This window comes from Ovis canadensis, chromosome 7, assembly GCF_042477335.2.
Source record: "Ovis canadensis isolate MfBH-ARS-UI-01 breed Bighorn chromosome 7, ARS-UI_OviCan_v2, whole genome shotgun sequence".
Classification (NCBI taxonomy): Eukaryota; Metazoa; Chordata; class Mammalia; order Artiodactyla; family Bovidae; genus Ovis; species Ovis canadensis.
Window position 1 is genome coordinate 24,525,825 of NC_091251.1, and position 144,179 is coordinate 24,670,003.

A 144,179-nucleotide genomic window follows, 5' to 3' on the forward strand; every position below is an offset into this window, starting at 1 on the left:
AGCTGCACCCATAAAAGATGGTGAACTTAATAAATTGTTGAAATGACAAGAAAATATTTAGACTGTTACATAAACTTAGTTGGTAAAGCAATGGCAGGGTTTGAGAGGACTGACTCCAGTTTTGAAAGATGTTCTATTGTGGGTGAAATGCTGTCAAAGAGCTCTGCATACAACAGACAAGTCATCGATCAATGTGGCAAACTTCATTGTTGCATTATTTTAAGAAATTCGCCCAGCCTCCCTAATATTCAGCCACCACCACCCTGATCAATTAGCAGCCATCAACAAGAGGCAAGGCCCCTACCACCACAGAAAAAAAGATTATGACTCGCTGAAGGCTTAGAAGATGGTTAGCATTTTTCAGCAACAAAATCTTTTAAAATTAAGGTCGCTATACTGTTTTTTTTTTCCAGTGATCCAACAGATGTTGGCAATTTGATCTCTGGTTCCTCTGCCTTTTCTAAATCCAGCTTGAACATCTGGAAGTTCATGGTTCATGTACTGTTGAAGCCTGGCTTGGAGAATTTTGGCATTACTTTGCTAGCGTGTGAGATGAGTGCAATTGTATGGTAGTTTGGACATTCTTTGGCATTACCTTTCTTTGGAATTGGGATGAAAACTGACCTTTTCCAGTCCTGTGGCCACTGCTGAGCTTTCCAAATTTGCTGGCATATTGAGTGCAGCACTTTCACAGCATCATCTTTTAGGGTTTGAAAGAGCTCAAATCGAATTCCATCACCTCCACTAGCTTTGTTCATAGTGATGCTTCCTAATGCCCACTTGACTTCGCATTTCAGGATATCTGGTTCTAGGTGAGTGATCACACCATCATGATTATCTGGGTCATGAAGATCTTTTTTGTATAGATCTTCTGCATATTCTTGCCACCTCTTCTTAATATATTCTGCTTCTGTTAGGTCCAGACCATTTATGTCATTTATCGTGCCCATCTTTGCATGAAATGTTCCCTTGGTATCTCCAATTTTCTTGAAGAGATCTCTAGTCTTTCCCATTCTATTGTTTTCCTCTATTTCTTTGCATTGATCACTAAGGAAGGCTTTCTTATCTCTCCTTGCTATTCTCCAGAACTCTGCATTCAAATGGGTATGTCTTTCCTTTTCTCCTTTGCCTTTAGCTTTATTTTGCTTTATTTATTTAAAACTTCTGCTTTATTGACTATACCAAAGCCTTTGACTGTGTGGGTCACAACAAACTGTGGAAAATTCTTCAAGAGATGGGAATACCAGACCACCTGACCTGCCTCCTGAGAAATCTGTATGCAGGTCAAGAAGCAACAGTTAGAACTGGACAGGGAACAACAGACTGGTTCCAAATCGGGAAAGGAGTACATCAAGGCTGTAGATTGTCACCCTGCTTATTTATATGCAGAGTACATCATGCAAAATGCAGGGCTGGATAAAGCACAACTGGAATCAAGATTGCTGGGAGAAATATTAATAACCTCAGATATGCAGATGACACCACCCTTATGGCAGAAAGTAAAGAAGAACTAAAGAACCTCTTGATAAAAGTGAAAGAGGAGAGTGAAAAAGCTGTCTTAAAACTCAACATTCAAAAAACGAAGATCATGGCATCTGGTCCCCTCATTTCATGGCAAATAGATGGGAAACAATGGAAATAGTGAGAGACTTTATTTTGGGGGGCTCCAAAATCACTGCAGATGGTGATTGCAGCCATGAAATTAAAAGATGCTTACTCCTTGGAAGGAAAGCTATGATCACCTAGACAGCATATTTAAAAGCAGAGACATTACTTTGCCAACAAAGGTCCATCTAGTCAAAGCTATGGTTCTTCCAATAGCCACGTATGAATGTGAGAGTTGGACTATAAAGAAAGCTGAGCACTGAAGAATTGATGCTTTTGAATGGTGGTGTTGGAGAAGACTCTTGAGAGTCCCTTGGACTTCAAGGAACTCCAACCAGTCCATCCTAAAGGAAATCAGTTCTGATATTGGGAAAGATTGAAGGTGGGAGAAGAAGGGGATGATGGAGGATGAGATGGTTGGATGGCATCGCTGACTCAACGGACATGAGTTTGAGTAAGCTCCGGAAGTTGGTGATGGACAGGGAGGCCTGGTGTGCTGCAGTCCATGAGGTTGCAAAGGGTCAGACATGATTGAGAGACTGAACTGAACTGATACTGTTTTTAAGATATTACACTAATGCACACTTTATAGTGTATGTGTGCTTGCTTAATCACTCAATCATGTCCAACTCTGCGACCCTATCAATAGTAGCCCACCAGCCTCCTCTGTTTATGGGATTTTCCAGACAAGAATACTGGAGTGGGCTCACCACTATTATTCAAAATAGTTTTGGAAATCCTAGCTACAGCAATCAGAGAAGAAAAATAAATAAAAGGAATCCAGATCGGAAAAGAAGAAGAAAAGCTCTCACTGTTTGCAGATGACATGATAATATGTATAGAAAGCCCTAAAGATACTATCAGAAAATTACTAGAGCTAATCAGTGAATTTAGCAAAATTACAGGATACAAAATCAATACACAGAAATTACTTGCATTTCTGTATACTAACAATGAAAAATCAGAAAAGATAATTAAGGAATCAATCCCATTCACCACTGCAACAAAAAGAATAAAATATATAGGAATAAACCTACCTAAGGAGACAAAAGAACTATATACAGAAAATTATCAGACACTAATGAAAGAACTCAAAGATAGCATAAACGGAGAGATATTACATGTTCCTGGGTAGGAAGAATCAATATTGTGAAAATGACTATACTTCCAAATGCAATCTACAGATTCAATGTGATCCCTATCAAATTACCAATGGCATTTTTCATAGAACTAGAACAAAAAATTTCACAACTCATATGGAAAAACAAAAGACCCCAAATAGCTAAAGGAGTCTTGAGAAAGAAGAATGGAGCTGGAGGAATCAACCTTCCTGACTTCAGATTATACTACAAAGCTACAGTCATTAAGCTACCATTAAGACAGTATGGTACTGGCACAAAAACAGAAATATAGACCAATGGAACAAGATAGAATGCCCACAGATAAACCCACACACCTATTCATATCTTACTTTTGACAAAGGAGGCAAGAATATGCAATGGGGCAAAGACAGCTTATTCAATAAGTGGTGCTGGGAAAACTGGACAGCTACATGTAAAAGAATGAAATTAGAACAATTCCTAACACCATACACAAAGATAAACTCAAAATGGATTAAAGACCTACATGTAAGGCCAGAAACTATAAAACTTCTAAGAGGAGAACATAGAATGCTCGATGACATAAATCAAGACAAGATTCTCTATGACCCACCTCCTAGAGTGATGGAAATAAAAACAAAAGTAAACAAGTGGGACCTAATTAAACTTAAAAGCTTTTGCACAGCAAAGGAAACCATAATCAAGATGAAAAGACAACCCTCAAAATGGGAGAAAATAATAGCAAATGAAACAACTGACAAAGGATTAATTTCCAAAATATACAAGGAGCTCATACAACTCAATAACAGAAAAACAAACAACCCAATCAAAAAGTGGCAAAAATATCTAAACAGACATTTCTCCAAAGAAGACATACAGATGGCTAACAAACACATGAAAAGATGCTCAACATCACTCATTATTAAAGAAATGCAAATCAAAACTACAATGAGACCATCATCAAAAAGTCTACAAATAATAAATGCTAGAGAGGGTGTGGAGAAAAGGGAATGCTCTTGCACTGTTGGTGGGAATGTAAACTGATACAGCCACTATGGAAGGTGGTGTGGAGATTGCTTTAAAAACCAGGAATAAAACCACCATATGACCCAGCAATCCCACTCCTAGGCATATACCCTGAGGAAACCAAAATTGAAAAAGACACGTATATCCCAATGTTCATTGCAGCACTATTTACAATAGCTAGAACGTGGAAGTAACCTAGATGCCCATTGACAGGTGAATGGATAGAGAATTTGTGGTACATCTACACAATGGAATTTAACTCAGCCATAAAAAGGAATGCATCTGAGTCAGTTCTGATGAGGTGGATGAACCTAGAGCCTATTATAGAGTGAAGTAAGTCAGAAAGAGAAAGATAAATATATACTAAAGCATATATATGGAATCTAGAAATATGGTACTGAAGAATTTACTTGCAGGGCAGCAATGGAGAAACAGACATGGAGAATGGACTTAGGCACGCAGGGAGAGGGGAGGAGAGGGTGAGATGTATGGAGAGACTAACATGCAAGCTTACACTACCATATGTAGAATAGCCAATGGGAATTTGCTGTGTGTCTGAAGGAACTCAAACAGGGGCTCTGTATCAACCTGGAGGAGTGGGATGGGGAGGGAGATAGGAGGGAGGTTCAAGAGGGAGGGAACCTATGGCTGATACATGTTGAGGTTTGACAGAAAACAAAATTCTGTAAAGCAATTATCCTTCAATTAAAGAATAAATAAAATAAATTAACTAATTAAAAAAAATACTGGAGTGGGTTGCCATGCCTTCCTCCGGGGGATCTTGCCACCCAGGAAGCCCTTTATAGTGTATAGAATAAACGTAAACATAACCTTTACACTGGGAACCAAAAAATTCATGTGACTCCCATTATTGTGATATTTGCTTTATTGTAGTGCCCTGGAACAAAACCTGCAATATCTCCAAGATACGCCTGGACTGGAAAATGTCCATCTCATTATCTTGGTCTGATTACACAGTGATGGGAACCAGAGAAACATCTTACCAGAATGGGTGGTGCCTCAGTGACCGGAAGCTAGGGACTTGCTTCCCAAACCACTTGAATTTGAGGGGAAAAAAGTGACCTTTAGAAGCTCTCAGTGGAGTGGCTGGGAATGAAAAAAGAACCTAGTGCATGAGCTCCAGGGAGCACAGCTTTTGCCGCCCCTTCCCAAGTGAGGGACCAGGCAGGTCTGCAATCCTGGCCTCTAGGTAGGGCCTAGCTGTCCCGGTCAGACCTGACTTCTACCAGGTTCAACCAAGGGGTCCTGAGGAGCCCTAGAGACCTTCATTCCAGCCCTGGCCCTGCCACCCATGTGCTGCGTGACGTTTGGGCCCAGTGCACCACCTCTCTGAGCCCCACTTTGCATCCGTCACTGAAGACATAGCACCAGTCTGGTGCACATGTTTGCTGTATGGTCAGGTGAGGGGATGAGTGTGCAGGAGAGGAGCCTGGTGCTCCAGCTTCTATTTCAGACTTTCTGAATTCTAACTCAATTTTAACGCTTTCTGACCAGGGGACCCTGGGCAGCTCTTAGCCTCTCTGAGCCTCAGGTGGTATGAGTCAATGAAGACTGTTGGGACGTGAGCAGAATAGTACACAGAAGGAGCCAAAGTCAGTACCAAGCCCATAGCAACTGTCAGTAAACTCCAGAAAACTCTCCACCCTCAGGCGAGGGCAGTGGGTTATCTGGTCAGTAGCAGTCAGTGGCTTCCGATGGAGAAGGCAATGACTACATGGTGTGGCCGGGAGCCCTGAAAGCCTCTCCCACCAGTCCTCCCAGATGGCTCCCACCAGCCATCATCTCCAGAGTGTAACCCCTGGGCCTGCAGCATCTTAGGGTCGTAGAGCTGGTGGGGTGGTAGGGCAGGCATATGAGTTCTCTCACCAGATACTGAGACAGTGTCATCCCCATGATCCTAGGGCCCCAGCCCCTGTACTGAAAGCCCTGCTTCCCTGGGGAGCTCAAAACACAGCTTCAGCAGCAGTGACCTACCTTGAACCATCGCTCAGCCGTCTCCTTGGCCACCTGCCCCCATATCCCCTGGCACTGGGGTAGACAGAAGAAAGCTCCTCATCACAGAGTCAGGGCTGGTCTCGTCCTTGACCAGCAGCACCCACCCCTCTCCTCAGAGCTCAGCGTGATCCACCACAGTGTGGTCAGTTCTTCCGGCCTGCTCAGGGACACTGACCCTCTCTTGTTTCTATCCAGCCCTGCTGCCATCCAAAAGGGGCCATGCAGTCCCCATGGGAGCCCATCACAGGGGTCGTGAGCCAGCTTGAGCCTGTGTCCCTTCCATGGGACCCTCCTAGCAGCCACCGGGATGGCTTACTCACTCCAGTGCCAGCCACATGGCCCCTCCAGGCTCTGAGGGGCTGGGCACTAGGGAATGGGGGCTGCCTTTGTCCCCCAAGACCACTGTGCTAAAAGTGTCATTCCAAGTACCCAGAGCTTCCCTAACACCTCTGGTGAGTCATTCATCTGGCAAATTGGTGACACTTCCTTGGAAGCCAGCTACCTTCAGCATAGACCCTCCCTAGAGGGCTAATTTTCATCATTTCCCTCCTTCCCTTCCTTCCTCCTTCTTCATTCAGCAAATACTCGGAGTACCTCCTCTAATCACAAGCTGTGTCAGGCACGGGGGCAGAGAGACAAAGCAGGTTCGGTTCCTGCCCGCCCCCCTCCAGGGCTTCACAAGCCATGATGGGGGCCCCTGTCCGCAGTTACAAGACCGCAGGGTGTCCCTGATGGAGAGAGCCCACACCTTGGCCCATGTTTCCCTCAGCCTGCTTTACACTCTTAGGCCTTTCTCCTCCCCATTTGGGGCTGCCTTTACTCACGTTCTCTCATTGCATCAGCAGGATGCTTTGGGTTCTGACAGAGAACCCACCTTTAGCTAAATTAAGGACAGCAGGCTTCTAGTGGAAGGACACTGAGTAGCTCCAGGCTCCCAGGGAAGGTCAGAGCACTGGCTGAGAAAGGACAGAATGAGTGCGCCCAAGGTTCCAAGGTGACACAGCCAGTCATCCAGGTCCAGTGCGGGTGACATGTGCCCATCTGCCTGGTCAGGGAAGGACAGGGCACCTTGACAACAAGATGACCCACAGCTGGGGGAGGGAATTCCTCCAGGATCCCCGAGTGTCAGCTAAGAATAAGGCGGCAGTGGCAGTGGGGCGGGGGAGGGGAGGACCTCCCTGCTGTTTCAGTGGCTAAGACTCTACGTTCCCATTGTGGGCGTGCCCAGGTTCAATCCCTGGCCAGGGAACTAGATCCCACATGCTGCAACTAAAGATCCTGAATGCTGCAATGAAGATCGAGGATCCCATGTGCTACAACAAAGATCTGCTGCAGCCAAACAGATAAATATTTTTTAAAAGTATGTTATTAAAAAAAAGAAGAAGGCGGAAGGGCCGCCAGCTAGGTGGCCAGAAAGCAGCAGTGATCACTCCAGTCTCCCTTCTATCCCCACTCGCTGGCACCACTGTGTCGACTCCGCAGCTCCCTGGCTGCAGGGTTAAGTGTGAACCCCTCAGGGCCCAGCCATGACCTTTCAGGAACACTGGGGTCCTCACCTCTCCCTTCCCACCCCAGGTTGTCTCCTGCCTGGGTGACAGCAGCCTGGAACACCCTTCCTCTCCTTCTCCACATGAAGAACTCCTACCTACCCTGCAAGACCCACTTCAGCTGTGCCCCCTCCTAAAAGACGCCTCTTGCCAGCCTGAGGCTCCTCCCTCAGCCTGGCGAGAGCTCCTGCCAGGTGGGGCTCACCTCTGCCTGGAGGCTGCCCTTGCTGCACCAGCCTCGGAAGCTAAGGAGCCATCTGTCCCCTTGGCAGAGCCCCTGACACCCTCCCCGCCACCCCCATGTCCTCCCTGTACCCAGCACAGGGCCGGCTGAGATTCGTGAAATTGCCTGACTGCTGAGGCTTTCAGAGTCTGTGATTAAGCCTTGCCCTGGGGCTGGCCTGTCCTGGGTCCCCTGGCTTCCCTCCTTCCACCTTCACCCAGTTAATGTCTCCGTTCAGCCTGGAAACATTTTCTTAAAGACAAAAAATAAATAAATAAATAAAATCATAGGTTAACAGTCTCAAGCAATAAAACAGCAGATGACGTTGTGTGGGCAACTTCCCAGAGGACACAGAACACACGTCTCCTGAGTGGGTGGCCTTATAAGGGCAGGTTCAGGAGGAGAATGGGCAGGAGGCAGAGCCACCCGCCAGGAGACAGGGAGGTAGGGGTGGGGGTGGGTGCCCCATCGCTGGGCTGGGAGTGGGGCCAGCAGGGGTGCTGGCGAGGACCCAGCTCCGCAGGAAGAGCTGGACACGTACCATCTCCAGAGGCCCTGCTCAGGCCAAAGCCCGCCTGTCCTTCCGCCTGCGCTGCCAGCAGCAGCAACACAGACATTGACCGCTCACAGCCAGCTGCCACACTGACCCACACCACCAGCCTGGCACCCAGAACCCTCCCACCCCAGGCTGGGCCATGGCTCATTTTCCTTCCCAACTCCCCACACTTGTGGGCCTGCAGGTCCTGGCTCCCAGCTGGCATGCCGTAAAGCTTTGTTGGGTAGAAGAATTATTAAGTGAATGGCTGTTTAATGGTAGTTTGGGCTCATCAGCTAGTCTGTAGCCCCTGGAACACGGGTAGGGCCTTCATAGGGAGACCAGCACACAGCTAAGTGGGTGCTTAAGAAAGAACTTGGTGCTTGGGTGGCTCCTGCCTTCGAGTCAATTTGAGCCATCAGTTCTTACCTCACTCAGGGTTACCTTGTCCCAAGCAGGAAGGCACGCATGCTCCACAACTGTTCCAGAGAAGCCTGGGATGGGGCTTCATTTCCCAAAGCCGCCCCCCACCACCCCAACTCCAGGACAGTGAGGTGGGGCAGCTATAAGAGAGAGAGAGACTTCCCTGGCGGTCCAGTGATTAAGACTGTGTTCTCAATGCAGAGGGCCTGGGTTTGATCCCTCGTCAGGGAACTAGATTCCATATGCCACAACTAAGACCCAGTACAACTAAAAATAAACAAGTGATAGAGAGGAAGAGAGAGGGTGGTGGGGGTGGGGAGGCCTTTCTAGGAGATTCCCAATTGTCTAAGTGTTCGTCTGAACTCAGCATGTCTGAGAACAAAACCCTCACCTTGGTGTGGGAAGGTTGGGGAGGTGTGTGCCAGGCGACCCTGTCCTGAGGAAAGGGCTCTGGAAGCCTCCCCCAGTTCTCATTAGGAAAGACTCTTTCCAGCACCCCCAAAAGCCCCAAATCCTCCTCTAAGTGAGTCTTAAAAGAGACAGAATGGATGGTCAAATAAGGTGAAAACTGGGGGAGCCACCCCATCCCTCAGCTGGCTCTTACTTGGCCTGCTGCTGCTGCTGCTGCTGCTAAGTCGCTTCAGTCGTGTCCGACTCTGTGAAACCCCACAGACGGCAGCCACCAGGCTCTGCCATCCCTGGGATTCTCCAGGCAAGAACACTGGAGTGGGTTGCCATTTCCTTCTCCAATGCGTGAAAGTGAAAAGTGAAAGTGAAGTCGCTCAGTCATGTCTGACTTGCAACCCCATGGACTGCAGCCTACCAGGCTCCTCTGTCCATGGGATTTTCCAGGCAAGAGTACTGGAGTGGGTTGCCACTGCCTTCTCCATTACTTTGCCTAAAGCTTCTCATTTATGAGCCACTATTCACAAGGGAAGCATCGCTCTGGCCCTAAATCCTCTTATAAAAGGCAAAGAGTATTTCTCTGCAGAGGCCGACAATCACCTGTCTAATAAGTAGCTAAGACAGGAGAACAGGGCAGCAAGGGGTCAGATGGGGGCAGAGGCAGGGAGGAAGTGGGAAGGAAGGGGCCCAGAGGGGAGGAGGCCCCGGGAAGAGGAAGCTCCTGAGTCCTCCAGGGATCCCTGGATGCCACCTGTGCCCAGAAGGCGTGTCCTCCTCCACTGCCCCTTGGTCAGGGCCAAGAGGAGCCTCTGGCAGCCTCTCAGCTGGCACTGCTCTGGGTACCAGGAGAATATTGTCAGCTGTAGAAGGTGGACTCAAGTTGAAGCTAGCGCCCCAGAGGCTCCTGTTAGAGGCGAGAGGGGAGCAGAGCCAGTTGTGTGGGCCTGAGCCTGGCCTCGCCTGAGTCCCTGACCCCTGGGTAAGGCCTGCCCCAGTGTCATTCTGTTCCAAAATAGAAATGCTCTTTGTGTAAAGAGTAATGCAAACCATAACAAAACCCCCTTATGTGACTGCCTGAAATTCCACCAGTAGTCACATACTATTTGGGGTTAATCACTGCCCCCTGTGTGGGACTGAATAATGGTCCCCCAAAGGTGTCCATGTTCTAATCCTTGGAGTTAACTACCTTACATGGTGCAAGAGACTTGGCAGATGTGATTACGGATTCTGAGGTGGGAGATTAGCCTGGATTATCCAGGTAGGCCCAACGTAATCACAAAGGTCCTTATGAGAAGGAAGCAGAAGGGTCAGCTAGTTAGAGGGCATACGTCTCCCTGGGAAGGGAACACACAAAGAACTTGGGAGAACTTGGGGTTTCAGCCTGAAATACCGCACCCTCCCCGTCAGTCAGGTTCTGCAAACTGCTGGCCCGGGGTGTCTGAGGGAACATGGTGGGGACCCAGAAGAGGAGACAGAGTATGTGGGGACAGAAGGAGAAGCAAAGCCTCAGGGGGAGCTTACTTCATTCTGTATCTTTGGGTCAGAATGGTCCCCTTGGGGGCCTCCACCATCGCCTGGCTTCCTCTCCAAGGGTCACATTGTCTAGACTCTGACTTCAGATGGCAGAATGTGCCATCTGCTGCTGTTTCAAGGGGCCATCAATGACCCTTTCTATTAGTTGTCGAGATTGTTTCTCTCCCACAATCCTCTGCTCTGGCCCTCTTCTTAAATCCTGCTAACAGGCTAAGTCACTGGGGGAGAAGTTCTCCCAGGTTTTCTGAGTTTGATTATAAATGCTGGAGATTTTTTAACCATAACAATAATGGGAAGGATGACAGAATAAAGGTAGTAGTGATCATAGAACAAAGTAGGGCATAAATATGAATAAATAAGAAAATAGCTACTAGATACCATGTCATAAGCTTCCTGTGCATTCTCCTGTTTAATCATTCTAATTGGGAAGCTTTAGTATCCATATTTTATGGGTAAGGAACTGAGGCACAGAAAGGTTAAGACTTTCAAAAGGTCACACAGCTAGTTAGTAACAGGGCTGCAGTTTCAGCCCAAATTTGACTTCAGAGCCCATGCCTTTAACTATGACACTATTCTACCTCCTAAAACATAATGTAAACTAACAATGTGCCCATTGACATTTCATTTGTAATCAAACCATAGTTTCTAGGGATGGGAAGGTTTGGGGCAGACGGGAGAAGGATGGGGGAGTAACACCGGGGAAGGCACTGCAATGTGGGGGAGGGGCCAGCCAACTGGTCGCCTCTAATCAAGGGGACTGAATAAAGCAGCAGACTAAGGCAGATTACCTTAATCAAAACAGAAAGAACTTTGATGTAACATTGCATCTTAGAATTGAATTTTAATTTTTCTGTCTTTTCCAAATGCAGTTATATTTTTTTTACTAACTTTATGCCATCTCACGGATTTCTCAAATAGTTTTATATTGCCTGCAAGTTATTTAAAGCAAAATTTTAAGGGCAAAGAATATTTTTAATGTAATTTCAAGTTGGCAGGGCTTGAGGCTTAGTGGAAAGTACTCAGGGACTGGATGGACCTCAGAAGACCCGGGTTCTGTTTAGGCCTGTGTAGGCCTGCTAAGGTCCTCACTGCATGTTCAAACAAGATTTTGTCTTTTCACAGGCCTCAGCCCTAGGTCCAGCCCTGTTTGTTGGGTAGAGGGGGCTGAGAGATTTCAGTTCTGCACTAATTCCTCCAGGTCAGTGCTCAGGGCAACTGGGAAGGACAGAGGCATCAGCGTACTGTCCTCTGACCTCTACTTGCCTGTCATGGGCAGCCCCAGAAATTTGTCCCCTCAGTCCCTAGGGACCTCCAGAAGTTAGGCCTGGGATGACTGAAGACAACTCTGGTCCTAATCCCCAAGTCAGGGAAAACTGATATAGGGTCACAGACTGTGAAAGCAGAAGCCAGACACATTGTCCATGGGCCCATTACATTGACTAAAAATCCCCCAAGATATTGGCATAAAAACAGACACACAGATCAATGGAACAGACTAGAGAGCCGGGAAATAAACCCACACATATATGTGGTCAGTTAATTTACAATCAAGGAGCCAAGAATATACAATGAGGAAAAGACAGTTTCTTCAGTGACACCCTTATGATACCACTCTTATAGCAGAAAGCAAAGAGGAACTAAACAGCCTGTTGATGAAGGCGAAAGAGAAGAGTGAAAAGCTGGCTTAAAACTGAACATTCAAAAAATGAAGACCATGGCATTTGCTCCCGTCCCTTCATGGCAAACAGATGGGGAAACAATGGAAACAGTGACAGACTTTACTTTCTTGGGCTTCAAAATCACTACAGATGGTGACTTCAGCCATGAAATTAAAAGATGCTTGCTCCTTGCAAGAAAAGCTATATCAAACCTAAACAGCATATTAAAAAGCAGAGACATTCTTTGCCAACAAAGGTCTGTCTAGTGAAAGTTATGGTTTTTCCAGTTGTCATGTAAGGATGTAAGAGTTGGACCATAAAGAAGTCTGAGCACTGAAGAATTGATGCTTTTGAACTGTGGTGTTGGATAAGACTCTTGAGAGTCCCTTGGACTGCAAGGAGATCCAACCAGTCAATCCTAAAGGAAATCAGTCCTGAATATTCATTGGAAAGACTGATGCTAAAGCTGAAGCTCCAATACTTCGGTCACCTGATGCAAAGAATGGACTCATTGGAAAAGGCCCTGATGCTGGGAAAGATTGAAGGCAGGAGGAGAAGGGGACGACAGAGGATGAGATGGTTGGATGGCATCACCAACTTGATGGACATGAGTTTGAGCAAGCTCCAGCAGTTGGTGATGGACTGGGAAGCCTGGTGTGCTGCAGTCCATGGGGTCGCAGAGAGTCAGACACGACTGAGTGACTGAACAGCAACAGCTCTTCAGTGAATGGTGCTGTGAAAACTGGGCTAATGCTGCTGCTGCTGCTGCTGCTGCCGCTGCTGCTGCTAAGTCGTTTCAGTCATGTCGACTCTGTGCGACCCCATAGATGGCAGCCCACCAGGCTCCCCCGTCCCTGGGACTCTCCAGGCAAGAACACTGGTGTGGGTTGCCATCTCCTTCTCCAATGCATGAAAGTGAAAAGTGAAAGGAAAGTCGCTCAGTCGTGTCTGACTTTTCGCAACCCCATGGACTGCAGCCCACCAGGCTCCTCCGCCCATGGGATTTTCCAGGCAAGAGGACTGGAATTGGGTGCCATCACCTTCTCCGTGAAAACTGGGCAGCTGTATGCAAAAGAATAAAACTCTATCTCACACCACACACAAAAATTAACTCAAGGGAATTAAAGACTTGAATGTTAGATATGAAACCATGGAACTCCCAGAAGAAAACATAGGCAGTAAGCTCCTTGACGTCAGTGTGGGTGAGGACTTTTTAAATCTGACACAAAGCAAATGCAATAAAAGCAAAAGTAAGCAAGTGGGACTGTATCAAACTATTATGAAAAGCTCTGTACAGCAAAGGAAACCATCAACAGAGTGAAAAGGCAACCTGCATAATGAGAGAAAATATTTGCAAATCATATATCTGATAAGGAGCTAATATCCAAAATAGATAAAGAACTCATTCAGGGACTTCCCTTGTGGTCCAATGGTTCAGATTCTGAGCTTCCACCACAAAGGGTACTGTTGGATCCCTGGTTGGGGAGTTAAGAGCCTGCATGCTCCATGGTATGGCCAAAAAATAATAAAAAATTAAAAATAATTTTTAGAAAAAGAACTCATAAAGTCAGCAGCAAACAAAAACCCAAAAAACAAAAACAAAATACCTACACAATCTGATTTTAAAATGGGAAGATCTAAATAGAGTTTTTCCCAAAGAAGACATACAGAAGGCCAATATGCATATGAAAACATCATTATTAGGGAAATATAAATCAAAACCACAATGAGATGCCATCTCACACCTATCAGAATGACTAGTATCGAAATGACAAGAAATCACAAGTGTTCGTGAGGATATGGAGAAAAGGGAACCCTCATGCACATCGTGGGGATAGAAGTTGGTGCAGCCATTATGGAAAACAGGAAGACGGTGTGGAGGTGCCTCCAAAAATTAAAAATAGAGCTACCTTATGAGCCAGCAATTCCACTTCTGGATATTATCTGAAGAAAACGAAAACACTAACTTGAAAAGGTATATCTGCACCCCAAAGGTTCACTGCCATATTATTAGAAACCACCAAGACAACGGCAACCGCCTAAGTGCCTACTGATGGGTGCGTGGGTAAAGAGACTCTGGGGTGTATACCATGGATATTATTCAGCCATAAGGAAGAATGAGATCTTGCCATTTGTGAGAACATGGATGGGCCTTGAGGGCGTTGTGCTACGTAGAACAAATCAGACACAGAAAGACAAATACTGTTTGGTCTTTCTTATACATGGCCTACCAAACAAAAACAAGATCACAGACACAAAGAACAGATAGTGGTTGCCAGAGGTAGGGGAGGGGAGGGGGGGAAACGAATGAAGAGGGTCAACAATATAATCAAAACAGCGATTTAAAAAATAAAAAGGAAAATGAAAGACTCTCCAGAGAGCTTCTTATAAAAACAAAACAGATTCCTGCGGGCTGCCAAGATGGACTTTCTGAATCAGATTATCCAGGAGCGGGGCTTTGGACATTTAAACAAACTCCCCAGGGCACTTTTATGGATAGCAGTCAGGTCCAGTCACTCCACTTTCCCTGGGGAAACTTAAGCCCAAACAGGCCTTGAGCCAGTCATCAGCAGAACCAAAACCAGAATTAGGTCCTCTCACCCACAGTTAGATATCCTTTCCACACCAAGACCAGAAACCAGGACCCAAAGAACTACACAACATTTATTTGTTTTAATTTTCTTAAAGTTACTAATGCCCATAGTTTAAAGAATCAAATACAGATCATTTTACAAGGCTTATATGAAAACACACAGTTCATCACCCATGCACCCCATCTGGCCCTCCTCACAAGGAACCACTTTCACCTCTATAAGCTGCTGCTTCTGATACTGAAGGAAACTGGACTGTCATCCCAAAATATGCCTTTTTGACATAATTCTGCTCAGTTGCATCCAACTCTTCGTGGCCCCACAGACTGTAGCCCACCAGTCTCCTCTGTCCACAGGAATTCTCCAGATAAGAATACTGGAGCAGGTTACCATTTCCTTTTCCAGGGGGTCTTCCCAACCCAGGGATTGAACCTGTGTCTCCTGCGTCTCCTGCACTGTCAGGTGGATTCTTTACCACTAAGCCATCTGGGAAACCCTTGACATAACTGAGCTGAAGGCAATTAAGCAGAAAATGCAAGAAAAGTTCTCTCTTCCCTTCCCCTCTTTTCTGCCTTGAGGCAGGATATACATTCTTTTCTGGAGACAGATTCTTGTCAGCCCAGCAGTGCACCAGGGAACTTGCAAATAAATCTTACTCCATTAGTTCCCTCCCTGCAGTTTGCCACCCTTGGAAGCCTGAAACTGTTTTCCTTTGTCCTGTCATTTCTCTACAAATGTATTGTTGTTTGTTGAAAATGCTATATAAAGTGAAAGTCACTTAATCGTGTCCAACTCTTTGCAACCCCATGGACTATACAGTCCATGGAATTCTCCAGGCCAGAATACTGGAGTAGGCAGCCTTTCCCTTCTCCAGGGGATCTTCCCCAGCCAGAGTTCTAAACTGCTATCCTGGGTTACTTTTCACTGAAGTTTCTTGGGCACGATGCGTGCCACCTGCATTAATACATTTTGATTTTTCTCTTGTTAATCTGTCTTTTTGTTAACGAGCCCCTCTGAAGTTCTCAGAGGGAAAGTTTTGCCTTCTCTACAGTATTTACTCCCACTCTCGGCATCGTGTGCATTTTTACAAGCGTGCCCTGCTTTGTTATTCTCACGCAGTCCTCTCGATACAGTCAGGATGGACTGCCAGGTCTGGGTCAGGACCAGGGTGCACAGACACTGCTAGGTGCCCTGGGGGTCACTGGGCACAGGCCACCAGCTCCTCCAGGGCTTGCTCGCGGCGGTTGCCATGGACCAGCAGCACTTCCTTGATGCGGTCCTGCTGGAAGCCCATGTCGCTGAACTGCTCCGAGAGGCGCAGGAACTCCCCTGCCTGAGGAAGAGGAGGCAGAGAGGGCATGGGGGCCGCTGGGAGGCTGGGCCTCTGGCCTGGGCAGTCCCCTCCCAAGTACCCACTCTACATACCCCCAGAAAGCCGTGACCCCACAGGTCACGTGAGCCTGAACCTGGCCAGCACCTATGGTCCTCCTGCATCTCAATGACAGGAGGTGACATGGGCTCAAACCTCACTTCCTGTGTCAAGGAAGGAGGCCCCAGCCCGGCTGCTGGCTCTCTGTCTTGGCTCTACTTCCCCTCTCCCACTCCCTCCTGATTCCCTGTGCTCATGCCCTGCACTGGGGCAGGAAGAGAGGGCTGCACACTGGTGCCCAGAGGATGCACAGCACAGGGTCGCTGTCCAGGACCCAAACCCTCACACAGCACGGCCTCTGCCTGCCTCCTCTGACCCCACTGCTCAAAACTTCAAAACTTCCCTGCCTCTCCCCCCACCCCTCAGCATCCCTCCCACCCCATCATCCCTCCCACAGTCTCCAGGAAGTCTGCTCTGCCTTGACCAACTGCCGACTCTGGACAGGTCACATTCACTGGGCACTCAGAATGTCCTCCTAACTAGGGCCACAACCTCAAGCCTTCTGGGTTTCCATATAAGTGGCAAACTCCCTGAAGAGAGTTCAGGCATCATCGTGCTACCTGCCTGGCTCCTGTCTGGGTGTCTGACAAAGAGGAGCCAGTCAATATTTGCTGTGTTGATTCAGCTATAAAGCTCTACCCAGGTGGTATTAGTGGTAAAGAACCCTCCTGCCAACGCAAGAGAGGCAAGAGATGCAGGTTCAGTCCCTGGGGTGGGAAGATCCCCTGGAGGAGTGCATGGCAACCCACTCCAGTATTCTTGCCTGGAGAATCTCATGGACAGATGAGCCTGGCGGGCTGCAGTCCATGGGGTCACACAGAGTCGGACACAACTGAAGCGAGTTGGCACAAAGCTCTGCTCCCTGTTTCCTCCCCACCCCTTCCCCTTGGGTCCTCTTGGCTTCTCCATGTCTCAGCTCCCTAGGCTGTCTCCTTCTCCCCGGGGCTCAGCAAGCAGGCTGTCTCCTGAGGCCCCCAGGTGGTCTCTGGTTCTGGTCGGCCCCTGCACGCCAGGCCTGCATGGGTGCCCCACCCACCCCTCGCTGGGGCCCGGGCAAGAGGCTCTGCTGACCTGGCTCTCGGAGAACTGGAACATCTCCATGGCCTCATCCACCAGCCCCTCCTCGTAGCCTTGTCGCAGCAGCCGGTCACAGGCGCTAAGGTAGCTGAGAAACTGGGCAGGAAGGGGCACAGAGGGAAGGACAGTAAGAGCAATGCCCAGGACAGCAGGCGCAGTGGAGGAGGCACCCAAGGGCCTCAGGAGGGCTGAGCTCAGGCCCAGGCTGACTGGGCAACCAGCCATACACAGCATGGGCCCAGAGATCCATGAGCCAGCGGAAGAGGGTCAGAGGCCTCCCCTGGGACAGGTGGACAGCAAAGCCTCACCAGCTGTCCAAGCTGGGGGCTGGAGTCCAGGAAGAGAGATGCCGGGGTGGGTCAAGGTATTCCCAGAACCTAAGTGGGGAACAGGCCAGGCCTCAAACACAGGTGTCTACCCAACATCCACCCAGCCTGCTCACCCTCCCTGGTGAGCACCCACCTGTATGAGAGTGCCTCCTTTTCCACCCACTCCGTGCACCCCCACCCCCACTCCAGACACAGTATCTTTGCGATCCAGGACTCCACGGGCCCCACCCCAGAGCAGTGTTGAGCCAAGGCTGGAAGGGGAGGGGACAGCCAAGGGGCCCACAGGGCCGAGCACCTCTTCCAGCCACTCCCTGCTTATTCACCAGGGGCTGCTTTTGCCCTCAGGATAAAGTTCTGCCTTCCAACCCCACTTTCAAAGACCTGCTCACTCTGTCAGCACCCTTGGCTGCTTCCCTCGGCACCCCTAGACTCCTGCCCATCCGGCTCCAAGGCCAAGGCCAGCCTCGCTCCTCTGCCCTGGGCAGGCTCTCCCTACCCCCACTCCCACCTCTGTCTCCACCAGGTGTCTCCACAGCACTCAAGGCTTCCCTGCACCTACAGCTCTGTAACTGCCTAGTATGTTTCTCAGCTTTCTCATCCACCAAGTTTTTGTCCCACAGGAGGACACCACTAGGTCCCAGCCTCCACCACAGCAGGCAGGCAGAAGGAGCTCAATAAACGTAAGCTGTGTTTATAAACTAAATTAAGAACTACCTTCCGGGAGCTCATAGCTCCTTGGGGGAGATAAACCAGATACAGGAAAACACGAGTGCCAGGCAAATCAAAGCAGGATTTACAGGGAATTGGTGCCAAATGAAGGCTCCAGACGATTAAAGTACGGGTATGAGTGGAAGAGAAGCAAGTCGGATTTCTGCAGACCTTCGGAACAGAGCAGAAAACAGACCACAGAGACTAATGGCTTTCAGACTGTTCCAGCCTGTGAACTGCCCAAGCACCAGGGGGCTTCAGCAGTAACAGGGGGAGTTTGCAGTTGCTCTGGGAGAACTGGGGGCAAGTGGTAGAGGGAGCCCAGAGCGGGGGCTTGCTCTGGGCACATTTTGAAAACCAACCAACTCAGCTCTCCTGGCACAGTTGAGGGAACTGAGGTCCAGGCAGGGTGGACCAGGGTCCCAGGACTAGGGCCCAGACCACCTGACTTCTTGGCCAGTGCCTTGTCCATGGAGTGCCTGCCCCCGCCACTAGAGGAGGAACTTTGAGCTGGCTTGCAAGTAGACAGAGTTTCCGAAGGTCTATTCATCTACAACAAGAGTTCTCAGCCTCAGTGCCGACTGTAGCTACCTGGGAGCTTTAAAACTACGGTGCCTCAACAATAAATTCTGGAGAGGGTGTGGAGAAGGTAACCCTCCTACACTGTTGGTGGGAATGTAAATTGGTAGAGACACTGTGGAGAACAGTATGGAGATTCCTTAAAAAACTAAAAATAGAGCTACCACATGACCCTGCAATCCCATTCTTGGGCATATATCCAGAGAAAAACGTGGTCAAAAAGGATACATGCCCTCCAGTGTTCATTGCAGCACTGTTTACAATAGCCAAGACATGAAAGCAACCTAAATGTCCACTGACAGAGGAATGGATAAAGAAGATATGGTATTTATATACAATAGAATATTACTCAGCCATTAAAAAGAATGAAATAATGCCATCTGCAGCGCCACGGATGGAACTAGAGATGCTCACACTGTGAAGTAAGTTAGAGAGAGAAGGAGAAACATCCTATGACATCCCTTATACGTGAAATCTGAAACAAAGATGATAACAAAGGAACTTACTCATAAAATAGACTCGGTCTGAGAGTACGAACTTACAATTACTAGAGGGGCAGAAGCATGGAGGAAGGAATAGTTAGGGAGTCTGAGGATGCTCATACTGACATATTTAAAACGGATAACCAACAATAACCTACTGTGTAGCACATGGAATTCTGCTCAGTGTTAGGTGGCAGCCTGGATGGGAGGGGACTAGGTGGGAGAATGGATACATGTATATGTACCACGGAGTCCTTTTGCCATCCAGCTGAAACTATCACAACATTGTTAATCAGCTATACTCCAAAACAAAACAAAAAGTTAACAAAACAAAACAATAGCAACAAAACACTGGTGTCTCTGTATCACTACCCATATCCTGCTGATGATGGTCACGTCCAGAGGCCCTGATATGACTGGTAGCGGGGAAGCCTGGCACTGGGATTTTTACAGCTCTCCAGGTGATTCTTGTGTGCAGCCAAGGTTAAGGGTCTCTGACTCAGTCCAACCCAGTAGACCCAAGCCAGGCTGCGTATCAGAACCATCTGCAGATCTTTTAAAATGACAGGCCCCTGGGCCCACTCCAGATCTACTGACCCTGCAGAGTAGGTTCCGAGAATCTGCATTTGTAAGGATTCTGCTGCTTGGTCAGTAACTAGGCCTAGCTCAGGCTCCAGGGTGGGTGAGGATGTCACCTTCAGACCCCAGGATGGGAACCGCAGCAGGCACTGGTCATAAACAAATTCTCCTCCATCTGTGAATGGGGAAAATGAGGCTCAGAGAGGGGCCATGATGTGTCTAGAGTCTAAGGGTAAGCCTGGGTCTGGCCAATGGACCCTCAAAAGCGCTACCCATGCCTGTCCTGCAGGCAGTCAGTGGGCACACCAATCCTGGGGCAGGAAGGAAGGAGTGATGGACAAAGCTTAGGTTTTGTATTTCGTCCTCTCTCCCTGGTTTTTCCAAGTGCCATGTCTCCATCACCTGATGCCCACCCTCCTGGACCATCTGCTGTTCATCTCTGACCAAAGACGATTTACTGTAGTATTTGTCTTTCATGGGGAGAAGGGCTGTGAACCCAAAAGAGATGTTCAGTTAATGGTGCAACTTCACAGAACAGAGAGGAACACTAACGTGGTCCGGGAGATCAAGATAAAGTCATCCAATGGCCCTCAGGCCCACACCTTAGAGCCTGGCCCCTGAATCCTCACTAGGAGAAGGCCCACCAGGCAGGTGGTCAGTCAATGTCTGGAAACAGTGTTCCTGATGCCGTGAGATTCTTCCAGCCCACCCACAGGGAGGCCAGTGCCCTGTGCTGCCCCCAGCTAATCTTCAGGTCCCCACAGTGATGACCTGGGACCTCAGCCTTGTCACAGGGTCTGGAGGAGTTGGGGAGGCATGTCAGAGTCCCCGCCATGGCCCTGGCCCCTCACAGTGCTTCTGGACTGCTTCTTGGCCAAGGTCCTGGCTTTTCAGCCGCAGCTGAAAGTGGAGGCAACTTTAAATTTACTCCTAAATCTCAGATCAACCTAAGGTGCTGCCCTGGAAGATTTTCATACAGAAAATGAGAGAAAAGCACAGTGTAACAAAATTCAGAACCACACCAGCCTGGCATCCACCCTGGTGCCACCACTGACTAATTATGTGAACCTCCCCGACCTCAGTTTCCTCATCTGCAAAGTGGGAACAGTAAAAGCAACCTTGCAGAAATGAGAAGACCTAAATGAACACTCTCAGATTGAGGGACTGGCACAGAGGTGCTCGGTAAATATCAGCACCACCCCTGGCATCTCCTCCATCATGTTAGCCACCATATATGGGGCTCACCATGTTGAAAGCTTTCCTCTAGGACTGATGAACCGAGTAGAGCGGGAGCAGGAGAGGGTGGGAAAGAGGACCCAGTGCCTTCCCACCTCCTCAACCTGCAGCAGCACATCCTGATCAGGCTCCTGTTTGAGCCACTCTCCCTCCATCACTCTCTCACCCAGGAGCAGGCAGCTCCAGACCTCAGGGACTCAACATATGGCCACCATCAGTGACTAGGGAAAGGGTCTCCAAGTCCTCTGATGGTGGTGGGACAGAGACAGGAGAAAGAAATATATGCCATTCAATATCTGTGGCTCAGCTTTCCAACCACAAATAACCCTGGTGCGTAGAAAACAACGCAAAAAGGGATGCAACATTCAGCTGGGAGAAGGCATGAAAGGATTGTGGGCAGGGGCCCACCTCCTGCCCTTGCTCACTGTCCTTTCGTGCCTCCCTTCTGCTGTGGGGTCTTTGAGAAAACTCTCAGGCCAGCCTTCAAGGCACCCTTAATCTTCCCTCTATTCCCCTTCCTGTCCTATCTCCCACCAGCCCACGTCATATATTCAGTGAGACTGTTGAATCAGGGCCTCCCAAGTCCTTCCTGCCTCTGCCTCTCAGCTGATACTGTTCCTCCTGCCTGGAAGATCACCCTTCTCCTTTCTTCAAATTCAGGCGTTATCCATCCTTAAACTCCAGCTCAAGGCTTTATACCTTCATGAAGCCTTTCTCAATTACTGAAACCTCCCCATGGTAGATTAAGAACAGTCATACTCTTCTTTGCAGCTTTTCCCATCAAGAGGTAGAGTCTATTTTTCTACCCTTTTAATCTGATCTGGTCTATGACATGCTTTGGCCAACAGTATAAGGCAGAAGTGACAATAATTTCAACCTCAAGAGACTTTGCATCTTCCACTCCTGTACTCTTTGGAACACGTGGGCTAGCTTGCTGGAGATATGTGGTCCAGCTGACAAGTTTCACCAACCACTGGATTGTGATCAAGGTCATCCTAGACTATTCAGCTCTAGCTGGGTCACTAGACTGTAGCCACATGAGAGACCCTAGGTGAGACCTGCAAAAGAACTTCCTTGCTGACTCCACCCACACTGGCAACCCAGAGACTCATGAGCGAACACATGGTTGTAGTATTAAGCCACTAAGTGTTGGGGTGACTGTCACACAGCAATAGATAATTGAAACACCCCCGAATCTTTCCTGTTCCTTCTGCTCCCAGGCATCTTCTCACCACACCTCTCTTTTGGCAGTTCAGGGGTTCTCACTCTCCTGCAGGTGTTCTCATATTCTTAGCTTGTATGGGGGGGTGGTCAAGACTTGCTCCCAAATATTAGAGCAGCTTGGGGTGCTACCTATCCTTGTTATTACTGGTGTCCACTCTTCTTCCAATAGGAGTGGAGGACTTAAAAATGGAACCTGGTGTGGTAGACTCTGAGATACCCCTTCCAGATACACCTTCCTTTAAGGTCTTATTGCAGATGGTGGTAGCGGTGGTAGAAACCGTCAGCTATCTGTCCCTTCAGGGGCTGCTGTAGCTGCAGAGATCATTTCTCTCAAGTCACCGTCTTTCTACCTCTGGTGACTCATTAAGGCAGAGGTATGAAGGCCTGACCATCTCATCCCCAATTAGGACAACTCCAAAGGGCCGTATATGCTTCAGAACTATGGGGTTGGCTGTCACTGGGTCTATAAAGTTCAACCTCTCCCCCTACCCATCCCTGCTTCTGTCCTCTCCCTTCCCCAGAAGTTGTTCCCAAGGGTCTCCTTAATAAATCTCCATATGCCAAACCCCACTGGAGTCTGGAAACCCAGCCCACAACACTGGCTTCCCCATAGCTCCTAGCTGCATCTAAACACCAAGGAAGCGTCCAGCAAATACTTATGCCTAGATTGATGGATGGGTAGATGGAAAGAGAGCGTGATAGATATAGGTGTAGATTAACTGTTGAGGGAAGTGGTCAGAGCTCTGCCATCCAATATGGTAGCTGTATGTGGCTATTTAATTTTTTATTTCATTTAATTATAATTAATAACAATTTTCAGTCATACTAGCCACATTCAAGTAACCACATATAGCTAGTGTTTACTATATTGGACAACACAGGAATAAAACATCTCTCTTGTTGCAGAAAGTGTTATTGGGCAGCTCTGGAAAGGTTTGTGACTGGCCAAAGCTTCAGTCTTACTTTTGGGGCAGAGACTTGGACAGGAGTAGAATATTGAGACTCCACAAGTAGGCATGGGGAGTCTTGCTAAACTCCCATGGAGATGGTAGCCTTAGGATCTAGAAAACTGATTAAAACCCCCAATAATTAATTCGAAGCTGAAATTCTGCCTCCGAAGAAAAACACAAAATAACTTCAAGTTGAAGATAAAAACAATGTGGCCACTGACCCGACTCCAGTTCCACAGCCCCCCAGCTCTGGGTCCCCCACTCACCTGGCTCAGGCTCTGCCGCCCTGTCTTCTGCAGAGCCACAATGGCCCTGTGCAGGGGGTACCCCAGGGCAACCACTGGCCCGATGAGGTCTTGCTCCTCCTGGCTCAGGGCAGACAGCAAGTCAGCAGAATCAGGTTGCGATCTGTGGGCAGCACGAGGCTGGGGCACCTGTCCAGGAGGTGGCAGGCAGGTGTACGGGCTGAGGGACTGAAACACAGACAAGCTGCAAGTGTCACTTACCACTGGAGGTGACACCCGGCTGGGCAAGACATTTTTAAAGGCGCCTTCGCTACAGAGCACAGGGGCTAATATTGTTAGAACCTTGGAGTGCTGCAGACCTGGGTTCAAATCCCAGCTTTCTACTGTTTACTCAGGTGGTTGTTTAGTTGCTAAGTCGTATCCAACTCTTTGCGACCCCATAGACTGAAGCCCACCAAGCTCCTCTGTCCATGAGAGTTCACAGGCAAGAATACTGGAATGGGTTGCCATTTACTTCTCTGAGGGATCTTCCTAACCCAGGGACCGAACCTGAGTCTCCTGCATTGCAGGTGGATTCTTTACCACTGAGCCACCAGGGAAGCCAGTTCATTCATGTGTAAAATGGATGCAATCATACCAGATACCTCACAGGATTATTACAAGGCTTAAATAAGACAAGGTGAGAAAAGTGACTAACAAAGGGTTTGGCATACAGAAACTGCCAGTAGATGATAATATTTACTGCTTAGAACAAGCCTGCGAGAGAAATACGATAGGCTCATTCTATTTTTTACTGAAGTCAAGGTTCAGAGAAGCTGGCAAGTGACCTGGCAAACAACACACTTTTGGGACCTGTACCCTACTCAGAATCAATGCAGGGTTCTTGACCCCATACCTTAGGGGGCAGGGGAGCAGGACTGAGCTTTCTAGCCAGAACTTCCTTCTTGAGTCTGGCTGGACTGAGGGTTGGCTAGGCAAGGAGCAGGAGAGAAACTGGATACAGCTGTGGTGATGGAGAAACCCACAGAGACCTTGGACTAAGGAGGGTGGCTTGAAGGCATTTCAATAGGTTTGGCTGGCATCATCCCTGGCCCGTTCCCCATGAAGAAGCATCCAACTGCTAACCCTGTCCCCTCCTCCAGCAGGAAAGCCTAGGGGCTGCCCTGGCTCCAGGAGCAGAGTGCATGTGACATGTGAATTCCCTACATGTCCTCATCTTCTCGGCGGTTTCCCTGCCATGACGTCACCTTAGGATCTACTCTTTACTCCTAGAGTGAAAACCATGCAAGTCTTAGGATTTGAGTCTACCCTTGTGACCTTGAAAAAGATGCTCTCTGCCCCAGTTTCCTCCTCTACAGAATATCTGTCCCATCTGCCCCCATCTCTCCCCCACCCTGCTACAGGGTTGTTGCTAGAGTTAAATTTAACTGGGATCAGGGGAGAGCCCTCCTAGCATCAGCATCTAGCCCGTGATGTGAGTGTTGCCTGTACTGTTTATATAGCCTCTTCTCTGTTTGCTGTAAATAACTGTGTGCAGGGTTGCTTTACAGGTAGAGAAGGGATGGCTCAGAGCAGTTCAGTGACTTGCCTAAGCTCACACAGCATTGAGTGGGAAAAGCCAGACTTTGAGTCTGTCTTTTGGACTTACTTTCACCTTGGCCTTATTCAGTTGCATCTCCTGGCCTGACTGTGGAATTGCTCAGGGGCAGAAAGCTGTGCCTAAATGTCATCTCCTGCTACTAATCTAACCTAACACATCTGTTCCAGACCTAGATTTTATGGAGTCTGACACTTATACAATGTAGATTAAAGGAAAAAGACACAGGAGCATAAACATATGCATAAAACTGTACACAAATCCTTGGAAGGGCTTCCAGGTGGCTCAGTGATGAAGAATGTTCCTGCCAATTCAGGAACCTCAGGAGATTCAGATTTGATCCTTGGGTCAGGAAGATCCCCTGGAGGAGGAAATGGCAACCCACTCCAATATTCCTGTTGGGATTAAACCCAGGGACAGAAGAGACTGGCAGGCTACAGTCCGTGCACGCATGCATGCTAAGTGGTGTCCAACTCTTTGCGACCCTATGAACTGTAGTCCGCCAGGCTCCTCTGTCCATGGGATTCTCCAGGCAAGAATACTGGAGCGGGTATCATATTGCTATGCCCTCCTCCAGGGGAATCTTCCCAAACCAGGGATAGAACCCATGTCTCTTACATCTCAGGCGTGTTCTTTACCACTAGCACCACCTGGGAGGCCCGGGGCTACAGTCTGTACGTTCACTGCACGTTCACATCTGCTCCCAGTTCTTGGTGCACATCCTTTGTCCTGAAGCCGTCCCAGCCTGCAGCAGCCTTCACTTCTCCCTCAGTACCTGATCCCTCCCACTGGGCAGTGCTGCCTGTCTCACACTTCCTCGCCAAACTCCTCGTTGCCTGCTTTAGACTTTGTCTCTTCCAATCCAGTCTCTTGCAAGAAGGAACTGCGCTGTGAATATTCCTTGATTGAACTCACCCAATCCTTGAACAGTGGGAAGCCCTAGATCTGAGCCACATTGATTGATTCAAGGGACATTCACTGAGCTCCCCCTGTGGGCCAAGTGTGCTCTGGGTGCTCTGGAAACAAATGCAATCCAATCACTGCCCTAAGAGATGTCATATTCCACTGGAAGAGACAGATCCTGGGTAATTACAATTATCCTAACAGGTGCCCTTATAGAAGCAAAGGAGACACAGCGAGAAACGAGGAAGGGGACCTCGAAGCAGGGAATACTCTAGGCACAGGGCTGCAGGAAGGACTGCGTGGTACAGGGCCAGGTGAGAGCTGGTAGGGAGGAGTGTCCAACCAGACAGGGCACCAGATGTGGGGGCTTCGCTGCTGAGTTGTGGCCTTGGCCAAGGGGACAGGTTCCTTACCGCAACTGTGGGCTTGTGGCTCCGCAGCGGGGGCATGGCGCCGGCCGTGGAAGGCCGCGGGGGCAGCGTGAAGGTGCTGGGGAGCGACGTCTTGGGGCCCAAGGGGGGCGTGCGGGTGCTGGGGAGAGAGGCCTCGGAAACAGGGGACTGCGGGTTCTGCGTGGGAGCATTGCGGGGTGGAGGCGCTGGGCCCAGGGGCGGCGCAGGGCAGAGGCTCAGAGCTCGGTGGCGGAGGCGGTGCAGGAGGCTGCGGGGGTGGGAGGCAAGCTTGCCCTCGGAGAGCCGCCGCCTAGCCCCAGCCAGCTCCGACCTCACGCCGCGCAGCATGTCCAGCGAGCACCGGTGTTGGCCCAGGCAGGGGCTCGCCGCGGAGCTGGGCTGGGGGCTGCAGGGCTCCGGGTCTTCCTCCATGGCAGAGGAGGCTGCTTCCTCATCCTGGTCCTCCTCCTCCTCCTCCTCTTCTTCCTCCTCCTCCTCAGGCTGCTCCTGGGATCCGGCCCCCGGATCTTCAACTGCGGCAGGAACGGGTTCCAGCCCTTGCTCGGGGCTGGCCAGCAAGAGCCAGGCCGGAGGGGCGGAAGCTGCCCCTGGACCATCACATTGGACTGGGCAGGGTCCCCGGATGACAGCCTCCACCCAGAAGAGTGTCCTTCTCTCCAGGCTGAAGTCGTGCTGCGGATACAAGGCCAGGGGAGGCTCCGCCAGGCAAACCAGGGTCTGGGGGCACACCCCTACCTCCTGGCCCCGGGAGAACCTGTTCAACCGTACACTCTCCAGACCTAGACAGCTTCTGATTCTAAGCCCCAGGCATCATCGCAGGCCACCCTCACCCTCGGTTTTAGCTAGCATTGGAGTGGATGGCTGTCAATAACAATTTAATAGCAAACTCTGTAGACAGGACAACGTGAGGAATAGGTTAATAGAATGAAAAGTCTAAGTCCCTTTGCCATTCAGCATATAATTGAACAACAGTGGCCTAAGCAATTTCTCCAGGGGACTTCTCTGGTGGTCCAAAGATTGAGAATCTGCCTTCCAGTGCAGGGGATGAGGGTTAGATCCCTGGTGGGAGAAGTAGGATCCCACATGCCAGTGGGGGCAACTCAGCCTCCTCACCACAACTAGAGAAGCCAGGGCACCCGCAACACTGAGCCCGCAGGCTGCAGAGCCTGCCCCACTAGAGAGCCCGTGCATGCAGCAAATAGCCCACACACAACCCAACAAAGACCCAGTGCAGCCAAAAAAAATTTTTTTAATTTCTACAAAACTTTTCCTTCACCAAGAAGCTTTCACTTGAGCTCAGCACCATTTGCCACTGAGCAGCTGGCCTTGGAGGCTGGCCCAGACACACAAACCTCTGCATGGAGTAGTACTTGCCCCCACCCCATGTGCTGCCTTCCAGCTTACTTGGGGGCCCAGGAAATGTAAAAATCATTCTTTTTTTTTTTTTCTGAACTCTACTTAGTTGGTCCTAATGTTATTCCCATTTCCAGAGGCCCCGGAAATCTAGTTTGCTCAAGGTCAGATCAGTGGTGAGTAGATGAGCTGGGATTCCTGTCCATCTGACTGATCAAGCCACCTAAAAAATAAATGTGGAGCCCACATAAATAATTTAAATTGAGAGTTTATGTGAAGCAAAAATAAAATATTCCTGTTAACTACTATTAAAATTAAGAACTGGAAATATAAAACTCCATTAAAAAATATAAATATTCTTAAAAGGCAACTTCAGTGCTCTGTGATGGCCAGGTAAGCCTGGCGGAGTGGGGGCGTGGGGTGGATGTGGGAGGCAGAAAGGCAGACGGGAACAGCCTCTCCCCTCACCCCACTCCTGACATGACCCTAAGCTGGGGAGAGGAACAGAACTTAGCTGTTCTAACTGTGGTTCCCCGACTGAAGTCAGGGAGTGTATCTTATTTCTCTGTGTTCTTGGGGCCCAGGGCAGTTCTGGCTCTGAGGGGATATTTGTAAAAGTGTACAGAATAAATGATTAGAAAAAGAGACTGAAGCAAAATGAATGAGTTGGGAAAGACAGAGGAGGTGAAAAGACCACTTCAGAGCTGAGGAGACCATCAGAGAGGGAAAGAGACTGAGAGATAATGAAACAGACACTGGAACTTAGGGGATAAAAGGATCCAAAGACCCAGTAAAAATACCAGCACTTGCGACTTGTGGAACCTAAGCAAGATGATTCTAAAGTTCATATGAAAAATAAACAAGCAATAGCCAAGGGCTTCCATGGTGACTCAGTGGTAAAGAATCCACCTGCCAATGCAGGAGACACAGGTTCGATTCCTGGTCCAGGAAGATCCCACGTGCGATGGAGGAACTAGGCCTGTGCACCACAACTACTGAGCCCACAGGCCGCACCCCCTGAAGCCTGCACACTCTAGAGCCTGTGCTCTGCAGCAAGAGGAGCCGCTGCAATGAGAAGCCTGCCACGGCAACTAGAGAAAAATCTATACAGCAACGAAGACCCAGTACAACCCCCCACCAACACACACCCAAAAAAAAAGAATAGCCTAAAAACCTCTGGGGACAAAAAGAGAAATAAAGGGGACAGGCCCTACCAGCCTCTAATATATATTATAAAACCTCAATAATTTAAGGTAAGGTACTGCACAGAGAGCCTAAAGGCAAAGAACAAAAGGTCCAGAAATGGATGTTATCTGTGGGACTTTAGTAGATAATAAGGTGGTATCTCAAGCAATGCGAAAAAAGAGGGACTGGTCAATAAATGGTGTTAGTGGAAAGAAAATAAAGTTGGATCCATTCTCACATCATACACAAGGGGAAATTCCAAAAGGATCAAAGATTCAGTTGTTTGAAATGAAACTATAAAAGTACCAGCAGAAAAGAGGAGAGAAATCCTTTATAATCTCAAGTAGGGAAAACATTGCTCACTCTGAATTGAAATTGAGAAGCTGTGGAAGTACACACATGAACCAATACAATATTGTAAAGTAATTAACCTCCAATTAAAATAAATAAATTTATTTTTTTAAAAAAACAAAAAAATTAAAAAAATAAAAAATCATACAAAATGTAAAAAAAAAGAAAAAAGAAAGGAAGTACACACAGGCACAAGTGAAAAGCTGCACAGCAAATACACCCCATAAGCAAGGTCAAAGGCAAGTAACAAACTAGAGGGAAAACAGCACTGATAGCACAGACATAGGAGTGCCTAGAAACAGGTAAGAAAAGACCAACAGCCCAGCAGGGACAGAAACAAAAAGATATGAACCGTCCACAGAAAAGGAACTACAGGTGGCTCTTAAACACATGAAAAGCTGCTCAATCTCACTCACAATAAGAGAAAGGAAAATAAAACTATACTGAGATACCATTTGCCTATCCCTCAGCAAAGATGCAACATCTGATGACTCCTTTGTTGAGGACTGCAGCTAAGGTACAAGCCCATTTGTAGAGTGCTGTGCATGCTAAAGTCATTTCAGTTGTGTCCAACTCTTTGTGACCCTCTGGGCCACAGCCCACCCGACTCCTCTGTCGATGGGATCCTCCAGGCAAGAACACTGGAGTAGCTTGCCATGCAAAATCTCCAGGGGATCTTCCTGACCCAGGGATCAAACCTGCATCTCTTATGTCTCCTGCATTGGCAGGTGGGTTCCTAACCACTAGCAGTGCCACCTGGGATGCCCTTGTAGGGTGCTGGTTGGATGTAAAACAGTATAACCCTTATGGAGAGCAATTTGGCAATACGATTTATTTCAAAAGGACATCTGCATATAGTCTTTCTCTGCAGCATTGCTTGTAATGACAAAAGACTGGGAAGAACCTAAGTGTCCATCAAGAGGGGATTCATTCAGTAAAGTACAATATACCTATATAATACACTACCATGCAGTGAAAAACTAACTGAAGAAGCATTTTGTATATTGATATGGAAAGTCTTCAAATATGTTAAGTGAAAAAAATCAAGAAGAATAATGTATAGAAAATGGTACCTTTGGTGTGAAAAACGAGGGAATAGCTGTATTTGCTTGTATGTACACAGATAAGAATCTACAGAAGAATACATTTTAAAATACAAGTAACAGAAGTTACCAGAGCAGGTGGGGACAGGACAGATAAGGAAGTGTCAATGGAAGGCTTTTTACTCTCTTAAGACAGGCAAACTGCCTGGGAGTCAAGCTGACCTCCAACCTTGTTTTTTAAATAAAGTGTGAATGGAACACAGCCGTACTCACTCACTCCTTTCTGTAATGTCTACGGCCCTTTCTCCCTACAGCAGTAGTGTGGAGTGATTGCTGCTTTTTACTGTCTGGCCCTTTACAGAAAATGTTTGTTGACCCTTGCTCTGTATATATATATATATATATATATTCTTCCAAAAAAATTTAACACAAAAGGAAATCAATTCTAATTATAGGAAAACTATGATAAAACAACAAAACACAAACTTGCTGAGGCTCCACAGGAAAGCAGTAGGTGCAGGAGGTGGACGTGGGCTTTAGGGGCTGACACACTTATGTTGGAATCCTGGCTGTGCCACTCACAGCCACACGGCCCTGTTGGTCACATGGGTGGGAAATTTGGTTTCCTGTGCCATGGAGAGGGAACACCCACCTGCTACAAGGGTCATAAGAATGAGAGAGAAGAGTAAATCTTTGAAGAGCATGTAGCCTGGCCCTGGTACAGAGCAGGTGCTCCATGAATGGAAGGTATTTTTTTTTTCTTTTTTAGGCTGCTACAGATTCATCTGGTAATCTAACCACTATCTATAACATTGTTGCTATGGGAAAATGTGTTTCAAGTTCCAAACACTGGGAATAAAGCCCAGTAAACTTGGAAGACTGACCAGGAGAGGCTATAAATCATACATGGAGTCCCATGCTTCTCTGTTTGATAGCTGGCCACAGCAGTAAAAGAGTGGGTGTGGAGTGCCCACCCTGAGAACAGGAGGCAGGGCCAGGGCCAACACGTGGGCAGGGACACAAGACATAGACTTGGCAGAAGGGTACCTATTTCTGCTTCTAGGAGAAGTGACTTTCAGAATAGCCTCCTCCCGGCTTAGCAGAGAGGGAATAGTTACGCTAGTCTGTCTACCTCCACTGGAGCTTAGTAAAGCAATTTCCTTTTCCCAGCAATACAGGCCCTACTGCCAGAGTGAGGGCCCACAGCACAGGTTCTCTGGTGAAAGCAAGAGCTCCTGCCGCACCAAGAGGGGGCCCCTCAACGCTGTACTCGGGGCTTTACAAAGCTTATTTCACTTCTGGGTCCTGAGGAACTAAAGTGCACCGGCAGGGACTGCAGATGAAGTCTCCTGCTCCTACGCCTCCAAGCTGCCCAAGCCTCTCTACCTGACCCTCTCCAGGCCTCTCCTTCCTGGACTGGTTTCTTTGCACCTAACTTCCCATAACCCTGTATTTTTTTGCCCTCGAACATTATGTGTCTGATGTCTCTCACTTTCCAATCCTTCTCTGAGCTATCATGAAATGATCTGCAATCAAGATCTAGGTTTTATTTTTTACTTAATTTTTAAAATGAATGCATTTATTTATTTTTGTCTGTGCTGGGTCTTCGTTGCTATGAGCAGGGTTTCTCTAGTGGCAGCAAGTGGGGCTACTCTCTAGTTGTGGTGTGCAGGCTGCTCATTGTGGTGGCTTCTCTTATTGCGGAGCACAGGCTCTCGGGTGCACACACTTCAGTGGTTGCTGCACATGTGCTCAGTAATTGTGGATCACAGGCTTATTTGCCCCATGGCATATGGGCTCTTCCTGGACCAGGGATCCAACCAGTTTCCCTTGCATTGCAAGTCAGATTCTTAACCACTGGACCATGGAGAAGCCCAGGACCTGGGAATTAGTCCCATCATTGCCACTATCTTTGGACAGATCATTTCCCTTCTCTGAGCCTCAGGTTCCTCATGTGAAAAGTGAGTGTGAGCTGAACTAGATCCTCAAATTTTCCTACCAAGTAGACCACTGCTGCTGCTGCTGCTAAGTCGCTTCAGTCGTGTCTGACTCTGTGCAACCCCATAGACGGCAGCCCACCAGGCTCCCTCGTCCCTGGGATTCTCCAGGCAAGAACACTGGAGTGAATTGCCATTTCCTTCTCCAATGCATGAAAGTGAAAGTGAAATCGCTCAGTCGTGTCCGACTCTTAGCGACCCCATGGACTGTAGCCTATGAGGCTCCTCCATCCACAGGATTTTCCAGGCAAGAGGACTGGAGTGGGGTGCCATTGCCTTCTCCAAGTAGCCCGCAGACAGTACTGAATGAGCACACAAGATCCCAAGGACTCAGTCCCAAGAGATCCACCACCAGCTCCACAGCTGTTTGCAATCCTTCTTTTTCATTTTTTAAAATTCATGTGGATTTTGCCTTCTACCTCATTATATATCTGTGTTATAATACAAATGCAATAGGTTTCCTCCTAAATCTTCAAGTAAATTTGACTCACTTGGAAGTTAAATAATCATGTTTATCCTGAGGGTATGTGATACCACCATATACACTGAGGGCATACCCCAGTGTGTGAGCCATGGGGCAAGGGGTGCTTCATAGGTGCCCCATGGATAGGTGTACTTTGGGTCTGTGGAATAGTAATCCATTCTGATGTGTCCTGTGTAACTGTCTGCATTTTAGTCTCAAGATAGCATCTTAGCCCAGTGGAGGGATTCTAACAGTGGAATTTTAGACTTGGCAGTAGGCTGATAGAGAAGAGAGGAATTGGAGTTGGAGTATCCTTGCTAGGACTCTCAGTAACTCCATACAAGCAACCTTCTGGTCATTCTAAACTTAAGATGCACTAAGTATCCCCATGTCCAAGTCTCTAGACTTCTTCATGGACTATCTTTTCCTCTTGCATTATTTTCACACTTCCTAGGATATATCAGAACAGGAGTGGCTGCCATTTAAAATCAAGGAACAAGGGGCATCCTGAGGCTCAGCATCAGACCCACAGACCGAGGGATGAGAAGACAGACAGAGAGATGCACTTACCATAGAGCCTAGCAGAAGTTCCCTGCAGTCTGGAACACTGAGATCTGGCCCAGGGAGGGGCTCTGTGTCTATCACAAAGCCCTTGGGCACCTTGAAGGGGACATCATCCAGGGCATTCATTCTGTCAGAGGCGTGTGGAGATGGCTGAGCAGGGCTGGAAAGAGCAAGTCCCTGAGGCCAGGCCCAGGCCTCAGATGGCTCACTGCTCTCCTGTGTGGTGACTTGGCCGAGCCCCACACAGCCAGGAAGGGAACGGTGAAGTGACTTGTGCTGCATAAGGGAGGAAAAATGAATAAAACCAAGAGCCTTCAAACTGACAGCAATTGATATTTTCATGTTTAAGTCTTGCTCTCTAGACCACTGTTTCCCAAAATGTGGTCTACAACACTAATTCTAAAGGATTTCATCAAGAGTATTCACCCCAATGGGGAAGAAAGAGCTATCAAACTACACAAACTCTTCCGAAAAAGGGAAAAAAAGGAATATGTCCTAACTTGTTTTGATTTCAGCATCGCCTTAAAACCAAACCTGACAAGAAAATGAGAGGCAGATATTTCATGAACATAAATGCAAAAATCTTACCAAAAATAATTATGGATAGAAAAAGTACAACACTTCCAGGTTGAGTTTAATTTCAGGAATGAGAGACCTGTCTCTCATTCAGGGGAAATAAAGATAAATATGAATAGAATAAAAATTTAAAAGTGTATAATTATGATGTGGAAAAAGCACTTGATAAAATCAATATCCATTCATGATTTTAAGAAACAATAAACTAACTCTATTTGGCAACTTAAGAATAGAAGGGAATTTCATTAACCTAACAAAGAATGTCTCTAAAACATCTAAAACAAACATCCCACTTAATGGTGAAATAGTAAAAGATTTCCCCAATATTGGAAATGAAATAAAGATGTCCCCTTCATCTCTTCTGTTCAACACTGCCCTGGAGGTACTAGCCTGTGCAAAAAAGAGAGGGGGAAAAAAAGTATTAGGATTGGAAAGAAAGAAAACTACTTCTAGAAATAGAAAACTATTTCAAGATGACATATTTACACCTAGAAAATCCAAAGGAAGAGTATGTCATGCTGTAAAGCAATTAATACAGTGTGATATTGAGAGTTTACAAAGAGACCAACAGAATAGAAAAGATAGTTTAGAAGCAGATTCACACATATACAGATCCTTGATTTATGACAAAATTGGCCCTGCAGAGCAGTAGGAAAATGAAGATCTTTCAAAGAAATGGTTCTGGATCAATTGGATATTCTCTAAAAAAAATCTTGACCTCTACCTCATAAACCAAAATCAGTTTCAGGTAGGCTGTAAACCTAAATGTGAAAGGTTAAGAAAAAAACTTGAAGATAAAATAGGAGAATATATTTATGACCTCAGAAAAAGGCAAACATTTTGTAAAATGTTACAAAAAGACTAACCATAAAGGAAATACTGATAAATTGGGTTACATTAAAGCTAAGAACTTCCACTCATCACGACATTCCATTAAGAGAGTGAAAAAGCAAATCACATAGAGGAAGAAGATATTTGTAGTACACATATCTGACAAAGGACTCATATCCAAAATATGCAAAAAGTTTCTACAAATCAATAAGAAAAAGATCCCAAAATAGGCAAGATTTTTTAACAGGTACATCACAAAAGAGGACATCAAAATAGCCAATAAACATGAAGTTGTTTAACCTCATTAGCCCTCAGGGAACTCCAAAATGAAACAATGAGATATCACTACACACACATACACACACACACAGAGGAGGAGTCAAAATTTTAAAAAGCCTGACAATATCAAGTGTTGATGTTGTGGAACATCTGGAACTCTCATGCACTGTTGATGAGAAAGTCAGTTAATATTAGTCAACAATATCTGCTAAGCTGATCTAAAAATTAAGAATTCACACATAGCCACTGAACCATTTGGTTAAGATCAAGTGCAGTATCAGTTTAATAATTCAACAGCCAGGGATTTGCTTTTTTACATATTTTGGACCACACTAAATGCAGTTACATTAAAAAAAAGCAAAATTCATACATACAGAATTCAATTTCATGACTGCCTATAATATACACTTAAATCTAGACTCCTAACCACGGGAATTTTACAATCAGGGTTTACCAGGGAGTACCTCTGGCTCAATACATCATCCCTATCAGGATGGTTTCGAAGTCCTGCTGTTCTGGGTCACTGGGGTCATCCCCACACACATAGGAGAACATCCGGTGAAGAAGAAGAGTGGATAATCTGAGGGCATAGAGGTCAAAGGGGCCAGATGGGCAAATCCTTTAATTCCCTCATTTCTGCTGTCTGCCCTCTCTTGTCATTGTCTTACTGTACGGAAGGCTTGAAGGTTTCTCCACCCCATGTTGGGAAACAGTCTCCCAGCATATTGGGAGTGAGTCTTCATACTATAGGATCAGACAGCTTCCAGTGTGATCACTAAGTAATCTACCCCATCAACTCTTCCTACAGGGGACCTTTGAGATATAAGGAGTTGTAGGGGACACATAAAAGTGAGGAAGTTTTGGCAGTCTCAGATTTATCGTTTACATTTTTGGCCATAGTTAGAATTTTTAGCTATGGGGAAGGACCACAGTTCAGTGAGACACAAGTGTGAACTGCGCATCCAATGAGCAAATATAGAGCCCCCCTCCTGCTTCCTTCCCTCCACTCCAACATCTGTATCCTAATGATATTCTCAGCATTATACCTGCTTCTGGAGTTCTTTAAGAGTTTGAGGATTCTGGAAGCACATTTTAAGAGCAGCCAGGACTACAATGTAAGACATGATCTAGTTAGACCATATTCTAAAATGACAGTCACTCTGCTAAATACAAAATAAGAGGCACAGGTCATTAAGTGATGACATTCTTCAGAGGAAGGGGAGTATTCCAGTCCTTATGGGGGTTCGGGAAACTTCGGGAAACTTCAGGGAAGACAGGACTTGATCTGGACCCTGGAGGGTGGGAAAAAAGCCTGTGGAGCAGGGAGAAGGTGAGGTAGAGAGAGAACATAACTCCAGGGGGAAAACAGCTTAAGCCAGGGAGCAGGGGCAGGGCAGAGTGAGACAAGCTGCTTGAGTCAAGTACATGGTTTGTGTTGAGAAGCAGTCTGCAGTAAGACTGAAGGGGTGCACTGAGGTAGAGTTGGGGAGGGTGCTGAACTTGAACTGAGTGCTAACACCATTCAGTAAGCAGTGGAGAAAGCCCTGAAGGGATCTGAAGAGGTGGGGTTAGGGTGGGGAAAGGGGGATAATAGGAAAGCCAGTCTATGCATGCTCTGACAAACTGCATAACCCAGGACCTTTCTAACCTCAGTTCATGGGTCTGGGCCCAGGCTGTTTCTGAGCCTGGGGCTAGGGGCTGGGTGATAGGGATTGTAGTAGTAAATAATCTACTTGGAGCCCCAGCAATGATATTGGTATTATAGGTCTCCACCATACTCTCAAAATGACTTCATCCTTGCCCACAAATCTATGTGCCAGTACTCACACATGAAATTCTCCAGTTAGGCCCTTCTAAGATCAAACTTAAAAATGCAACTGCCTACAAGGCCTCTCCTCCATAATGTCTCAAGGGTGCCTCAAACTCAACATACCCAAGGTAAACTCTGATGTTCCCCTCCCCCAAACTGCTCCTCTTCCTCCAGGATTCCTTATCTCAAGGAATGTCTAAGATACACACAAAAGCTTGGGACTCATCCCCAACACTTTCTTCCCCTTCACCACCACCCATCTCAAATTCCCACCAGATTCTCTTTCCTAAATCTCTGGAATCTAGCCATTTCATGCTACCTCCACTGCTGCTGTTGGAATCCGAGCCCCCTTCCTCTCTCACTTGGACAACTGGTGTCCATGTATCTTCTCATGCCTCATCATTCTATTACACACACTGGGATCAAATTGATCATTTCAAGCCATTCTGATGTTTAAAAGCCTTCAATGGCTAACCTCTACTCTCAGAATAAAATCAGACTCCTGACAAGGAATTCCAGTGCCTTGCAGTGTCTGGCCCCTACTCTCTCACTTGCAGTCTTATTCTCACCATGCTGGCCTTCAGCTGCACTGCCCTCTCAGCCCCACTGTCTCTTCCCACTAGTTAATTCTTCGGAGCTCTGCTGGAACATCATGTCCCCCAAAAAGCTTTCCCTAACCCCCAAACTTTACTTGGTCCCACTAGTACAGTGGCTTTCAAGGTTTTTTTCCTACTGTGACCCATGGAATGAAATTCATTTGACTTTGTAACTTAGTAAATACATACATAAACTGAATGATAGTTCTTACTCTATGTGACACATAGATATTTTGTATTATTTCACCTAAAAGCATTACAGAACACTGGGTTTGGGGGTGGGGGGGAAGAGAGGGGAACCATAGCTCTCCTTCAAAGCACTTGGCCCACTTTTTAATTGTTGGATGATTATCTATCTCCTTTAAAGCCTGTACTCGTTCGGGAGTATTTGGTATTTTGCTCACCATTATAGCCCCTGTACTTAGCAAATTATCTGAGCCTCAACAGGCACTTAAAAAAATTTGAACAATGAAAAATATAAATTTGTGACTTAATACTGTTTCTTTATAGTGCATATCACGATTACAACTGACTACAATTATCTTGTATAATCATTAAACTTCTCTACTCTAGACTAATTGTAGAAAGGCAGGAATCCTATCTGTTTGTCCCCTTTTTATGTCTCCAGCACTTAACATTGTACCTGGAAAATGGTCAATAATAATTTCCCAAGAACACCATTCAAATCCTGGTAACCAGCTTCTGACAAGAATAAGTTAATGAAGCTGAAAAGTAACTGCTGCTCTTCATAGTTACCTATTTTAAGTCCAGTTGCCTCTAAGACTTCAATCTTGGCTTCAGAGACTATGAAAAACCCAGCTTATTCCAAAAGGAAAATGGAACCTTCATTGGAAACAAATTCTTCATGGATAGTCAGGCGTGGCAAATCAGAAACTACTAATGGGTACACCCAAAAGTAAACAGTTAATTATGTGGGAATAGCTGGTTATAAGTAATTTTTTTTAAAAAATTTAGTTGTAAATGCTTCATGTAATCTCTACTCCCTAAATTATGTCACAGCTAATACTTCACAGGATTCACACTCCTTCTATATATTATTCTTATTTGAATGGAATAAGACATACTTTGCACTTACCTTGCAATTCCCAAGATAGCTTCTCTGAGGACAAAATTTATAGAAGTAAATTGCTACAACAGATGGTATAATCCCAGCTAAGCTTCCCAATAATCCTTGCACAAAAATCACGTGGACATAGGAGCATGAATGGCTTTAGAGTGATTAAACTGGTTGGCTATAGCAAATTCTTTGACGTCATAAACTCAGGCACTCCCACTGAACACTCTTAGTATTTAACATACAACTAATCTCTTTCATTTTCCCATCTTCCCTGTACTTATCTAATTTCTTAAATGCTCTTATTAGAGTTTCTCACAAATCTAGTGTCTCCTGTTAATTTGTCAAGATAAATAAATTTCTTGTATATAGGACATGATGAATCAACACATTTCTGGTTAGCCTTTGAAGGATTTTAATTTTCATTTATTTATGTTCAATACATAGAGAATATAGGCTATATGCTGCATGCTAAGCTGTGCTGTGTGGCAGGATGCTTCAGTCGTGTCCAGCTCTTTGCAACTCTATGGACTGGACTGTAGCCCACCAGGCTCCTCTGTCCATGGGATTCTCCAGGGAAGAATACTGGAGTGGGCTGCCACTCCTCCTCCAGGAGATCTTCCCAATCGAGGGATCAAACCCACATCTGTTATGTCTCTTTCATTGGCAGGCGGCGTCTTTACCACTATCACCACCTGGGAAGCCCAGTATAGGCTACACCTATAAGGTAAACTTGGAACAGGATACTGGGATTGAGTGGGAACTCAGGATCCGAGTTAAAGAGGCTCCCACTGGCCAAACATGAAGCAATCAATAAAAAATAATAACAATGGGTTGAAAGAAAAATCCATTTAGATCCGAATTCATAATGACACTTAAAAACAAAATTTACTAGTAACTTTTAGAGGATGCAACTCATTATTTTGAATACTAGTAAATAAAATCATGTGTTTATTTTTTGCCTTTCCTATACAAATTCTGGTTCTGTGTAATCAAACAGTTGATGAGGTGATGCTTCTCCTTTTAATATTCCAGCTGAAGTTAAGAAAGAAGGGCACAATTAAACTGTCAGTCTTTTGCAAATCCAAATAAGTGAGTCTAGGTCTTGAATAACAATGGCTGCTAAAATCACAAAAGGAGACAACCGATTAGTCCTCCTGAATGTAGTACCAGGTCTATGATATACTTGAGCCAGAAAATCCTGATCTTAATGTGATCAAACCTCTAGCGTGGTCCAATAGAAATATATGAGCCACAAGTGTAATTACACATCTCAAGTCAAACAGTTTCAGTTCAAACTCAATTTCAAGTGCTTAACAGCCACAGATGGCTATGGTACAGTTCTGTCGAATCATTAAATCATAAGAAATACAGGAACAGAGGAATATGTAATCACAGCGATGCAGTTAGCTAAATCCAGACTGGGAACTCTAGAAAGAAGACGATCTGATTTCCTCAAGTGATAAGTTGCAAGGGAGCGAAAGAGTGAAAGTGCAACCGTACACAGGAAGAAGACTTCCGGGTTATGAGAAACTTAAGAGACACATCTGCTAACAAAGGTGCATAGATTGCATCCAGATCTTGATTTGGAACAAAATGTAAAACACACATTTCTGAGATCATTTGAACACTGACTGGACATTTGACGATACTAAGGAGTTATTCATTTCTTTGGGTGCAATAATAGCACTATGGTTAAAATTTTTTAATGTCTTAGAGCTATACACTGAAACACTTATGAAGTAATATGGCATCTGAGATTTGCTTCAAAATAATCCAGTGTGATTGGTAGGGGTACAGATTAAACAAGATTGGCCAGGAGTTGACCATTATTTGAAGCCAGATGATGAAAAAAATTATACCATTCTCTCTACCTTTCAATGTTGGAAATTTTCCACAATTAAAAAAAAAAGAAAAGAAGACCTGGGATAAAATTACAGAGATACTGTCCATATTGTTAGAAGTACAGTTCGTGAAAGACACTACTGTAAGTCTTCTTTCTGAACTCATGACGTACCAGTGGCTGCTGCCACCACCACGACACAGGGCAATAAACTAGGGAAAAGTTAACAAAACAAAAAACCAAGCAAATAACAAAAACAATGCTCACTTTATTAAAACTTCACAGAAGCCGAATGAGAGGAAAGGGAATTGTTTTTTCCACCCGAGATTGTGTCTTCTTTTCCTTGGGTTCTGCTGCCTGAGTTTTCCTGAGTCCCTGCTCCATACTCCCTAAGCCCATCAATGCAGGTATCTTCAAAGCAAGGCTCTCTGGAACCAAATATATATTGTACAATTCATCTTTTTTTCTACTTGTCCTACAGCTCACCAGAAAATGGTGGAGACTTATAACAAAAGGGCACACAGGCCTGTGGGGTTATGTGAGCCTGACCATGTCAGATTCTGAGGTTTATAAACTTAAACACACTTTGGAGGAGTGATGGCACTCACACCCTATCTGTTAACTCTGTAATGCATAATATAGAAACTTAACAGTGCAAATAAAACAGGGACAAATGTGTTAGTTAGTATCTTGTACCCAAGCGCTCCCAGTTATGAAATCACTTCCAAAGTTGAGGTGTCCTTTCCTGCTTATCCAGAGCTGGATTCCACATACAAAGTCTAGTGCTTGAGGTTTGCCTTCCTGGAGCAAATGCCTAGTTACTAAATGCGAACTTTACAGTGTGTGTGTCTCAGCAGTGAGAAAGAGTGTGCAGTGATTTCGGAGGCAACAAATTGAGGGCAAAGGCTCAAACTAAAAAAATAAAAATAATATTTATTTAGCTTTTTGGAAACAACACAATAAATGACAAAAAAGGAAAACCAAACAAAAAAACCTGACAATGTTATATGATTGGTCATCTCCAGGCACAACAGCATTTATTAATGAATATAAAAAACAAGTTTTATTATTTCAATCCACTTCCCCCTTGCCCCCCACTTCAACTACGTATATATTTTTGGAAGCTTGAGTTCCTAAGAAAATTCCACAATTTCCACTCTACTGGCTCCCACAGGGTGACTGAGTGAAGTTGATCAGGGTCGTAATTCCATAAGGAAATTAATTTTTATCGCTGGGGATTCTGAACATCCAGACCTTTAGGAACTTAAGAAGCAGGTGCTTTCATTAGGATCCTTCTAATATGGGGGACATGCAGCCAGCATCCATTAAAACACAATCCAGTTTGGATACAAGCACTCGGCAGGCTTTCCAAGTTCTCCACATACTAGCAGTGAGGCCACCAGCTTTTCTGGCAGCCTAGCCTCTCCAGCTGCACCAAAAGTAGAATTCACAAAACTGAAGATAAAGCCTTCCTTACTTTTCTTCCTGGAAGTTAGGAGGGTCTTTGGGTAAGAAAGGTAAGGAGATTTTGCATCAAGCTTACCTTAACAAGCAGTACTGGGGGAAGGACTGCTACCCAGAGCACACCTGTGTCGAGGATATGCGTGTATAGTGTACTTACCCATTACCACGCGAGAAAGGTACAAGTAAACTTGCAAGTCACTCTAGACGAAGCCCCTCAAAACAGAGGCAAATTCGGTGAACCAAGGCCAGTGCCTGTCATGATAACCTCAGTCCACCTGGGTCTTTTCTGGAAGAATCTTATTAATCTCCCGATTCAAGAGGCACCTCTGGATGAGACAGAGGACAGAAGGAAAATGCACCTTCTCGGTAGGGCAATGCCACATGGAGTTTGCTCTGTATCACAAGATGGCAGCATCACTGATACTTAGAGTTGAAAAGAGCCTTGGCTAGACGACACTCCTGTAACATCTTTACTAATGCAGCTTAACAGCGGTTGCCCAGATGTCGTTGCCGGGGAGCGGGGGAAGGACCCATCCTTGAGGAATGGAGCTGCCTTTGGGATGATCAGATGGCACCAGGTACTGATCCCAATCATGCCTTAATAAGAACATTGTAGAACAACTGTTTACTTCTGTCTTATTTTAAGCAAGATGCTAGCAACTAAGTATTCTATTTCAGGACTCTGCTCTCAAGTGACTTATATGAATCTACTAACGAACTTAATTTCTAGAAATTTATGCAAAAGACTACTTCTTAATGTACATACAAATGGGGGGAAAAAACTCCAAAGAACTTGTATTTTACGGATAACCAAAGAGTGAATATAGCGTCAATCGTCGATTCTGTATTTGCAAATTTGCCTACTCACTAAAATTTCTGTGTAACCTCCCAAATCGTGACTCGTGGTGCTTCCACGGTTACCTGCTGACACGCACAGCACAGTGAAAAGCCTGAGTCACCAAAGGGCATGTTCCCAACTGCAGTGGGACACGGTGACACTCTGCCTTCTTGTCTTCAGCTCCCCTAGTCTATTTAGTGCAACACTCTTCACATTTTTGTGCCTTTTATTGGCATTTTGTTGTATAAAACTGCTTCCAAGTGTAGTGCTGGAATGCTAAAGCTAGCATGAGGAGGCCATGATGTGCCTTATGGACAATATGTGTATGTTAGATAAACTACCTTCAGGCATCAGTTATATGTTAATGAGTTCAATGTTAATGGATCAAAAATATTAAATAAGGTGTCTTTTAAAAAAGAAAGGAAATTTATATACTGATTGGTTGATGGAATGTTATGGCCAGAGGCTCACAGGAATCTATTTTTCCTTTAGGAGCAGGAGTTCAACATTCTCTAACTCAGCATTTGCAGCTTTATAGAATATAGCTCCTATGAATAACAAGAATCAACTGTAATATATTTAAAGGCTAAAACTTGTATATTAGCCAGAAATACACTTTTCCAAGAACACTGCTGAACAGCATTGTTGGACCTTTGGAAGGATCCTCAAGGATCACTTGATTCGGCAGTTTTTCAAACTGGGCTTTGAAGACCCTTAGATCCAAGGAGATGCTCTGGGGAGTCTAGAAAGAACAAGGCGCTTCCAGTCACTAACAGATTTAAGCTGCCTGTGGAACCTATCCATCCATTCATTCTGTTATACAAACTGAGTTCTCAAAACACTGCATCTGGGAGGGTACTGCTGTTCACATTTGAAGGCCACAATCTAAGCCTCCATTTGCATCTTGCAGGTAAGGGAAGCGAGGCTCAGAGCTAAAAACTTTACCCAGCTCATTAGTAACTGCAGATAAAGGTGAGACTCCTTGTTCCTAGCTCTCTTGGGTTTGAACTCACAAGTCAGTCTGGGTCTTAAACAGTCTCCACAAGTAAGTAAGTACACAGGAAGGGTTTCTTTTCCTTGGCCTGTTTAGCCACAGAAGAGAATTAGGAAAAGGAAGTCAATGTTTTAAGTCAACATAACAGCTATAGCATGGGATAACACAGAGGGCAAGTCACAACCTGAGTTGCAGTGTCTTCACCTGTTAAAATAGGGACATGTACTTCTCAAGAGTTGATGAGGACTAAACAAGATGTAAGTGGCATCCTTCAAACTTGGAAACATTACATAAATTCATAAGAACTATATAAAAAAAAAAGGATATAGTAATAGACCCCAACAACATAAGCACTGCCTGTTGCTACCTAAGGGAAAGAAGACGTGGACGATGCCCCTCTCACCTTATCTGGATGAGTGCTGGCAGGGAGTGCTCAGCTTGGAGGTAATACTGCCGGAAAGGCTGCAAGAGATGGGCGAGCGGGAACTCATCTGAAAAAGAAAAGGCACCACGCCATGTCATGCTTAGCGTGCAGAGCATATTTCTCAAGGCAAACTGACTTAGTCTATGATTATACAATAAGATCAAATGTGTCTCACCTTCAGCCCTGATTTCCAGGATATAGTTCAGAATTCAAATCCTAAAGGTGTCACCTGTCATCTACCACCTCTTAGCTTAGGTGGAGATCATCCATGAACAAAAGAGCTGTCAATCTAGTATTTTTCTTTTCTCTACTGGCTACAGAGAAACTTACCTAGATCCCCAAATAACTTGGACTCGATTTCATGCTTCTGAAGTAAAAATTTCTCTTTTTCTTTCCTCTGTTTCTTTTCTAATTCTCTTTTCCTCTCTTCCTCTTGTTCTCCTTCTAACATAACTTGGAGGGCTCTCTCTTCAGCTTCATAGAGTTCAGAGCGCTTTTTAATGAGTTTTCTCAGTCGCTGAAGGTGATGCTCAAAAGTCTCATCTGCTGAGGCTGGAGGACAGACCCCTGGGCAACAAGATCCAAAAGGTGTTTAGATACAACCTCTTCTTATCCCCAAATCCATGTTCTAAGGAGCAGACTCAAAGCCCTACTTCCAGTATGAGTTTGGTTAGAGTTTACAAATTCCAACCAATCTTCGAGACTTAATTTGACCTTTCTGAGTCTTCAATTAATTTGACCCTACCCTGAGTTCCACTAACTCCTCTTTCTGTATCACACCACTTAACCTTTGATTTTGTTTATTTCTAATGTTTTTGACCCTTCAGCTGGACAGTTCCTTTATTAAAGGGAGGAACTTTTATTTCTTCATTGTAAAAACAGCACAGACACCTAGACCCAGTTAATAAATAATTCTCCCTCTGATTGAGTCTGAACTTCTGAGAGTGCACACTTGAGCAGTGAGAAAGAAATACACTTAGCCAACCGCAATAACCTCACAGGCTGCTAATGAGCACAGCACGGCCAACTATTTCATTTGCCCAGTTTTAGCACTGGAAATCCAGTGTCCTGGGGATGGCTGGTCACCCTGATTTGCAGGTCTGATTCTTTTCTCCCTCAACTACTGCAACTAAATGGCTGTGGAATTCACTCTATCTTCATCTCCAAGGTTAATGGTTCTTCAGATCATTTTGTTAGCATTTATTTGCTTGAACAAGTTTTCATCCACTCACTCCCACCTATGGAAACTCTACAACTCAAATCCATCTTCTACTAAGTTGATAATTATTTACCAAATACACACAAAATTCTTATGTACTGAGAAACTTAAACTGTCATTTTGTTGCTCGTAATGAGTTTATGGTTTTGTTTCATTTCTTGACCTAGATCAAGGATTGACAAACTTTTTCTATAAAGGGCCAGACACTGAATATTTTAGGCTTGTGGATCATACAATCTCTGCTACAAAAACTAAAATCTGCCAGTACAGCAAAAATATACAGCTAATCCATCAGCCCCAAAGTGCCTCCAGACCCATGAGAAGGTGAGGCCTGCTCCCATCTCAGTGTGCTGGGCCACACCAGCCACACTCACATTCCTCAGCCTTTCATGGATCACTTCTCACTACCCCGACACACTCTCTGAAATGGCACTTCCCACCAACCCTCTTCCAGACCCCCTGCACTGACATGATCTGGGTTAGATGAGATCCTTCCACTGTCTACCATTACTTCTCTAGTTCAGGCAGCTCCCAGATACCAATGCCTTCTCCCTTATTCCCCTTTATTTCCCTTGAGGCCACCCATGCCTGAGAGCCTCGCCCACTCTTCAGACCTTGGCATAATTAGAAAAAAGATTCCACCCCTGAGGTCTTAAATCCAATTATTCTCTTCTCTGGCTTTCTACCTGAGACTCCATTAGTTTCACTAAAACCTCCAATCTGGGAATTCCTTGGTGGTCCAGGGCTTAAGACTCTACACTTCCATTGCAGGGGACATGGGTTTAATCCCTGGTTGGGGAACTAAGATCCTACATGCCATGCAGTACAGCCAAAAAAAATTAAAAACAGACAAAACAAAACAAAACCCAAACTAACAAAAACACCCCTCCAGTCTATCAGATTTCTCCACACTGTGTGGTCACCCATAAAGCAAAACGCCAAGAGCTCTGTGCTCTGTGCTCACCTGCCAGATGCACGCCCGTGACTGTGTGACCTGGTGCCAGCGTGCACGCTCGTCAGCTCTGCCCACAACAGCACCTCTCTGCAGCCAGATTCCCATGCATCTCTGGTTGGCTCTCATTCGTTCCTCACAGCAAGTACTTCAAACCGGCAACTGCTCTCCTAAAGCCTTCCTTCTCTACTCTAAGCAACCCATCTAGCGTTTTCCCTAGACAAAAAGAGGCCATCGGGCAGGAAATTCCTTAACATTTTTTTCCCCTGACTTTGCTCATTCGCCTTACTACCCATCCTTGCCCTCCTCATGTTCATTCCAGTGGAAAATGGCTCCTTCCCCACTGAAGTGAATGCCTCCATCCGGGCTCTGAGTCTCCCTGCTTCCTATAGGACCTCAAGCCATCAACTATCCCTCCTGCTTCCCTTCACAGGCAAACTTAGTAAGCTGGACTCACTGTTTGCTTTTCTGATTTCCTATTTCCTCTTTGATCTTGTCTAGTCTGTCTTCTACTCACACCACCCCACTGAAATGCACCCCCCACAGGTCATAATGATCTGTTAGGGATGGTCCTTAATCTTCATATTACTTGATGGTGACTGCAATAATAATAGGAAGAAACACTGAAACACTGGCCAGGATGGTTTTAAACACTTTATGTATGTTTACTAATTTAATCATTGCAACACCCCAAGGATAGGTACTATCACTATTTCCTTCGTACAGGTGAGGAAAAATCAAGGCACAGAGAAGTTCAAGTAACCTACCCATTATTACACAATCTCTTTCAGCATTTGCAACTTTCCAGAAGAAAGGGAGTCTACATGGGGACATGCCAAGTCACTTCAGCTGTGTCTGACTCTCTGTGACCCTATGGACTGTAGCCCACCAGGCTCCTCTGTCCAAGGGATTCTCCAGGCAAGGATATTGGAGTGAATTGCCATACCCTCCTCCAGAGAGTCTTCCTGACCCAGGGATCGAACCTGTGTCTCTTACACCTCCTGCATTGGCAGGCAGATTCTTTACCACTAGTACCACCTGGGAAGCCCCAGGAGGTCTACACTTTCCTCCTATCTCTCTTGATCTCTTTTGTAGTCTCCTCCTTACCCAGCTTGATTTTGACATTTCCTAGGATTTTGTGGTTTTGACCCTCATCTCATACCATACAATCTCCTTAAGGTCACTCCAATTTATGGCTACATGCTGATAAACTCTTATCCAGAATGCCCCAAGGGCACCTCAAACTCAACAGGTCCTAAACCAAACTCATCAGCCCTGAGCCTTTTCCTGCTCCTGTTTTCCTGGTCAATTAGAACGGTACCATCATTCATTTAAGAGATCAAGCTAGAACCTGAAAGCCATTTTTTCCTTCAGCTCCCACATGAGCTCCCCAAGTTATTTACTCACGTGTATACACATACTTCACACACACTACTCACATCTCTTAAATCCATATACTTTTCTCCAGCTCACCATCTGACCCTTATTTCACACTCCCATATTATCCATGCCCAGACAACAGTAGCGTATCAGTCTCTCTTTTCTCCTCCCTCCTAGAAGTCCCAAACCTTCCTCTACTTTGCCAGCACTAATCTTCGTCATCATTTCACTCTCTGCTAAAAGTCCTTCAGTGGTTCCACTCAGATTTAAGCACAGGTGAGATATCTAGCCCTAGTCCATAAGACTCTTTGCAACTTGTCCCTGCTTACATAACCAGCTTCGTTTTCTCAGTACATAATTGGAGAAGCACATGCCTTAAAGAGAGAAGTTAGAAAGTTGCACTTCTTTTTTCAAAGTATCCAACAAAACCAGTTACTAGACGCTAACTTGTTTTATACTCAAGGCAATTAATTCCAAAGAGTCTGCTTATTTTAGATCATAATTTCTCCTAAAATTTCTCCCTTCTTTTGGAAAGTGAGGAAGGCTAATAGTGAGAAATTATGCTGGTGAATTCACTTGATGAAAATTTACTGAACATACCTCATGGAAGACATGAAGTAGGGGAATAATGCAAAGCCCTTGGGTAGATGCAAACTCCACTCTGACTCTTGAATGGGGTCATCTGATTCTGAGACCTGAATCTGAATCAGCCAGTGAATCTTTTGCTACTGTGGTACTTGCTAATTTGTGCACTCTCAAATATCCCTGGTGAATGACAATGGCCTACTAAATAAGGCAGCATGTTGTCCCAGCCAGGTGCAAATGAAAAGGAGCAGCAGGTCACCTCAGCCCAGAGCAGGGAAGGATGGATGATGCTACGTCTGTATTTACCTCTGAAGGATAGTGAGAGCTTAAATGGGAAAGATGGAACTGAGGGCCCTTCAGACAAGCAGACTGGCAAGAGCCAAGATCCAGGCAGGCAAACGGAAAGCAAACTGGGGAACTTCTAGAAAACCAATGCTCCCTCTAGAGTCCAGAGGAGACTACTGAGGTTTTCTAAGTCCCAAAGGGACTTGCAGGTGAGTCAGGGACACCCATGCAATCTGCAGGGCACTCCCTGCCCCGTCTAACCGTTCATACGTTTTCAAATCAGGTTTGAAATGTATTTGAAGGAGCATGGTAAGGTTTCGACACCTTTTGAAGCACCAAGTAAAGACAGAGTAGCTTTCACCTTGGTATATGGGCAAAGTTGACCAGCCATGCCAACCTCACTCAGAAAAGTGGGGCCAGGAATGCCTGGGGTGGGAATGATGAGTCAAGAGGAACATACGGCAGTGAGTTTCCACATCCTTTTCAATTTTGGATACCCAGGGCTAAACATCTGAGGCTTCCTGCTTCAAAAGTTCTGAGGTACTGTTGATAAGCTTAGGTTACCCTAGTGGGTGAAAATAATGAAGTATCAAGTGTCAAACGCTTTCGGGGGGGGGGGGGGGCGGGGGGGGCGTGCCAGGATAAAGAAAAAGAAGAAACGCAAAGCCGTGCTTACCTTTCCTTGCCGCAGCCTCTTTCCTAAGCTTCCTCAATTTCTCCAAGGCCCGGAGAATATCCACCATCCTTTTGGTGTCTGCTTGTTTTTTCCTCACTTCAGATAAGACACCATCAGCAGCAGCTTTAAGTTCCTGCTCCTGAAGGAGAAAGAGAAAGAGAAGCCATGAGACCTAGTAGGGAACCTAAAGAGGAACAACCTTACAACAGAGAAAAGCTGCCTGGGCTTGAGATTTCAGAGGCTCGGGCGGTCCCAGGGTTAAGAAAGACTCCACTGGATCGACATCCCAGTTTCTTGGGCCGAGCACAGCTCCCCTCTACACTGCTCCAGCCCAGGGATTATCTTCTCTGCAGCGTCCACGTGGGCCCTTGTCTTTGTTTCTTCCTCAGAGCTTCTCAAGCGTGGTTCAAGGAACATCTGCATCCAACTTACCTTGTCAAGCTGGGGCTCAGTCGTTGAAAATGCAGACTCCTAGAGGCAAAGATTCAGACTAGCAGGGAGGATAAGGAATGGAGTTGGAAAGGCCCAGACTCCACAGGGTTCTCAGTGACTCCTAAGCACAGCCTGTGCCCCATTGCTCTAAAGTCTTTGATAGGACAGCCTTTCCAATATGTGAAAACCCACCCTTACTCATCTTAAATTGGTTCACATGTATACTAAATAACCCTGGTTCCTCAAGTCACTCCTCACAGGACTCCCTCTCTAGTATCCTTGCAGTGGGTGGGAAGGAGGATCCTTTTGACTAAAGCTCTCTTTCCCATCTGTCAAATAAACACTATAATTTCACCATTACAGATAAACCATGCTGTTTCACTCTTTTGTTCCTGAACTGTACATGTTGCTTTCACTTAGCTTAAACATTTCCTACAAGACTCAGCTGATATGACACTGGATCATCTGGGACGCCTTCCCTGATACTTCCCCCCAACCTCCAGCTGAAATCCTAACACACACCATGCTATACAGACACGATCCCCCATAGTCCTCTAAGCCCTCAAGGATAAGCTCTATGTCCTATTCATCTCTACCTCCAGCACCGAGTAGTGGGCCAGCCCCAGTAGGTCCTCATTAAATGTCGGTTGAACTGGCTCAAATTCCCTTAGATTAAGGCACTGCCTGTCCTTTAAAGCACTGATATGTTCCTGGAGGTGTGAAGACAAAGCTTGCCATCAATACACTTCACAGGGGAGGTGGATCAGACTCAGGGCTGTGGCAGATAGGAGAAGGCAGGAAATACTAGCTGGCTGTGGAGAGCAGAAGGAAAGGGGAAGTCCCTTGAGGAACTCTAAGGAGGATGCCTTAATTATAATATCTGACCAATTTCCAGTTTCACCCTTGCCCTCTACTTAAGAACTTGAGATCGGTAAGCTTTGGAGAAACTGCCCCCTAAACCAGTTGTGTGACTGTTGGCAAGTTAATCTCTCTATGCCTCAATTACCTAATCTGCAAAATTAGGGTAATACTGCCTACCTCTCAGGGTTGTTACAAGATCTGGCATTTGCAAGAAAGGACTGTAGGCAGCATAGTGTCTAGTATATAGTAAGTGCTCAAAAATACCATTGTTGAACTTGAGAATACAGTCGAACTTGTAAACAAAGGAATCTGGGGAAATCATCACTATTGGCCCATCGCCAATCAGGGTATATATGTTCCTGGAGAAACGGCCCAAAGTTCTTTTTATTTTGTATTCTTAAAATCACCTAGAGTAATACAAGACGCAAGGCCCAGACGCTTGTTCGTCTTGAGTGTTACTAAGTGAACAGAAGGATGGAGGAAGAAACAGATCTGTCATCCCCGTAAGATCATTGCATAATCCTATACTTGGTATTCATGAGCCTTTGCAGCGCACCTAGAGCATTCGTATTGTGTACACTATACACCATCAACACGCAACCAAAATGAAGATATGTGGTAGGAAAGGCAAACTATCCTTTTATTTCACGGATGAGGAAAAAGTGGCTTAAAGCTGGGAAATGACAGTGCAAAGCCTCACGCCCCTTCAGGTGTCAAACACCGCTATCCCGGCCCCCGCGAGGGTCCGCTGCTCTTACCCGCTTCTTCTCCTCTACCTCCTGCACGCACTGGACCCTCCAGCGGTCAATCTCCTGCTCGCGCTCTGCTGCCCGCGCGGCCTCTGCCTCCCGCTCGGCCTCGCGTTCCCGGACCCTCTCGCGAAGCCGCAGCCGGCGGCGCCGGACCCTCTCCAGCCTGCGCCGCGCCTCGCCCACGTAGGCGGCCTGGGTCAGCAGCTCTAGTCGCTCGGCCAGTTCGGCGCGCAGTGGTTGCGCCTGCGCATGCAGCTGCGCCCAGGCCGCGCCGTCGGCCTCGGCCTCGTGCAGGGCCTGGCCCAAGTCGCGCAGCCGCCGTAACAGGCGCAGGGCCCCCCGCAACCGGGCGCGCACCTCGCCCAGGCTGGGCCCGGCGGGCGCGCGCGGGGGCACCGAGCCGCCGGCCCGCCGCGGGATTCCGAACACCGCCTCTAGCCACTGCCGGTCGCGCAGGCGCTGCAAGGCCGCGTCCCCGAGCGCGTCGGATGGCGGCTGTGCCTCAGGCCAGCGCGGGCTCCAGGGCGGCCCCGGGCCTGGAGGCGGCGGCCGCGGGCGCTCACCGGCGTCGTTCCCTAGGAAGGGGCGGCACTGGGGCGGCGGCGGAGGCAGCGGCGGTGGCGGCACCGGGTAGAAGGAGCCGCCGCCGCCACCTCCACCGCCCCCGCGGGAGACTTCCACGGGGGCCCGGGGCTGCAGAGCCAGCGGAGGCTGGAGGAAGGGGGCGGAGGCCCCCGGAAAGGAGCCAGGCCGCTGGGGAAGAGGCGGCGGGAAGGCCGGGGAAGGTAGTGGCGGTGGCGGACAGCCGAAGGGAGCGGGAGGCGGCGGCTGCGGGGGCGGCGGGCCGGGGCGACCCGGGGTGAAGAAAGGTGGCAGAGCCATGGCCACCACAGAGGGATTCTGAGAAGTGACAGGAATCTGAGTGGTTCCCGGAGAAAGTGTCTTCCGGGAGGAAGTGACGCATACCACGCGCGGCACCAGTGTGACGCTGAGGCCCAAGGACCTCGGCGCAAGGCTGGCGGAGGCTTTTCATTCAAGCCTTCAAAACCACCGTCCTTACTGAGCATTCTAGGTGCGGAGTTAGCAGCTTTGCAGTGAGATTAACAGATACAGTTCCTCTCCTTGTAGAACTACCTATTTAATCAAGTAATCATTCAATCAAATGCAAAAGTGCGGCCGTGGATGTGGAGGAAAAGAAGGCAAGAACTTATAGGAAATTTTGATTTAAAGAGGTTGGGGAAGGTCGTCCTAAGGATCTGAGACTTCATCTGAGGTCAGAAGGGTAATTATGAGTTAAATAGTGGAAATCGGAGAGAAAATGAGAGGTACGGATGGGAACAGTGTTTACAAAAGCCCTCTAGTGGATTACAGGAGTAGGTTTGGTGTGGGAACTGAAAAGAATGCCAGTGTTGATGGACCACAGAAAGCCTGAAGGAAACCTAGCGATCCTGGGAGGCGGACTAGATCATAGGATCCAGGATCTGATATTTTAAGAACAGTGGAAAACCACTGGAGGGTGTTAAGCAGGAGGGGCAGGGAAGCCCATATGAATTGTAGATTCGTATGTTGTAATATATAGTACAGCAAAATCCTGTGTACTCTACCCAGTTTCTTCCAGTGATAACATCTTGTAGAACTGTATCACAGTATCACAACCGGAATGCTGATATTGATGGTCAAGATACAGAACATTTCCATACTTCCAGGAGCCCTCATTTGCCCTTTTATAGCTACACCCACTTCCCTTGGCAACTACTAATCCTCCATTTCTGTAACTTTCTTTCCTTTTGAGAATGTTGTATAAATGGAATCATACAGTACATAACCTTTTTACTGTTTTCGCTTAGCATAATCCTTTAGAGATACATCCAAGTTCTTGTATCCATGTTCCTTTTTATTGCAATAAAGTTGTGCAAATAGAAAGTTGTGGGTAAAATGAAACCATACTTTGTGTAGTCAGTTACCTACTGAAGGATATTTGAGTTGTTTCCATTTGGAGACTACCACAAATAAGGCAACTATAAACATATACTGCTATCATATCTCTGGAATAAATGCCTAGGAATGTAATTGCAGGGTCATAAGCCAGTTACGTGTTTTGTTTTTAAAGAAACTGCCACATTGTTTTCCAGAGTAGCTGTACCAGTTTACATTCCCACTAGCAATGTATGAGTCATCCAGTTTCTCTGCACTCTCATCAGCATTTTGTGTAGTTACTATTTTTTTTATTTTATACAACCTGATATGTAGATACTTCATTGTGGTTTTAATTTCCACTCCTTTAATGGCTAGTTTATGTCAAATATCTTTTCATATGCTCATTTGCCATCTGTATACCCTCTTCATTGAAATGTCTGGTCATGTCTTTTGCCCATTTCCTAATTGGATTTTTTACTGTTGAAATTTGAGAATTCTTTATATATTCTAGATACTATTCCTTTATATGTGGCTTGCAAATATTGTTTCCCCAGTTTATAGCTTGTCCTTTCATCCTAACATGTTTGTTTTGTTTTTTCAGAGCAAATATTCTTAATTTTAATGAAGTCCAACTTACCCATTTTTCCTCTTAGATTTTTGGAATCAAGTCTAAGAACTCTTAGCCCTAGATCCTGCAAACTTCTCTCTTGTGCTTTTTCTAAAAGTTCTCTAGGTTTACATTTAAGTCTGATCCATTTTAGGTTGATTTTTGTGTCAGGTATCAAAACTTAGTGTGAGGCCCCTCACCCTACCTCTGCTCCAGTATCACATGATTAGAATTTCACAGTTGTAAAGTGATGGATGATCCCTTGGGTAAGACTCCAGCTCTATACCATGAGAAGAACCAATATGAATCTGACTTCACTTCCCAAGGGACCTCTAATATTTCTCAGAAACTTTGTAATGTAACATTCTACACATTTACTTGTATCTTATGTATTCAGTAATATGTAATATTGTACATAATATTTGAAGTCTTCATTTTTCATCTTAAAATTTATTAGGTAAGGTATGGATATACCTTTATATTTTCTAGATGGATGTTGTTGTTCAGTTGCTAAGCCGTGTCTGACTCTGCAATCCCACAGAGTGTAGCAGGCCAGGCTCCTCTTTCCTCCACTTCGAGAGTTAGCTCAGATTCATGCCCTTGAGTCTGTGATGCTAACTCATCCTTTGCCACCAATGGTAACTCAGTTGTCAATACCATTTATTGAAATCTTCTTTTCTTTCCTTTTTATAGAAATCTTCTTTTTCTAATTTGAAATATCATCTTTTTCAACACTAAATAAGTGTTAGTCGCTCAGTCGTGCCCAACTCTTTGCAACCCCATGGACTGCAGCCCACCAGGCTCCTCTGTCCATGAGATTTTCCAGGCAAGGATACTGAAGCGGGTTGCCATTTCCTTCTCCAGGGGATCTTCCCAACTAGGAATTGAACCCAGGTCTCCTGCACTGCAGGCAGATTCCTTACCAACTGAGCTACAAGGGAAGCCCTTTCAACACTAAATCCCCATATATATTTAGGACTTATTTCTGTACTTTTACCTGCTTTTCCATTGGTCTCTCAGTTCATGCACTGGTAGACTTAGGTATTTAAAGGTTTATAATATTTTTAAAATAGAAGGTGCAATCCTTCCTCATTCTTCTTTCATTTGTTGGTTAGGTCAAGAGGCTTCAGAATCAGTCTGCCTGGGGTTCATCCTGGCTGTTACTTAGTAGTTGTGTGACCTTGGTAAAGCTATCTAACTACTCTGGGCTCAAGTTTCTTCACCTAGAAGGGCTGATAAGAGTAGTACTTCACAGGTTGTTGTGTTAAACGCACAGAGTGACACAGAGTAAGCACTATGTGCATTATCGTTTTACTTGTTTACCATTCTTGCTTATTTTTCCATATGAACTTTAGAATCCATTTGCCTAATTGCATTTAAAAACTTACTGGCATTTTATTAGAATATTAAATTTGTAAATTAGCATAGAGATGACAGACACCCTTTTCATGTTGCGTTTTCCCACTGAAGAACATGGGATCCCACTTTTCATTGGTGGTGCCTTAGTCACCAAGTCGCGTCCGACTCTTGTGACCCCATGGACTATAGCCCACCAGGCTCCTCTCTCCATGGGATTTTCCAGGCAAGAGTACTGGAGTAGGTTGCCATTTCCTTCTCCACTTTTCATTAGATTTGCAAAAATACCTACCCATCCACTCTTCCTCTTACATTGCTATCATCTGAGTCCAATCCATCATCAAATAATAGCCCCAAATGACCCTGATTTAACCATTGATTCTTTTGGGATCAAGGGTTTGGGACCCCTGGGCCATGGACCAGTATTGGTCTGTGGCCTGTTAGGAACCGGCCACACAGCAGGTGAGTGGCAGGCTAGCCAGCTTCATCTGTATTTACAGCCACTCCACATTGTTCACATTACCACCTGAGTGCTGCCTCCTGTCAGATCAGCAGTGGCATAATAAATAAATGCAATGCACTTGAATAATCCCCAAACCATCCCCCTTTCCCTGGCCCTTGAAAATATTGAGGAAACTGGTCCCTGGTGCAAAAAAAAAAGGTTGGAGACGACTGCTCTATAGGCTGGTCTCTTATACCACAGCCAGGGTGGTCTTTTATAACTCAGAATCAAAACCTAGAACGGAACTAGGAACAGGAGGATCACCTTGTAATTTACTGTGGAGGAGATGTGGGTTCAAGGGAGTTGTGTTTTATATGTTGATAAGAATTGACCCAGGCCAGGAGCAGTGGTGGCGGTCTGGCTGCAGGCTGGGAGCTGGCATCTGGCTCCTGGTAAGTGGGACACTGTGCAGTGCCCACCACTCTCCCTGGAGTCATGGAGATCGGCACGGAGATCAGCCGTGAGATCCCAAGTGCCGTTAAGGGGAAATTGCAAGAATCAGGAGCTTATATTGATTGATTTTCACCTTATATTTGTGCTTTTCTTGAACTGGATTTTTTTATATTTGAAACAAATGTCTGATAGTACTTCTGAAATGAAACTTCCTGCCTATATAGAAATGTTATGAATATTTAAGATGAAGAACTTCCTGATTACATTATGGTGATGGTGGCCAACAAGAAAAGTCAGGACCAAATGACAGAGGACCTGTCCCTGTTTCAAGGGAACAACACAATTTGATTCACCGTATGGCTTCATGGGGTATTAGATAAACTTAGTTCTGTAACAACCAACCCCTCTAGTCTGAAGTCTTCTGATACCAACCTCTTTGATGGTAACGTACCTTCAAACAAGAGCAGTTTCAATCGAGATGAGAGAAGGCACGAAGCTGTTTCTAGCAGCCTTTCTAGCTCTTTCTAGCAGCCTCTTGCAGTTTCTAGCACTAGACCTGAAAAAAGAGAATCTAGAGTTTCTACAAGTTCACAGGAGCAGAAAGCCACGAATGTCAGAGATTTATGATAACGGAGCTGCCACCTGACCAATGTCAACAGTGAAACCTTGGAGGGAGCTAGCACCCTCTGAAGATGTGATTGATTTTAAGCCAGAACCAGATGATCTCATTGATGAAGAACTCAATTTTGTGCAGGAGAAACTCTTCTCTCAGAAAAAAAACTACAGTGACACTTATATAAGGTTCCTCTTGCCCTTCTATTGAAATTTATGGACCACCTGCAGGTCGAACGCAGACAGTGGTGCTCATTTAAACAGGTTGCAATTTCAACAGCAGCAAAACAGTATTCATGCTGCCAAGCAACTTGATATTCAGAGTAGCCAGGTGTATGAAACAGGACATTTGTGTGAACCAGAAGTGCTTAACCAGCTTAGAAGAGACTTACAGTCCCTTCCTCAGGAACAACTCAAAAAAGGTGAGTATTGAAAAAGAAAACTTTCAGAAGAGAACGTTGCCTGTGGTAAGGTCAGTTGTTAAAGTAAAAAAAAAAAAAAATCAGTCACGATGGAGAAGAGGAGGAGGAAGATGAGGATTGTGGGTCCCCTACTGGAAGCATCTGCAGCAGTGTGTCAGTGCCAGCAAAACCTGAACGGAGACCTTCCCTTCCACCTTCTAAACAAGCTAACAAGAATCGAATTTTGAAGGCTATATCCGAAGCTCAAGAATCTGTAACAAAAACAACTATTCTACAGTCTCACAGAAACAGACACTTTCAGTTGCTCCCAGAACTTGAACTCAAGAATTGCTAGCAGAAATGGTCCAGGGACAAGGCAGAGTCCCCAGAATAAGTTCTCCCATTAAAGAAGAGGAAGCAAAAGGAGGTAATACAGACAAAAGTCAAGGAACTCAACAGAGGCAGTTGTTATCCCGATTATCGAGAAAGACTACATACAAGTCTGCTTTATGCTCTGCACCCTGAGATCATATATCTGCGAAAGCTGGGTAATAAAATTTGTCAGTCCACTAGAGGCTGTCCCTGAGTGTTCCTTTCAGAGTGCGGCCCTCCGAGCCTTACACCCATGATGGCAGAGACTCTGCAGATCAGTCAAGATTACTATGACATGGAATCCATGGTCCATGCAGACACAAGATCATTTATTCTGAAGAAGCCAAAGCTATCTGAGGAACTAGTAGTGGCACCAAACCAGGAGTTGGAGATGAAGACTGCAGATACCCTTCAGGTATGGACACCTTATGCAAACATGAGATTTGTACAACCAGATAAACCTGCAAGTCTCGAGTTTATAGTGACGCTGGATGGTGTCCCCAGCAATGCCCCCCCACCACCACAGGATACATATCAGATCAAGAGGAGGACATGTGCTTTTACGGAGTGAGACCCACACACCACCCTGCTGCTTCATATGAGGGACTCGCAGGTCTCCTCCACCCACAGCAGCTACACTTGCTGAGCAGGCAGCTTGAGGTAGCTCAAAAAGCTGAGATGGTAGCTTTTCAAACGCTGAGATGAGTGGACTGAGCCTGGCACAGAAACCAGAAAAGCTGTTGGAGCACTGCAAGTACTGGCAGGCCTGCAAAAACAGGGATGAGTGTGCTTACCATCACTGGGTCACCTTGCAAAGCCTTTCCCAGTTGTAAATTTGCTGAGAAGTGTCTGTTCATCCAAATTGTAAATATGATGCAAAATGTACTAAACCAGACTGTCCCTTCACTCACATGAACCAAATAACCCCAGGACTGCCTCCAAAACCAGTTAGAACACCAGCACCACCTTATAGTAGTCAGCTCTGCCGTTACTTCCCAGCTTGTAAGAAAATGGAATGTCCCTTTTATCATCCAAAACACTGTAGATTTAACACTCAGTGTACACGACCTGACTGTACGTTTTATCATCCCACCATTACTGTACCACCACGACATGCCTTGAAATGGATTCGACCTCACACCAGTGAATGACACCCAGTCCTACCTGACAGAAGACTGTGGAGTTTGAAAGTTTCCATCTATTGATGAAAGACATTGTACAGAATTTGTCAAACCTTTGAAACTGGGAATATACTGCTTTCATAATATGAAGTTTATTGCCTATCTGAAGCATCTAATTTTTCAAGTTTTTAAGTTAAGTGATTTTTAAATCAAATACATAATCAAGAAACTAATAATGCAATATTACCCAAACAAAATGTAAGCACGTGGTCAATTATCAATTTCCATATTTCAGAGAAGAGGCATTAAGGATTTATGCCATAAGTTTATTTACAAAAATATCTAGGATGCTGAGTTCAAGGGATTGATCCTTTTAAGAGACTGCACCTCTTAATATGCTCCACTTCCTATCTGTCTCATGGATTACTTTTTAAGTAGTTGGTGTCTTACTATAAAGGTGCAGCAAATCCAGACCCAAAGAACAAAGTCATCATAGCTAGTAACCTCCACTTGTTTTCCACTGAAAATGGTATATTCTTCCCTGGACCCTCCTCATAGTGGCTCTGATGAACCACAGAGGTTGTGATCCTCCGGGTGCTCTGTCCCAACATAGCGCTGTTGGACGCTCTACAAAAGATCCAGAGACCATAGGCGGAAGAAATGGCAGCTGCAAGCCAACCACTTCTTGCCTCACGACCTTGCTCCTCTAAGTTTATTGAGTGATTTTAACATTGGGTCTTTTTTTGTTGTTTTGACTATGGAAAGACAATTTAAGGAAAAGCTGAATTCTATTAAAACACTTGAGGCATGCTTATAAAAAAAATCGATCCAATTGACATATACACCCTACTGTATATAAAATTGATAATAAGAACCTACTGCATAGCACAGGGAACTCTATTCAATGAGCTATAATAGCCTATATAAAGAAAAGGATCTAAAACAGAGTGGATGTATGTATAGTATGTCCCCTACATGCGAACGAGTTCCATTCTGAGAATGCATTTGTAAGTCCAACAAGTTAGTGTAGGTACCCAACTAACAAAATCAGGTATACAGTACTGTGCTGTAATACGTTTATGTAACTTTTCACACAAACAATACATTAAAAACAAACACAAAAAATAAAACATTTTTAATCTTACAGTGCAGTACTTTGAAAATACAACAGCTGGCATACAGGGGCTGGCACCAGTGAACAGGCAAGAAGAGTTACTGACTGGTAGAGGGAGAGGAGGTGGGAGATGGTAGAGCTGAAGGATTGTCAGCAACTGGAGTCAGAGGGCAAGCTGCAATGGCACTCATGCCTGATGCTGATGGCACAGGTCCTGGCTCCTTGCTGGATTCAATTCTCTCCACCCTCTGGAAAAAACAATCCAGTGATGTCTGGGTAGTAGCTCTTTTTCTCTCGCCATAGATGACACAGTAGCATGGATTAATTTCTGAACGGCTGCAGCAAACTTTGTGTACCATTCCACGTTCAGGTTCTGTGCCTCAAAAACAGTACCTCCTCAAATAAAGAAAATCCCCTTGCCATTCCCCAAGTCATCAACCTCTTGGGTTCTTCAGTTACTTCTTTTCTCTGGACCCCAATCAATTACTAATGGGTCTTCATTAGCAAGCGTGTGTTTCACAGCAAATTCAGTGAAGTTGCCCCGTTGCAGATCTAGATCCAGTTTCTTCCTGAGGGACCTCTAAGCCGCTGAAGACCTATTTGGACTCCTCATCCATCTTCTCAAACCCATGGAAATCACGAACACACAGCCAGCAAAGATACTTCCAAACCATTCATGGCGATAGCTGTAACCGCACACCAAGCAGTCAGTTTTTTATGTCTTGTAGATGTGACAGTCCTTCCAAAACTGTCCCAAAGTTGTTCCTGATTCACTGCCTGATGAAGAGTGTGACATAACATAAATATTTCTTCAAAGTTGCTGTAACCCCCCGGCCCATAGACTGGATGAGCAATGTAGTGTTCAGTAGCAGATGCACTACTTTGACGATGGGGTGAAAGTCACCCACAAATGGGAGGTGGCCTGAAACACTGTTGAGTAGCAAAAGGATGAGTGGGACATCCTTCTCCAAGCAACATTTCTCTACCTCTGGGATAAAATGGTGTTAAAGCCACCTGGGAAATGGCCTGTGTAATCCAGGCTTTGGCATTACTCTTCTACATCACAGAAAGAGGGCCTTTGGCTAAGGTTTTAAGGGCTTTCAGGTTCTCTGAATAATAAACTAAGGCAGACTTCAGCTTCATATGCCTGGAAGCACTGTCACCAGAGTTAGCCTATCCTTTCCTACTTTATTGCCAAGCAGCAACTTTCCCTCCTTATTGATGTAACTTTGGTCCGCCACCCTCTTCCAGTACAGCCGTCTCATCCACATTAAAAATCTGCTTGGGTATAACTTCCCAAAGTGTTTCAGGAAATTTCCAAGCAGCTACCATACATATCTGTAGTTTCTGCCTCACCACTTGCTTTTACATTGTGAAGGCTGGCTCGTTTGATTCTGGAAACACAGTCCAATTCTGTTTCTTCTTCAAGTCTTCATAAGGGCTTTTAGCTTTGTCTTGAATCAGCATTAAGCTGAGCAGGACTTGACGCTGATGCTGATCCTGTTTCTCCATCTCCTCCATCACTTTCCCACATTTCTTTGATATTATCAGCAGACTTTATGTTTCATGATCTCATCCTTGTTCTTTAGAATTGTGCCAGTGGTTGAACAGTTTATGTCTTAAGAATGAGCGACCTCTACCATCTTTTCGCCTCCCCCTGCTCTCCTGATGATTTTCACTTTTCTTTCTTTCCATCATTATCATTTGGCGCTTCACGGAAGTACCAGCTACTTTTTATCGCTTTTATGCTTGCTTCTGCACATCCTGGGCTTGAAATAAAGTCACTCTACTGCTACGATATACAGTGCTGTCCAGTACCCAAAAGCACCACTTGTACAAGATGCACACACATGACAAGGTACGCCAGACACATGAACTAACCTTTGTAACTGGACATGTGAACGCATGTTTACATTTTTGAAAGTTTGCAACTTGAAGGTTCATATGTTGAGGACTTACTGTATAACTGATTCACCTTGCTGTACACCTGAAGCTACACTGTAAATCAACTATACTCCAATTTTTAAAAAAAGAATTGATCAGACGGAAGGAAAGCAATGAGGTAGGAGATATAGGGCAAGTGTTGGAGAAACGTTTGCAAGTAGATCTCTAGTTGTCTCCCCCAATTTACCACAGAACCTTCCCAACAATCTGAAACATGTATCTAGTGATGTTCAATTCTCATGCTTAAAATCCTTTTAATAGCTCTCCATTACTTTCTGCATAAAATTACAACTTGACCTGGCATATTCTGTATTTTTTAAAAATGTTTGGAGCAGGTGATGGGCTCCCTTCATAATAATGTGGAGCAACTGAGTTTTGATAAAAGGGATTCTTCAGCTGTAACTGGAAAGGTTGAGTGTTAAAGCAGATTTATAGATCTGATGGTGGGAAGGTGAGTTCCATCTTGCTCCTCAATGAAAGGCCAAGTAAGATGGAGAGGGGAGAGAATATATCAAATGGTCATCTCAGAGGAGTAACATGTAGTCATATATGGTGGCTATTTCTCAACTCCTAAAGCTCCCTGGTTGTTTCACATTTCTGAGACTTTAATTTTCATGATTCCTTTCTGGCAAATTCCTACTTGTTTTTCCAGATTTTCCAGAAAGGAATATCAAAATTAAAATCTCTGAAATGTGAAACTAGGGAGCTTTAGGAGTTGAGAAATAGGCAACAAGTATGACTTCATGTTACTCCTCTGAGATTACTGTATAGCATATTCTCAGCTGGTACCTACCTCACTTCCATTATTATAATACACTGATGTTTGCATTTGCTTTCCCTAATAGACTAAGCTTCTTTGAAAACTTGGCCTGTACTACTAGTGTGGGGCCCATGCAGGATCACATTTAATGGTAAACATTAATCAATGTTTAACATGAACAGACTTTTTGTCGGTAGAATCCACAACTAGGAGAATTAGAGGAATATGAAAGTGTGAAGGGTTAACCAGTCTCTAGAATAAACCAGCTCGTGATACCTGTGTCTTTTTTAAAATGGCACTGCATTATGGACACACCACAACAAGGGCTTTCATTTAATCCTTTTATTCAAATGCCAAAACAAGTTTCAAGATACAAATCGTAGTTGTGTTTAATTTAAAAACATCAATTATGCTTTGTTAACGACTTTCAAAACCAAATCTAAGTTGTTATGACTAAAACGTCTCCCAGTCCATTTCTGGAGGACTACCTTTAATACATTTAGTAGCTACTCCAATTTTCACTCTACAAAAAGGAAAATGATGAGCCTGTAAGAAAAAGATAATGAAGAGTTATGATATGAAACCCTTTCTGAGAAGAACGTTAACCATTACTAGGGAGACCAAGGATACCAGTTTCTGTTCCATACTATTGCAACCAGGCTTAAACACTTTGCAGAAGTGCATTTCTGGTCCTACCCCAGCCATAAATAGATATCTCTTATTACATCACAGAAAACCCAATTCCACCAACAAGATTTAGAATTTGCTAATAGTTTAAGGTTCTTTCCCTAAGAAAAGGGATAGGGTGCAGTTAAAAGGAAAACTCAAGCGTTTATAAACCAAAAATTGAAAACAAATGTTTAAAGGTACTCTGATTTAAACAATTTCCAATAAGGCTAAAGTAAAGGAACAATATAGAAGCTTGTATCAATATAAAGGGAAAGAAAAAAATTTTTAAGGTATCCAAGTATTTTAATATTTATGGCATCAAATGAAATAATTTTCATTAAGCCCCCCAAACCTCCCCCAGTTTCTATATAATGAAAGTTAATAACTTATATTTTAGTATGAACACATTCACTTCTGCTGATAGTAAAGCATAGATTTTCTTTAATGTTCCATGAAGCCAAAGAATTAGACAAATATTCGGCACCAGAAAACAAAAAACTAGTATTTTAGGTAAGTGTACAATATTAGGGTATTTTATTTAGTTCAGCAAATGGCTGTTAGGACTGATGCTGCATGCTACTTTTAGAATTAGATGCAGTCTTTTTCTAAAGATTTAAGGCAGACTTTTAATTTCATCTGCTCACTCATGGTACTAAAATGGATCAAAGACGGCAAATAAATCAGACAAGTTAGCAGGAGAATGGTCTTTTCTTATAGTACCAACGGGAAGTCAGCGTCATGCATCAGTGGACAAGACTAAGGACACAGCTAGACAAATCATCAAAGTATGGCTCTTCAGGGTGCTCTTTCCATGAAATCTTTAACTACTTGGAAACTCCTGTTCCAATTTTTAAGATGAATAAAATTCTAACATTTTTCAGGAAACAAACATGAGTAGACAAAGTTAAGCTAAAGAATGGAATCTCAACTTCAATTTTAAAGAATTTATTTTCCCATTTGTAGAGTAACATTATTGTAAAATCCACAGTTATTGCAACACTTGCACTGCTTAAAAGAACTCCTAAGATTTTTTTTAAGTATATTTTTTAAAAACCGAAACAAAATAATGTACATATTCTCTCAGAACATTGTGTCATTTAAGTCCATGTTATATCAGTCTGTATAAATCAATGTGATATTACATAATATACATGATCTGATTTTTATCCTAAAAGCTTCTGACCATGTATATGATATCCAATGCTATCCAAGATAGATCCAATGCTTTTAATGTCAGACTGCAGAGACAGTTATGATCCTAAACAAAACAAGGACAACTTTATATACACAACAGAAGTCTGACAGTTTAGCTGTTTGCAGCATCTGCTTGACGAGGCCATCCTTCTTCTTCAATTCCAGAATCATACTCCTCTTCAGAAGATTCTTTGGTTGGAGCCCTATAATGAAAAGTCATCAGTGTTTTTCTGGTTTTAATAAGAATTAGGGGTAAATATAACTTCTCAAAAAATAAATAATCAATTAATCCACCTAGCTAGAAAAGCTGCACAAAGAAAGAAAATATTGAGAGCACTTCTAATATTAAGATTGCTTAATGGTAAAATATGAGAAACATTTCGAGCACACAACCAAAAACCATAAGTAATTTCCCAAACAATTTTTTTAAAGTGAAACAAATCAACAACCAGGCTTCAACAGTGAAAGCCTTTTCTCCAGCAAAATAAGTAGAATCTATTATTTTATCTAAAATACTTGACATTTAGTATATGTCAATGGAAAGAAGTTGAAAGCTTCTAATCAAACCAATATGACTCAAATTAGCCAAAATTATGATTAGACCACAATTCTTTTATATACTAATAAGTTGATGGAGGAGCCTGGTAGGCTGCAGTCCATGGGGTTGCTAAGAGTCAGCACGACTGAGTGACTTCACTTTCGTTTTTCACTTTCATGCACTGGAGAAGGCAATGGCACCCCACTCCAGTATTCTTGCCTGGAGAATCCCAGAGACAGAGGAGCCTAGTGGGCTGCCGTCTATGGGGTCGCAGAGTCAGACACGACTGAAGCGACTTAACAGCAGTAGCAGTAAACAATAAAATGAGAGATTATACCTCTTTGAATAAGTAAAGGTTGTTCAAAACCAATCAACTGCCTCATAAGTTACCTTAGAAGATAAGCAGAAAATGTAACATACCTTGTGACAGAAGCCTATTTTTTGTGTATGTAACATTCATGTCAAGCACTGTTTAATAAATATTTATTGAATAGACTGGGGTCAGTAAACTACAGCCTGCTGGCCAAATAAAGTCTGTCATTTGTTTCTGTAAATATTTATTTGAACACAGAGATGGATCATTCATTTATGCTGTAAGGGCAGAGTAGCTACAATACAAATTGTATGGCCCCGAAGTGTTAAAATAGCCTTGTACTGGACAGTTTACCGACCCCTAGAATAGTTAAATAAAAGCAGTGAAAGATATGTCAAATTTGTCAACTGATAAGATACAACTAAGAGAAAAATTATGTCAACAAAGTTTCGGTCTTATGAAAGACAGGAAACAAGTAATAAATTATAGAATTAGAAGCAAAGTTCATTTAAATCTTTTCATTTAGATTACTTTATGTCTTTTTTGATATTTCTTTTAGGAGAAAAAAGTGGAGGCTAGTTTTGAAGATCAATTTCCAAGAAGAGTCAAAATATCATTTTATAAACCAAAATTAGAAAATTTTTCTACAGAATATTTGAGATAACTGATTCCTTTATGAATATACACACACTGTATGACAGACCAATAAACTATAGCAATAAAGAATGATCTTAAGTTTTAGACCTGTTTTAGTCTGACAATACACTTTACCGGATGTATCCTGGTTCCTTCTTTCCTTCTACTACTTCTTTGTCAACCTCCACACATACAATATCAGAATTAGGGACTTCGAACATTGGTTCTAGTAACAGCTTTTCCTGAAGAGTAAAAAAGCAATGAATTACATGGAAAACTGAGGTTACATACAAAATACTTGTATTCCATAGGTTATCAATCAAATTCATCAACTCAAGAAATATTATGGGGTCCCTATGATGCATCAGGAACTGAATTTTGAAAAGTCAATGTAAAAGCTTTCATATTCTTCATATTAAAACAGCTTCTAACTAAATTTGGACAGAAGTCATTCTATAAGGGAAAGCTTCTTGTCTGCAGTTCTGCCTACTTCAGTCACCTTGCACCTACAAAGATTGCACTTTCACTTTGCATGTGATCAGATGTTCCTCAAGAAGCATTTCTGACATACTTTATCACCAAAGGAGGTCAACTGGTAGTCCTTAATTTGAAAATGACTTAATCTTAAATCATCTATACCAAGCTATGACTTCAAACATACATTTGTCTCAACTGCTGCAGTAGATCTAAAGTAATTTACTAAAGAAAACTAGTTTACCTATGGGTAGCAGCTGCATTGGAGAAGGCAATGGCACCCCACTCCAGTACTCTTGCCTGGAAAGTCCCCTGGACAGACAAGCCTGGTAGCCTGCAGTCCATGGGGTCGCTAAGAGTCAGACACGACTGAGTGACTTCACTTTCACTTTTCACTTTCATGCACTGGAGAAGGAAATGGCAACCCACGCCAGTGTACTTGCCTGGAGAATCCCAGGGACGGAGGAGCCTGGTGGGCTGCTGTCTATGGGGTCGCACAGAGTGAGACACGACTGAAGCGACTTAGCAGCAGCAGTAGCAGCTGGATTATGTTCCATCTTAAGGAAAATATTGGTTGAATACATCAAATTTTCTAAAAATGTCAACTATATTACCTTTTCTTCTAGTTTCAGTTCAGTCGCTCAGTCATGTCTGACTCTGTTCGACCCCATGGATCGCAGCACGCCAGGCCTCCCTGTCCATCACCATCTCCCGGAGTTCACTCAGACTCACGTCCATCGAGTCAGTGATGCCATCCAGCCATCTCATCCTCTGTCGTCCCCTTCTCCTCCTGCCCTCAATCCCTCCCAGCATCAGACTCTTTTACAATGAGTCAACTCTTTGTATGAGGTGGCCAAAGTACTGGAGCTTCAGCTTTAGCATCATTCCTTCCAAAGAAATCCCAGGGCTGATCTCCTTCAGAATGGACTGCTTAGATCTCCTTGCAGTCCAAGGGACTCTCCAGAGTCTTCTCCAACACCACAGTTCAAAAGCATCAATTCTTCAGCGCTCAGCCTTCTTCACAGTCCAACTCTCACATCCATACATGACCACAGGAAAAACCATAGCCTTGACTAGACGGACCTTAGTCTGCAAAGTAATGTCTCTGCTTTTGAATATGCTATCTAGATTGGTCATAACTTTTCTTCCAAGGAGCAAGCATCTTTTAATTTCATGGCTGCAATCACCATCTGCAGTGATTCTGGAGCCCAAAAAAATAAAGTCTGACACTGTTTCCACTGTTTCCCCATCTATTTCCCATGAAGTGATGGGACCAGATGCCATGATCTTCATTTTCTGAATGTTGAGCTTTAGACCAACTTTTTCACTCTCCTCTTTCACTTTCATCAAGAGGCTTTTTAGCTCCTCTTCACTTTCTGCCATAAGGGTGGTGTCATCTGCATATCTGAGGTTATTGATATTTCTCCCGGCAATCTTGATTCCAGCTTGTGCTTCTTCCAACCCAGCATTTCTCATGATGTACTCTGCATAGAAGTTAAATAAGCAGGGTGACAATATACAGCCTTGATGTACTCCTTTTCCTATTTGGAACCAGTCTGTTGTTTCATGTCCAGTTCTAACTGCTGCTTCCTGACCTGCATACATATTTCTCAAGAGGCAGGTCAGGTGGTCCGGTATTTCCATCTCTTTCAGAATTCTCCACAGTTTATTGTGATCCACACAGTCAAAAGCTTTGGCATAGTCAATAAAGCAGAAATAGATGTTTTTCTGGAACTCTCTTGCTTTTTCCATGATCCAGCGGATGTTGGCAATTTGATCTCTGGTTCCTCTGCCTTTTCTAAAACCAGCTTGAACATCAGGAAGTTCACGGTTCATGGATTGCTGAAGCCTGGCTTGGAGAATTTTGAGTATTACTTTACTAGCATGTGAGATGAGTCCAATTATGCAGTAGTTTCAGCATTCTTTGGCATTGCCTTTCTTTGGAATTGGAATGAAAACTGACCTTTCCCAGTCCTGCGGCCACTGCTGAGTTTTCCAAATTTGCTGGCATATTGAGTGCAGCACTTTCACAGCATCATCTTTCAGGATTTGAAACAGCTCAACTGGAATTCCATCACCTCCACTAGCTTTGTTCGTAGCGATGCTTTCCAAGGCCCACTTGACTTCATGTTCCAGGATGTCTGGCTCTAGATCAGTGATCACACCATCATGATTATCTGGGTCGTGAAGATCTTTTTTGCACAGTTCTTCTGTGTATTCTTGCCACCTCTTCTTAATATCTTCTGCTTCTGTTAGGTCCAGACCATTTCTGTCCTTTATCAAGCCCATCTTTGCATGAAATGTTCCCTTGGTATCTCTGATTTTCTTGAAGAGATCCCTAGTCCTTCCCATTCTGTTGTTTTCCTCTATTTCTCTGCATTGATAGCTGAAGAAGGCTTTATCGTCTCTTCTTGCTATTCTTTGGAACTCTGCATTCAGATGCTGATATCTTTCCTTTTCTCCTTTGCTTTTCGCTTCTCTTCTTTTCACAGCTATTTGTAAGGCCTCCCCAGACAGCCATTTTGCTTTTCTGCATCTCTTTTCCATGGGGATGGTCTTGATCCCTGTCTCCTGCACAATGCCACGAACCTCATTCCATAGTTCATCAGGCACTCTATCAGATCTAGGCCCTTAAATCTATTTCTCACTTCCACTGTATAATCACAAGGCATTTGATTTAGGTCATACCTGAATGGTCTAGCGGTTTTCCCTACTTTCTTCAATTTGAGTCTGAATTTGGTAATAAGGAGTTCATGATCTGAACCACAGTCAGCTCCTGGTCTTGTTTTTGCTGACTGTATACAGCTTCTCCATCTTTGGCTGCAAAGAATATAATCAATCTGATTTCGGTGTTGACCATCTGCTAAGGTCCACGTGTAGAGTCTTCTCTTGTGTTGTTGGAAGAGGGTGTTTGCTATGACCAGTGAATTTTCTTGGCAAAACTCTATTAGTCTTTTCCCTGCTTCATTCCGTATTCCAAGGCCAAATTTTCCTGTTACTCCAGGTGTTTCTTGACTTCCTACTTTTGCATTCCAGTCCAGATGAAAAGGACATCTTTTTTGGGTGTGAGTTCTAAAAGGTCTTGCAGGTCTTCATAGAACCGTTCAACTTCAGCTTCTTCAGCATTACTGGTTGGGGCATAGACTTGGATAACTGTGATACTGAATGGTTTGCCCTGGAGACGAACAGAGATCATTCTGTCATTTTTGAGATTGCATCCAAGTACTGCATTTCAGACTCTTCTGTTGACCACGGTGGCTACTCCATTTCTTCTGAGGGATTCCTGCCCTCAGTAGTAGATATAATGGTCATCTGAGTTAAATTCATCCATTCCAGTCACATGTTTATAAATCTGTCACAGCACCTGAAGTTGACGCCTTTATTAAAGTATTATCGCAAATTGTGACAGATGTGTATTTCTGTTCAAAAAGTCCTACTTAGATAAGAGAAGTAATACTTAGCAGTGAAATCCTCAGAGAACAGACCATGTGCTTGCTTTTGCAGCATGTAGGGAAACAGTAACCCACTGTACAGCCACACCAGGGAGGGGAAAGTCCTTTAAGAAAGAGGGTGGCTGAAAAGTAGGCTGGGTCTCCAGGACTTGTAACAAAATTAAAATAGTGAGTTCATACTACACTGAAGAATTTAGAAGTAAAATGTTATAATATCTACAACTTAATTTCAAACATAAAACAACATTGAAATTAGAGAATTTCAATGGTTCTGAGGAGCCACTCTGGAGCTTAGTCAACAGGCCTGTGTAGGGTTTTCTAAAAACCTCCTTCCCATGATCCTGATTTCCTCTATTTCATTAATCACATTAAGCGTATGTCCTTTGTTGCAAACACCTTGAAGTTCCATTTTAGAAAGAAGAAAAGGGACTTCCCTGGAAGTCCAGTGCTTCCACTGGAAGGGTTCAAACACTGGTTGGGAAACAAAGATTCTGCATGCTGCAGAGTGTGGCCAAAATATACAAGAAAAAAAAATCACAAAAAATATTAGACGAACAGAGATCATTCTGTCATTTTTGAGATTGCATCCAAGTACTGCATTTCAGACTCTTTGGACAAATTTCTGGATATATTTCCAAAGGAAAAACGTGGCGGTTTAATATTCTCAAAATTCAGACCAAGAAATAATCTAGTTTTTGTAAATTTATGCCAACTTACCATAATGGACCGGAGGCCTCGTGCACCTGTTTTTCGTTCTAGTGCCAATCTGGCTATAGCTTTTAAAGCATCTTCAGTAACATTTAGTTCACACTACAAATACATTCAAAAGAAATAATTCAGATAATATTTGATGATGACATTTTCCTAATAAAATCATGCAGCATTTGATCTATTACTACCTATCACCATTATTGGTCTTTTTATAACAAGAGGTGAATGCCGTGACTTTACAGGTAAAGAAATGTTCCATAGCGTTAAGTACACTGATTCACTAATACTTAAAAACACAGAATCTTGTGTCTTGACTGATCCTATCTCCTTTCAGACTCAAGTATTTTTAGATTGTAACTTAAGCTTCTGAAAAAATACTCATTTTAAAAAGTGTTACTAACCCTCTCATCCCATAGAACAAAGGTACAATTTTAAGACATCTCTCTAAATTACCACAAATATAAAAAATTACTGAGAATTTAATATACCTCCCCCTAAAAAATAAGATCTTGGTACTAAAAAACTTTTGGTTATTAATTTATACCTCCAGAAAATGTAAAACTTATACAAGGTAATTATCTCTCATGATGCTTTAGACTCTTGCTTTCAAAAAGCATTTGTTTCTATGAATTAGCTTATGAGACAGTTAACAGCATGAATGTTTCTATGAATTAGCTTATGAAACAGTTAACAGCATGAATCAAAGTTTGTGCTTAGTTCCTGAAGAGGTTTTCTAAATTAACACGGATCTTCTAAGACTTTATTCAACATTTATTGAATCCAGATGTTTAAATATTAGAAACTGAATGATGACTCAGATACCACCTTTACCCTCAAGAAACTTAAGTGTATCAGATGGTGACAAATCAGCAAAATAGCATTTACAGCATAGCGTTTGCACATGTTGCTAAGAGAACAATAAAAGTGGGGACATCTAAATAAGCCCAGGGGACCACTGAAGCATTTTTAAGGAGGGGAGTAAAATAATTAGCTTTGGGTTTATTCATTCAATAAATATTTATTAGGCACTTAATATCTATTGGTTGAACCCTATGTTCAATAATTTTAAAAAGATCCATTCTGGAAGTAAAGTGGGAGATGGTATTTTGGTGGTGGTGGTCAGAGACAAACTTTAGGTAGGGAAACCCAATTAGGAAGCAAATGCATGGGTCAAGGTGAAGAATGATTAAGGAGACTGACTTGAGGTAGAAAGAGTAGCAATGGAGAGGAGGAGGCTAATGTTTTGTGACACTAAGTTCATAAAACCCAAACATTTGCTATCTGATTGGATATATGGCTCTAAGTGTCTGACTCCAGAGAAATAGATGTGAGAGCTAACTTTAGGAAAAAATATACCTAGCATGTCATAATGAAAGGATTTAGAATATCAAGACTGAAAAGACAATTCTATGTGCCTAGTTTGCGGGGTTAGCCATAGGCTGCTAGCATTTCTCTCAATATCTATCCTTAGTCTTCAAGCTACAACGCTGACTTTAATTAAGAAAAAAAATTAAGCCAATTCGTAAGTGTCTAACACAACACAACGTGCCTTCCCTGATTCCTAGATCCATATTTAGTGAGTAATAGGCTGGTCTGTTCCTGCCAACAGAATCTGCCTGCCAATGCAGGAGACACAGGCTCAATCCTTAGGCTGGGAAGATCCCCTGGAAGAGGGGAAATGGCAACCCACTCCAGTATTCTTGCCTGGAAAATTCCATGGACAGAGGAGCCTGGCAGGCTACAGTCCACGGTGTGGCAGAGTCAGATACGACTGAGCAACTGAGTGCACATGCACACACAGAGGCTGGTATTCCAGACGAGAAGTACTGCTTTTTAATTTGTTAGGCTAACATATGCAGATTTTCCATAGCAAAAAATACACATAAGTATAAAAAGTAAAGATCTAACCTTATCCATGCTGAATAAGGCTTGGTACTGAGGGATAACAGCATTACGTGGCTCAGTTAGTATTTGTACAAGTGTCTTCTCATCTAGGCTATGCAAAGGAACTACCACAGGCAACCGTCCCACAAACTCAGGAATCATGCCAAACTCAATGAGATCTCTGGCTTCCACATGACGCAATAAACGATCTTTTTCTTCAATGTCTTGGTGAGTATTCGATTCTCCACTTCGATTGGCAAGGTCAGCAGCAGCTGCAGCCCTTCTACCTTTTCCCAGATTAGATGGTGTTCCAAATCCAAGATACTGCCAAAGAAAACACAGGTATTACAAATAACAAAATGAAGCTGCATTGTGTTCAGCATTCTACATGCATATCTCACGTGATCTTTGCAACAGAAGAAAGTATTATCATTTATATTTTACAATGAATAAAAAAGGCTTAGAGGTTAAGTACCTTAAGCTCTCATTTCTGCTAGTGGTTAACAACCAGGATTCAAACTTAGGTCTATCTGCCTTCAAAACTGAGAACCCAACCAACTCTCAGAAGAATGAATTCTAGTAAGAATAGGTAAGAACTATGAAGGGAAGTCCCTTAGAACTCAGATTATGATATAGCAGGACATTTCCCAGACCTCTCGACTAGTATAACTTCCAAAATGTGCAAGAAAGTAGAGATAGTAATTATTTTGTAACCAAAGTCAATTAATTCTGTAATACTAACAGGAGTAGAGTCTATGGAACAAGCAGTCTTACAAGTAAATTATCCACAAGCGTCTTAAGTCATTGCTAAGCATTCTATTAAAATCGTAATTTGGGGTTGCATACTATCAGATTATATGATGAGTTAGAACACTGTATGAGTTAGATTTTATAAAAGAGCATGTAAGGATGACATCAAACAAAAATGGTAACCTTGTTGCAAAAGGTTGTGTATCTACAATGTATGGACCTTGCTTTACTCAGTATAAAGAACTATACTCCAGGTAACTGTCATAGAGTTTGATTTTGATATGTCATACAACTTTTGTCAAAAGTACAAGAGAAGTACATGATATATGAGAAAACAGTCTAAGTTAATTCTAAATATTCTGTGTATGTGGACAGTGACTCTATCAGAAAGCAAAGAATTTTGCTTTCAATAATGTAAACATTAAAAAAATTTCTTTAGGATGTACCTTTCCTTTTTTAAAAAAAATTTTATTTTTTTAATATAAATTTATTTAATTGGAGGTTAATTACTTTACAATATTGTACTGGTTTTGCCGTACATCAATTGAAGGATAATTACTTTACAGTATTCTGTTGGTCTCTACCAAACAGTAACATCAATCAGTCATAGGTTTACCCATGTCCCCTCCCACGTGAACCTCCCTCCCCACCCCATCAGGTTTTTACCGAGCCCTAGTACGAGCTCCCTGAGTCACACAGCAAATTCCCACTGGCCATCTCTTCCCATGGCCCCACTGGCCATGTTTCCATGTTACCCTCTCCGTACATCCCACCCTCTCCTTCCTCCTGCTCCAGCAGTGTCCATAAGTCTGTCCTCAGCATTTGTGTCTCCACTTCTGCTCTGCAGGAGTGCTATTGTTCAGTCACCAAGTCATGACCAACTCTTTTTTCTTTTTTTTAATTTTTAATTTTTTTTTTATTTTTTAAACTTTAATATCTTTAATTCTTACATGCGTTCCCAAACATGAACCCCTCTCCCACCTCCCTCCCCATAACATCTCTCTGGGTCATCCCCATGCACCAGCCCCAAGCATGCTGCATCCTGCGTCAGACATAGACTGGCGATTCAATTCTCACATGATAGTATACATGTTAGAATGTCATTCTCCCAAATCATCCCACCCTCTCCCTCTCCCTCTGAGTCCAAAAGTCCGTTATACACATCTGTGTCTCTTTCCCTGTCTTCATACAGGGTCGTCATTGCCATCTTCCTAAATTCCATATATATGTGTTAGTATACTGTATTGGTGTTTTTCTTTCTGGCTTACTTCACTCTGTATAATCGGCTCCAGTTTCACCCATCTTATCAGAACTGATTCAAATGAATTCTTTTTTACGGCTGAGTAATACTCCATTGTGTATATGTACCACAGCTTTCTTATCCATTCATCTGCTGATGGACATCTAGGTTGTTTCCATGTCCTGGCTATTATAAACAGGGCTGCGATGAACACTGGGGTACATGTGTCTCTTTCAATTCTGGTTTCCTCGGTGTGTATGCCCAGCAGTGGGATTGCTGGGTCATAAGGTAGTTCTATTTGCAATTTTTTAAGGAATCTCCACACTGTTCTCCATAGTGGCTGTACTAGTTTGCATTCCCACCAACAGTGTAGAAGGGTTCCCTTTTCTCCACACCCTCTCCAGCATTTATTGCTTGCAGATTTTTGGATTGCAGCCATTCTGACTGGTGTGAGGTGGTACCTCATTGTGGTTTTGATTTGCATTTCTCTAATAATGAGTGATGTTGAGCATCTTTTCATGTGTTTGTTAGCCATCCGTAACTAGAACAAATAATTTCAAGATTTGTATGGAAATACAAAAAACCTCGAATAGCCAAAGCAATCTTGAGAAAGAAGAATGGAACTGGAGGAATCAACTTGCCTGACTTCAGGCTCTACTACAAAGCCACAGTCATCAAAACAGTATGGTACTGGCACAAAGACAGACATATAGATCAATGGAACAAAATAGAAAGCCCAGAGATAAATCCACACACATATGGACACCTTATCTTTGACAAAGGAGGCAAGAATATACAATGGAGTAAAGACAATCTCTTTAACAAGTGATGCTGGGAAAACTGGTCAACCACTTGTAAGAGAATGAAACTAGATCACTTTCTAACACCGCACACAAAAATAAACTCAAAATGGATTAAAGATCTAAATGTAAGATCAGAAACTATAAAACTCCTAGAGGAGAACATAGGCAAAACACTCTCCAACATAAATCACAGCAGGATCCTCTATGATCCACCTCCCAGAATTTTGGAAATAAAAGCAAAAATAAACAAATGGGATCTAATTAAAATTAAAAGCTTCTGCACAACAAAGGAAAATATAAGCAAGGTGAAAAGACAGCCTTCTGAATGGGAGAAAATAATAGCAAATGAAGCAACTGACAAACAACTAATCTCAAAAATATACAAGCAACTTCTGCAGCTCAATTCCAGAAAAATAAACGACCCAATCAAAAAATGGGCCAAAGAACTAAATAGACATTTCTCCAAAGACATGACCAACTCTTTACAACCCCGTGGACTACAGCACGCCAGGCTTCCCTATCCCTCACCATCTCCTGGAATTTGCCCAAGTTCATGTCCATTGAATCAGTGATTCATCTTATCCTCTGTCGCTCTCTTCTCCTTCTGCCTTCAATCTTTCCCAATGTCAAGGTCTTTTCCAATGAGTCTGCTGTTGGCATCAGCTGAGCTTCAGCATCAGTCGTTCCAACAAATATTCAGGGTTGATTTCCTTTAGGATTGACTGGTTTGATCTCCTTGTTGTCCAAGGGACTGTCAAGAGTCTTATCCAGCACCACAATTTGAAAGCATCAATTCACTGGCACTCAGCCTCCTTTATGGCCCAACTCCCACATCTGTACATGACTACCGAAAAAATCATAGCTTTGACTACACAGAACTTGTTGGCAAAGTGATGTTTCTGCTTCTTAACAAGCTGTCTAGGCTGGTCAAGCTTTTCTTCCAAGGAGCAAGCATCCTTTAATTTCGTGGCTACAGTCACCATTCGCAGTGATTTTGGAGCCCGAGAACATAAACTTTCTGTTTCCACTGTTTCCCCCATCTATTTGCCATGAAGTGATGAGACCGGATGCCATGATCTTAGTTTTTTTTTAATACTGAGTTTTAAGCCAGCTTTTTCACTTTCCTCCTTCAGTCACATCAAGAGGTTCTTTAGTTCCTCTTCACTTTCTGCCATTAGAGTAGTATTATCCAACATATCTGAGGTTATTAATCTCTTGATTCCAGCTTATAACTCATCCAGCCTGGCATTTCGCATGATATCCTCTGCGTCTAAGTTACATAAACAGGGTAATAATAAACAGCGTTGTCATACTCCTTTCTCAATCCTGAACCAGTCAGTTGTTCCATACAAGGTTCTAACTGTTGCATACAGGTTTCTCAGGAGGCAGGTAAGATGGTTTGGTATGCCCATCTCTTTAAGAGTTTTCCACAGTTTTTATGATCCACACAGTCAAAGGCATTAGCGCAGTCAATGAAACAGAGGTAAATGTTTTTCTGGAATTCCCTTGCTTTTATGATCTAGTGAATGTTGGCAATTTGACATCTGGTTTCTCTGCCTTTTCTAAATCCAGCTTGAAGATCTAAAAGTTCTCAGTTCATGTAATGCTGAAGCCTAGCATGCAGGATTCTGAGCATGACCTTACTAGCATGGGAGATGAGTGCAATTGTCCAGTGGTTTAACATTCTTTAGTACTGCCTTTCTTAGGAACTGGGATGAGGATGGACCTTTTCCAGTCCTGTGGCCACTGATGAGTTTTCCAAATGTGCTGACATATTGAGTGCAGCACTTTGAGAGCACCATCTTTTAGGATTTTAAATAGCTCTGCTGGATTTCATCACCTCCACTAGCTTTACTGGCAGCAGTGCTTTGTAAGGCCCACTTGACTTCACACTTCAGGATGTCTGGCTCTGAGTGAGTGACCATACCAACACCATCATGGTTATCCGGGTCATTACGATCTTTTTTGTACAGTTCTTCTGTGTATTTTTTCCATCTCTTCTTGAACTCTTCTGCTTCTATTAGATCTTTACCTGTTTCTGTCCTTTATTGTGCCTATCTTTGGATGGAATGTTCCTTTGGTATTTCCAATTTTCTTAAGGAGATCTCTAGTCTTTCCCCTTCAGCTATTTTTCCTCTATTTCTTTGCACTGTTCATTGAAGAAGGCCTTCTTGTCTCTCCTTGGTATTTTCTGGAACTCTGCATTTAGTTGGATGTACCATTCCCTTTCTCCCTTGCTTTTTGCATCTCTTCTTTCTTCAGTTTTTTGTAAAGCCTCCTCAGACAATCACTTAGCTTTCTTTTCTTTTTCTTTGGGATGGTTTTGTTCACTGTCTCCTGAACAATATTACCAAGCTCTGTCCATAGTTCCACAGCCACTCTAGTAATCTGTGCGTCACCTCCACTGTTATTCATAGGAGATTTAAGTTGTACCTGACTGGCCTATTGGTTTTCCCCTCTTTCTTGAGGTTAAGCTTGAATTTTGCAGAGAAGCTAATAATCTGAGCCACAGTCGGCTCCAAGTCTTGTTTTGCTAACTGTATACAGCTTCTCCATCTTCAGTCACAAAGAATGTAATCAATCTGATTTTGGTATTGACCATTTGGTGAAGCCCATGTGTAAGGTTTATATATATTATAAAGCATTATTACAAAACACTGGGAATATAAGCCTGAAGACAGTCCTTATCCTAACTTAAAAGTGTTTATTTATAGTGAGAACACATACAAATATATGTATTTTTTAAATTTTTTATTTTGTGTTGTTGCTGCTGCTGCTGCTAAGTCACTTCAGTCATGTCCGACTCTGTGTGACCCCATAGATAGCAGCCCACCAGGCTCCCCCGTCCCTGGGATTCTCCAGGCAAGAACACTGGAGTGGGTTGCCATTTCCTTCTCCAATGCATGAGAGTGAAAAGTGAAAGTGAAGTCGCTCAGTTGTGTCCGACTCTTAGCGACCCCATGGACTGCAGCCTACCAGGCTCCTCTGTCCATGGGATTTTCCAGGCAAGAGTACTGGAGTGGGGTGCCATTGCCTTCTCCAATTTTGTATTGGGGTATAGCCAATTTTCAATGTTGTGATAGTTTAAGGAGAACAGCAAAGGGAGTTGACCATACATATACATGTATCCATTCTCCCTCAAGCTCCCCTCACATTCAGGCTGGCACATAACACTGAGCAGAGTTCTGTATGCTATACAGTAGGGTCTTGTTGGTTATCCATTTTAAATATAGCAGTGTGTACATGTCCATCCAGATGACCCGCAGACGACACCACCCTTATGGCAGAAAGTGAAAAAGAACTAAAGAGCCTCTTGATGAAAGTGAAAGAGGAGAGTGAAAAAGTTGGCTTAAAACTCAACAATTCAAAAACAAAGATCATGGCAACCAGTGCCATCACTTCATGGCAAATAGATGGAGAAACAATGGAAACAGTGAGAGACTTTATTTTTCTTGGTCTCTAAGATCACTGCAGATGGTGACTGCAGCCATGAAATTAAAAGACACTTGCTCCTTGGAAGAAAAGCTATGAGCAACCTAGACAGCACATTAAAATGCAGAGACTACTTTGCCGACAAAGGTCTGTCTAGTCAAAGCTATGGTTTTTTCAGTGGTCATGTATGGATGTGAGAGCTGGACTATAGAGAAAGCTGAGCAATAAAGAATTGATGCTTTTGAACTGTGGTATTGGAGAAGACTCTTGAGAGTCCCTTGGACTGTAAGGAGATCCAAGCAGTCCATCCTAAAGGAAATGAGTCCTGAATATTCACTGGAAGGACTGATGCTGAAGCTGAAACTCCAATACTTTGTTCACTTGATGCAAAGAACTAACTCACTGGATAAGACCCTGATGCTGGGAAAGACTGAAGGCAAGAGGAAACAGGGACGACAGATGATGGGATGGTTGGATGCTATCACTGGCTTGATGGACATGAGTTTGAGCAAGCTCCGGGCATTGGTGATGGACAGGGAAGTCTGGCATGCTTCAGTCCATGGGGTCACAAAGAGTCAGACACAACTGAGCAACTAAACTGAACATGTCCATCCCAAACTCCCTGACTATTCCTTACCCCTATCCTCCCCTCTGGTTCGTTCTGAGTCTGAGAACACATGAAGATATTAAAGCATCATAACTGCAATGAAGGACAACTGTGCAGGAAACCTTAGCAGTGGAAAGGAAGAAAAGAGGCACAATCTGGGGAAGGAGGGTAGGAAGTGACCAAGAAAGTCCTCACAGAGGAACTGACTCATCATTTAACAGAATCTTAAAGAATGAACACATATCTGCCAACTGAACTGAGGTAGGGGAAAACATGAGCAAAGGCAATAGGTTTCATATGGTCAGGATATAGGTATATTATTTAATACTGTAAGCCTGGCTTTCAATGAGGTTTGATAAAAAAAAATAGCCAAATGGAAGTGTTTAATCCTTCATTAAATCACTGTTACAGACTCTTCCATGTCTCGGTCTTCTTTTCATAAAAATCCATCTTTTAAAATCTTTGTTTTTCATGAAGAAATTATACCCTTCCTCGTTCAGGGAATAAAAACTAGCTCATGATTTCTCCCTAATTTCATTAAGAAGTTCAAAGATAAACAGTGACTTAATTTCCACTAACTTGAAATGATGTAAACTTTCTTTCTATCCATTTCTGACCTCTTTACTAACGTTACTTTTAACTGTTCTTTTCTACATGTTTCTAGTTTCAATTTTATTTGCAAGTATGAATTATAAATAAATATAGAACATGGTCCTTGCTTTTGGTTACAGAATTTCGAATATAGAGTTCTGTCTCCCACTCTCCCCCATCTCTTTCATACCCACACACGTGCATGTACACACGAAGAAATAATTTCTTCTAATTTTTTTAGGCTAACTTGTGCAGAATTTCAAAAGCAAGAAAAACACAAATTGATTAATATGAAAAATAAAAATCTAACCTTATCCACGCTGAATAAGGTCTGATGCTGAGAAGTAACAGCACTACATGGCTCAGCTGGTAGCCTTATAAGAGGTTTCTCCTCTAGACTATGCAAAGGAATGACCACAAGCAACTGTTCCATTAGCAGAGCTTTTTTTTTTTTTTTACTACTACTAAACTAATGATGCTAAAGCTGAAACTCCAGTACTTTGGCCACCTCATGCGAAGAGTTGACTCATTGGAAAAGAGTCTGATGCTGGGAGGGATTGGGGGCAGGAGGAGAAGGGGAGGGGACGACCGAGGATGAGATGGCTGGATGGCATCACTGACTCGATGGACGTGAATCTGAGTGAACTCCGGGAGATGGTGATGGACAGGGAGGCCTGGCGTGCTGCGATTCATGGGGTCACAAAGAGTCGGACACGACTGAGCAACTGAACTGAATACCAAACTAAAAAACTCAAGTAAACTGCTACTAAACATGTAAGGCCAAGAAGACTTAAAGCAGGCAATATACAAACGAAGTGATCTATGATACATTCATTTAGGTATTATATAAACCTAAACATGTAATATAAAAGGTATCATTTGTAGCTATTATGTAAAACAAAAAAGCATGGAAAATAGGCATGTTTTGGGGGTTCTTGCCACTATGCTGGTATTTTTTATCGTAAGTAGGTACTGGGAATGAACCTTGAGGATATGAAAAAATAAATTCCAGCTAAAATCAAGGCTTATAAGAATGTGTAAGAAATATCTATAAACCAGGTGAGATCACAACCCTCCCTCAACCTCCAAACTACCTTCCTCCACTTGTGAATGTCAGCAGTGATCTATGAAGACTCTATGGGCAGGAGCAATGGAAACAAGCCCTTTATTGTGCTCTAGTGAATTGGGAAAGAGAAATGAGTAGAAATTTTATTGATTTCACAGTTACCTCAAATAATAAAAAAAAACTCAATGAATATAAAAATCAAAATCAAGTCACACTTTAAAAATGCCAATATAAAGATGATATTTAGAAATCTTCCAAATCACTACTCTGAAATTTAAAAAATAACTAGGAATATATTTCTGGTATACTCTAAGAACACCTAACTGGCAGAAAGCAGATACAAGATTAGAAACTGAGGGTCTATCCTCTAATTTCAAATGCTCTCCTAGTAACCATTCAGAAAAACTTACCTTTTCATTTTTCCTCCTGCTGATGATTCTGTCCAAACCATTGAAAGCACCAGAAGCAACAAACAGAATGTTTGTTGTATCAACTTGTACAGTTTCTCCACGGAGCTTACGGGAATTCTTTTCCGGAACATTGACTATCGTGCCTTCCAACAGTTTTAATAAGCCCTAAATAAAGAAAAAATGATTTATGGCATCATCATATAAGTGTATTATTTATTATACTTTAGATAATGGGATTCAATGGGGAAAAGAATATGTGGGTATGGTCAATGAGCATAACTGAAGAACACCTCCACATTCCTATAACTAACATGAAAATCTAATATACTATCATATTTAATTATTCATAAATTTATTTAGAATAGTATAGGACTCCTGATGCATTTAGAAAACAATCAACCTCAGAGGTTGTTTTTGATGGTAAAGACATAATTCTAACATAAAGACAGAATTAGGACTCTATAAAATGTTATTCAACCACGTGGGAACATTCAAAATTTGAAAATATTTGAAGCCTTGTCTTTATACTAAAATTCTACTCTACTTTTAGTGTTAAACTTTGAGAATAGTTGTATTTTGAAATGCCTTTACAAAAAACATTATCTAGCACATTTTATATGTGTGATTGGACCTCTCTATGTCCTGGTCAAAAAACAAAAGCAATTTTCCTTACCCTGTAGTTTATGTCATAATTAGTTACCAGTAAAAAGTTAATCATTAAACCATTGTGACTTTAATTATGACTCTACAAGGAATAGAGCACTATTTTATCTTCTAACTAAGTGAAAAGAATAAAATACATGTACATAGTTCATTTATGCCTAGTTAGAATCAGAACTTTCTTCAAGCATCCTTTAGAAATGTTTAACTGGGTCTTTGTGAAATATACCAACAAAAATTAAATTTCATTTACTTCTTTAAAATATCTTTAATTTCCTAACAAAGGTAAATTTAAAATCGCCAACAGGTTTCTCTTAGGATCTGAACTTAATAGTCTGGGGAGTTTGGAGTGGGAGAAATAAAACAGAGTCTAATTGAAACCAAACGTACAATATTTGGGAGGTTGATGTATTCCCTTCCTTTTAGTGGGCTTGAACAAAATATTCAACTGCTTACTTGCTGAACGCCTTCTCCACCTACATCCCGTAACTGATGAATGCCTGGCACACTGCCAATCTTATCTACTTCATCCAGAAAGACAATTCCTATAATTTAAGGAGGATTCTATTTATAATATGAAAAAGATATATACAAGACAACCTAAGCTTTAAAAGGCTAGGTAGCTAGAGAGCAAGGTATTTAATCTTTAACACAATATATGCAATAGTTTAATACAATAAAAAAATACTGCCAACTTTTCCACACATCATTTTGTGTAAACATTTTATAATTTATTCTTACATCATTTGGGTAAAAATAACGCTTGGGTTAGATTACCAATTCTCTACGACTATTATAGTTAGCTACCCCGCTAATGTTTTCATTATTCTAAGAAGCAGAGACAGAGGTACAGTGTGAAAGCAAAAGGTGGATACAGGGCTGGTACTAGCTAAACTTCAGCTTATTTTTTCCATCTATATTCTTGTCCTAAAGGAATTTAGACAGGAAGCTGTCAAGCTCTTCATGTAAACAAGGAGAGATGATACAGAAGGAAAGGAGAAATGGAGCATCTATGACACTCCCTAGGTAGATAAGTTAATATGTTGCTATATACATCTTGCGCTCTCTTGCACTTGTCTTTTTCCCCTCCCTCAACCCATTTCAGCATTAGGAGTCTGGAGGAAAGTTAGAACACAGTGGAATAAATAATTTGGCCTGTTTTCACTCTAGTAATATTGCCAACTTATGACAATAAGACAAAGCAAACTTTGTGGCCCTCAGTCAGTATGCTAGGAAACTTAAACATAGCTACTTTTATATAGTTATTGAATTTGACTCTTTGACTCAAAACAAAAAATATATTATCTCTTGCTATTAGACTGCTTCCTCAACAGACTATATCTAAGGACAGACAAACTTGCTGAAACATACCTTGTTGTGCTTTTTCTACATTATAATTGGCATCTTGGAGCAGCTTGGCAATCACAGATTCAATATCTTCACCTACATATCCAGCCTGAGTCAAAGTGGTACAGTCACAGATGGCAAAAGGGACATCAAGGCATTTAGCTAGAGTTTGTGCCAGAAGAGTTTTACCTATAAATAGAAACAGAAACAATGGGCCTTCAGTTTTCTTAAGAGTGAGAATCCCCCAGTCATAAGACACAGGTTACAGAGTCATCTATATTCTATTTTCTTAAATGAGTGGTAAATTTTTAAGTAAGTTATTTACCTGACCCAGTTGGTCCAAGCAGCAAAATATTACTCTTTTCAAGTTTGATGTCATCGTGGGAAGAATCCAATACTTCACCTCCTCGTTTTTCCTGAGGTATTTGTTGATTTACCTGTTGCTGCACTGATGCTCCTAAAGCATTACCATGTGGACTAATTCCAGCAATCTGAAGTAACTCTGAAAAAATGCCAAAGGTATTAGAGCTTCATTTGCTTTCACTTGAAAAAATGCCCAATAAAACCTTACATCTAAAACCAATACTTATTTAGAAAAAAATAAGTAAATATTCTGACTTTTTTTGTCTTACCTAAAAGGGAAGGAAGTCTCAAATTATCTAATGACAAATGTGTAATACATGATGATTATTCATAGAACCTCAAGCAAAGGAAATGTATTCTTTTTACCTTATTTATATAAACTTGTATGAAGAATATCCTTTTACTGAAAAGAAGGCAGTATAACAGGAGGAGAACAGTGTCAGGAGTCAGAAAGCTTCAGAAATTTGGTCCTTTCTTTGCCTCTGAATAGCTACATGATCCTGAGCTATGTCATCATATACACTTTGTGTTTCTGTGCCCTAATCTCTAAAATGGCTAACACCTGCCCTCTCAATTTTAAACACATGACTGGAGGTTTAAGAACAAAATGCAATTGATTTAGAGGCACTCTGAAAGACAAAGGTATATGTACATATATGTGTACAAATGAAAAGAAACAGTGTTGTAGAGAAAGGATAAAACATTGAAAACTGAGGAATAGAAAGCTTGGGTTCTAGTCTCAGCTCTATCACAGGAACACAGCAAGTCACTTGGCTTTACTGAGCCTGCTTCCTTAGTGAACTACTCTACAATCTCTTCCACACTTAAAAATGATGCTGTGAGTCTACCAGAGAAACCAAGTATGGTACGACTCAATATCCCTGGCCCTACCTGAATTTCTGATTTTACAGGATCTCAACTGGATCACTGAATTTCCTTTAGCAGACATACAATGTTAATTATACGGGAATTATAGTGCTGGTGAACTAAGAGTTTATCAGCTGGATCCCTTTAAAAAAAATCTTTTTCTCCCCCTCTCAGCTAAGGAAAGAATCCCAATACTCTTTTGAACTAGCTATATTTGTAAATATCCACATTGCTCCTGGCTCTCAGCATTTAAGGTACCTGGGCTCATATCATATGTCTATATTTTCTAGATTTAGTTGTAGCTTGTTTCTATCAGTATTTTCCAATGCTTTATTATTTTAAGCAAACCAACAGACAGATCTTTGGCAAACATACTACTGAAATTCTGTTCCATCTGGCTGTCATTTTCAAACTATCTTTGGGTCACACCCTTTGGTAAAGGGTTATTCTCTTCACCAAGAATAACAGGCATTAAATAAATATTTGAATTTAATTAAACTGTACTACATTTGAGGGTTAATGGTCAGTGAATAATTCACAATGCTATGCCTCATTACAATTCACATCAGGTTAAAAAAAAGGCAGTCTTCAGTTAGCTAGCTATTATCCCCTGCCAAACAAAAAAAAAAGAAAACTTTTTTTTTTTTTTTAAATTTCAGCAAAATCTAGTTTGGAATTCTGACAGTATAAGGAGGTGCTTGGCTGAAGAATAGGTCTGCCCAATGGGGAAAGATGATTTAGGTAACTTGAACAAAATTGTAAGAAGCATATTACCTACAGTGGAATCACATGACACACATGTTCAACTTTATGATTTAAGTTTTTTAAAAAAGAGGAATACAGAACAAATGATTTTGTCATTCCATTTATGAAAATATGCCCCAGGGTAAACTTGAGAAAACACCCCTGTTCTTTCAGTTAAGTCTCTGTTTGTGCACATCTCTTATTGCCTAAGCAGCTCTTTACAATAAGGACTACTGAGTAAGCAGGCTAGACTAGTTAGTTGTATGGAGCAATAGGGCCCTGGGCAAAACTTCACATTTCTGTCCTTCAACTTTCTTACATGTAAAATGGTGGTGAAAATAATCATTTCTGTCTCATAGGCTTGGGGAAGATGAAATAAGTATATACGTGTAAAATGCTTAAAGCAGTGCCTGGCAGATAGTTTTACATGTGCTTTGAAAGAATTTACTGTTAGTATTACTATTTTCCTAGTGTGTAAGTATCTGTATAACACAGCCCTCATACGCAAGCCAACTAGTTCATCTGGTATTTAACATCAGAAAAATTTATGTTCCACTGATGAGGTGAAGAAACCATCAGTCTTAAAATGTTAAAGAGACACATGCTGATCTCTAACATGTGATTTTCAAAGGAATTTCCAAGAATATTTTAATTATATATGACTTTAGCCCAATGTCCTAACATTAGAACCTAATACCCCACATAGGAGAAGACTAAATTATACATGAAAGTAAATTCTACACAAGCTCTAAAAATATTAATTTCTAAGCCAATCAATATAAGTAATTACAAATTATTTTGCTTACATCCTTAAATACTATTACTTGTTAACATTTGTATTAAATCACTACGATAGACTTTACTAATTCATACTAGTTTCACCAGCCACCTGCCCAAAATTATGAATATATAATGACAGCATATTTTATTACATGTAATAAATTTTACATGGAGAAGGAAATGGCAACACACTCCAGTGTTCTTGCCTGGAGAATCCCAGAGACGGGGAAGCCTGGTGGGCTGCCGTCTATGGGGTCACACAGAGTCGGACATGACTGAAGTGATTTAGCAAAAAATAAATTTTATGCCAGAGTTGCTGAACTCATTATGTTCTCATGGCTCATCCTGAATATACAGTACAATATTCTGATGTTCAAATATTAGATGTGTAATACTGTTTGGTTCAAAGGCAAATGTAAACTTATCAAACTTATAAGCGAAAAATGTTCACAATGGTTTATCTATTATTTTTTGTCTTTTGTGACAACATGAATCTTTTTATGGTAACTTTGGAACCTTCACCCTTTCTTTGTGTAGCAGCTATCTCCACCTCCAAAGAAATGAGTGCAAGACATCAGAATGGCCACTATCATTGGCTTATCATGTCATTCCATACCCTCCATCAGACCTCCTGATGATTTTAGGGGCAGTCTAGAGCTCTCAGTAGTGAGCTAGAGGTTATGCATAATTTGTAAGCCTACACTAAGTTTCATAAACACCAAAAAATAATGTAGTTTCTGGCAAAGAATAGCTGAAAGATAATACACCTCCCTTAAAATCTGTCACTTACAGGCAGATCAACTTTAACTGTATTCTTTTTAAGGAAAAAAAAAGGATACAACATTCAAGGTACAAATTTTAAAAAATACTACTTCTGTAAAAGTGCAGATCTAGATTTATAGAGAAAAACTACATATAATACTTATTTCTTTATGTTATAAGAAATATCACAATAGAAAAGATAAAATCAAATATCTAAAACAACCCAACATCTATTAACTACACAAATTAGCTATAAAACTGTTTCAAAGTTATATATGCCATGTATAACAAACAAGTTTAGATAATATACGATGCCTTTCTTAGTAATACACAAACAAGTACATATCTATCACAACTAGTGCTGACAAACTTCACTGAGGTAAATCTAAAAAGGAAGAGTGACTGCAGAGGAGGACCTGAAGAGAGGTCACTTACTTGTAAATCTGTACTCATCCTCCCGTCTTCTTATTTCTAACTCTAAGAAAGAGGATGAAAATGGCAACATGAAAATATTATATATTTGCTTAATTTAGGGGAACAAACAAGGAGTATTCCACTTCTTGCCCTCTTCCAAATATAAAGAATATGTTCATTAATGTTTTTTAGCTTTCTATAAATTATGAAAGAATTTATATGCTACCTCTTTTCTGTATTAAAAAAAAAAACAAACATGCTTAATGATGGCTGTATAGTTGCTAATATTCACATTTGTCAAATACAAAGTTGCTATTTTAAGAAAAGAAATGTAGTAATTTAGGTCTTCAATAAGAATTTAAACCCCACATTATAAAGACCATATAACCATTTGCTTTTCCAGCACCTAGAAGAGTTTAACTTTAATTTGTTGACTGAAGGAATCAGAAAAAATTATTTTGCTCCATGACCAAACAACAATATTCGGACCTTATAAGTCATAAAGGTTCCAAGTCCTTCATCAGTTACTATGATTATACTTTCTAAAAAAGTAATTGATTCTACTATGTAAATATTTTACAGTAAGTTCAAGCAGTGAACAAGTGTCTTCATTAAGGCAATAAATTATATATTAATACCTACTAAAAGTAATTTAATTCTAAAAGTACTTAGCAAAACTCCATAAAATTATAACATAGCTAAAAGAATGTAAACAATAGATATCTGTAGGACAACTCCAAAATTACAGCTCCCTAGCCAAAAAAAAACAAAAACCCTTATTTAATTTTACTGTAGTCATAGTTTTTTAAATAAAATCATTCTGTTAATATAACATATACATTGTCCATAGTAAATTGACATTACACAGTATATTGGTGCATTAGAATCTATCATTAATAGGAACTATACTTTGAATCACTTATAAATTTGCCCTGAACCTTGCACTGTGTAGCTGAGGCCAAAACGGAAAGAGCGCTGAATATGTTCTGTAAGACGTACCATTTCCATATATCTCTGACTTAGGAAAATTAAATTCTGTGTCCTGAACCCAAAAGAGAAGAACTCAAGAGTTGTATACAGAACACTGCAATGATCTAGTCAACAAGACCTGTGGTCAAGCCTACAACTCAAAAATGATGTCTCAATTTGTACACGAGAACCTAAGCGCATATACCTGAAAATAAAATTTTAAGAAGTAATACTTAACAAGTTAACAGACTCTGGTATTTTCTACTCACACTTACTAACTCTCTCTCTCTTTTTTTTTTAATCTCTATTGAATTTGTTACAATATTGCTTCGTTTTATGTTTTGCTTTTTTGTCTACAAGGCATGTGGGATCTTAGTTCCCTGATGAGGGTTCGAACCTAAACCCCCTGCATTGGAAGGCAAAGTCTTAACCACTGGACCACCAGGGAAGTCCCCTAACTGTCTTTTTTAAATGCTGTTGGAAATGAACTGGAATGATTTCATGAACCACTAACGGGAAGCAACCTGCATTTTGAAAAATGTTGTACTGTACTAAAAGTATTTTAACACAAAAGCAAAGAGTTGCAAATAAGGATTACCTCTAAGCACAGGAATCTCTATTTTGGTCAGTTATCAAAACACTAACCTCTAGGTGTTAATGATGTCTGCTTCTCAACTTCTGCCTGCTGTCTCAGATTAGCTGGGATATTATTATATATTCTCTTGTAATGATTGTATACAGCAACTGAAAGCACCTTCTTGGCAAACGACTGGCCAACAACGTACTTGTCGAGGTAGTTATAAATCTGAAAAATGATTAGAAATGAACAATTTACTGTGAATCATCACAATATACACACATTAGAGTTAAATACTGAGCACATTTGTTTTTTGGCTGCACTGCATAGCATAAGAACTTTCCCTACCACGGATGGAACCTGTGTCCCCTGCAGTGGAGTGCAGAGTTCACCACGGGACCACAGAAAAGTCCTATATACTGAACTCACTTGCTTACAGTTTTAAATTTGAACAAAGACTCTCATTCAAAACAAAATGCCAAGGGCATGATACATTATGCAGCAATGATTTCAGAGGCTCCAAATCTTAAAGATACAACACACCATTCATTTGTTCTCTAGCTTAACAAAGTATTCTTGTACTTTTCCAATGCTATGCCAGTTTCTATTCTATAAACAATGCCAATGATCCTAATTTTTGAAAGTTAAAGTCAATTAGAATACCTACACTTGCTACCATGGGTCTAAAGCTGTTATCTTTAATGAAATCAATTTAAGAAAATTTTACACCTCTTTCAATCATATGAATAATATTCTTCACAAAGATTACATCATAAAACTAATTTTTTCAAAATAGGAAAGATATAAGCATCTGAATGGAGAGTTCCAAAGAATAGCAAGAAGAGATAAGTAAGCCTTCTTCAGCGATCAATGCAAAGAAATAGAGGAAAACAACAGAATGGGAAAGACTAGAGATCTCTTCAAGAAAATTAGAGATACCAAGGGAACATTTCATGCAAAGATGGGCTCAATGAAGGACAGAAATGGTCTGGACCTAATAGAAGCAGAAGATATTAAGCAGAGGTGGCAAGAATACACAGAAGAACTGCACAAAAAAGATCTTCACGACCCAGATAATCATGATGATGTGATCACTCATCTAGAGCCAGACATCTTGGAATGTGAAGTCAAGTGGGCCTTAGGAAGCGTCACTAAGAACAAAGTTAGTGCAGGTGATGGAATTGCAGCTGTGCTGTTTCAAATCCTGAAAGATGATGCTGTGAAAGTGCTGCACTCAATATGCCAGCAAATTTGGAAAACTCAGCAGTGGCCACAGGACTGGGAAAGGTCAGTTTTCATTCCAATTCCAAAGAAAGGCAATGCCAAAGAATGCTCAAACTACTGCACAAGTGCACTCATCTCACATGCTAGTAAAGTAATGCTCAAAATTCTCCAAGCCAGGCTTCAGCAATACGTGAACCGTGAACTTCCAGATGTTCCAGCTAGTTTCAGAAAAGGCAGAGGAACCAGAGATCAAATTGCCAACATCCGCTGGATCATGGAAAAAACAAGAGAGTTCCAGAAAAACATCTATTTCTGCTTTATTGACTATGCCAAAGCCTTTAACTGTGTGGGTCACAACAAACTGTGGAAAATTCTGAAAGAGATGGGAATACCAGACCACCTGACCTGCCTCTTGAGAAATATGTATGCAGGTCAGGAAGCAACAGTTAGAACTGGACATGGAACAACAGATTGGTTCCAAATAGGAAAAGGAGTACATCAAGGCTGTATACTGTCACCCTGCTTGTTTAACTTCTATGCAGAGTACATCATGAGAAACGCTGCACTGGAAGAAACACAAGCTGGAATCAAGATTGCCAGGAGAAATATCAATAACCTCAGATATGCAGATGACACCACCCTTATGGCAGAAAGTGAAGAGGAGCTAAAAAGCCTCTTGATGAAAGTGAAAGAGGAGAGTGAAAAAGTTGGCTTAAAGCTCAACATTCAGAAAACGAAGATCACGGCATCTGGTCCCATCACTTCATGGGAAATAAATGGGGAAACAGTGGAAACAGTGTCAGACTTTATTTTTTTGGGCTCCAAAATCACTGCAGATGGTGACTGTAGCCATGAAATTAAAAGACCCTTACTCCTTGGAAGAAAAGTTATGACCAACCTAGATAGTATATTCAAAAGCAGAGACATTACTTTGCTGACTAAGTTCCAGCTAGTCAAGGCTATGGTTTTTCCTATGGTCATGTATGGATGTGAGAGTTGGACTGTGAAGAAGGCTGAGTGCTGAAGAATTGATGCTTTCAAACTGTGGTGTTGAAGAAGACTCTGGAGAGTCCCTTGGACTGCAAGGAGATCCAAGCAGTCCATTCTGAAGGAGATCAGCCCTGGGATTTCTTTGGAAGGAATGATGCTAAAGCTGAAGCTCCAGTACTTTGGCCACCTCATGCGAAGAGTTGACTCATTGGAAAAGACTCTGATGCTGGGAGGGATTGGGGGCAGGAGGAGAAGGGGACGACAGAGGATGAGATGGCTGGATGGCATCACTGACTCAATGGACGTGAGTCTGAGTGAACTCTGGGAGTTGGTGATGGACAGGGAGGCCTGGTGTGCTGCGATTCATGGGGTCGCAAAGAGTCGGACACGACTGAGCGACTGAACTGAACTTTTTCAAAATAGGCATTCAGTTCAGCTCAGCCGCTCAGTCATGTCCGACTCTGCAACCCCATGGACTACAGCACGCCAGGCTTCCCTGTCCGTCACCAACTCCCAGAGCTTGCTCAAACTCATGTCCATCGAGGGGGTGATGCTATCCAACCATCTCCTCCTCTGTCGTCCCCTTCTCCTCCTGCCCTCAATCTTTCCCAGCATCAGGGACTTTTCCAATGAGTCAGTTCTTCGCATCAGGTGGCCAAAGTGTTGCAGTTTCAGCTTCAGCATTAGTCCTTCCAATGAATATTCAGGACTTATGTCCCTTAGGATTGACTGGTTGGATCTCCTTGCAGTCCAAGCGACTCTCAAGAATCTTCCCCAACACCACAGTTCAAAAGCATCAATTCTTCGGTGCTCAGCTTTTTTTTTTTTTTTTCCAGCTTTCTTTATAGTCCAACTCTCACATCCATACATGACTACTGGAAAAACCATAGCTCTGACTAGACAGACTTTTGTTGGCAAAATGATTCTCTTTTTAATATGCTGTCTAGGTTGCTCATAGCTTTTCTTCCAAGGAGCAAGTGTCTTTTAATTTCATGGCTGCAGTCACCGTTCACAGTGATTTTGGAGCCCAAGAAAATAAAGTCTGTCACTGTTTCCATTGTTTCTCCATCTACTTGCCATGAAGTGATGGGACCTGATGCCATGATCATAGTTTTCTGAATGTTGAGTTTTAAGCCAGCTTTTTCAGTCTCCTCTTTCACTTTCATCAAGAGGTCCTTTAGTTCTTCTTCGCTTTCTGCCGTAAGGGTGGTATCACCTGCATATCTGAGGTTATTGATATTTCTCCCACAGTCTTGATTCCAGCTTTTGCTTCATCCAGCTTGGCATTTCACATGATGTACTCTGCATGTAAGTTAAATAAGCAGGGTGACAATATAGAGCCGTAACTTACTCCTTTCCCAATCTGGAACCAGTCTGTTGTTCCATATCCAGTTCTAACTGCTGCTTCTTGACCTGCATACAGATTTCTCAGGAGGCAGGTAAGGTGGTCTGGTATCCCTATCTCTTTAAAAATTTTTAAGAATAAAATAGGTATTATATACTCAAAAATCATTATACCACCTGTATCAAATGTGATTTAATACTCACAAACATTTAGCTTTTTCTCAGATATTAACTTTAAAGCTATACATTTATCTAAATGGCAATCTAAAACTCTTATTCTTGGTAGAAACTAAAGCTCTATATGTAATTTGGTTATTGCCAATGGCTTAGCACCTAGAGTTTATTCTTTCAGCTTTTAGTTAACAGAAGTTAACTGCTAATATTCACCAACTCCTGAAAAGAGTTATTTTCTAGAACTTTATTCTCTAGAACTCCGACTCAGATTCTGGAGTCTATACAAATTAGTGAGGAACATAAAGCTTCACAGCTGTATTTTCCTTTACTTTATTTTTACATAACAAATTCTATAATGGTTGACCATATATACGTTGTTATGGTTTTTAACAGATGCTTCCCTGGTGGCTCAGACGGTAAAGTGTCTGCCTACAATGCGGGAGACCCGGGTTCGATCCCCGGGTCGGGAAGATCCCCTAGAAAAGGAAATGGCAACCCACTCCAGTATTCTTGCCTGGAAAATCCCATGGATGGAGCCTGGTAGGCTACAGTCCATGGGGTCGCAAAGAGTCAGGCATGACTGAGCGACTTCACTTCACTACTTCACTTCATGGTTTTTAAAAATCATCATTCTTCGTCAATTACACCCACAATTTAGCACATTTGCAGAAACAAATGCGCTGCTATCTCAACAGTCAAAGAAAGCAGAGGGTGAGAAATAGCAAGACGGCAAACACCACCTGAGATATGGTCAGAGATAATAACACAGCCCAGAAGCAGGGCTCCTCCTCCTCAGAAAGTACACGCCAAGTACCCAGTGAAGCTGGTGGTATACTCTGCTGTGTCTCACACGGCTAAATCACAATCCACCTGAGACTTCAAGAAAGAGCTGACACCATAAAAGTCACAGTGTCATACAGGAGTGCCCTGGCACATTGGTCATGAAAAATACTTGCTCCTATTGTTAGCCTGAGGCTGCTTTACTTCTAGTAAAGTAGATTAATGTAAGAGGGGAAAACTACAGGCTGCTATTATTTAGGGACCCAAACTAACAAAAACAAATCCCCAGCTGTTCTAGTTTAAGGATATCATTTTAGATTAACTTAGTATTAACACTAATAATCATCAGCTGTATTTCATTGCTATGAATACAGTAATCATGATATGGGAAAACAGCAATGGACCCCATACCTAAATTTCAAGTATCAAATATCAGTAACAATTCAGCCAGACACAGCCTATATTATAAAGAACTTACAAAACTTGTTTAGATGCTAGTATTAAGATTCAATATAAACTGGAGAGAGGGGAAGCAGTGAAATGTTTTCAAGATAAAATGTTTATGACACTGAGCGAGGACTTATACCTTCTTGGGGGGAGGAGGCGGTTTCTGTTGGAATGCCAATTTTACAGCTTCTGCTGCTGATTCAGGTTCTTTAATTATGCTTTTCTTTGAGTCTGCTTCTGATAACACAACAAAAAAATGATGACATTTTTCACACTTCACAAAGCGGGTGGATGCTGTAAAAGGACAGAGAAAAATAATTCAAATACTATTTAACTTTAAAGACTCATTGAAAATTGAAACCTACGTATACTTGACGAAAAACTTGCAGTTCACTCCACTAGCCACAACAGCCAGCCTAATTTGTACCTAAAATAGCTGATAAATCTGAGTTTAGTAAACTACATTCTATTCATTTCAGCTAGGTGTGACAGATTTTATCTAGAGAAAAGATTGGCTGAAATTCTTTCGACTTCTCCATTCACTAAAGTTTTGGGTTTTTCTTTTGGAGGGGGGTGTGTACTGCACAGTTCCGGACATCTTAGTTCCCCAGCAAAGGACAGAACCCGGACCCTTGGCAGTGAAAGTGGGGTGTCATCTAACCATTAACAGGGAATTTGCCCTAAAGTTAATTTTAAAAACCACTATATTAAGTAATTATTTTATTCAAATACTAGAATGAATAAACTGTGGGTAAAAAGTAAAGTACAAATAAATTAATCTGTAATAAAATTAACATTTTACTACAAAAAATTACAAACACACAAAAGTTGAAAGACAAAAATCCATTTTAATCCCTAAAAAATGTAAAATATATATATATATTCTTAAGGCTCTTTTCAAACCTGTGAGCATTTCTAAGACCTTGACTTGGTAAATATATAAAACTATTTTATACCTTTCTTCTTATCTTTATTCCACTAATTCCTATTTCTTTGACCTAAAAACCACTAAGAAACTGGGACTTCCCTGGTAGTCCAGGGGTTAAGAATCTGCCTTGCAATGCAGGCTCAATCCCTGGTCATGGAAGTAAGATCCCACATGTCATGGAGAAACTAAGCCCATGCACCACAACTGGAGAGTCAAGATCCCATGTGATTGAAAAGATGCTCAACATCACTCATTATTAGAGAAATGCAAATCAAAACCACAATGAGGTACCACTTCACACCAGTCAGAATGTCTGCAATCCAAAAATCTGCAAGCAATAAATGCTGGAGAGGGTGTGGAGAAAAGGGAACCCTCCTACACCGTTGGTGGGAATGCAAACTAGTGCAACCACTATGGAAAACAGTGTGAAGATTCCTTAAAAAATTGCAAATAGAACTGCCATATGACCCAGCAATCCCACTGCTGGGCATACACACCAAGGAAACCAGAATTGAAAGAGACACATGTACCCCAATGTTCATTGCAGCACTGTTTATAATAGCCAGGACATGGAAACAACCTAGATGTCCATCAGTAGATGAATGGATAAGAAAGCTGTGGTACATATACACAATGGAGTATTACTCAGCCATTAAAAAGAATACATTTGAATCAGTTCTGTTGAGATGGATGAAACTGGAGCGGATTATACAGAGTGAAGTAAGCCAGAAAGAAAAACATCAATACAGTATACTAACACATATATATGGAATTTAGAAAGATGGCAATGACGACCCTGTATGCAAGACAGCAAAAAAGACACAGATGTGTATAGCGGACTTTTGGACTCAGAGGGAGAGGGAGAGGGTGGGATGATTTGGGAGAATGGCATTGAAACATGTATACTATCATGTAAGAATTGAATCACCAGTCTATGTCCAATGCAGGATACAGCATGCTTGGGGCGGTGCACTGGGATGACCCAGAGGGATGTTGTGGGGAGGGAGGCGGGAGGGGGGTTCATGTTTGGGATCGCATGTACACCCGTGGTGGATTCATGTCAATGTATGGCAAAACCAATACAGTATTGTAAAGTAAAGTAAAAATAAAAATTAAACAAAAAGATCCCATGTGATGCAACACAGACCCCATATGCTGCAACTAAGACCCAACACAGTCAAATAAATAAATATTTTTAAAAAGCTAAGAAACTAACAAAATATAATCATACAGCTTTTGGAAATAGCACAGGGCAGTTAAAAGTGAAGATGAAACAGGTTTCTCAATGCCAAGGCATCAGCTATAGATATCTTGTGTTTAAAACAAAAGTGATTTCCTCTTTTCTCTCTTTTAGGATACAGGCACATATTCTTAATCTTCTCCAAGCCTAATTCCACTAATGGTAACCAAGAACCTCAGAAAGCAGCATGGGAGAGAATCCTGTACAGACTATTAACAGATTCAGAGCAAAATATACACAAGAATTAGTTACACGTTGGTAAGTCTAGTAATATATTTTTGTGTTACGCTTGTGTAACCTAACTAAACAGGTAAAAAAGCAAAGAAAAATGATTTTTAAAACTATGGGAATCTCTGCCTTTGGAAATATTGTAACTACCTATCCACAGATTACAAAAAAACTGCACTGACTGGCAAGCACACCTACATCTTCACAAAATAATCAAAGTTTAAAAAAAAATAGACCACTCCACATTTAAAAAATAAATTTATTTATGAATTCAACCAATTTAATTATTACATATCTGCTCTTAAACAAAAAGCCAATCAAAAATATACATTCTGGACAAATTCTAGCCACAAATTTTAAACTAGATGAGGGATCACGTGTGTATTCCATTTACCAATCACCTAGTAAGGCTTCCCTAAAGAAAAAGATCAAGCTATTTCAAGTACTTTTGATTAACACAAGTCAAAATTTATTATCACCAATTCCCATCAATGGAAAAGACAGTGGCTTTATGTTATGACCAGGCACCAATTAGTAACTGTTACTGATGGTAGTAAACAGGGCAAGGATTAAAGGGCAGGGAAGCCTCTAGTCTAGTTCAGGCTGTGTCACCGGAAAATCTGGCCTGAGAACACGAGAACGAAATAGTTCTCTGAAGAAATTAGGTCAAAGGGAAAGAGAAATACTGACAGAAACATTCCTCTTTGCTTATTCCTCACTCCTCCTTGAAGGGTTGCTTAAATTCTACCTGAATATTTGTAGTACTGTTTTACACTGAAACACATTCAACATTATCCAGGTTCAACTTGTCAAAATGCTATTTCAGAAAAACAAGTAAACAAGCATTGCAATACATATTTTTTATTCCTAAAACAAGGGGCAAAATCTGATTTTGTTAAATTTTCAGGGGATAAATAAAACTCCTTCCTTTAAATGATTACTACAGGTATTCTATATTCCTTTACAAACAGAATACTGATGCCAATAAACATGCTTGTATAGTATATCAACAACAGAAGAAAGATTACCTTAGTAAAAACCTTTTCAGGATATTTGTTTAAATCAAAGTTCTTCATAATTCTGAAAAAGTTTCAGGGTCAAATATAAACTCTCCAAACCACTGCATAAAAGTTTACCCTCACTCAATGAGACACATAATTACAGTAAGCCTTCAAAAAGTATTATATACATAAGCATAAAAACTAAAAGCTCCATCCAAAAGCAACAGAACATGCAGTATGATTCTGTTTAAATGAAATACAAAAACAGGCAAAACCAATCTCTAGTGATGAAGGTCAAGGCAGTGGGTGCATTGGGGGAAGAGAGGTTAGTGACTGTGAAAGAACATGAGGGAGCCTTCTGGGGTGCTGCAAATACTGGCATGCATATCCATCACACTGTACATTCAGAATCCATGCGTTTTCTTTCCTTTTCTGTATATAAATTATCCCTCAATTTCCCCCTTAAGTTAAATAAGAAACAAATTTTTTAAAAATCCCAAGAAAAGCCCAAAATAAAAAACCCCATAACTTAAGGCTCTACCTTAAATAAAACTAGGGACACTATTCATAAAGTTATTTTTTTTTAAGGGGGAAAAAAAGGGCAAAGAAAAAATTAATATATATACTTATAACCAACAATCTTAGATATTATTTTAATTTCTGATGATTTTCTAAATATTCATAATGGACTGACAGAAATGGTATTTTATTTCAACAAAGTCAGTCAAGCAACAGTAATACCACTATAAGAAAACAGAAAAATCACTATAAACATATTTGTGAGAGGAAATATGTACAGGAAGATCAAGGAGCTAAGAACAGCTTTTACATTTAAAAATCGATAATGAAAGTTAATGAAATTCAAATTTCAGTGTTATGCACAAAACGTTATTGGAACACAGCCGATTTCACTTCTTTACACTGTCTATGGTTGCTTTCACACAGTAACAACAAATGAGAAAAGTCCCAACAGAGGCAATGTGGCCCATAAAGTCTAAAATATTTACTACTTGGTCTTTATAGTAAAAGTTAACTGACTCCTATATAGCATTTAAAAATAAAGAACTACCCATAGGATAAGAAAAATATTTGCAGATAACGAATCTAGATAAGGGCCCAGTATTCAGAATAAATAATTCTTCCACCTCAACAATAAACAGATAACCCCCACACACAAAAAAAGAAAAAGAAAACTCAACCTAAAAATGGACAGAAAGTCTTCTCCAAAGAAGACATACAAATGGTCAATAAGCACATGAAAAGATATTTAACTCTAGTCATTAGGGAAATGTAGATCACGACCATGATGAGACATTAATACCACTTTCTATTCCTATGATGGATGGCTATAATAAAAAAAAAGAAACCAGTGTTGGGGATGTAAAGAAATTAGAACCCTTACACCTACCTTGTTAGTGGGGATGTAAAACGGTACAACATCTATGTGCTGTACTGTGCTTAGTCGCTCAGTCGTGTCCAACTCTTTGTGACCACACAGACTGCAGCCCATCAGGCTCCTCTGTCCATGGAATTCTCCAGGTAAGAATACTGGAGTGAGTTGGCATTTCCTTCTCCAGGGGATCTTCGCAACACAGGGATAAAACCCCAGTCTCCCATGTTCCAAGCTGATTCTTTTCCATCTGAACAACCAGGGAAGCCCAAGAATACAGGAGTTGGTAGCCTATCCCCTCTCCAGGAGATCTTCCTGACCCAGGAGTAGAACTGGGGTCTCCCACATTGCAGGCAGATTCTCTACCAGCTGAGCTACCAGGGAAGCCCTTATACCTTGTTAGCAACATCTACAGCAGTCCCTTAAAAAGCTAAACAATTACCATCTCACCAAGCCATTCCATTCCTAAGCATATAGCCTGCCTCTCGGGACTCATCTCAACACAGCTTAACCATTAAGAATTGTTTATCTACTAAAATTGCTGGGTGGCTCAGATGGTAAAGAATTCACCTGCAATGCAGGAGACCCAGGTTCAATCCCTGGGTTGGGAAGATCCCCTGGAGAAGGGAATGCCAACTCATTCCAGTACTCTTACCTGGAGAATTCCATGGACAGAGGAGCCTAGTGGACTATAGTTCACAGGGTCACAAACAGTTGGACATGACTAAGCGACGAACACACACAAGCAAAACAAGGAAGCAAAGAGTTTTCTTAAATTATCTTATACCATAACAGTTCAAAGCATTACTAGTCCAAGAGATTTTTAGTAGCTGGTGACCATAAGAGAGACTATTTTAAGTTCAGGAAAAAAATAATTCTGATGTATATAAGGTATAATGTATATACTTCCGTGCAATTAATGATTTACAGAAAAGGCAGGGAAAAAGAAGAACAGAAAAAATAATACTTACACACAAAGGTCTCTACGTGTGTGCATAAGTCACCACATTTAGGACAGCGAAGCTGGTTTCCACCTTTCCCAGAATTTCCAGAGCCTGATTTCTTACTGCTTCCCTCACTTGCTGATTTCTAATGTTTGTGCAAGAAAAGAAAAAGTGTCAATTATTACTTTCAGGCAACCACCACGTAACTTGTTCGTATTTAAATTTATGTTTATATTGTTTGTAAATTAATCTTATAAAAAAACTAGTTCTAGTAAAAACATTTACTGTTTCCCTTCTTTACATGGTATGATCCAGCGTGTATATTAGCTTTTTTTCCATGACAGTAAATACTAGAGGAAAAAAATGTCAATAAGCATTAGTAACTAAAAAACTTACTATGAAATTGAATTGAGAGTTATTACCATGACAAGTAGTGACTCAACTTTCTTAAATCTAACTTCTGTTATCTCTAAAAAAAAGGGAGGGGATAATTTCACCTACTTTAGAGAGGCATTGTTAGGACTAAGTGTGTATATGAAAACACCTAGCATTCTGTCTCACACATATTAATAACTCAAGTGTTAGTCAAATTTGCATAATAAAAAACATGATTATTCACTGACCTAATAAAGTTACCAATCATCTGTTTCCTAGCTAGAGTTCAGTTCAGTCACTCAGTCATGTCCAACTCTTTGGGACCCCATGGACTGCAGCACGCCAGGCCTCCCTGTCTATCACCAACTCCCGGAGCCTACTCAAACTCATGTCCATTGAGTCAGCGATGCCATCCAACCATCTCATCCTGTCATCCCCTTCTCCTCCTGCCTTCAATCTTGCCCAGCATCAGGATCTTTTCAAATGAGCTACAGAGTAGCCCACCATTAAGTCATATAGATATCCAAGATTGTTAGGTAGAGGATGAAGTAAGGTTTATATTATCATGAGTTTTAAGAGCTGTGTAGAAGTAGAAAAGGATGGCTATTCTTAATCCAACCAACCATCAGACTGACTACATAAATTATTTAATGAAGCTTCTTTACTGTGTTGGGGTGTTAGAAATTTTAATTATTGCTTACAAATGAAATGCTTATCAAATAATGTTATGGTTCAGGCTGATACACAAAATAAAAATACATAAAATTCTTCACATCATTTTATATCTCCTACAGAAAACATGGGCTTCCCTGCTGACTCAGCAGTAAAGAAACTGCTTGTAATGCAGGAGACACAGGTTTGATCCCTGGGTAGGGCAGATCCCCTGGAGAAGAGAATGACAACTCACTCTAGCACTCTAGCCTGGGAAATGCAGGACAGAGTCACCTGGTGGGCTACAATCCATGCGGTCACGAAGAGTAGGAATACAACTTAGCAACCAAACAATGAAAACATATAACCAATGAAATACAGAGTACTATTATATTTGTTTAAATGAGGGAACTCACATATGTATATAGATGCCAATAAAGATAAAATACCTTATTTCCATCTCCAGAGCCATCTTTACTTATCCCATCTCTTGAGGCAAAGTATGCTGGTGTTTCTGTAAAAGCTCTAAAAGGAGCTCTTCGTAGAAGCTGAGTTTCAAAGGTCCCAAGCCTTCCTAAAACTGGTATATGAATACGACCACAAGAAATACCTGAAAATACAATGAAATTTATTTAGTCTACACATCAAATATTAACACGTCTTCAATAAATCCCCTGGAAACAAAAATCCCTTAAGCATTAAGGAAGTTGAAAAAGTTACATTTTTCACAGCAACAGTACAAACTGGTGACACCATCCTCAAAAACAGGCCAGACCTGTGCTTTGGAAGTGAGGAAAGACCAGCGACAACAGTTAATGGCCCTTTCAAAGTGTGAAAGGGGAACAAGGGCATTTAAGTTCTATATTGTTATATGTCTTATATCTACCAACAAGAACAAACAAAATGTAAATAAATAGGTGTCTAGATCTGTTCTATGGGATCATTGTTTGCTGACTCCTGCTTCTCTGCATATAAATACAAAATAAACTCCCAAATAAATTACAGTCATTGGCAAAAGAGCCATACTCCATATTGTGAGGCAGTATTCCCCAAGTCGGTCCTTAAAAGACTGCTCCCTACACAAGATAACTGAATGGTCATATGTTAAACAAAATTCCACAGACCTCAATACCCTAGAGCTACTTAGAATCTTGCAAAAGCTAATAAGGTACATTGGCCATGAAGCAAGTTTCCCAGACTGCTATTAGGAGGTGATTAAACAACACTGGGGGCGAGGCCGGTGGTGGTGGTGAACACTTAGATAAACTTAAGAAACTGATTTTGCCTCCCTCATTTTATTTCCTGCACAATTCACAACTTAGGATTTAATTTCTACACTTGTTAGGGCTTTTTAAAAGATACACACATGTATATGCTGTATTCAAATACAAAAACTGGTTTAAAATTATGCAGTTAAAACAATTCAAAAACAATTGCTTAGTTGTGTAACTGTTTTATTAACAACCCCCTCCCATTTTCCAACTCCTTTTACACTGAATAACTTATCACCGTGCCATCTCCAGTTTCACAAGGCACAAAAATGAACCCACCAAATTACTCAGCAAAGATACAAAGAGGAAAAAAATTTTATTTCTATATAAATTCACAAAGAACACCAAAAAAGGATTATAACATCCCGGTCCCTAACCCCAAAAGTATAAAATTTTGCTTAACACTATTAAGCTTGAATATTGAGGGAAAAAAAATTGATGCATTCCTTATGAGTAACATTTTCAAGACATTTCAAATTTTCTCAAGTGTAACATTTCCATGTTTTGCAGTAAATTATGTTAGCCATTATTCTCTCTGGTGATGCCACTGAGTCAGTGATGACTCAATGGACATGAGTTTGAGTAAACTCCGGGAGTTGGTGATGGACAGGGAGGCCTGATGTGCTGCAGTCCATGGGGTCGCAAAGAATCAGACACAACTGAGTGACTGAACTGAACTGACTCTTGTTAGATACAGTTTATGAAATTTAAGCTAAACGTTAATGTTTTCTCAAGGACATAGTATGTATTTAAAGACTATGTCCCTCTAAGAAGCAAGTTTAGACAAAGTTATGGGAGAGAGGGATAGATGAAATCAAGAATGCAGAAAGCTGAATGTACCTTGGGGCTGGGTGATGGGTATCTGGGGGTTCAGTGTTCTATTTTGTGTATGCCTGAGAACATCCATTAAATCAAAGACTAGCATAATATAATAATTTACTATAATCTATGTAACAAGTGTAATCTTTTAACTGAACTTTTATGATGTATTCACAAAGAAAAGTACAATTATAACAACCTTTATATTTGTACTTGGATACTATATTTGTACTCAGATGTTTAGAATAAAATTTATACCTGAAGTTTCACATATAGTGTATTATTTTCCACTTACATCTTTTAAAACAGCATTTAACAATGTACAGTATCTAATACTATCAGAAAATAAGCTGAAAGGAAATTATCTTTGGGAATTTAAGAGAAATAAAAATGATGAACATGATTCTTTTAAAATCTACTTGAATAGAAAGAAAAATAAATTCTTCACTTTAAATAACTAATGAAGTAACGTATGAAACCAAATTACACAGTCACCAAAGAAAATACAATTTAAAATACATGTTCATGTTATTTAGACTTCTAAATTTAAGAACTTCTTTGCTGGCCCTGATAGTATGGTACTGAAGTGGTGTTTTAACATTCTATAATCTAAGGGCTACACATGATGCTATAAATACTAAACCACTGGTTCCCAAACTTGGGCATGCATTAGAATCACCTGGACGGCTTGTTAAACCACCAACTGCAGGGGATCTTCCCTAGTTCTGATTGAGAGAGTATGAGGTGGGACCCAAGAATGCATTTCTAACAAGTTCCCAGATGATGCCTATGCTGCTGGTTTGAGGACCACACTTTTTAAAACCACCGTACAAAACAATGTAAATGACCAGTCATTCACCAATCATGTAACATCTTCACAGAAAGCACTGCAGCAAGCCAATCAGGAATTGTTAACCCTTTTTTTTTCGTCCTCTGGCACACTGGTGAAGCCTATTCAGAACATTTTTAAATGTACAGAATAAAATATATAGGAACCCAATCATCCTGAAGTAGTTAATATATTTTTAAAATATGCTTCTTAACAAAATTAAACAAGATCTAACAGCTTTTAAAATAACCATGATTTCAAAGTAGTGGAAAGTGTAAACAATATTTTGGGCTATCAGCAATACAATGCGAAATGAAAACATCTGTGATTTAGACTGGTGGCAATTCCACAGGTATTGCTAATACTACTACAGTTTCTTGCCTATATTTATAACTGGAGGAAATGCTACATTTCTCTCAGAGACTAGTGAAAATAAAGTTCAAAGAGCCTCTGAATTTTATCCCTGGGCCTTTTGGAAGCCTGTGAACCCAGGTGAAAAACACCTAAAAGCCAAACAAGGGCAAGTATTTATGTGAAGTATATTTCAAAAGACTACTTGGCAGTAATGACAGAAGACAGTTAAAAGTTAAACCACTTACAAACTTCTGTCATAAAGATAAACCTTTGAGTTTCAGAGCAGCTGTTTTTTAAAAACTATATATTAGAATAAGGTATAATGATTTTAGGGCTTTTAAGAACAGGAGAATATTTTATTCAATTTCTAAATACTTAACTTCCTATATTCAATCTTAAACTAAGCATTCTCCAAAAATACACCAATGATTCAGCTTAAAAGATAAATTGATCTTTGATTTGCATTTTAGAAACAGAGCAAAAGACCTAATGAAAATTTTAAACTAGCTATTTGTAGTGACATATTTAAGCATTTAACAACTTATGAAATGGCAAATTAAGTTGGATGCTCTCTTAAACACTAGACCCTTAACACAAATTGGAGACAAAATTCAACAAACACTCATGGTGCTTGCAATTTAGTAGATACTTACTGCTTTTAATAATCTCAACTTTTTACTTTATGTCCAAGTTACTACTTCAGGAATTCTGAATACTTATTAATAAAGAAAAATAACATGACTCCTGTAATAGCCTTCCTCAAGTTTAAAAATATTTGACAGGTTTTCACTAACGCTACTAATCTACTGGTCTGAAGGTGAACATGCCCAAGAAAAGAGAAGTGATTAGGAAATAGTGTATAATTTCATAAATAAAGATGTTCTATCACTTTTTCATTTTGTCTTATTTAATTTGTATTGGATTTAATCACAAGATAGGGAGGGAACTAAAATCTAGCTAAAAACTATTAAGTTAGGCACATTACGTAACTATCATGAGAATTATGGATGCCAACCAACAAGTTTGAGCATCTTCAAATCTTCATTTACATCCTTATGAGGTGACACCCTTTCAATGGAAAAGAACAGAAAACATCCAGAAATCAAGAGAGTTATACAGAATCACACAACTCTCACAGCCAAATTCAGATCAAGTATTGTCACTGAGGATTTTTTAAATGGACTCAAACATTTTTGAACGCACATACTTAGAATGCAAACTGACTGTTATATATGCAAGGTACATTTTAAAAACACATACACCAATAGTGAAAACACCAGCAATCTGAGCAAAAAAAATATTTAAAATTTTTACTTTAACATGCATTTCATATTCAAAGAGAACAGTGAAGAAAATATTAAATTGGATACATATAGCCCAACAGGGAAAGAAAACAGATCCGGTGTCTAGTATGACAACTTATCAAGTAATTTTTCAAACTACCATTTAAAATTTTTAAAGTATAACATGACAGATAAAGGAACAGAAACAGAGAACAGCACTGTACTTCAGAGGAGTTATGACATCTCCCCTTTTATTCTTAAATCACTGTACAATTTCCTGTGAGAAGACTATATTGATGAGATTATTTAATTATGTTGAAATTCTTAACTCTAATTGTAAGAATAATACACTAAAGTTCAATTCTAATTTTTCTTTCACTCTCTTCCTCTTTCCAGGAATTCTAAATAAAAATAACCTTCTTGGAGGTTTTTCAGCTTTAAAAAAATTTATCTTTATATTTTTGTAGACGTACGTATAGAGTTTCTACCATGGAAAAGAAACATTTTATGTAATTAAGCCTTGGGAAAGTCTCAAATCCATGTGAAAACCATTTAATGTTTCGTTGTCACATAGAAATATTAAATTCTATAATGATATTGGGTAATATCTCACATTTAAAGTTTAACTTACTCCTTTACAGTAAAAGCTATGGTTTGGTATTTCTGAAAAGCTCTAGTAAACTTGTATTAACTGAGAAACAAACAGATAATTCCTAAATAAGCCATTAATTTTCTACTTACCTAAGGACAGATTTAATTTTTTAAATTAATTTTTATTGGAGTATAGTTGCTTTACTAAATTTAATTTTTAAAGAAGCTGTTGTTTTGAAAAGACAAATAAACAACTGCACCAACTTCCTATAATTCAGTTTTCAGGGACAATTGATAGAAATGAAGACTTTTGTCAAAAGGAGCCTTCCCTACCCAAGGACACCCACATATTTCATACAGGCCCAGAAACAGTATTATTCTTTGTCTAGTTCTCTAAACTTGAAGGTGAGGACTTATTCCCCCCTCCATCTCCAGCACCAAAACAGGGCCTGGCACACAGGAGGCTGTCAACAAGTGTGTCAGATAAATGAATTCAACTATCTGTCACTTTCAAGTGTTTGCAACTCGAAGTTCCTAGAATATGGATGTCTACTTGTTCAGGGTTAACAGTGTCTGGAGGCTAAATTCACTCCTTTATATTTACATACCATTTTAGGAAATGCTTCTGCCCACACAACCTCATTTAATCCCTGTGTGAAATAAACTGTCAGAAAATAAACATTTAGTAAACAGTAAGGATTTTACAATGATGCTAAATATTAGGAATAGAAGGCTTTCCCCCTCCGCCCCGAGATCACAAGCTGATAATCCAAAACAAAACGAATTTGCCTAGACCTTAGTGATTAAAACAGGATCTAGCCTGTTGTCAGCTATTCATAGATTTAGGGAACAGAAAAATGGTTTCTTTTCCGGAATCTCTTGGCTGGGGTACCATCTCTTCGCAGCTCCTGATAAACAGAAAGGAAAGGTAAACAAGCGCCACCCTTCAAAAACTACTTGCGGCTGTCAAGTTAGCAGACCCGGCAAACGACTGCTGAGACACCCAAGTACTTCAAAAACAACTGCTGAGCGAACCGGCACCTCCTCAGACGCTTTCCCGCGGCCGCCTAGGAACAGCACGAGTCCGGTTTACGTCCCGGCGTGAGCGACCGCACAATGACTGTGACACCCCAGGCCTCGCGTGGCCAGCGCTCGGGACGGCCGGGTCGGCGCCCCGAGGCCCCAGGGGATCCCAACAGTGGCAGCCCTCCATCCGGGCCCGAGGGGAACCCGGCCGGGCTCCGGAAGAGGAACCGCAGTCAGAGCGGCCGGCAGTCCCCGGAGGAGCTCTGAGTGGGGTCTGGGGACACTTTATAACAAACGGAGCAATTTGTCCCCCGCTTTCAGGGTTTCTGCGAAGTGGCCACATGCTAGCCCCAAAGGCCTGAAAGCCAGCGGGTTGGGGAACACAGGGGTTCACCTTAAATGTGAGAAACAGCTGCTCCAGAGGTTGGCAGAGTCCCATGCCACGGAAGGGGGGGGTGCCAGGAGAAGCACCGAGTGGTGGGGGCGGTCTCTTGCCCTCCCCGGAGTCTCCACCGCCCGCCAGGACACTCCTGGATGAAGGGCTCAGGTGAGGGACTACTTCGTTACCTCTTTGAGCGGAGACGAGCGATGAGCTAAAGATTCGCGCGGCCGCCGCGCCGCAAGTACAAGCTCCGCAGCCCGACATCTCCGCGGGGCCTAGGCCGGGGCTTCGCCCCCAGCGGCCTTCTGGGTCTCAGCGGCCGACTCTTTCTCGCAAAGTTCGCTCCCTTAGCTTCGGAATCTCTTGCCCGCTCTAGGCCCAATGCAGCGTTGACCCGCTTGGCACCAGGAGCTCCGCTCTCTTCGTGCCCCACTGCCGTCTACTCAATAGACACCTAACCCCCCCCCACCCTCCCCCTCCTCCTTCCCCCGCTCCCCCCCTCCCCGCCCACCGGGCCCCGGGAGCGTGCGCGCGCCTGCGTCCTAGGCCTCGGGAGGGGCGTGGACACGCGCCGCGCGTGCGTGCGTGGGACATCGATGTACGGCGAGGGGAAGGGAAGGGGGCGGTGACCTGGGCTCCAATGAGCAGGCTCCTATGGCAGACGGCAGATCCGAACTGGGGAACTACAAGTCCCGACAAACGATTCTTCCGGAAGTCTCTAGAGTTGAAAAGTTTGCGATAGAAGCGGAGAGATGCATGCTGGGAGTTGTAGTCCCAACTCGTCTCAGTAAACTGATCATTTTCTACTCTTGGCTGGGAAGGTCAAAGTGAGACCGGTGGCTTGACCGACCTCGAGAAGTCTTGAAAGCCGCCGATTCAGTAAGAGTCGATAAGTTCCTTCTTCCGAGGGTTCCACATCCTTATCTTTAGGAACACGGAAGTGGTGGCATTTTTTTACCAAGTTCTCAAGCTACTCTGTTGATGACAGCTCTCTTTCCTTGTTTTTTCAAGCCTAGTGGTGATAACTTCCAGCCGTTGCTAGTCCTGGGGTTCTTTACAGTCCTCTGTCCCCCTTAAAGCTGAGCACACTTTGGTAAATAGTTACTTCATTCAGCTCTCTTCTGTTACCCTTCCACCCCTGCATGTGTATGGCTGCTTTCTCTCTGGATATCTAAAGCAAATCAACCAGCTAGCTGACAAGGTGCCGGATGGTGACAAATGAATATTTTCCCATCCGGGTGGGCACCAAATTACTTTGTATACAAGATTCTGATCAACTCCGAAGCCCTGAGAAATTGCCAAGTGAGCTTGGATATCTTCAGTTCTGAGCTGTGGGAGGAGGGAGGGGAAGGAGAGAGTAGGGGGAGGACGACACGCAAGCCAAAGTCAAAGTTATTTTACCATCATCAGTCTTGGATCAGAGAAATGTGACTTATAGTTTCCCAAGTCTGGCCATGAGAAGGGGCATTGGCCTTGGCCCAGGCCACATGTGATTTTTGTCTTTCTAGGTGCTAACTCCTAGGACTCCTTCAGCTTAAAGTGACAGAGACCAAAAGGGAGCCCAGGTCTTAACTCAGCTGCCCTCATGAATAGAATTTTCAGAGAGTATAGACTCTAAAGTTCCTTCATCCCAGTGTTTTCAAACTGCGTTTCTAGGATTCCCTCAGAAGCCAAACCTCTTTGTGGGTGTGAGGGGACTAAGAGAGGGGAACTCCCCAAACCCTCCTTCAAGCCACTGCTGAAGTCAATCAGAACAGCTCTGCTTTAATAAACTGTTTAATTTATTGAGGTTTTGCTTGAAAATACAGTTGTTCTCCTTTAAAACAATGTTTGAAAACCATTGATTCTAGGACAAACTTCTTTTAGCAGTAAGCTAAGTAGGTCTCCTGGAATCTTTAACACCCAATTTAATCCTTTCATTCCACTCTATCTTCTATTTCAATTATATACACATTTTCCTATTATTATATAAAGAAGTTATTTGCTAAAATTTATAGATTGCTATGAATCAAGATGAATAAAAGCGTTAGTTAGGCCAGGTCTCAACTGGAGGCACCCTATGAAAACTCCTTTCTCTGACTGTCCTAAGGACTTGACTTATTCAGTCAGCAAATATTTATTGAGTGCCAATTACATGCCAGACACTGAGGAAATTGCATTGAACAAAACAAAAAAGTTTCATGAAGCTTCTAGTGGGGAAAAATAAGACGGTATGTAAACAAAAATATCTGACATTGCTATGATGACATAGTTCAGTTCAGTTCAGTCACTCAGTCGTATCCGACTCTTAGCAACCCCACTGACTGCAGCACACCAGGCTTCCCTGTCCATCACCAACTCCCAGAGCTTACTCAAACTCACATCCATCAATTCGGTGATGCCATCCAACCATCTCATCCTCTATCATCCCCTTCTTCTCCCGCCTTCAGTCTTTCCCAGCATCAGGGTCTTTTCCAATGAGTCAGTTCTTCACATCAGGTGGCCAAAGTATTACAGTTTCAGCTTCAGCATCAGTCCTTCAATGAAAATTCAGGACTGATTTCCCTTAGGATTGACTGCTTGGGTCTCCTTGCAGTCCAAGGGACTCTCAAGAGTCTTTTCCAACACCACAGTTCAAAAGCATCAATTCTTTGGTGCTCAGCTTTCTTTATAGTCCAACTCTCATATCCATATATGACTACTGGAAAAACCATAGCTTTGAGTAACAAACTTTTGTCAGCAAAGTAATTCTCTGCTTTTTAATATGCTGTCTAGGTTGCTCATATCCTTTCTTCCAAGGAGCAAGCATCTTTGAAGTTCATATCTGTAGTCACCATCTGCAGTGATTTTAGAGCCCCCATAAGTAAGATCTCACTCTTTCCATTGTTTCCCCATTTATTTGCCATGAAGTGATGGGACCAGAAGCCATGATCTTAGTTTTCTGAATGTTGAGTTTTAAGCCAACTTTTTCACTCTTCTTTCACTTTCATCAAGAGTCTTCTTAAGTCTTCTTCACTTTCTGCCATAAGGATGGTATCATCTGCATATCTGAGGTTATTGATATTTCTCCTGGCAATCTTGATTCCAGCTTATGCTTCTTCCAGCCCAGCGTTTCTCATAATATACTCTGCATAGAAGTTAAATAAGCAGGGTGACAATATGCAGCCTTGACCTATTCCTTTCCCAGTTTGGAACCAGTCTGTTGTTCCATGTCCAGTTCTAACTGTTGCTTCTTGACCTGCATACAGATTTCTCAGGAGGCAGGTCAGGTGATCTGGTATTCCCATCTCTTTAAGAATTTTCCATAATTTGTTGTGATCCACACAGTCAAAGGCTTTGGCAGAAGCAGATGTTTTTCTGGAACTCTCTCACTTTTTTGATGATCCAGCAGATGTTGACAATTTGATCCCTAGTTCCTCTGCCTTCTCTAAATCCAGCTTGAACATCTGGAAGTTCACGGTTCATGTGTTGAAACCTGGCTTGGAGAATAGCATTACTTTGCTAGCGTGTGAGATGAGTGCAATTGTGCAGTAGTTTGAACATTCTTTGGCATTACCTTTCTTTGAGATTGGAATGAAAACTGGCCTTTTCCAGTCCCGTGGCCACTGCTGAGTTTTCCAAATTTGCTGGCATATTGAGTGCAGCACTTTCACAGCATCATCTTTCAGGATTTGAAACAGCTCAACTGGAACTCCATCACCTCTTGTTTGTAGTGATGCTTGAGGCCCACTTGACTTCACATTTCAGGTTGTCTGGCTCTAGGTGAGTAATCACACCATCATGGTTATCTGGGTCATGAAGATCTTTTTTGTATAGTTCTTGTGTATATTCTTGCCACCTCTTAATATCTTCTGCTTCTGTTAGGTCCATACCATTTCTGTCCTTTATTGTGTCCATCTTTGCATGAAATGGTCCCTTGGTATCTCTAATTTTCTTGAAGAGATCTCTGGTCTTTCCTATCCTATTGTTTTCCTCTATTTCTTTGCACTGATCACTGAGGAATGCTTTCTTATCTCTCCTTGCTATTCTTTGGAACTCTGCATTCAAATGAGTATATCTTTCCTTTTCTCCTTTGCCTTTACCTTCTCTTCTTTTCTCAGCTATTTGTAAGGCCTCCTCAGACAACCATTTTGCCTTTTTGCATTTCTTTTTCTTGGGGATGGTCTTGATCACTGCCTCCTGTACAATGTCATGAACCTCTGTCCGTAGTTCTCCAGGAAGAGACTCTGTCTATCAGATCTAATCCCTAAATCTATTTGTCACTTCCACTGTATAATCGTAAGGGATTTGATTTAGGTCATTTCTGAATGGTCTAGTGGTATTCCCTACTTTCAGTTTAAGTCTGAATTTGGCAATAAGGAGTTCATGATCTGAGCCACAGTCAGCTCCCGGTCTTGTTTTTGCTGACTGTATAGAGCTTCTCCATCTTTGGCTGCAAAGAATATAACCAGTCTGATTTCAGTATTGACCATCTGTTGAAGTCCATGTGTAGAGTCTTCTCTTGTGTTGTTGGAAGAGGATGTTTGCTATGACCACTGCGTTCTCTTGGCAAAACTCTGTTAGCCTTTACCCTGCTTTGTTTTGTACTCCGAAGCCAAATTTGCCTATTCCTCCAAGTATCTCTTGACTTCCTAATTTTGCATTGCAATCCCTTATAATGAAAAAGACATCTTTTTTTGTTATTAGTTCTAGAAGATCTTCATAGATCTTGTGAATCTTCATAGAACCATTCAACTTCAGCTTCTTTAGCTGAAGGTGGTGACATTCTTCATCATAGAAAAATCTTGTTTTGTAATGTATTCTTCTATCATTCTCAGAACAACTGAGTATTTAATTTTATTTATGGGCTGATGTTTTATGTACTTAGTCTGTATTCCCAACTGTACTATGAGTCTTCGAAGGCAGGTATTTCATTGTATACATGGGCTGAATATACAGTATAAATTCAATAAATACTTAATTAAGTAGTTGTCTTCCAACTTCTTTAGCTTGGCGGAAAGCTAGGATGGTGTTTTCAGAAAATGACATTAAATCAGAGCAAATTATAATTGGCAATAAAGATGTTAATAGATACAAATTCTACAATTTATACAATGGTTGATCCAACTGATTGAGTATCCCAGAAGGAATTCTTAGAAACTAATAAAGTAGACTTTGTCCCAGAAACTACAAAACAAGCAGAGCTGTATACAACTTAGTTTAACTTTTTCTCAAATGTGAGCAAAGGTCATGTGGCTTTGGCATCAGACTGGTAATGGTTTTATCACACAGGCCACGTTTATTTGGTAGTTTCAGTACATCACCCCCAAACTATTCTCTGTGGGTCAAAACATACCAGGATTTTTAGGATCAGCCCTCAACAAATCCACTACCTGGATCGGGACATGAACTTTGTGTTAGGTTCTTTGATGGTATAAATCTTACGAAGTGAAGTGGAAGTCACTCAGTCCCGTCTGACTCTTTATGACCCCATGGACTATGGCCTGGCTGCCAGGCTTCTCCATCCGTGGAATTCTCCGGGCCAGAATACTGGAATGGGTAGCCGTTCCTTTCTCCAGGGGATCTTCCCAACCCAGGGACTGAACCCAGTTTTCCTGCATTGCAGGTGGAGGCTTCACCATCTGAGCCATTATTCAAATTGGGAAACTTATACATGAGGATATACCAAGACTTCCATTTGGTACTTGAGCACAGAGGAATGTTGAGTTTAAACAAAGTATCATCTGTGCTAGAAAGGGTTCAAACCTAAAAGGAACCACTTGACTATATGATAAAGGAGTCTGTTCCCAGTATTCCAAGAGTTAAAGGAGTCTGTTCCAAGTGTTCCAAGAGTCTGTTCCTAGTCACACCCTGGGGCAAAGACATTGTTCCAACCTGTGTGAGTTTCTGTCAGGCCACCCTCCCCAATCTGGATTTGGAGGCACGGAGTCATTTGAGATTTTCCCTGTGATAATACGGATCTTCTGTCAAGAAAGTGATGGCAAGTACTTACTTGTGGTCTTATCAGCTCTTTGGAACAAAATACTTTCATATCATATCAACTTTCAGCACTTTTCTGAATAGGCTTCTGTTGCTTTAAGTGAAAGTGAAGTCGCTCAGTCGAGTCCGACTCTTTGCGACCTCATGGACTGTAGCCCACCAGGCTCCCCAGTCCACAGAATTTTCCAGGCAAGAGTACTGGAGTGGGTTGCCATTTCCTTCTCCAGGGGATCTTCCCAACCCAGGGGTCGAACCCGGGTCTCCCGCACTGCAGGCAGATGCTTTACCATCTGAGCCACCAGGGAAGCCCCATGTTGTTTTAAAAAGACGGTCAAATACAAAGTAGTGAATGGCTGTTTTCTTGTTTACTAATGGGAAAAGATTCATTTTGTACTTAAAGTATCTAGATTGTTCCAAAATGTGAAAGAGGATAGGGAAGGACAAACTTTAATAGGAAAGCTGTAGAAGACTTGGGAAGGGGAAATTTGTTTGTCTTGGACCATAATGATTGCAAATAATAGTCTTAAAGTATGCAGTGAAATATTAAAATTTTGCTGAAGCTGAAAAAAAAAAAAGAAGAAAGTCAAATGTTATTTTCCAGCTCAAATAGCTTCACTTGAGTTGACTTCTTGAGTTATTTACTTTTTGTGAACTACATAACTAAAGGCACATAATATTTTAGGTCTCTACTTTACATTAACTTTTTCCTCTTATACTTGATTCTACCTCACAGGATTGTGAACACTATGACTTGCTAAGTAAAAAATATTTTACAGGTTAGAGTCAGAGTCATCCAATCTAGCACTGGATTTTCAGATGAGGAAAGAGGCCTATGAAAAAGCAGGAGGGCACATACTGAGTCAGAAGCAAAGAGAAAAATACAGCCCAAGTCTGCTGATTTTAAAACTGTGTTTTTCAGTCTTTTCTTTTTTAACCCAAGGCTCCTTTTTATAAACAGAAAAAAATCTCCTCTACCAGAGATTTTCATACAGCCTCTCAGAGAGTCATCATTCAGTTGAGAATCACTGTATCTTCTGAATAATGACATTTCTGTTTCATAGCTGAACACTGATCCTTCAGACCAGCAGACATTGATCCTGCCAGGCAATAACAGGAGCTCAAAATGTGTATTTTAAAAGATAAAGACACAAAAAAAAGGCTCATGTCTATAAGTAATATGAGACTCAAAGTAATACTAAGAACATTATATAGAACTTTACAAACTGCTTTTACATCCACCTTCTCATCAGATTCTCACAGCAAGCCAGTAAGGTATTGTTATCTGCATTCTGGTTTTGCAGCTGAGAAGATCAAAACATGGAGAGTTTAAGTGACTTGCCAAAGCAGAACCAGGGTTTGCACCCTAATCTCCACTACTGTTTCCATTACTTCCCTGTATCTTCTTCTAAAAGCTAGTAAGATTTTAGAGATTCACAGAATCATCACTCTTTATCTAGAAACATCTCACACCAGGGACTAAAATGCTGTCATTTTATTGAGGTAGTGACCACCCCTACCCTCATCCTTCCTTCTCTTAAGAATGACCTGGAGTGTTTGTTAAAATAAACCTAGGCCCTTTTCCTAATGGTTTTGATAAAATACTCTGGAGTGGGGCTAAGGGATCTGTTTTTATTGCTAGAGTACTAGAATCAGGAAATGCTAAGGTTTATTTGCAAAAATGAATAAGGTGTGTTTTCACTGTGGTGGTGGGAGCCTGTGCCTTTATTTCTCAAGGCCTCTAATTTACCACCACTAATTACCACCACTTTCTCCCTCTAATTACTACCACTTTCTCTCTCAATGAATCACTGTTCAGCCTTGGCATTGTAGGGAGACCAAGAATTCTACAGGAAGATGTTCACCATCCTCCTGTGCTTTTCCTTGGAGTCTGGTGGTAACCTAAGATAGCACAATGTTCCCCCCACCCCAAGGACTGTCCTTCATCCTGATGTTGAGGGAAATGGTCAGCTGCTGCTGCTGCTGCTAAGTCGCTTCAGTCATGTCTGACTCTGTGCGACCCCATAGATGGCAGCCAACCAGACTCCCCTGTCCTGGGATTCTCCAGGCAAGAACACTGGAGTGAGTTGCCATTTCCTTCTCCAATGCATGAAAGTGAAAAGTGAAAGTGAAGTCACTCATTCGTGTCCGACTCTTTGCGACCCCCTGGACTGCAGCCTACCAGGATCCTCCGCCCATGGGATCTTCCAGGCAAGAGTACTGGAGTGGGATGCCATTACCTTCTCTGAGATGGTCAGCAGATGGCACTAACTCACCATGGCTTCCCTCTTTGAATTCATGGGGTAGAAAGTGGAGGGGAAAGACTTTTAAAGCTAATCCATTGGAACTTTTGGTATACCAAATCTTGAAGACAGTGCTAGGAAGGCTTGTTTAGTATTTTCTAAAGAGCACAGATGTCAGGGATGGGAGGAATGATGTGTGGCTCCTAGCTGAATCATTTACCAGCTGTGTGACTTCCAGCAAGTTACTTCATAAGCCTGTTTTTTTGCAACTATAAATTAGGATGCTCCTGACTCCCTGGGGTTAATGTGAATAAATGATTCCGAGTCATAGTACACAGTAGGTGCTTAATAAATAATTTTTTACCATACAAGGCTTCCTTTTATGCCTATAAAAAGTTTCTTTTTAGTTATGCTTCAGCTTGTTGATGATCTCACCCTATTCCACTATACTTTAGCAGTATAAGGAGCTCGCTTGATTTCAAATGCAAAATCGAAGAAGAAAGATGAAAGAGAAGAGAATACAGATCCTTAGTTTATAAGTCCTTTACAATTTGCAGTTAATTTGCCTTAACCATATAATTAGACAATAAGAGATATTTGGAGAAGGGAATGGCAACCCACTCCAGTATTCTTGCCTGGAGAATCCCATAGACGGAGCTTGGTGGGCTACAATCCACGGGTCGCAAAGAGTTAGACACGACTGAGCGACTTCACTTTCACTTTCGCTTTCAAGAGATATTTCTGTTTCAGTAACAGTTGTTATCATATATATTTTGGTCATCTGATGCAAACAGACGACTCATTGGAAAAGTCCCTGATGCAGGGAAAAATTGAGGGCAGAAGGAGAAGAGGGTGTCAGAGGATGAGATGGCTGGACGGCATCACTGCTGCAGTGAACATGGACTTGGGCAAAGTCCAGGAGACGGTGAGGGACAGAAAGGCCTGGCGTGCTGCTGTTCGTGAGATCACAAAGAGTCAGACACAACCGGGTAGCTGACTGAACAACAATAACAAATTAACTGCAAGCACCCATTGGGCTGTGTGTGTAAAATATGTACCTGTTGGTAAGTAAGTCAGTAAGAGAAAATGTGAGAAAGCGTCTTAGCCAACAGAATATATGTTGCAATGTTGGCAATTAAAAGTTCATGTATTTTGCTCATACTTGGGCCTTCAGAATCACATTCTGTGCTTGTTTACTCATTTTTTTAAAAAAATATTTATTTATTTCTTTGGCTGCATCAGATCTTAGTTGCAACACGCAGGATCTTTTAGTTGCATCCTATGGCATCTAGTTCCCTGACGAGGGATTGAACCTAGGCCCCCTGAGTTGGAAGCACAGAGTCTTAGCCACTGGACCACCAGGGAAGTCCTTATTTACTCATTTTAAATATTGATTTGATTATATGGAGCCTTATGACCATAAGTGGGTGAGTAAATTAGAATGGGGAGCAGTGCTAGAAGCAGGCATATTCACCACCACCAAAGCGTTCTCAAGAGCCTGACAAAAAAGGAGGAAACAGAAAAGTGGATGCGTGAACTCCGTCAGATGGAGAAGGCAATGGCAGCCCACTCCAGGATTCTTGCCTGGGGAATCCCAGGGACAGGGGATCCTGGTGGGCTGCCATCTGTGGGGTTGCACAGAGTTGGACACGACTGAAGCGACTTAGCAGCAGCAGAACTCCATAAGAAGACTGTCTCATAGATGCAGAGACTAAGTGGCTGGTTACCGGAAGGGAGGAGGGTTGGGGGTAGGGAAGATAGGTGAAGGGGATTAAGAGGAACAAGCCTTCAATTACTAATATACACTGTGTTCATACATTTGTTCAGGTGATCTTTATAACAGTTCCATGAGATACATATTATTTTCTCAAATTTATAGTTGAGAAAACTGAAGCACGCAGAGGTTAGACAACTTGTCCGAGATTACACTGCCAGTAAGTTAAAAAACCAGTATTGAACCCAGGTACTCTACTTCAGTAGTCATGCATTTAAACACTCCATTATATTCCACAGGACTTACTATTAGATTGTCCTGGATGAAATACACTTTTTATTGCACTGTTAGGCTTTTAAAAAATAAAAATTTCCAAGAACATGCATGCAAATTCTTATGTTACTATGTAAGGTGAAAATTGTAAGGCAATGTTTTAAAGAATTAAAGTAAACTCAGGAATTGTTTTTAAAATGAGCAAGCAATTAGAGGCTATCAAAAGTGACCAGAGTAAGGACTTCCTACTAATGGTTAAGACTCCATGCTCCCAATCCAGGGGGCCTGGGTTCAATCCCTGGTCACAGAACTAGATCCCACATGCCGCAACTAAGACCTGGCGTAACCAAATAAGGGGATAAAAGGGAGGGAAGTACAGGGTGGTCCCTGGTGGTCCAATGGTTAAGACCCCATGCTTCCACTGCAGGGGGCATGGGTTTGATCCCTGAGGGCATGGCAACCCACTCCAGTATTCTTGCCTGGAAAATCCCCATGGACAGAGGAGCCAGGCAGGTTGTAGTCCGTGGGGTCTCAAAGAGTCGGACACGACTGAGCGCCTAACACACACACACACAGGGCAACTAAGGTCCCATATGATGCATGACACAGCCAAAAAAATTTTTTTTAATTTAAACAATTAAAAAATAAATAAGGCTTCCCTGGTGGTCCAGCAGTTAAGAATCCACCTTGCAAAGCAAGGGACGCCGGTTCGATCCCTGGTCTGGGAAGATCCCACATGCTGTGAGGCAACTACGCCCATGTGCCACAAATCTGAGCCCATGTGCTACAACTCCTGAAGCCCGTGCACCTAGAGCCTGTGCTCCGCAACAAGAGAAGTCACTGCAGTGAGAAACCTGCATACCGCAACTAGAGGAGCCCCCACTTGCCACAGCTAGAGAAAGCCCACACGCGGCGACAAAAACCAGCACAGCCAAAAACGAAGCAATAAATTTTTTTTAATTTATTTTTTTTCAATAAATATTTTTACAAGTAAATAAGAATATATAACTGTTAAAATTATATGAATAAAATTGAATTAGTATTTCTGCAGTGGCAAAATAGACTTCAAGCACTGAGACAAAATTAAGACATTTTCAGATAATAAAAATCGATAGAACAAACTTGTAAGACTTGCACTACTTGGTGTCAAAACTTACTACAAAGCTGCAGTAATAAAGACAGAGAATACTGTCATAAGAATAGACACACAGAGCAATAGAATAGAATTGAGAGTCCAGAAACAAATCCTCACTTTTACAGTCAATTGATTTTCAATGAGTGCCAAGCCCATTCAATAAGAAAGAAGAATCTTCACCAAAAAAAAAAAAAAAAAAAAAAGATGCTGGTTCAACTGGATATACACATACAAATGAAGTTGGATCTCTACCTGTATCCAATATATACATTTACTCAAAATGAGTCAAAGACCTAAGTGCAAATGCTAAAACTATAAAACTGTCAGAAGAGAATAAAGGTATGAGTTTATGACCTTGAATTAGGCAACAGTTTCTTAGATAGGGCACTAAAAACATAAGCAACCAAAAACAAATAAATTGAACTTTATCAAAATTTAAAACTTTTGCGCTTCAAAAGACATGCTCATTAAAGTGAAATACAACCCATAGAATGGGGAAAAATATTTGCAAATCAAGTATTGATAAGGACCTAGTATTCAGAATATATAAAGAACTCTTACAACTCAACAGTAAACAGATAACAATTTTAAAAGAGGACGAATGTCTGTGTCCTCACAAAATTCATATGTTGAAACCTAATCCCCAGTGTGATGATATTAAGGGCTGGGGCATTTGGGAAGTAATGAGAGCCCTCATTAAGGAGATCAATAGGAGATAAAGATTAAGGAGATAAAATAGGCCTCAGAGAGCACTCTTGCCCTTCCCACCTTATGAGCCAGGAAGTGGACCCTCACCAGATACCAAATATATCAGACCTTGATCTCGGACTTCCCAACCTCCAGAACTATAAGAAATGCATTTCTATTGTTTATAAGTCATCTGGTCTTTGATATTTTTGTTATAGCAGCTCAAATAGACTAAGACAATGAGCAAAGAATTTGAATAGACATTTCTCCAGAGAAGATGTACAAATGACCAATCTGTTGTTGTTCAGTCGCTCAGTTGTGTCCGACTCTTTGCGACCCCATGGACTGCAGCATGCCAAGCTTCCCTGTCCATCACCACTTCCCAGAGTTTGCTCAAACTCATGTCCATTGAGTTGGTGACACCATCCAACCATCTTATCCTCTGTCATCCCCTTCTCCTACCTTCAATCTTTCCCAGCATCAGGGTCTCTTCCAATGAGTTAGTTCTTCGCTTCAGATGGCCAAAATATTGCAGTTTCAGCTTCAGGACCAGTCCTTCCAATGAATATTCAGGACTGGTTTCCTTTAGGATTGACTGGTTGGATCTCCTTGCAGTCCAAGGGACTCTCAAGAGTCTTCTCCAACACCATAGTTCAAAAGCATCAATCCTTTGGCACTCAGCCTTCTTTATGGTCCAACTCTCACATCCATACATGACTACTAGAAAAACCATAGCTTTGACTATACACACCTTTGTTGGCAAAGTAATGTCTCTGCTTTTAATAATGCTGTCTAGGTTGGTAATAGCTTTTCTTCCAAGGAGCAAGCGCCTTTGAATTTCATGGCTGCAGTCACCATCTGCAGTGATTTTGGAGCCTAAGAAAATAAAATCTGTCACTGTTTCCATTGTTTCCCCATCTATTTGCCATGGAGTGATGGGACCAGATTCCATGATCTTAGTTTTTTGAATGTTGAGTTTTAAGCCAGCTTTTTCACTCTTCTTTCACTTTCATCAAGAAGCTCTTTAGTTCCTCTTTGCTTTCTGCCATAAGGGTGGTGTCATCTGCCAGTAAGTATGGAAAAAGATGCTCAACATCACTAGCCATTAGGAAAATGCAATGCAAAACCACAGTGAAATACCACTTCACACCCACTAGATGGCTATAACTCAAAAAAGCAGAAATCACCCAGGTTGTGGTAAGGATGTAGAGAAATTACAACCCTCCAATAGTGCTGCTGGAAATGTAAAATGATGCAGCTGCTATGGAAAACAACTTAGCAGTTCCTCAAAGATTAAACCCAGAAGTATTACATGACTTAGCAATTCTACTCCTGGGTATATACCTAAGAGAACTGAAAAGATAACGTTCATACAAAGACTTGTACAGGGTGTCTATAGCAACATTATTCAAAATAGGCAAAAAATGGACACAACTCAAATGTTCATCAACTTATTAATAGATAAGTGGTGGTATATCCATAGAATAAAATACTATTCAGCCATAAAAAGTAATGGCATATCCTATGGCTGATTCATGTCAATGTATGGCGGAAACCAAGACAACATTATAAAGAAATTATCCCTCAATTAAAAATTTTTTGAAGCAATGGCATATCAATACATGCTACATGAACCTCGAAGACAAGCTAAGTGAAAGAGACCGGTGCCACAACTACAGAGCCTGTGCACTCTACAGCCCACACTCTGCAACTAGAGAAAGATCCACATGCCAGAGTGAAGATCCCATATGCTGAAACCAAGACCCAACACAGTCAAAAATAAATACTTTTTTAAAGTTAAAAAAAAAAATTTTAAATCGCACATAGAAACTACAAAAACTGACCAAGTACTAGGTCACAAAGTAATACCCAACAGATTTCAAAGAATTGGTGTCACACAGATCTCATTTGTTGTATTTAAAACCTCCTGATGTTTGGAAATGGAAAACTCTAAACTCCCAATAAACCCACTGTTGGGCAGCACCTGCAGGCCTAGTAAGCCTTGTAGCCTAGCCTCAAGACCAAAGAGCCGAGAGACAGTAACAGATATTAATGGTTTTTTGGACAGAGGTTCTTACACATCTAAACCAAAAGGCCCTGGAGATCTGCCCCACTGTGTACAGCAGACAGCAGACAAGACATGGCAGCAATCTTCGATACTTGGGGGTGAAGGGAATTGAAGTCAGGTTGACCCATCAGTTACCAGGGAAACCAGCAGCCAGGGCAGGGGGCAAGCACATAGTTATTAATTAAGCCCTATAATTAAGATGATTGTATATTCATGTCAGTGAAGCAGAGGCTGTACAGAGAACAAGAGAACAGCCATCTTGAGTGGCCTGACCAAACACCCACAGTGATCTGCTCATTGTTCCACTGAAGTATTCACCTTTCAGGTTGCCTCCCCAGCTCTCCAAGATTCCTTGCCACTTCCCCAGCAGCCATAACTGTATAATAGGACTGCCCTTTGAACTCCACTCCCCACTATGGCCACAGTTGATTGGACTAGAGGTAGAGCCCTAATTCAAAATGAGCCAATCAGATTCTCCAAGGAATCTGGGCTTAAGTCACCAGTCTTCATTAGCTGGAAGAGAGATGCCCACCTCTTCTATAAGCCCTGGGGAGCAAAGAAAGCTGAGCTGCAAAGAAATTAGGGGTTCCTACAGAGAGGAGAGACCACACAGTAAGAGGGAGAGATTGAAAAACAGACTGATTAGAGAGAGGAACTTAAAAAGAAACAGTATTTATAGAGCATTTAGAGCAAGACTGAGTTAAATTGAGATTGATGAAATAAAATTCATATTTTATGGCAAAAAAATTAAGCAAATTTTTTTCTCTGCCTGTTTGGGCCTCTTCCCTCCCTTTTAGTGTGTACTGTACATCAGCATTAACCAGAACTCCTAATGTGATAATATTCTTTTTTCTTTTTTTTTTTGCCATGCGACATGCAGGATCTTAGTTCCCTGACCAGGGATTGAACCTGTGCCCCCTGCAGTGGGAGTCTTAACCACTGGACCACCAGGGAAGTCCCTTGATCATTAATCTTTAGTGAAAAGCACTAGTTGGTCAAATATTTTGTTCCTCAATGTCAAGGGCATTTTTTACCTGCCCTGGGTCTATCATGTCTGTCCATGTCAGGTCTTCATATCTCTGTTTTATCTTTCCTTTTAGGGGGTTGTACTGGTAAGATGTCTGGCAAACATTAATGGTCAATTCCAAGTTTTCCAATGCGATTTATGCCTATTTTATCTTGCTTGTGCATTGTGGCATGCTCAATAATTTATACAGAACTATAGATGTGATCAAAATTGACAGAGTAACAATGTCATTAATAAAGATTTAAGCCAAGATTCTCCTAAACCAAAACATTTTCGCAGCATTTTTCCTAAACTAGGAAGAGAATCATTCAAAGCAGAAATTTGATTCTTCATGTGTCATAAGATGAGTTAACAAATATCTCAGTCACACAGTCATACCATTGGAAAATTGATAGAACTCACTATGCTCACATTAAAGGCAGAGTGCAGGGGTTGTTTCCAAGACTACCCATAGGTGACCTTGAGCCAAGGGAACGCGATTGTGCATCTTTCTAACTAACCTGGGGAGAATCAAGGCCATAAACTTGTTCCATAAATACCCTGGATCCTGTTAGGAGCTACCCAATTTTAATATCTAGTGAAAACTATTGCTTATGACAAGGTTCAGAACAGTTGTCATTAACTGGCTAAGAGGGTCCCACTTCATCATACCAGTAAAATTAGCTTGCATGGTACTAGAGTATTTTTCCTTCTAACGGAAAGTTGCTAGGGGCCATTTATTTAGAGCCTTAGAGAAAAGAAATCCACCAAGGTAACCTAGGAGTACTGGACAGAGGTAACTAGCCACAAACCCAGAAACTGGATTGAGTTTTGAAACTTGCAAATAATTGAGCCCAAGGAAAAAAATATATTTGGTTCACAAGTAAAAGTATGAGTAATTGTCTAAGTAATTAGTATACCAAGTAATTACTAATTACTAGGACCACAGCCTTGTCTAACTCAATGAAACTAAGCCATGCCCGCAGGGCAACCCAAGACAGGTGGGTCATGGTGGAGAGGTCTGACAGAATGTGGTCCACTGGAGAAGGGAATGGCAAACCACTTCAGTATTCTTGCCTTGAGAACCCCATGAACAGCATGAAAAGGCAAAATGATAGGATACTGAAAGAGGAACTCCCTAGGTCAGTAGGTGCCCAACACGCTACTGGAGATCAGTGGAGAAATAACTCCAGAAAGAATAAAGGGATGGAGCCAAAGGAAAAACAATACCCAGCTGTGGATGTCACTGGTGATAGAAGCAAGGTGTGATGCTGTAAAGAGCAATATTGCATAGGAACCTGGAATGTCAGGTCCATGAAACAAGGCAAATTGGAAGTGGTCAAACAAGAGAGGGCAAGAGTGAATGTCGACATTCTAGGAATCAGCGAACTAAAATGGACTGGAATGGGTGAATTTAACTCAGATGACCATTATATCTACTACTGCAGGCAGGAATTCCTCAGAAGAAATGGAGTAGCCATCATGGTCAACAAAAGAGTCCAAAATGCGGTACTTGGATGCAATCTCAAAAACAACAGAATGATCTCTGTTCGTTTCCAAGGCAAACCATTCAGTATCACGGTAATCTAAGTCTATGCCCCAACCAATAATGCTGAAGAAGCTGAAGTTGAACGGTTCTATGAAGACCTACAAGACCTTTTAGAACTAACACCCAAAAAAGATGTCCTTTTCATTATAGGGGACTGGAATGCAAAAGTAGGAAGTCAAGAAACACCTGGAGTAACAGGAAAATTTGGCCTTGGAATGTGGAATGAAGCAGGGCAAAGACTAATAGAGTTTTGCCAAGAAAATGCACTGGTCATAGCAAACACCCTCTTCCAACAACACAAGAGAAGACACTACACATGGACATCACCAGATGGTCAACACCGAAATCAGATTGATTATATTCTTTGCAGCCAAAGATGGAGAAGCCCTATACAGTCAACAAAAATAAGACCGGGAGCTGACTGTGGCTCAGATCATGAACTCCTTATTACCAAATTCAGACTCAAATTGAAGAAAGTAGGGAAAACCGCTAGACCATTCAGGTATGACCTAAATCAAATCCCTATGATTATACAGTGGAAGTGAGAAATAGATTTAAGGGCCTAGATCTGATAGATAGAGTGCCTGATGAACTATGGAATGAGGTTTGTGACATTGTACAGGAGACAGGGATCAAGACCATCCCCATAGAAAAGAAACGCACAAAAGCAAAATGGCTGTCTGGGGAGGCCTTACAAATAGTTGTGAAAAGAGAGGCGAAAAGCAAAGGAGAAAAGGAAAGATATCAGCATCTGAATGCAGAGTTCCGAAGAATAGCAAGAAGAGATGATAAAGCCTTCTTCCGTGATCAATGCAAAGAAATAGAGGAAAAGAACAGAATGGGAAAGACTAGGGATCTCTTCAAGAAAATTAGAGATACCAAGGGAACATTTCATGCAAAGATGGCTTGATAAAGGACAGAAATGGTCTGGACCTAACAGAAGCAGAAGATATTAAGAAGAGGTGGCAAGAATACACAGAAGAACTGTACAAAAAAGATCTTCACGACCCAGATAATCATGATGGTGTGATCACTATTCTAGAGCCAGACATCCTGGAATGTGAAGTCAAGTGGGCCTTAGAAAGCATCACTACGAACAAAGCTAGTGGAGGCGATGGAATTCCAGTTGAGCTGTTTCAAATCCTGAAAGATGATGCTGTGAAAGTGCTGCACTCAATATGCCAGCAAATTTGGAAAACTCAGCAGTGGCCACAGGACTGGAAAAGGTGAGTTTTCATTCCAATTCCAAAGAAAGGCAATGCCAAAGAATGCTCAAACTACCGCACAAGCCAGGCTTCAGCAATATGTGAACCGTGAACTTCCTGATGTTCAAGCTGGTTTTAGAAAAGGCAGAGGAACCAGAGATCAAATTGCCAACATCTGCTGGATCATGGAAAAAGCAAGAGAGTTCCAGAAAAACATCTTTTTCTGCTATTGACTATGCCAAAGCCTTTGACTGTGTGGATCACAATAAACTGTGGAAAATTCTGAAAGAGATGGGAATACCAGACCACCTGACCTGCCTCTTGAGAAATCTGTATGCAGGTCAGGAAGCAGCAGTTAGAACTGGACATGAAACAACAGACTGGTTCCAAATAGGAAAAGGAGTACATCAAGGCTGTATATTGTCACCCTGCTTATTTAACTTCTATGCAGAGTACATCATGAGAAATGCTGGGTTGGAAGAAGCACAAGCTGGAATCAAGATTGCCGGGAGAAATATCAATAACCTTAGATATGCAGATGACACCACCCTTATGGCAGAAAGGGAAGAGGAACTAAATAGCCTCTTGATGAAAGTGAAAGAGGAGAGTGAAAAAGTTGGCCTAAAGCTCAACATTCAGAAAACAAAGATCATGGCATCTGGTCCCATCACTTCATGGCAAATAGATGGGGAAACAGTGGCAACAGTGTCAGACCATTTTTGGGGGCTCCAAAATCACTGCAGATGGTGATTGCAGCCATGAAATTAAAAGATGCTTACTCCTTGGAAGAAAAGTTATGACCAATCTAGATAGCATATTCAAAAGCAGAGACATTACTTTGCCGACTAAGGTCCATCTAGTCAAGGCTATGGTTTTTCTTGTGGTCATGTATGGATGTGAGAGTTGGACTGTGAAGAAGGCTGAGTGCTGAAGAATTGATGCTTTTGAGCTGTGGTGTTGGAGAAGACTCTTGAGAGTCTCTTGGACTGCAAGGAGATCCAACCAGTCCATTCTGAAGATCAGCCCTGGGATTTCTTTGGAAGGAATGATGCTAAAGCTGAAACTCCAGTACTTTGGCCACCTCATGTGAAGAGCTGACTCATTGGAAAAAACTCTGATGCTGGGAGGGATTGGGGGCAGGAGAAGGGGACGACAGAGGATGAGATGGCTGGATGGCATCACTGACTCGATGGATGTGAGTCTGAGTGAACTCCAGGAGTTGGTGATGGACAGGGAGGCCTGGCGTGCTGCAATTCATGGGGTCGCAAAGAGTCGGACATGACTGAGAGACTGAATGAAGTAATTAGTATACAGACTTGGTCCAGCATCTTAGGCCAGCTGTCTACTTCAGATGTCATCTTCTTCTTGTCCTGGTCTGGTAGTATTAATCCTAGTCAAAGTTGGGTATCAGAAATAGGAGTTGCAGTTCATTCAGAAGAATGAAAGTGGCTGTAAAGAATCCTTTATCTGATGTCTTTTCCAGTATACATAATCTGCTGGTTGCGAGTCATGGCACTTATCTTCATTCAAAGATAGATAACTGTGATAAGCTTCAGAACCAAACTTTACAATAATATAGCAACAACGAACCATCTGAGAAGTGAGTCTTTAGCAGTAAATACAGACTTCAATTAACAAAACTAGAATTAAATATCCACTGAAACATGCATTTTTCTCTCTAAAATACCCTCATTTCTACCAAATATGGCCAAATTAAGACTAATCTATGAAATAAATCTGCTTTTCACAAATTTGGCCTGATTAACTACATAAGTGTAACTGATCACATGGGCTTCCCAAGTGGCACTAGTGGTAAAGAACCTGTCTGTCAATGCAGGACTTGGATTTGATCCCTGGGTTGGGAAGATCCCCTGGAGGAGAGCACAGCTACCTACTCCAGTATTCTTATCTAGAGAATCCCATGGACAAAGGAGCCTGGTGGGCAGCAGCCCATAGCGTCATAAAGAATCAAACACGACTGAAGTGACTCAGCACACACCCATGCTACTGATCTCACAGGCTCTTTTTAAGTTGGCTGTGCTGGAACTTTTCGTAAGGAATCTCAGATTAAGCTTTTGAAAGGCCTCTCAAAGGCAGGAAAGCCATGCCAAGGCCTTGTCACAGATTCTGCCTGTGGTATCTATAGATTTGGATGAATTCCTCTCATTTCCCAAGTACCTTAAGACTTCTGTACCTATTAGGAGGTAGCCTTCCTTACTTGGGCTTCTCTCATAGCTCAGTTGGTAAAGAATCCACCTGCAATGTAGGAGACCCCAGATCAACTCCTGGGTCAGGAAGATCGCTGGAGAAGGGATAGGCTACCCACTCCAATATTCTTGGACTTCCCTTGTAGCTCAGCTGGTAAAGAATCCTCCCGCATACCTGGGTTCAATCCCTGAGTTGAGAAGATCCCCTGGAGAAGGGAAAGGCTACCCACTCCAGTATTCTGGCCTAGAGAAGTCCATGGACTATATGGTCCAGGGGGTCACAAAGAATCAGACACAACTGAGCCACTTTCACTTTCCTTATTTGCCTGATAAAGTTACTGGCAAACTAAGAAATTACAGTTTCTGGAGGGATCAGGTAGAGAGAAAAGGTAGATGCCTCATTTCCATTTATAAAGGTATAATTTTACCAAATTGCCGTAAGTCATAATTAACTGGAGGGGAAAACCAAAAAGTGATGGCCTAGATTCTGAAGGCTTTGCAGTCCCTGGTTCTAGCCCTTCCAGTTGTTTGCTGGCATCCCTCTTACTTCCAACCAAAAGCCTTTCAGTGTGCAGTCCCAGCACTACTCCTTGGCTCTAGCTGATATCCCTTTGCCTAAAATTCCTCCTGTCCTGCACTTCCTCCAACTTGTCTAAGTTCTCTCAGTCTTTCAAGCCTCTGTTCTTATCCTGACATCTAGGTGACATTTTTCTCTACCAATCTAGCTGCTGGAACTCTCCAAACTGTAGCAAATTTTCTGCCTGCAGCTTCCTTGGTTGGGAGCAGAAACTGTCTGATCAGCCCCTCTGTCTTCCTGTCTGTGCCCTTCCTCCCTGCCATCTGGCGTCTGTCTTCTTACAGTTCACTCTCAGTAACTGGGTTATCCGCCAGGGTACAGCAGGCTGAGCCCAAAACCCCGGGGCTTTTCTGAAATGAACGTTTTGTCCATCCAGTCTGCAGAGTCTCCGCAGGGGAAGGGAACACCCAGTGAATCATCCGCTGTTTGTTAAAGCAAAGGCATCTTGGGAACTGTGCTCTTTAGCCTCAGTGAAGAGCAAGGAAAGGACTTTAGAGATGGTTTAGAGTCAGTCTAGACAAATGCTCCATTTAATTTTTTTCCTATTTACTTATAATTTAGATATTAGTTTTAGGTGTACAACCAACCCATTTATTTATTGATTTATTTATTTTGGCTGTGTAGAGTAGCATGTGGGTTCCTTGACCAGGGATCGAACCCATACTCCCTGTGGTGGAAGCAGAGTCTTAACCACTAGACCACCAGGGAAGTCCTCCAACCCCTTCATTTACAGGTGAGGAAAATGACTTAACCAAAGTCAGACCACTAGCAAGGAGTCTATCTGCCTTCAGAAGCAAAATGCTTAAAAACTAGGTGTCATGAGCTCAACTCAACAGTGTTCCTTGTCGGAAGGAGAGGTATCTGCCTTCCCCTCCCAACCGCCACCTTCCTGGTTTTGCCCACAGTTTCTGCTTGTGGCCCTTGCCTCTGACAAACCACACCTTCAGCATGCCAGGTCCTATCACTCAGACCTCAAAGTAGACGCCACCTCCTCTAAGAAGCCTCCTCTGGCCACCACCCCCTCCACAGCTGGTGCCACTGTGTGTGGGTTTTCTTTTTCTTTTTGGCTGCATTGAGTCTTAGTTGCGGCATGTGGGATTCTCTAGTTGTGGTAAGCAGACTTAGTTGCCCTGTGGCATGTGGGATCTCAGTTCCCAGGCCAGGGATCAAACCCCACGTCCCCTGTATTGCAAGGCAGATTCTTAACCACTGGACCACCTGGAAAGTCCACGTAGTATATTTTATATACTCATGAAGACCTCTCTACTTGCACACATGGCTTTGCATAGAATAGGCACTCAATAAATATTTGATGAGCAAGAAAAAAAAAAAGGACTCCAGCAGCTGCCACTTGCTGGAGTCCATTTATTCAGGTCCTCAAAGGAGAACAGAAAGGGAAGGCCAGGGGTTGGGAGCCCAGTCATCCCACTTTCCCCAGCAACCCCTTCTGATGAGTTTGCAGGAAACTGGACGAGCAAGTTGAAGCTGTGAGGCAGCTGTGCTATAGATAGCTGAGCCTGACTCCTTGGCAGGGGCAGTCAAAACTGCTCCCCCTGTTATCCCACCCAGTGTAGTCAGTGGGAGCCACTCCCTGGGAAGTATAGCCTGGAAGTAGGTTAAGGAGCAGTCACAAAGCTTCGAGGCCCTAGCCCTGCATACACTCACTCTCAGAGGTCATGGGAGTGGGGTGCTTAGCCGGGGAAATTTCTAGTCAATTATGAACCAAACCCCTGGGAACTGGGCAGATACTGATCCAAGATTATAAATCCAAGCCAGACCGGAGGTGGCCAAAATGAGCTGAACCAGGCCTGCTAGGGAATCAGGGACAGCATTTTGTCCTGATTGTAAGTGATGCCCTCTCCTCACCCCTTGACCTCTTTTGTAATAGATTCTGGAGGGGTTGGGAAAGAGGCCATCAGTGCATCTTACTCAACCCTGGCTGTTGATGCCTCCAGGATCACTCTGGCACCATCTAGGGCCTCTGATATACTATTTTAAACCAAACACCTTTTCCAAAAAAAAAAAAACAAACCCTGTCCATTTGAACCAGTCATTTTACTCAAGGGACAGAGGCTATTATACACAACAGAGGTCTGGTGTCTGAAAAAGCTGAGCATCTTTAGAAGAACTTGGAATGAAAAAAATAAAAAGCCCATCCTTCTGAGTGAGGCCAGCCAACCCAGCTAGAGAAGGCAGCACACTGTGGGGAGTTGCCAAAGAACCACTGGGCCAGCGTGCCAGACCCTGGGCCAAACCATTGTATAAGCTCCACGGTATTGGAAGGGATAAAAAAAAAAAAATCAGGACATGTTTTCAGCTTTGTTCAGGGGCCCAGAACATGCTTTCAACTCCAGGAATCTCTGCTCTTCTCTGCAAATGGAAAATATGATCCATGAGAACAAACTTGACCACTGGAATATGTGCCTAGTCACCCAGCCCTGTAACTTGGGGTTAGGTGGTGCTATGCCTCGTGCCAACTTGTGACCATTTTCCAGAGACCCCTCTGTCCCTCTGAACAGTTAGCTCACTTTAATGGTTTAAAGACAGGTCAGCGACCTCAAAATCAAGTACAAAATGTGCATTTATTGACATCTGTTCTGGGCCACACTGGGCTTCTAGCAAGAACAATAGCAAATATAAAAGGAAACACATTAATATAGTTAGCAACCAAGTGTAGTTATGGATACCAGGTGATGTTTTTTCCAGATTTGGCAGAGGAAATATGATTACCTTATATTCAACAGTGTAACACTGAACATGCACTAGAGTTCCAGATTCAGCTAAGAAATGTTAGTACCATTTCAAGTAACAATATAGTTTATTTCTTTATTTCACCACCTTTTATATGTATGAACTGTGATGCAGGCCTTGCTTACATCCTATGGAGCCAGGCCAAGAAATATGCTTTATATTGGTTATTTGATCTTCAACATCAGATTATCATTAGAGGTGGGTAAAACCATGCAAAAAAGAAAACGAAAGACATTTCCAGGTACGGCACTAAAGGAAGAATGCTTGAAGCCACAGAGTTTGCCCATGGCCAATTTCTTGTTTCTTGTAGAGAGAGAACAGGACAGTGGGGCTTTATTTTGACATGTTAGGGGCTTCATGCCAATCAGAACCATGGGACAAAGACAATAAGCAAGTAAAGGAATGAAGAAACAAACACGCAAGTTGCACCAGAACAGATGGGCTTAAATTAACCGAGTGACAGTTTGGGCGTCAGTCCCACAAGGCTGTCATGTGAGATGGCAGGAGAGAAGTACCATAAGCCTCAGTCGCTCAGAGGCTGCTGAGCAGCCCCAGGAAACCTCAGAGAGGCCACCCCTCCACGCTGGCTACCCTGACTTGCCCGCTGCCTCCTTGAGGGCACTCTTCCCCTGACAGTGCTTGCAGGAGAGGGCTGGGCCGGGGTGTTCTGGAGGTACTGGAAGGCACTCTGACGGCCCACCTGCCTCTCTACGCAGTTAAAGGTGAGGGCCACTCCCACATTGGCCTTCATGACTCTGGAGGAGCCATCGGATGTGCCATCAAAGCACCGGCCGAGCGCAATCTCCTTGGCCGTGCGAGGGTCCTGGTCAGTGACAGTGTAGATGCCATAGTTGTGGCCCAGTGGGTCCAAGGGCGCCAGCATGGTGTACTCACTGGTGTCGTTGTTGACCGCCAGCGGTAGGTGGTTGACCAGGTACTCATGCAGCATAGAGTTTACACTGGCTCGTTGGCAACTGCCCTGGGGGATGACCTTCACCAGGGTGCGGTCCACACGGTCCTGGTCATAGAGCATCCCACTGCACTTGAACTCCAAACAGGCAGAGGAGACGTTGGGCTGGTCCCTGTCCCGTGTGCTCTTCACATCCCGGATTCCATATAGCTTTCCCACCGTCCGCCGGTGGGTGCCCCCCATGTTACGGGATCGCACATTTATCTCCAGTGGCCCCACAATCTTCACCTTGATGAAGCAAGCCCTGAACTCCATTGGCTTCGGCCACCATGCCAGGTAGTCTTCAGTCCAGCTCATGGGGTCATCATCGTTGAATGGGACTGTGTTATAGTCATACCGATCCCCCTCAATCTGGTAGAACCGGAAATGGGCCGCACTGGGTGGTGCGTCCTCGCATGCCCGGAGGTTCTCAAATGCATAGATGGGTCCATTGCCCTCCTCAGCTGCGTTGGGCCGTGGCTTGGCCATGCTGATCTGGAAAGCTGTCTTCTTGACCCGTGGGTCCTCATGGTCTGTCCGGCGGTACTTGAGCTTGTTGAGGTAGGGCTGAGGGACACCAATTGCATTTGGGTTGAATTTAGGAGAAGACTCCACTGCTTCCAGTTCTTCCCCAGCCAGGCTGGCCAAGACATAGGCAGAGTATGCATCGGGGGACTGGTCATCACAGAAGGCAGGCAGGCAGGCCCCATTGGGACCCGTGAGGACACTGTCAAAGCGGCCCCAGGCCCTGGGGTTGGAGGAGAAGCCAGTCCTCGGCTCCAGGTTGATCACAGAGACCACAACCCCCTGGATTTGCTCACTGGGCAAGAACCTCTCACTCCTGTAGGCCCTCACCTTGATGAAGCACCTCCTGCTTTCCGGGACATCCAGGTTAAAAAGCCTCCGCTCACGGATCTCCATGTTGCCCACCAGGAAGGTCCTGTCTTCCCTTCTGTTCCGCCTTTGGCTTTCAGGTTTGAAGTCACTTTCCTCCTCCCACAGCCCTGTTTCTGGGTTGAGCGACCAGAGTTTCATCATGGGCACATGCTCTGGCATCTTGACCTGGGTTGAGTCAAGATGAACCTTCACCTTGCCAACATTAAGGGACTCTGAGGTGGCTTCATCTCTGAAGTCCACCGAGAACATGCCATATGTCCGAAGAGGGAAAGTGTCTCCTTCATCATTGATGAAGTTCAGGTCACTCTGGGCAGCAGTAGCTGTGGAAATATTCCGGGGATCCAGGAAGGTCACACTGGCCTTTACTTTTCCCATGTAGGGCTCCCCGTTCTGCCGGTAGAAACTCTTGGATGGGATCTCCAGCTCAGCCACAGGGTCTTCACCAGCCATGTCCCCCAAAGGAATAATGTTGGTCTCCATGGCCTCCAAGGTGATGGGCTCTTTCCGCCGAAGCATCTTGATCTCATGGAACACAGCACTCCCCTTCTTATTGAAGGGCAGCACTTTGGTGGTGTTGACGAACTTCTGCATCCTGTCCACAAACGTGAGCACCAGCCTCTCTGTGTCCTGAGGGACATGCAGAGTGAAAGTGCCCTTGTAGCCGGTCATGCTCACACGAGTGTTCCCCATGTACACGTGGCCGAAGCGCAGGGGTTCCCCGTTGTCGGCTGCGCTGACTCGGCCCCGCACAATTCTCCGAGTCTCCGTACACCGCTGGCAGCTGCACTCCGTGGCCACCTTGGTGGGCAGCGTGTACCCGCTGCACTGGATCTCCCTCTCCTCTGTTTTGGAGATCCCACAGCAGTGCTCCACAGCATCTCGGCACCTGATCCCATTATCCTGCTGCCCTGCACAGGTCTTGACAGGGCAACGACCCACATCATAGTAGAAGGAGTTGGTGGCATTCTGGAAACAGTCATGGGGCAGCCGGATAAGGTAGCTCTCGGGGGTTGGGTTGCAAGGAATCTCATCAGGGGCTATGGAGGGAAAGAGTTCAGACATTAAATGCAAGTCCTTTTCCTACAAGAAAGGCACCTCAGCCTCACGTCTCTGACCTCTCTGCATGCTTTTGGGTTTTCAAAGCACTGGCATGGTCCCACCTCTCACAGAATTCCTCTGAGGGAGAATGGATAGCCATTACTAATTCCACTTTATCCTTGGAGAAACAGAGTTCCTTGCAGAGACCACCACAGTAATGGTTCTCATTCGAGAGATCTTGAAAATTTGAGGGTGTTCTGAGCTACCACCCAAACTGGGAGTGCTACTGGCTTATCGTGGGTGGGGCGGGCTTGCAGTTCTGTTTTCTGGCACTGGTACTGTGTGACATAAAGAATTTTTCTACATTCTGCTTTCACATATTCTATAGACATTCACGTACATGGAAAGCATGTTTAAATGATCAGAACCTGGTATTTTATGCATGGTTTTACCATGCATTGAATTTTTGAAGAATGCAACTACCATATAAAACGAGCCAAGATTGTACTTTGTTTAGCTTGGTCAAATACCAAGAACTGCTTCTTGTCTCAGAAAAATCACCTCCCTACAACTGCCCAAGGTCAGTATTTGTTGTTGTCACATTCATGGTGACTGGATTCAAGCGAAAGTGTCTCACTTCTTGGTGGGTGTTCTTGTGCCATTAACACTTACATATTTAAATACATATGATTTTGCATTAAAATTATTTTTTTATATTTCTGTTTTATGTCATTAGGAGCATGTTCTATATATAGATCTTAAAATCACATGTAGTTATTATCTATAAATTCAACTTTAGTAAATTACTTTTTAGTTTAAAATATTAACCATATAAAGTATTAAGAAAAACTGTGATAAGCAGGGAGCACTGGTATAATGAGCTGGGAACCGCGGTTGACAGGGTTCCACATCTCATCTGCCAAGGTCCAAGTGCCCTGTGTCCTGTCTGTCCTGAGCTGTGTTGCTCAACTTTCTTGGAGTCTGTGAAATATTCCAGAATCCTCCCAACAAATTTCCTCCTGACTTTTGTTTGGTTTTGTTTAGGCCAATTACTAAGATACCCTCCGTCCCCCTCACTTTGCAAATACAGGTTCCTGACTGGTCTCAGCCTCCAGTCTCCCCTCCCTCAGCTCACTTCCAGAAGCCAGCTTTAATCAGGTCACCCTTTCTTGTAAAGCCCCCTCAGTTTCCCACTTCTATAACTTTGCTCCCTCTGGCCCTTGATCTGGGACGCCCCCACCTCCATACACACAGACCCTGGCCATTGTTTAACGTCAGGGGTTCACAGAACTGGCCACGAATAAGAAATACCAGGGAGAGCTTTTAACCTGAGTGTTCCCAGGCCACATTCCAAACCAATCAAATCAAGCTCCCTGGAGGTAAAACACAGGCATCAGTATTTTTGAAAAACTCAACAGGTGGACCTACTGTATAACGCAGGAAACTCTGCTCCATGTTATGTGGCAGCCGGGATGGGAAGAGAGTTTGAAGGAGAATGGATAAATGTACATATGTGGCCGAGTCCCTTCACTGTTCACCTGGAACTACCACAACATTATTAATCAGCTATTTGTGCACACATTTTAAGTCACTTAAGTCGTGTCTGACTCTTTGCAACCCTGTGGACTGTAGCCCGCCAGTCTCCTCTGTCCATGAGATTCTCCAGGCAAGAATACTGAGTGGGTTGCCATGCCCTCCTCCAGGGGTTCTTCCTGATCCAGGGATTGAGATTGCATCTCCTGCAACTCCTGGATTGCAGGTAGATTCTTTACCGCTGAGCCACCAGGGAAGCCCTAATCGTCTGTACCCCAATACAGAATTAAAAGTTTAAAAAAAATGCAACAGTTGATCCCAGTGGGTGGCCAAAGCTAAAAACCACTGTTTAAGCCTCCAGCAACGAGCCACAACAGTCATTCCCACCTGGAAGTTCTCTGTTTCTCTTCTGTAACATCCACAACTCCTTCTCTCCTGTTTCAGCTACACTTTTATTCTATCTCTACTGACTTGTCTCTTATTTCTACTCCCCTCCTGGGGTGGCAGACCTGTGAGGGTAGGATCAAGGTCTGTGCCATCTTTGTGTCCCAGAAAGCACAGCACTGGGCACAGCCCAGGACAGCCCAAGTTTTGACTGTTCGGTTATGCCCACTGTGGTAGGGGTTCTCCAGGGGCCCTGCCAGGCTTACCTATGACAGTCAGCTGGGCAATGCGGGACTTTGCAGCCCCAGCATCGCTCTGGGCCTTGCAAAAGTACTCCCCAGCCTGGTCCCGCTGCAGATTCTTCAGCACCAGCTTGCTGTCATGCTTGTAGAGGGAGGGGTCCAACAGTGTGTTGTTATGGTACCTGCAAGGGATGGAGAGGGACACCCTGAGGGGGCAGTGGAAGGGCTGGTATCCTTAAGGACAGTGTCAGGAGCCAGGCAGGTGATGGACAGGTCCCTGCAGATGCCAACTCTACAAGTGACTCGGCTCATTCAAGAGCACTGACTGGCCTGGGGGTCAGGGGACTTGCTTCTCAGTCTCAGCTCCACCGCTGACTAGCTATGGACCCTTGGACAAATCCTTTCACCTCTGAGCTTCAGCTTCCTGTTCCATTCATCTGAAGTAGATGCCATGATTCCTAGCTGATCCGTAGAATTGTTGAGAGGATCAAATAAGATAATGGCTGTAAAATGTTTGTGAAGGGTAAAGGGCAGCCACTGGGGACTCAAACCTTGTTTGCCTTTGGGAAATTAGGATGGGAAACCTGGTTCTGTGTCCCAAGGATATACAGTCAGGACCCTAAGACCACAGCTGCTCTGTAGGGACCCCAGCTTCAACAGGACAACAAGGCTTGCCGAGTGGCCTCAACCCTGTTGGTCCCAACTTAAAAAAATTTTTTTTTAATTTTTTTTCATTTTTGGCTGAACCATGCTGCATGTGAGAATGTTAGTTCCCTGACAGGGGATCAAAGCTACACCCCTTGCAGTCTTAACACTGGACCACCAGAGAAGTCCCCAGCTGGCCCCCACTTTTAAGTGCCTATTCCCTGGTGATACACTAGGGTGTGTGTGTGTGTGTGTGTGTGTGTGTGTGTGTGTGTGCGTGTGTGCATGTGTGCGTGCACACGTGTGCGCTCAGTCATGTCCAACTCTTTGTGACCCCATGGACTGTAGCCTTCCAGGCTCTTCTGTCCATGGAATTTTCCAAGCAAGAATACTGGAGTACGTTGCCATCTCCTACTCCAGGGGATCTTCCTGACCCAGGGATCGAACCCACATCTCTTGCATTTCCTGCCCTGGCAGCAGGTTCTTCACCACTGCATCACCTGGGAAGCCACACCAGAGCCTTCCTTGTAATTTTATTCTGCTGGTTATTGTCATGATTAACAACTCCAGACCCAGTGCAAGAAAGCTCTGGTTTTCCAAGAGGAGAATCAGGCCAGATAGCTGGCAGAATACTCACCAGAAATACTTGTCTGGTTTGGGCTTCCCTGTGGCCTTACAGCACAGGGACACGCTCTGCCCAGCTCTTCGTGCTTTTGTCTCAGGGTTCATCACAATGTACGGGGTTTCTGAGACAGGGATGAGAAATGGTGTTTGGGGATTTTCATTGTGACAGGTTCTCCAGAGCCTTGCTCCCTCAGGTATTTTGACATGTGTTAAAATCTTACAATTTCACACACACACCCTGCTGCTGCTGCTGCTAAGTCACTTCAGTCGTGTCTGACTCTGTGTGACCCCACAGACGGCAGCCCACCAGGCCCCCCCGTCCCCGGGATTCTCCAGGCAAGAACACTGGAGTGGGTTGCCATTTCCTTCTCCAACACACACACCCTAGATCCCTTCTAATGGTCCTAATGGAGTCCACTCCCTCCAGCCACTCAGATGGGACCCGTTCCCATAGCCTCTTGGGCAGTATCTGGGTGAGGCAGTGGAGAACCAAGGGGACCCTGTACCAGGCAAGATTCCCAAGCATTGCCATTGAGACAGAGCCAGATGTTTCGAATAGTGCAGTACCTTTTCTTCTGATTCCAGCAGAATTTTCTGGCCATTCTGCACTGTTCCTAAATTTCCCCAGCCTCTCTCTCTATGACCTCCAAGCCTTACACTAGGAGGCAGGGAAAGACCGTATACATCTGAGGGAGCAAGCCATGCCACTGTCTGGGGAAGAATACTCCAAGCAGAGTATACAGCAAGTGCAAAGGCCCCGAGGCAGGAGTGTGCCTGTGTAGTTGAGGAATAGATAGGAAACCTTTGTAACTGTAGTAGAGTGACTCAGTGGGGGTGGTGGGGACTGTAATAGGAGAGGAGAGGAGAGAAGGTAAGTAATGGGTGGAGGGTGGGGAGCCAGATGATGTTGGAACTTGTGGATTTTTTAGTTTTACTCTGGGCAAGCTGGGAAGCCAGCTCTGAGTACTGGAATCCCTTTATTTAAAAGTCCAGCCTTCCCCCCCAGCCCTACCCGACAGAACTTAAGTACCTGCCCTTACGAACTCCGCCCTGATGGTGGCTGCCTTCAGTCTGGTCTTAGGCACCGTGAGGCGGATAGGCACAAACTTGGTCTTTGTGATCTTCAGGATGCTTTTGCCATCGGGGCACAACCCGGGGACTCGGAACCTCCCACTGCTGTCCGTCTGGGTCAGTAGCTTAGGTGTCTTGGTCAGGAGGTAGACAGAAGCCCCTGAGGCTGGGGCACCCCCAGGGAGGGAGACAGCCCCATACAGCACGAAGTCCTGGCACATGCACGCGTCACACTCAGCATTCGCCTTGCCCATGGGGCAGGTAAGGTCACAGGCTGCGGAAAAAGAGGCCACATCAGGAGGGCATGTATGGATTCTGGCCCTCCTTCGGCCACGTCCCACCTGTGGAGTCCCATATGCTCCTTCTCATCTGTAGGCCTTTGTTACCCTCCCTCAGCAGCCCACGTAACTAATTCTTAGTCATCCTTCAAGACTTAGCTCAGGACACCTCCTCAAGGAAGACTTAATTGATTCGCCTAAGTGACGATAATTGACCCTGCTCTGTGCTCCCACATTATCCTCTATGTCCCCCATCAGTGCACATAATTACTTGATGAGTGGATAAATAAATGAATGAACCTGTCTCGTCTGATAGGCTATTTCAGCCCCAGCCCCATGCCCTACCTGGCACCAGGAGCAGGGGTGGTACCTGAACAGGCCTGTTCCATGCAGTGCCGGCCCTCCTCGGTGGCCTCACTGCACAGTGACACCGTCTCCGCCAAGCAGGTGCGCGTTCGGGTCTGGACCCCAGGGTGACCACAAGCAGCAGAACACTTGCTCCAGGGAGACCACGGACTCCAGAGGCTGTGCTCTGTGTCTCGGCGCAAGGATCCTACAAAGAAGTCCAGCAGGCGGTCTGACTTCCCTCCCAAGGGGACTCCATCAGGATGTCTGACCCTGAGGCTGCTTTTTCTCAGAGACCCAGTCCTCCATTTACATCCTAGATGTCTTTGATATTTATATTTCCTGCAAGGATTTTTCCAACAGATGGACACCAAGAGACTTGAGGAAGTGACAGCTCTTAATTTTTACAATGACATCACCAAATGGGCTATAGGTGCCCCTGAAAGGGACTTACTGGCCAAGCCCTGGGACTTTGATGTGCTGTCCTTGGATGTGGAGGACAGCACCATCTTTACTCTCTCCCAGTGTGAAGACAGCCACTGCTCCTGCAGAATGGGCCCTGGGAAGTCGAGACCTGGGGCCTCAGCAACATCAAGCCCCCTCTGCCCACACCCCTCATCCTTGATCTGAGGCCTCTGTGCAAGAAAACGGGGGCCTCGAACCTCACCCTGAGACATTCCACAGCCTGGGTTCCTGATCCAGATGACTGCCACAGTCACCTGAGCCTGCAGGGCCAGGCCATGTGCACTGGCGGAACCCCAGGAAGGGAGGATGCACAGTCAATAATGGACAGGCCTGAGCTGGCTCTGAATTACCTAGTACGGGGAGAGAGGACAGAAAGAGCATGAACTCTTGGACTCGGCAAACACAGGCCTGGGTTTAAATCCCAGCATTCCACTGACCAGCCGTGTCATTCCAAGAAGTTACCTAACCTCTCTGAACCTGGAATGACTTGTCAAAACTGAGATTCCTCACAGTCAGTTGTGAAAGTTGAATAATGGAGATAACTAGCAGCGTCTGGCACAGAGGAACTAAAATAGAAATGAAAACTTAGTGGGCATTCACCTGCATTAAGCCCTCTGCATTTATCATCTAATTTAATCCTTGTAAAAACCCCCATAAAGTGAAACGGTTAGTCGCTCAGTCACGTCCGACTCTTTGCGACCCCATGAACTGTAGCCCACCAGGCTCCTCTATCCATGGAATTCTCCAGGCGAGAATACTGGAGTGGGTGGCCGTTCCCTTCTCCAGGGGAATCTTCCTGACCCAGGGATTGAACACAGGTCTCCTGAATTACAGGCAGATTCTTTACTGTCTGAGCCACCAGGGAAGCCCAAAGCCCCCCATGAAGGTATAATAATACCTCTCTTCCACATGTGAGAAACCCGAGGCTCAGAGAGTTTCAGAAAATCTGCCTAAGGAGCACAGTAGAGACAGTGGGCCCAGATTCAAAGCAGTCCAGCTCCAGAGCCTGTGGTCTTCCCCATCAGTAAAATGGATTGAAGGGAAACTATCCACCAACACAGAACGCTGTTGGGAACACGGCGGCTCTCATGAAACTAACGGGTTATTAAGGAGCTGAAGCACATGTATGTGTGCGATGTCCAGTTTCCATGGCCAGATGCAGGCCCTGGCCTCCCTGTGTGGAGGCTGGTGAGAGGCAGGGCGTGGGGGCTGTCCAGGCTCACCCGGAGGGCAGAGGAAGCGCACGGTGTAATTAGAGCAGTTCTGGCCGGGTCGCTGCTCCCTGTTGAGGCACCAGAAGCCCTCGAGGGGGCTGCCATGGACCACTTGGCCGGTGCTGCCTGCAGGCTTCCAGTTGGTGGTTCGAGCCTCTAGCCGCAGGGGCCGAGCGCACACCCGGTCCCCATAGTAGAACTGAATGGCATCCAGCCGTTCGTAGTCACCCTGCCCACCCGGGTGGTCAATGTTGAACCAGGTCGTCCACTCCCCAGGACCTGAGAGAGAGAGAGCCAGGTGGGAGCCAACCGGGCCCCAGAGCCCCCTGGTGAGCTCAACCCCTGGGAGTCATCCCCGCTACCCCTCACCCGCCCCTCACTGGTCTCAGGCCCCATCGCATCTCTCTATGCAGCATTTCTAGAATCTCTTACCCTTCTGCACACCCTATTGCCAAAGATTCTCAGCAGCCTGGCTATACCATGTCAATAACTTCCTGCCTGGTGTCTCTACCTCCAGCTTCCCCAAACCATCCCCACCCCTCTTCAATGCTACAGTCAAGGCGAGCTTTCTCCATGCAGCCTGGGCCACATCACTCCCAGCTTTAACTCCCTTAGCCGGCTATTTAGGTGCTGATGAGCTGGTATCTTGGAGAAGGAAATGGCAACCTACTCTAGTGCTCTTGCCTGGAGAATCCCAGGGATGGGGTCGCACAGAGTCGGACACGACTGAAGCGACTTAGAAGCAGCAGCAGCAGCAGCAGAACCGGTATCTCCACCCTCCTCTCTCTGCTCTCTCCCTGCCAGTCTGTGCTTTGGCCCCAGCAAGCCCTACAGCATTCCTGGGATCTATCAGGCAGCTTCATGCTTCTGAGCTGTCCTATATACTTGGTCCCTCTGCCTGGACAGAGATGTTGGCCAAATATCTTTTTTTTTTTTTTAAGTTCCCTGACCAGGGATTGAACCCAGACTCCCTGCAGGGGAAGCACCTAGTCTTAACCACTGGACTGCCAGAGAAGTCCTCAAATGCCTTTTAAAAGTGGATTTCTATGGAAGTTCCCAAATGGCTCAGTGGTAAAAGAATCTGCCTGCAATGCAGAAGATGTGGGTTCAGTCCCTGGGTCAGGAAGATCCCCTGGAGAAGGGAATGGCAACCCACTCCAGTATTCTTGCCTGAAAAATCCCATGGACAAAGGAGCCTGGTGGGCTACAGTCCAAGGGATCGCAAAGAGTTGGACACAACTGAGCAAAGCGTTTTGTCTATGGAACCCTGACATTGTCCCCTGACTGCAGAGACTCTCTTAACAAGCTCAGTAAAGACCAACCCCTTCACCCCCATCAGTCCCTGCTCCAGCCACAACTCACTGTCCATGAGGTTGGCAGGCTTGGCAAAGACGCCTGAGGTCCTCTTCCCAGGCTGGACTCTTCTTACTGACTGAGTGAGCATCATCTGCCTCCCTGAGGGCCAGGAGGAGAAGTGAGAAGCCAAGACAGTTACAGGGGCCTAGCAGGGTCCTGCTACTAGCTTCTCGGGACGTAGGGAAGCAGGGTGATGTGGGGAACGGAACATGAGCACTGGGCGTGAGTTCAGAGTCTCACTCTGCCATTGACTGGCTGTATGACCTCAAAAGCTTTATTCTTTTAAATTTGCTTCCTCATAAAATAGAGCTTTACCCTGTTTACAATAGCTAGGAAATGGAAGCAACCTAGATGTCCATCGGCAGACGAATGGATAAGGAAGTTGCGGTACATACACACAGTGGAATATTACTCAGCCACAAAAAAGAACACATTTGAGCCAGTTCTCATGAGATGGATGAAACTGGAAACGATTGTACAGAGGGAAGTAAGTCAGAAAGAGAAACACTAATACAGTATATTAACACATATATATGGAATTTAGAAGACAGTAATGACCAACCATTTATGCAAGACAGCAAAAGAGACACAGATGTAAAGAACAGACTTTTGGACTCTGTGGGAGAAGGCGAGGGTGGGATGATTTGAGAGAATAGCATTGAAACATGTATATTACCATATGTAAAATAAATGAACCGTGCATGTTTTCCATAAATGAAGCAGGGCATTCAAAGCCAGTGCTCTGGGACAACCCAGAGGGATGGGGTGGGGTGGGGTGGGAAGGAAGAGGGAGTGGGGTTCACGATGGGGGGACACATGTACATCCGTGGCTGATTCATGTCAATGTATGGCAAAAAGCACCGCAATATTGTAAAGTAATTAGCCTCCAATTAAAAGAAATAATTTTTTTTTTTTTTTAAAGAGCTGCCTAGCAATCACCGCATCACAGGGTCATGGTGCCTTTTCAGGATGATGGTGAAGGCAAAGGGACCTGGCATGCAGTGCATGCCCAACCAGCGTGGTTCTCGTTTCCCTTTTGTTCTAGAAATGGACCGTGGGATGCTACAAGGCAGCTGCGGCTTCTCCTGTAAGGTCTGAGCCCATTCTCCTTAGCAGAATGGAACTTTACTTTCCTTATCTTATAATATGGAGATATTTGTTCCCACAGCACATGTGGTGGTCCAGTCGGCATAAGGATTCCATAAGGAAACACAAAGTCTCTGAAGTACATGGCGATTGAGACTGTGAGCCCCAGACGCTGCCACTTCCTGACTGTGTGACCTTGGGCGAGGTACTTAACTCATCTGACCCCTCATCATAAAGTAAGGATAATAATAGTTCTTATCTCAGAGGATTATAGGGATTAAATAAGTTCATAAAATCCACTTAGAATAATGCCTAGCACAGAATGTTTGCTCCATTTAGCTCAAGACCTGCTCAATAGATGCCCACTTCCCTTCTCCTGGCAAAGTTTGACTTTGAGAATCCACCCTCACCCTCATAGGATCTGCCTGGAGGAGTGGTCCTTTAATTTTTTTTTTTGGCCACACCATGCAAGCTGTGGGAGCTTAGTTCCCCAGTTAGGGACTGAGTCGGTGCCCCCTGCACTGGAAATATGAAGTTTTAACCGCTGGCCACCAGGGAAGTCCCAGTCCTTATAGTTTTCTGATCGCAGCTGGTGAAATCTCCCTGAGGAAGGGTATAGGGACCTTTGAGCCACAGCCAGCGAGCCTCCAGGCCCAACCCACCTGAGGCTGAGTTGGAGGCTCCAAAACAGAAAGCTGAGAGGAGAACAGAGGCCTGCAAAACCTTCAAAAGGCAATTAACTCTCACATGAGAGAGTCAAATTAGTATTCTCTTTGCTACTTAACTGGGGGTGATAGTAGCTCTTTAAATCAAACTAATCTGATTTCCCTTCAGATTGCTGAATGTTAATCATCTTCATCAACAAGAGCTGTCAAGGCAGAAAGAGCAAGGCAGGAGGTGGGCCCATAGAGGGTTTGGCAAGCTGCTCAGACAGCCTCTGTTCCCGCATCTGCAGTCACAAAGCCTGTAGTGCTCATAGCTCTGAGAGAGAATTCTGAGCATTTTTTGCTTTACTTGAGTATGTGGCTAGAAATCAGGAAAAGAAAGGGAGGTGAGAGAGAGTATGCAGCCTGGTGCTGTGAACTCTGATGCTCAGATGCCTCGGGGAGCCCACTGGGCCAATTCTCTCCACCTGTTCCCTGGTGAACTCAGAGTTACCAGAGAATGGGGTCTGAGGACAAGGAGACCAGAAGGGGTTCTGGTGTCTCTGTGAAATTCGGCTACAGGGTCGAAATGAATTTTCATGAAAACCAAAATCAGATCTCACCCTAAATCCGGATGTGAGAACTCAGGGATTCCTTTTGCTTTGGCTATCAGGAAGCTCAGAGCTAAATTTAGCACTCAGGGGCAGTGGTAACCCTCCTCCTCCTTCTGAGTGACATCTTATCCCTCTCCTCATTTAAAAGATTCTGTTCTGTGAGTTTTAATATTGGGACCTATCTCAAACCCTTTAGGAAAACAAGCAGGGCATAAACTATGAATAAATAGATAAACCAGCCTCAGGTCTTAGTGCCATGGCTATAGTTTAAGGCAGGTGCAGAGTTGGGTCCCAGACCAAATGTGACTTCCCTATGGAAAGTAGCAGCTTAGAGAGACAGGAGGTACTTAGCCTGTACCCAACGCTGAGGTGATCTCCAGAACTAGGAAGAACATGCAGGCCTTGGTCCCCGCCATCTTTTCCCCGGTCCTGTGGGGAATGTGGCAGGAGCTGAGTGAGCGTTCCTCCACAGAGCTGGAGTCCCTGGAATGCAATCCCTGAGAAGTTTCTCAGATCAGTGACCTGCAAAGAAACAAAGCTTATCAGGTTCCATATCTCTG

At 43.1% G+C, this 144,179-nt stretch overlaps 4 protein-coding genes, 1 non-coding gene and 2 pseudogenes across 7 annotated transcripts in view; 1 reads left to right on the forward strand and 6 right to left on the reverse strand.

The window, feature by feature from the left end:
- Nucleotides 1–14,717: 14,717 nt before the first annotated feature.
- On the reverse strand, nucleotides 14,718–33,495 carry UBAP1L (ubiquitin associated protein 1 like). Its single transcript, XM_069597616.1, has 5 exons — nucleotides 33,376–33,495; nucleotides 26,414–27,085; nucleotides 23,522–23,728; nucleotides 17,163–17,264; nucleotides 14,718–15,995 (listed from the first exon to the last, which is right to left on the reverse strand). The coding sequence occupies exons 1-5, from the start codon at nucleotides 33,493–33,495 to the stop codon at nucleotides 15,861–15,863; spliced, it is 1,236 nt and encodes a 411-aa protein (XP_069453717.1). The 3' UTR covers nucleotides 14,718–15,860.
- A 7,797-nt stretch (nucleotides 33,496–41,292) lies between these two features.
- On the reverse strand, nucleotides 41,293–52,189 carry PDCD7 (programmed cell death 7). Its single transcript, XM_069597618.1, has 5 exons — nucleotides 51,248–52,189; nucleotides 49,197–49,335; nucleotides 44,430–44,666; nucleotides 44,079–44,166; nucleotides 41,293–42,440 (listed from the first exon to the last, which is right to left on the reverse strand). Exons 1-5 carry the CDS (start codon nucleotides 52,121–52,123, stop codon nucleotides 42,317–42,319), a joined length of 1,464 nt encoding a protein of 487 aa, XP_069453719.1. The 5' UTR covers nucleotides 52,124–52,189; the 3' UTR covers nucleotides 41,293–42,316.
- Nucleotides 52,190–56,484: 4,295 nt separating this feature from the next.
- LOC138444285 (zinc finger CCCH domain-containing protein 14-like) lies at nucleotides 56,485–58,672 on the forward strand (annotated as a pseudogene).
- A 299-nt stretch (nucleotides 58,673–58,971) lies between these two features.
- On the reverse strand, nucleotides 58,972–59,133 carry LOC138444287 (cytochrome c oxidase subunit 7C, mitochondrial pseudogene; annotated as a pseudogene).
- A 3,534-nt stretch (nucleotides 59,134–62,667) lies between these two features.
- Nucleotides 62,668–107,430, reverse strand: CLPX (caseinolytic mitochondrial matrix peptidase chaperone subunit X). 2 transcript variants are annotated; one of them, XM_069595399.1, is made up of 14 exons: nucleotides 107,050–107,430; nucleotides 100,759–100,919; nucleotides 99,311–99,428; nucleotides 93,692–93,846; nucleotides 88,662–88,821; nucleotides 87,069–87,110; nucleotides 83,443–83,619; nucleotides 83,142–83,306; nucleotides 82,227–82,315; nucleotides 81,111–81,275; nucleotides 72,236–72,535; nucleotides 70,334–70,426; nucleotides 65,826–65,932; nucleotides 62,668–64,406 (listed from the first exon to the last, which is right to left on the reverse strand). In XM_069595399.1, exons 1-14 carry the CDS (start codon nucleotides 107,126–107,128, stop codon nucleotides 64,316–64,318), a joined length of 1,902 nt encoding a protein of 633 aa, XP_069451500.1. In that variant the 5' UTR covers nucleotides 107,129–107,430; the 3' UTR covers nucleotides 62,668–64,315. The 2 variants fall into 2 exon arrangements, with proteins under 2 accessions (XP_069451500.1, XP_069451501.1); XM_069595400.1 differs by lacking the exon at nucleotides 87,069–87,110 and having other exon boundaries at nucleotides 107,050–107,424.
- Nucleotides 107,431–116,354: 8,924 nt separating this feature from the next.
- TRNAG-UCC (transfer RNA glycine (anticodon UCC)) lies at nucleotides 116,355–116,427 on the reverse strand. Its single transcript has one exon. It is a non-coding gene; the product is annotated as a tRNA-Gly (tRNA).
- Nucleotides 116,428–130,046: 13,619 nt separating this feature from the next.
- CILP (cartilage intermediate layer protein) overlaps nucleotides 130,047–144,179 on the reverse strand; it is a 15,895-nt gene continuing 1,762 nt past the window's right edge. The window contains exons 2-9 of one of the 2 annotated variants that reach the window (XM_069595401.1): nucleotides 143,978–144,141; nucleotides 141,282–141,374; nucleotides 139,929–140,198; nucleotides 138,266–138,448; nucleotides 137,577–137,891; nucleotides 136,560–136,668; nucleotides 135,302–135,459; nucleotides 130,047–133,117 (exon numbers count right to left, since the gene is read on the reverse strand). In XM_069595401.1, coding sequence (XP_069451502.1) covers nucleotides 130,758–133,117; nucleotides 135,302–135,459; nucleotides 136,560–136,668; nucleotides 137,577–137,891; nucleotides 138,266–138,448; nucleotides 139,929–140,198; nucleotides 141,282–141,374; nucleotides 143,978–144,035 — 3,546 coding nt within the window. In that variant the 5' untranslated portion in view covers nucleotides 144,036–144,141 and the 3' untranslated portion in view covers nucleotides 130,047–130,757. The remainder of the gene's footprint in view (nucleotides 133,118–135,301; nucleotides 135,460–136,559; nucleotides 136,669–137,576; nucleotides 137,892–138,265; nucleotides 138,449–139,928; nucleotides 140,199–141,281; nucleotides 141,375–143,977; nucleotides 144,142–144,179) is intronic. The other variant, XM_069595402.1, reaches the window with a different exon arrangement.

Coding starts and splice junctions, on each gene's coding strand:
- PDCD7 (XM_069597618.1), bottom strand. CDS start 52,123: ATGGCTCTGCCACCTTTCTTCACCCCGGGTCGCCCCGGCCCGCCGCCC. Junction 44,667..49,196: donor AGAGGCTGCGGCAAGGAAAG/GTAAGCACGGCT, acceptor CTTGTTGCCCAG/GGGTCTGTCCTCCAGCCTCA. Junction 44,167..44,429: donor CAAGTTATTTGGGGATCTAG/GTAAGTTTCTCT, acceptor TTTCTTTTTCAG/ATGAGTTCCCGCTCGCCCAT.
- CLPX (XM_069595399.1), bottom strand. CDS start 107,128: ATGTCGGGCTGCGGAGCTTGTACTTGCGGCGCGGCGGCCGCGCGAATC. Junction 72,536..81,110: donor GCAGGAGGAAAAATGAAAAG/GTAAGTTTTTCT, acceptor TTTCTTTGGCAG/TATCTTGGATTTGGAACACC. Junction 65,933..70,333: donor GAGGCCTCCGGTCCATTATG/GTAAGTTGGCAT, acceptor TTTACTCTTCAG/GAAAAGCTGTTACTAGAACC.
- UBAP1L (XM_069597616.1), bottom strand. CDS start 33,495: ATGAATGCCCTGGATGATGTCCCCTTCAAGGTGCCCAAGGGCTTTGTG. Junction 27,086..33,375: donor AACTTCTGCTAGGCTCTATG/GTAAGTGCATCT, acceptor TTGTATCCGCAG/CACGACTTCAGCCTGGAGAG. Junction 15,996..17,162: donor TCCAGTTCTCCGAGAGCCAG/GTCAGCAGAGCC, acceptor CCTCTTCCTCAG/GCAGGGGAGTTCCTGCGCCT.